This window comes from Thrips palmi, unplaced genomic scaffold (assembly GCF_012932325.1).
Source record: "Thrips palmi isolate BJ-2018 unplaced genomic scaffold, TpBJ-2018v1 HiC_scaffold_16, whole genome shotgun sequence".
NCBI lineage: Eukaryota > Metazoa > Arthropoda > Insecta > Thysanoptera > Thripidae > Thrips > Thrips palmi.
The window spans coordinates 7,919,713-8,042,741 of NW_023144625.1; the positions used below are offsets into that span (position 1 = coordinate 7,919,713).

At 56.4% G+C, this 123,029-nt stretch overlaps 12 protein-coding genes across 20 annotated transcripts; 6 read left to right on the forward strand and 6 right to left on the reverse strand.

Moving 5' to 3' along the window:
* Positions 1-20,683: 20,683 nt before the first annotated feature.
* On the reverse strand, positions 20,684-23,592 carry LOC117642077 (Meckel syndrome type 1 protein-like). The gene is made up of 10 exons (XM_034379893.1): positions 23,388-23,592; positions 23,100-23,304; positions 22,877-23,032; positions 22,690-22,796; positions 22,481-22,612; positions 22,176-22,395; positions 21,931-22,093; positions 21,697-21,831; positions 21,356-21,597; positions 20,684-21,266 (listed from the first exon to the last, which is right to left on the reverse strand). Exons 1-10 carry the CDS (start codon positions 23,462-23,464, stop codon positions 20,964-20,966), a joined length of 1,740 nt encoding a protein of 579 aa, XP_034235784.1. The 5' UTR covers positions 23,465-23,592; the 3' UTR covers positions 20,684-20,963.
* On the forward strand, positions 23,592-27,401 carry LOC117642076 (GON-4-like protein). Of its 2 annotated transcripts, XM_034379892.1 has the most exons (11): positions 23,592-23,947; positions 24,021-24,240; positions 24,323-24,369; positions 24,454-24,577; positions 24,698-24,890; positions 24,969-25,234; positions 25,318-25,499; positions 25,587-25,788; positions 25,875-26,030; positions 26,115-26,882; positions 26,977-27,401. In XM_034379892.1, the coding sequence occupies exons 2-11, from the start codon at positions 24,031-24,033 to the stop codon at positions 27,025-27,027; spliced, it is 2,199 nt and encodes a 732-aa protein (XP_034235783.1). In that variant the 5' UTR covers positions 23,592-23,947; positions 24,021-24,030; the 3' UTR covers positions 27,028-27,401. The 2 variants fall into 2 exon arrangements, with proteins under 2 accessions (XP_034235783.1, XP_034235782.1); XM_034379891.1 differs by having other exon boundaries at positions 23,592-24,240.
* LOC117642078 (splicing factor 45) lies at positions 27,344-29,560 on the reverse strand. Its single transcript, XM_034379894.1, has 9 exons — positions 29,407-29,560; positions 29,096-29,220; positions 28,861-28,968; positions 28,681-28,765; positions 28,518-28,605; positions 28,189-28,426; positions 27,839-28,075; positions 27,578-27,752; positions 27,344-27,499 (listed from the first exon to the last, which is right to left on the reverse strand). The coding sequence occupies exons 2-9, from the start codon at positions 29,213-29,215 to the stop codon at positions 27,402-27,404; spliced, it is 1,149 nt and encodes a 382-aa protein (XP_034235785.1). The 5' UTR covers positions 29,216-29,220; positions 29,407-29,560; the 3' UTR covers positions 27,344-27,401.
* Positions 29,561-29,591: 31 nt separating this feature from the next.
* On the forward strand, positions 29,592-31,531 carry LOC117642080 (ubiquitin-conjugating enzyme E2 T-like). The gene is made up of 5 exons (XM_034379896.1): positions 29,592-29,853; positions 30,172-30,241; positions 30,322-30,526; positions 30,608-30,745; positions 30,844-31,531. The coding sequence occupies exons 1-5, from the start codon at positions 29,739-29,741 to the stop codon at positions 30,907-30,909; spliced, it is 594 nt and encodes a 197-aa protein (XP_034235787.1). The 5' UTR covers positions 29,592-29,738; the 3' UTR covers positions 30,910-31,531.
* Positions 31,532-31,828: 297 nt separating this feature from the next.
* On the reverse strand, positions 31,829-41,330 carry LOC117642079 (LHFPL tetraspan subfamily member 3 protein). Its single transcript, XM_034379895.1, has 4 exons — positions 40,910-41,330; positions 38,384-38,716; positions 33,008-33,250; positions 31,829-32,665 (listed from the first exon to the last, which is right to left on the reverse strand). The coding sequence occupies exons 1-4, from the start codon at positions 41,058-41,060 to the stop codon at positions 32,424-32,426; spliced, it is 969 nt and encodes a 322-aa protein (XP_034235786.1). The 5' UTR covers positions 41,061-41,330; the 3' UTR covers positions 31,829-32,423.
* A 1,388-nt stretch (positions 41,331-42,718) lies between these two features.
* LOC117643125 (CDP-diacylglycerol--inositol 3-phosphatidyltransferase) lies at positions 42,719-45,979 on the forward strand. 2 transcript variants are annotated; one of them, XM_034381810.1, is made up of 6 exons: positions 42,719-42,858; positions 42,942-43,079; positions 43,465-43,599; positions 43,677-43,830; positions 43,925-44,088; positions 44,181-45,979. In XM_034381810.1, the coding sequence occupies exons 2-6, from the start codon at positions 43,034-43,036 to the stop codon at positions 44,336-44,338; spliced, it is 657 nt and encodes a 218-aa protein (XP_034237701.1). In that variant the 5' UTR covers positions 42,719-42,858; positions 42,942-43,033; the 3' UTR covers positions 44,339-45,979. The 2 variants fall into 2 exon arrangements, with proteins under 2 accessions (XP_034237701.1, XP_034237702.1); XM_034381811.1 differs by having other exon boundaries at positions 42,739-42,838.
* A 34-nt stretch (positions 45,980-46,013) lies between these two features.
* LOC117643122 (solute carrier family 35 member G1-like) lies at positions 46,014-49,375 on the reverse strand. Of its 3 annotated transcripts, none has more exons than XM_034381806.1 (4): positions 49,102-49,375; positions 48,349-48,701; positions 48,062-48,262; positions 46,014-47,984 (listed from the first exon to the last, which is right to left on the reverse strand). In XM_034381806.1, the coding sequence occupies exons 1-4, from the start codon at positions 49,349-49,351 to the stop codon at positions 47,316-47,318; spliced, it is 1,473 nt and encodes a 490-aa protein (XP_034237697.1). In that variant the 5' UTR covers positions 49,352-49,375; the 3' UTR covers positions 46,014-47,315. The 3 variants fall into 3 exon arrangements, with proteins under 3 accessions (XP_034237697.1, XP_034237699.1, XP_034237698.1); XM_034381808.1 differs by lacking the exon at positions 49,102-49,375 and adding an exon at positions 48,949-49,079; XM_034381807.1 differs by lacking the exon at positions 49,102-49,375 and adding an exon at positions 48,777-48,930.
* Positions 49,376-49,419: 44 nt separating this feature from the next.
* On the forward strand, positions 49,420-51,425 carry LOC117643124 (polymerase delta-interacting protein 2). Its single transcript, XM_034381809.1, has 7 exons — positions 49,420-49,550; positions 49,824-49,979; positions 50,083-50,185; positions 50,305-50,482; positions 50,568-50,731; positions 50,819-51,024; positions 51,116-51,425. The coding sequence occupies exons 1-7, from the start codon at positions 49,432-49,434 to the stop codon at positions 51,225-51,227; spliced, it is 1,038 nt and encodes a 345-aa protein (XP_034237700.1). The 5' UTR covers positions 49,420-49,431; the 3' UTR covers positions 51,228-51,425.
* A 125-nt stretch (positions 51,426-51,550) lies between these two features.
* Positions 51,551-59,365, reverse strand: LOC117643121. Of its 2 annotated transcripts, XM_034381805.1 has the most exons (9): positions 58,559-59,215; positions 58,280-58,477; positions 54,066-54,377; positions 53,467-54,035; positions 53,273-53,382; positions 53,000-53,197; positions 52,635-52,901; positions 52,188-52,522; positions 51,551-52,076 (listed from the first exon to the last, which is right to left on the reverse strand). In XM_034381805.1, the coding sequence occupies exons 1-9, from the start codon at positions 59,213-59,215 to the stop codon at positions 51,951-51,953; spliced, it is 2,772 nt and encodes a 923-aa protein (XP_034237696.1). In that variant the 3' UTR covers positions 51,551-51,950. The 2 variants fall into 2 exon arrangements, with proteins under 2 accessions (XP_034237696.1, XP_034237695.1); XM_034381804.1 differs by having other exon boundaries at positions 53,467-54,377; positions 58,559-59,365.
* Positions 59,366-60,274: 909 nt separating this feature from the next.
* Positions 60,275-86,743, forward strand: LOC117642177 (kinesin-like protein Klp10A). 4 transcript variants are annotated; one of them, XM_034380103.1, is made up of 14 exons: positions 60,275-60,519; positions 77,510-77,604; positions 77,735-77,827; positions 78,433-78,478; positions 80,066-80,275; positions 81,202-81,409; positions 81,489-81,592; positions 81,673-81,835; positions 81,917-82,163; positions 82,247-82,556; positions 82,646-82,800; positions 82,883-83,077; positions 83,161-83,335; positions 85,840-86,743. In XM_034380103.1, the coding sequence occupies exons 1-14, from the start codon at positions 60,459-60,461 to the stop codon at positions 85,992-85,994; spliced, it is 2,217 nt and encodes a 738-aa protein (XP_034235994.1). In that variant the 5' UTR covers positions 60,275-60,458; the 3' UTR covers positions 85,995-86,743. The 4 variants fall into 4 exon arrangements, with proteins under 4 accessions (XP_034235994.1, XP_034235993.1, XP_034235995.1 ...); XM_034380102.1 differs by having other exon boundaries at positions 80,066-80,269; positions 81,118-81,409; XM_034380104.1 differs by having other exon boundaries at positions 80,066-80,269.
* A 443-nt stretch (positions 86,744-87,186) lies between these two features.
* On the reverse strand, positions 87,187-97,995 carry LOC117642178. The gene is made up of 5 exons (XM_034380105.1): positions 97,903-97,995; positions 90,271-90,556; positions 88,684-89,007; positions 87,914-88,492; positions 87,187-87,830 (listed from the first exon to the last, which is right to left on the reverse strand). The coding sequence occupies exons 1-5, from the start codon at positions 97,914-97,916 to the stop codon at positions 87,696-87,698; spliced, it is 1,338 nt and encodes a 445-aa protein (XP_034235996.1). The 5' UTR covers positions 97,917-97,995; the 3' UTR covers positions 87,187-87,695.
* A 6,727-nt stretch (positions 97,996-104,722) lies between these two features.
* On the forward strand, positions 104,723-107,916 carry LOC117642959. Its single transcript, XM_034381596.1, has 9 exons — positions 104,723-104,742; positions 104,814-105,120; positions 105,194-105,349; positions 105,425-105,649; positions 105,834-105,952; positions 106,039-106,141; positions 106,226-106,327; positions 106,623-106,778; positions 107,818-107,916. Exons 1-9 carry the CDS (start codon positions 104,723-104,725, stop codon positions 107,914-107,916), a joined length of 1,287 nt encoding a protein of 428 aa, XP_034237487.1.
* The last annotated feature ends 15,113 nt before the right edge of the window (positions 107,917-123,029 follow it).

Here is a 123,029-nt window from a genome sequence, read left to right on the forward strand (position 1 = left end):
GAGCGCTGCCCCGAGTCTTTGACGCCAGACAGAGTCAGGCAGAGTCCCCGTCGCCGTGTAGCCGCCAATCGGGCCGGGCCGGCTCAAACGAACGGCACACTGCCGCGCCGCCGCGCCACGCATCGGCCTCAGCGCCGCGACAAACAACAAGCAGCCGCCAACTGCGAACCAAGAAAGTGAACACTTCCTCGTTGCTTATCTCGCCAATCGACCTATCGGTGGCACATCGATGGCGCGCACATGCCGCTGCTTTTCAGCGCGAGCCTGCCGCAGCTTTGCGCTTGGAAGGCACTCGGAGGGCCGAGGGGCCGAAGGCTCGCGGAGACCGAGCCCCATATGGGCCCAGTAGGCCGGAGCAGCAGACTGATTTCGCGAGGCGTTATCGTCGCTCTGTCTCTCTCGCACTCATGGAACGTCCCTTGTAGGTGCGAGAGAGAGGGACTGACGAAAACGCCTCTCCGAATCAGGCCCTGCTCCAGCTGGCTGGCCTAACACGCCGCTGAAGGCGCTCAAGGCGAGCGGCGTCCTGGCAAGGCGTCCTGGCGCGGCGTCTTCGCGCACCCCCGTCACCTTAATCGTAAAGCCTGGCGATAAAGCCGCGCGTCCTCACGCATCCTGCATGCCCCATTGGACTATCTGCGCTGTGACCCGCCGAGCCCGGGCCGCCGTGCCTTGCGCCGTGCCCGCCCGAACGGCGCCAGGACAGATTGCCTCTCGCCTCTTGAATTCTCTCTCCGCGACATTGCTGCAAGGTTATCTATGCGTCGCCGCTGCCTCGCGCCCCGAGGCTCGGCCCGGCTCTGCCCCCGCACGCACACAGGCACACACACACACACACACACACACACACACACACACACACACACACCACACACCACGACACCACCCTCCGCACAGATACATCAGGCGGAGGATGTCGTCTCCGCGGTCGGAATAATTTTGAATGACTTTGAAAGGTTCCAGGACGCGGGTAGGGCCGGGCCGGGCAAGGCAGGGCCTGCAGCAGTCCTCTTCTTCCTGTTTGGTCCTCCTCCTCTCCTCTTCTTCTCCTTTTCGTTTTTTGTCCCCTTCGCACACACATACCCTCGGCGCGTTCCCTCTCTCTCTCTCCTCTTCCGTCCCGTTCGTTAGGCGGGTCGATACTGCCTGTCCCCGCCACCCCCATCCCACAGCCCCCGCGGCCCCACCCCGCACGGCCCGCCAGGGCCCTACCCGCCACGGCCCGCACGCCGTCCAAAATCCTCGCCGAGTCTTCCATTGGATTATCAAGCAACCCCCAACGTCCCCCCAATCAGCTATCGGTCGGGGCGAGGTGCCCATCGGTGCCTGCGTGCCTGCACTGGAAGGGGAAGGGAGACGTTGCGCCGTTCGCGTACGTCAACGACGTCGAGGACCAGAAGGCGGGCGTCTTGCTCTCCACGTCGCTGTTTTCGTCCGCGGACTGGTGGCGATCATGATTGGGTCCAGGCAGGTCGCCGTCGTCCCCAGGGCGCGCGGCGCGCAGGCTCGGCCCACACGCTTCGCGCTTCGCGACGTCCGAGTTCGTGCCGTTCTTGCCGGCGTCGCTGCGTATGCATACGTCATGGCGTCGTCGCGTCGTCGTCGTGGTCTGCCGAGCCAGAACCGAACCGAACCGATCGCCGTCATGCTTTTTGTGTCTTTTGGTCGTACCTCCACGCTTCCCCCGCGAACGTCGCGGTGCGGCCGATCGCACGACGGGCGATGATGATGCCGCGATGCGCGGCGAGCTTGCTGGGCAGTGTAGTGGTGTTGCAGCGCAGCACTGATCTCACCAGAAACTCTCGCGGCCTCCGCCCCCGCCCGCGACACACGCCCGCCATAGTCGTTTACGTCGCTCTGCCCCATGAGTGCGAGAGAGACGGAGCGACGAAGACGACTCTCGGAATCAGTCTGCTGGACGCATTCCGAGGCGGGCGTGGCCGGGCGGCCCCCAGGTGGTGCTGGAGGGTGTCAAGTCGGCCGGCCGACCCTTGGCGACGCCAACGCGGCCAACCCCCGTAGGGTTTGCGCCCCCCGAGTGCGAGCCGAGCCGAGCGACGACACTCTCGGAAAATCAGTTTGGTTTGGACGAGAGGCTCGGCTGGCGGGGGGCCCGCCCAGTGGTGCGGCGGGGCGGGGCCCGGGCCCCTTGGGGGACGCCCCGGCCCGCGGGGTGGGGTTTCGCCGCGCGCCACCCGAGCCGAGCCGAGCGCCATCCGAGTGGGGCCCACTCCTTTTTAAAAGGGGTTTGGACGAGAGGCTCGCGGGGGGCGCCAAGTGGGCCGCACGGGCGGGAGGAGGGCACTGGCGGAGCGGCCCGGCCCCGGGGGAGGCTGTCCGACGCCCCCGCGACGTCGCCGGAGCCTCGCCGTGGCCGCAACGCCGCCTCCTTGGCCGCCACGCCGCGCCACGCCTCACCGTGCCTCACCTCCAGCCCGGCAAGCGAGGCTGAGCCCGGCGTGCGTACCCCGGTGGCGAACGTGGCCGTCTTGGGCCGCCCGGGCCCCCCTCACCGGCCTCACCATGGCCAGCGCACAGGCGCAAGCGAGGCAAGCCCGGCGTAGCGTAGCGTAGCGACGTGCCGTCGAGGTGGTCTGGGCCCCAGCAAAGCAGCAGGCAGCAAGAGCAGGCAGAAAGCAGGAGGCAGCAAGCAGCAGGCAGCAAGCAGCAGCAGGCAGCAAGCAGCAGGCAGCAAGCAGCAGGCAGCAAGCAGCAGGCAGCAAGCAGCAGGCAGCAAGCAGCAGGCAGCAAGCAGCAGGCAGCAAGCAGCAGGCAGCAAGCAGCAGGCAGCAAGCAGCAAGCAGCAGGCAGCAAGCAGCAGGCAGCAAGCAGCAAGCAGCAGGCAGCAAGCAGCAGGCAGCAAGCAGCAGGCAGCAAGCAGCAGGCAGCAAGCAGCAAGCAGCAAGCAGCAGGCAGCCTGGTTTCCGAGCACCGCTCCCGTCGCTCTGTCTCTCTCGCACTCGTGGAGCGTCCCGTCGCGGAATCAGATCAGTCCAGCAGACTGACTCCGAGAGTCGTTTGCACCGTTCTGTCTCTCTCGCACTCATGCGGCGTCCTCTATAGGTGCGAGAGAGACGATGCGACGAAAAGGAGTCTCCGAATCAGTCTGCTGCTGCCGTATGGAGCCCAGCATCCAGCCCGTCGTGTCCGGCGGGGCTTGGTGCGGTCGGGGGCTCCCCGTGGCACGACGCTTCACTCGGCGGGCCTGCTGACTGATTCGCTCTGTCTCTCTCGCACCCTTACGGGCCGCCCCACGAGTGCGAGAGAGACAGAGCGACGAAGCCGTGCTCGGCATCAGGCTGCTGGGCACGTTGGCACGTTCGTTCGTGTTCGAAGCGAGTCGGAACGAGCTTTATCACGAGTGCAGAACGAACAGAACGGCGTGCGGCCGCATGGCAGCCGTTAAAAGTGACCTTAGAGGGTCCTAGCGAGAGCTAGGCTCGGCCCGGTGGAAGGGAAGCTCGAGGTGTGGCATCGGGTCCGCCGCGGCCCGCCGATGCAGTTCAAATACCTTTACCTCGCTGGAAAGAAAAATTCTCGAGAAAACGCTGTTTTCTGCAATTGCGAGACTGTTGTCGGTCACTCGTCCGGCGCGTACACACTGCGTACTGCACTGCGTATCCATTGGGGCTTCCTGTGATAGGGCCGAGTGCGACAGGTGCAGGCACTGTGCAGGCTGCAGGCAGGTACAGGCGCATGGGTACGGCCGTACGGGTGTGGAGGGCGCTGCACTGCGCTGTGTTGCCGAGGGGCCCAGCCGGGCCCAGCGCGCCGAGGCCTTAGGTGGGTGCGGGGGCCGCGGGGCCGCGGGGGCTGCGGGCGGCAGCGGGGGCCGCGCTCAGCCATTGAACCCGGCTATAGGCCGGCCGGCAGGGGCATAGACTGAGTCGGACTCAGTGTACTCCAACAAGTTTTCGCGGAAAGCCTTCTACTGCACCGCGGAGCCGCGGATGGCGGAGCACCGCGGAGCACGCCGACCACGGCGAGTCCCTCCCGGTGTCCCACAGCTCGCGCACCGAGCCCGAGAGTCCTTTCCGTCGCTCTGTCTCTCTCGCACCTATACGGGACGCCCCAGCAGTGCGAGAGAGACAGAGCGACGAAAACGACTCGCCCCGCTGCATGACTCACTTACTGGCCTCTCTCTAATTGCGCCGGACGAGGTCCAGGACGAGGTCCAGGACGACGTGGCGGATGCTTTCGGTGCGGTAATCAGGCGCTGGCCACGTACTACGCACGGCGACCACGTACAGTACACTGTAGAGTGGTACACGGCCCTGGAATGCGCACCGGCTGGGACAGAAAGGGCTCCTCCACTAGCAGTGTCCCGCAGCCGCTGTACCAGAGTGTTAGTGTGTCCGGCCGGCCGGGGAGGCCGTTGTTCCCCGACAGCGCGCGCTGTCCTAGAATGATCGGAAATAACAACTCGGCCGTAACCGTTCTTTAAATATACGCAACTCTCCAAAGTGTGCCTCCTCCTGGCGAAGCTCGCGAAGCTGCGAAGCCCCGCACTGCTAATTTGCACATTGGACGATTGTAATTTGGTGAGCGTGGGCCGCCAGCTGGGAACGCGGAGCGCGGAGCGTTGGAGAGAAGGGGAGGGGAGGAGGGGAGGGGGGAGAAGGGGAGGGGAGGGGAGGGGGAGAGAAGGGGAGGGGAGGGGAAAGGGGACCGCCACCGTCCTTTGCTTCTTCCAGGCAAGGTCATCCGGAAAGGGGGTGTAGAGGGTGTAGGCAAGCAAGGCAACCCTCCCCTCGCAGAGCCTCGCCAGACCCTCGCAGCGTCGAATTGATCGACGGAAAAGCGACAACAGTGTATGTACAATTTACATGACCACTTTGTGAAACATTTAAAGAGAAAACAAGAAAACCGGGTAGTACTTTTGGTTTGCCTTGGTCTCTGCGCCTTTTTGGAACGGAGGTCAACAGCATGCCGATAGAAGGAAAATTATTTTTTTGGAACAGAGGACAGCCGCGTGCCGATAAAAGTTAAATTCGTCACAAACGTCATCCCAACTCTCGTTGAAACTTCCGACGGACGTTTATGTTTATTAACGGATACAGTCATCATTGATGGCTGTGCGACTCGCCGGGGAGTCGACGATCGACGTCGATGTATCGACGCGGTGATTGGTCGATGACGACGGGTTTAGAATCCACCAGCCCCGCGCGAGCTCGAGCCAAGCCACGGGAAGGTTCAAACAACGAACCATATTGTAAGCGTCGCGCGCAGCTTCACCCAGGCGGTCGTAAAGATTGCCACCGCTGAGAGGAATCGAACCCGCAGACCAGCCCTGCACAGTGCATCCTCAAGACCCACCACACCATCGGAACTAGCCGCGGGTATTTTCCGCGCGTTGTTCGAGCAGGAGCAGGCGGGAGCAGGGAGGAGAACCCGGCGGCAATCTTTTATTTACCCCCCGGGCGGTCCGGCTCCCACGCCGTGGCGCGGCGCCGCCATCGGCCGCCATGCCCCATCGTGACTGTGACGCCAGTAATCACACAAATTGGTCCGAAAGTTGGACGGAAGTCCCCGACGAACAGCGAGCTTTTGCTTTTGCATCGTCGAGTAAAGTAAAGTTGGCCGGGGATACGTCGGCTGGCTTGGTGCCTCGCTAGCGCGCTAGCGTCGAGTGGGACGGGACGGGGCCGCGTTTGGATAGCTTGGATAGCTTCCAGAGGGTTTCCAGAGCCTCCTCTCCTACGTGCGCCGCGGTGCCGCGGTGCCGCGGTGCCGCCTCGGGGGCGACTTAGGGGCCTCGGAGGCTGGAAGGCTGCAAGCCAGAAGCGGGCTTCAATATTGGCCTTGTCGAAGTCCTCGCGGGAGCCTTGCGGGAGCCCCGTGGAGGCTGAGGGTGCCGTAGGTGCCAGCCAGGGTGGAGCGCGCGGCGCGGAGGGGGTTGCGCCACCCACTGCAATATGGCAGCCAGGGCCTCGGCCAGGCCATGCAGCACCATTATCGTCGTTGCAAAATTTACACCATCCCACGGCAGATTGCATAATGCCCAACACACGACGGGGAAAGAAAAGAAAAGAAAAGTCAGCATCTCGCCACTTTGTTCCGTCGTCCATTTTTCTTTTCCTTTCGCGACAGTTTCCGCAGCTTTCCCCGCCGGCCTGGCCGGCCTGCCGCCTGCCGCCTGCTGACTTGAGCGACGCAGGCCGATCTTGTTGTGTCTGCGAGAGCATGGCCGGGCTGGTGTGCGAGTGTGGGTGTGTGTGCGACGGTGTGCGAGCGTGCCGCTAGGCCGTCTGTGTGTCTTTGGCGGAGCGAAGTGCCTCGCAGCCTGGAAGACCTGGAAGGCCTGGAAGGTGGCCGCCGAGGAGGCCGCCGAGGGCCAAGGCCAGGCTGCACGGCTGCACCGGGGCGCCTCATGGGGGCGGCTGGCGTGGCGGCCGCCGAGCCATTCCAAAGAGTCGGTTCGTGGCTCTGTCTCTCTCGCACCCCCCCGGCGCGACAGAGACAGAACGACGAAACGGATCAGTGTGCTGGCGGCGTGGCGGCTGGCCGTTGCGCGCGGCGTGCAGGGCGTGCCAGCACAGCGTGCTGCTGCACGCGACCCGACGGCCGCCGCGCGTCTAACTCGTCTGACTCAGCCAGCCGCCCCGCCTTGGCAGTGCCAGTGCCGCCAGTGCGTCCGGCGCGGGGTGGCGTCCCCGTGCCACTGCTTCAGCTTTAGCTTTTCGTGAATAGGGACGCGGCGCGGCGCGGCGGGTGGGGTGGGGCGGGGTGGGGCGGGGCGCGGCGTGGCGGGGCGGGGCGGGCGGGGCGCGGCCGCGAGGAGTGCAGCGCCGGGTTGTCGCGGGGCCGTGGGCCGTTGGGTCGGCGCGGCCCCGATTGATTTGTCTCCTTTGGCGGGGCGGGGCGGGGCGGGGCGGGGTGCGGTGGGTGCGATGGGTGCGGGTGCGCGGGTGTGACCCGGCGACGCCCCCGCCAGGCTGGCAGGCCGGCAGCTAAGCCAACCATGCCAAAGCCCAGCCGGCCAGGCCGAGCAGGCAGGCAGCCAACATCGTACCGCCAAGACTACGGCCCCGCCACGCCCCGCCCCGCCCGCCCCGCCCCGCCGCGCCCCGCCACGCCGCGCCACGCCGCGCCCTACCCCCACGGCCCCAGTACTCCCAGTACAGCCCCGACCAGCGCTATAGATCGATGCAGGCCCGGGGCGCGGCGGGACGCGGCGGGGCGGGGCGCGGAGGGAGAGGCGGGGCGGTCTGGGGGAAGGGGTGTGCTGCAGTTGCCCTTCCGAGCGGGGGATGGACGAGCTAGAGCGAGCTAGAGGCCGGGCCGTAGGGGTCACCAAGATCTCGCCCACCCTCTCAAAAACAGGAGCGCGTTTCGGGCAGCACGACGACGCAGTGGCTGGGCCAGCAAGCACGGCCGGAGTGGCCGCCGGGAAAACAGGAACGGTGGGCTGGCGGCCCGTCCGACCGGTACGCCAGGCGGTACGCCGTACGCGGCCGTACGCCAATCCACCAATCCGCCAGCCTGCTGGCAAACTTTTAAAATATTGATTCACGTACGACGTAGGCCATTTGCATGAGGTACGCACTCCGTTCGTTCTGCGACGTCCACTCCGGGGAGTCGGCGCGGCAGCTGGACAGAGAAAGGGGCGGCCTGGAACCTGGAGCCTGGAATGGAACCTGGAACCGCCCGGAGCTGAGCTGCCTAGCCTGGAGTGCTGCTATTTCTTAGGAATAATTCCGGTTGTAATGCGCTGCGGGGCCGAGGGCCCTTCTGTCTGTCTGTCTGTCTGTCTGTCTGTCTGTCTGTCTGTCTGTCTGTCTGTCTGTCTGTCTGTCTGTCTGTCTGTCTGTCTGTCTGTCTGTCTGTCTGTCTGTCTGTCTGTCTGTCTGTCCGTCTGTCCGTCTGTCCGTCTGTCTGTCTGTCCGCCCGTCCGCGGCGCCTCATCTCCAGAGGGAGGAGGAAGGGCGCAGGGCAATTGCTTCATTGCCCTTCCCGCGGCACCCCTGGAGGGGCCTGGAGGGCTGGAGGGAGCTGCACCCCGAGCGGGGCGCCTTGCTGGAGGCGCTGGGAGCGCTGGGGGCGCTGGAGGCGTGCTGGCAGGGGGTGTGGTGAGCCCTGGAGGCCCGAAGGCGAGCCCGAAGGCCCGGAGCAGAGGGTGTAGCGGTGTACGTAGCAGTGTACTAGCGGCAGTTAGAGATGCGCTCGATGCGGCTCCGCGTTGCCGGGGCTGCCCTCGTCCTCGCCACTCGCACTCGGTGCTTACAGGCGTGCTCGCTATCATCCAGACAACGGGTCGACCTACCCATGTTTCTATAAGCCAATTTTTTATGGGAATATTATCCTCGGGAAAATCCTATATTTTTGCCTGTTTGAGTTGACCTACCTCTCCGCTCCGGACTCTCGAGTCCAGCCGACACCAGCCGTCACGACCAGACCGGCCGAGGCGAGGCCGAGGCGCCCACCCCGCGTGTGAGATCACATGGCGGCTCGCTTGACACCCTCCACCCTCCACGCCCCTCGCGGCCGCCTCCACCGTCCCCGCCGTCTCCACCCCCAGCGCGGCCAGCGCGCCCAGCGTGGCAGCCCCGAAAAATTGGGCACCCCTCCGACATAACCACCCTGCTGGCTCCGCTGGCGCTGCCTCTGCTGGCCCGCCGCGCGCACGACCGCCGTAGGGCGTAGCGACGCGTGTGTGGCGTGGCGGGGCGTGGCGGGGCGTGGCGGGCCGGGCCGGGGCGGCCCAAACCGCACAATTAAACCAATCGGAACGACGTGGCTGACGCGCACGCTCGTCGTCAGATTGGATCCAGATGACGCAAGCTTTAACTTTATTCGATTTGCGAGGCGGCCACAACCGCTAAACCTCCAACCACCCACCCCTCCAACCTCCCATCCCTCCAACCCAACCTGCCATTCCTCCAACCTCCAACCCCTCCCTCCTCCCACCTCCACCTCCAACCTGCCATCCCTCCAACCCCCCACCCCTCACTCCCAACCCTCCAACCTCCCTGCACCGCGGCAGGCAGGCAGGCAGGCAGGCAGGCAGGTGACGGACGGCCCCACACTCCGCCGCCAATGTGAAATTCTTGTAACACTTTCATTGCAGGAGCTCCGCCAGCGCCGTGCTAGCGCCGCGCTCCGTGTGGTGGAAACCGCCCTAGGAAGAGAGGGAGGGGGTGACGTCACTTAAAGGGATGTGGCCCCTCTCGCGAGGCCGTCTAGTGCAGGGGAGAGCGAAAAGGGGGGGGGGGAGTCCGGAAAGCCCCATGAGCGGGAGAGTGGGGGGGGAAGGGGGAGCACTGGCTCTTTGTGTTGAAGAGTCGGGGTGGGCCTGCCTGCCTGCCTGCCTGCCTGCCTGCCTGCCAGCCTGCCAGCCTGCCTGGCCGTGGGGTGCGCGGGGCACCCCTGTGTGTGCTCAGAGGGGTGGCTGCGGAGGGGTGGGTTGGAAGGGGTGAGGGGCTGCGAAGGGGGTATGGACCGAGAGGGCTGCTGCTGCAGTGTCCAGATGCCCCTCTTCCCACCCTCTCTTCGCACCCCCACTCGCCCTTGCTTGCACTGGCTTGCACCTTCCCTCTGCGTTTTTAGGGCGTAGGCGCCAGGAACTGCCAGGAACTGCCAGCAACTGCCAGCAACTGCCAGCAACTGCCGGGGACGCGCGCGGCTCCGATTTTCGGAGTAAGGCTTCGAGCTCGCCAAGCTGGCCGGCGGCATGCCGGCGGGCTCGCTGTTGGCGAAGACCGTGACGACCGCGGTGACGTCATCGTCCGCCTATTAATCACGCTGCAAGTCTGTGATCAGGGTAAAGGCCTTACGTAAGGCTAGCGCTCTTTAACGCGGGGCCTTGCCGGGCCTTGCGCCCTGCTCCGTTATCGCCACGGAAAGCGCGATTGCGCAACATTCTTGAAACTTGTGAACCGAATTTGCAGCGAAATGTGAAGGCGGTCCGCTTGCTTTCCTTGCGCGCCACACAGTGGGGTGGAGGCGGCCAAAACCCGAGACGCGTTCTGAGCTCGACAACCGCTAAACAGGACTCGAACCGAACGTGTTACCCCACCAATGGATCCCTCGTTCGGAGAGCATCCATTGGTGGGGTCACACGTTCGGTTCGAGTCCCATTTAGCGACCCTGGGGCTCAAAACGCGTCTGGCCGCTTCCATCGGTCATCTGGCGAATCCACTGTGCGAAGGCAGGGCGAGCCTAGGCAGCCTAGGCAAGCCGAGGGCGCGCGGCCTGCTGCAGTCATTCCGGGAGTGGAAATGGTCGGAGCGCCGTCTCTCCATTTGGCGCGGCCTTTTCAAAGTGTCACGATCGACCCGCGCCTCCACTCCAGCCTTCCCGCAGTGTGGCGCCCTTCTCCCTTCTCGCGCTCTCTGTTACAATGTCCAGAAGGCCCCCGCGCGTTCAAAACGCCCTGTTCAAAGTCCTATTTTTAGCCGCCTCCGCGACGTGCTCGTCGACGTGCTTGTCGCCGGGCGGGGCGTGGCCGGGGTGGCGGCGCGGCGACCCTGGAGTCACACGCGCGCTGCTTGTGCTCGCCCAGGGCGCGGCCGGGGCCTAGAACCCGCACGGCCCGCGCCCCGAGCACGGCCGGAGCCACCCCAGCCAGCCCCAGCGGCCCCAGCGGCCCCAGCCCATCTCTGGTTGTGGTAACACTGTGCTCTGGTTTCGCTGCTTCGCTGTTTGTGTTGACTGGGCAAACACGGCCTACACGGCCTACACGGCCATGGCCGACGGCCGCCCGTTGCAGTGTAGTGCAACGCTGTGCAACGGTACAGGAGGGCCACGGGCATCGCCGCGAGCACCGCCACCGCGCCGGCAGACGATTCCGAGAGTCGCTTTCATCGCTCTGCCTCTCTCGCACTCGTGGGGCGTCCCGCGTAGGTGCGAGAGAGACAGAAACGACTCTCGGAAGTCTGCAGCACGCAGACAGCCCGAGTATTTCCGGTGGCGTTCGCGTTCGCACCCGCCGAGTGCAACGCGCGACCGAGTGTAGTTTTCAAGGTGACGCGCCTCGTGCAGGCATTCGGACAACAGGGCATCAACGCCAATGCTTGAAATAGTTTGGCCTCTCTACCAGCAGTCTCGTGGACGCACGCGTTTCGCCCTACCTCAGTGTACTTTTTTTAGGTTTCCGTATTTGTGTGTGAAACGCCGCGGCCGCTCCGCCTAAAGCAACAAGCCTAGCACTGCGGCAACTTTAAATGGCCGACTAACTCTGCTCCTCCTCCTTCTTCTTCTCTGCCGCGGCATGGCGCTCCTCTGGGCCGCGGTGGTTTCCATCATTTATTTACAAGAATCGTCCCCCTGGTGCGGTTTCACGCGTTTCGCGCCCCCCACTCGGGCGTGCCGTCGGCGTGCGGTGCGGCCGCGATTTGGGAGCCCTGTCTGATTCTAGGCCGGGCCATGGCCGGGCGATAGCGGAGCGGCGGAGCGTGCGTCGTGAGAAGAGACACGGATCTGGTGTGGACAGTCCGAGACAGGCTGTACTGTACACCCTCAAATGTACAGTGTGGCATCGTAGGAGCTTCCTTGATAGCGCACCACGGGCAGTGGTCATGTTCCATCATAGTCATCGGTCAAGTTTAATGGATGTGTTTCAGAGAAACCATCAGTGGTTTCGTAGAATGGGATAGAATGAGAAAATGTAATGTTTGGTGTTCCAGACGACCTACAGGTTGGCCACACTGCAAAAAGATCGAGGGGCCTTGTTTCGGAGCTCCATATGTTGTGCCATGACCATCGACGATATCGACACAACCCATGGACCACCATAACGTACCACAGCCAACCATCGTGGGGGACAACTTCGAAGGACCAAATCCCAACTGATTCGTCCTCGAGGCACTTCATGAACGCCATGTGGCACTTGGCGAGTCGCGAGTGGACTTTTTGCGGGCCGCAAACCACTTGGTCACTCTGCGGCACTGCTTTTCGGAGCACCATGTGCTACCATGTGGCCCCGCAGCCACCATGTGGCGAGGCGGGCAAGACGCAGGAGGCACAGGTGCAGAAGGCTCGACCATGAGTAGCGGCGTGGCGGCGTGGGCCCAACTCAGCACTCCCTCCCAGTGGATCCAAGCCAAGCCTGCCAAGCCGAGAGAGAGAGAGAGAGAGAGAGAGAGAGAGAGAGAGAGAGAGAGAGAGAGAGAGAGAGAGAGAGAGAGAGAGAGAGAGAGAGAGAGAGAGAGAGAGAGAGAGAGAGAGAGAGAGAGAGAGAGGCAGGGAGGCCCAGCTCGGCGCACGGCAAGGAAGCGGGCAAGAGCAAGACGACGACGAGGACGAGGAAGAGGAGGGGGATTAGAAATGAGAACAGAACATCTCTTATATTCAGGCAGGGGGCGGTGAAGAACCACCCCCTGGGCTCGCCTCTCACCCTCATCAGGGCCCGCTTGTCCTGGTAGGCAACGGGTAGGCAACGTGCCCAAGCAGCCCAGGCAGGCCAAGCGATGCGTTGGGCACGTCGCAGGGGCCGTCCACCTCGGCCACCTCCACGTCGGCCTGCCTGGCCTGCCTGGTCAAGTGCCTGGTGCACTCCCAAGTTGATTCCAAGTTTTATATGCAGCGCGGCCATGGCGATGCTTCGCAGAATTAATCTCGCCGAGCATGCCATCAGACTGCTTTTTTTTTCTATTTAATGGAAACTACACGGCGCTTTATCATCTTTAATTTAGACTCTCTTAGCCGTTAAAAAGTTTGCAGGCGTCCTCCTCGCCAACGCTCGCTCCCCTTATTTTTCATTTCCTCCTTTCATGGGAGTCTTATCTTCAAGTAAAATAACGTGGGCGAATGTTGGAGCACGCGTGTCGATAGAATTGCGTGTGTATATGAATGTATGTATGTATTTGTCTGTGTGTGCGCGTGTGTGTGTGTGTGCAAGAGCCCCTCCCCGCCCCGCTCCCCCCTGATGTTTGTGCCGGCTGGCTCTCTAATCTCCCCTTCTCCCTCCCTCTCTGCCCCTCTCCCGTACTCCCCCTCACTCGCCCCTCCCCGCTTCCCTGAATACTATCCCCCCTCCCCGCCGCGTCTATTTCCAGCCAACGCCCTTCCCCTCCCCCTTTCCCCCTTCCCCTCCCCTCCACGCACGCGACACGACCCCCGCGCATACGACGCCCCCTCCCAAAACCTTTCCCCTGCCTTCCCCTTCCTCCCTCTTCTTGTCCTCGGCGCTTCTCTCCCCGTCCCTCCGTTCGCCGGTCTTTCTTTCCTCCTCCCTCCTTTCCCTCCTCGTTCCCCGGCCGGCTGAGCAGACGGCCGGGCAGACGGCCAGGCAGACAGGCGGGCAGGGCAGAACACGGCCCGTGGGGCCGTGGCCGTGCCGCGATGCGCGCGCACTCACACAGACGCAGCGCCACTCACACCGACGCCGCCGCCCGCGCCCCGCGCCCACCGCGCCGCTGCCAGTACGGCAGTACGGCCAGGATGGCGGTGGCGGAGCCGCGGAGCCGCGGAGCCTGGCGGTCTTCGCCGAGCCTCTCCGCCACTCCCCGCCCCGCGCGGGGCCCCCGTGTGGGTTAGGCCCCTCGAGCGGTACGCCAGTACGGCCGCCGAGCCAGCACTGCCGGCAGCGGGGCGGCGCAGTCACTGAGCCCGGTCACTGGGCGTCGTGGCTGGTCGTGGCTTGGCTCGCCGTCGCTGGCCGGCTCGGCCTCCGCGGGGACGTCGTCGTCGCCGTGCTGCTGGGCGGGCACACTGGCGGGCACCGCGACGCCGCACGGCCTTAGCCTCTGCCGGCCCGAGGCCTCCGCCCGGCCTCCGCCCCAAGGATCCAAGGTTCCAAGGCCTCGGGCTGGCGGGGCCCCGCTAACTTTCCAGGTCCCCAGCGGGAAAAAAGAGAGAAGAGAGAAGCGACGGCGGCCGGTCGTTGACGTCGTTGAACGCCGAGGCGGCGGACGCGGCGGAGTGGAGGGGCGGCGGCCAGCGCGGCCGCTGCGGCCGTCGGCGGCCAGCATGGCGGAGAGTCGCCCAAGTCGGGGCCCTTGGCGTCCTCGTCCACCTCGGCCTCTAGCCTACCACCGGCAGATGCAGGCGATGCACGCCACCTTGCGGCTGCTGCAGCAGCCAGGACCCCGAGCAAAGGAAAGGGGTGCCTAGACCGGCACGGCCGGCACGGCCAGCACGCGGCCGACGAGGAGTAGGGGCCCCGCCGGCCCCGCCGGCCCCGCGCACAGCTTTCCTAACGGCACTGCAATAAAAGGCAGCATTCCGAAGTACAGGTTCCTGCCGTCGGCCGTCGCGGCGGCGCTGCGATCGCGCCGTCTTTTTGTACGGCCTCAGACAATTTATGGTTCTTGTGTAATTTCCAAGGTACTTTCCACTGCTGCCTCCCTAAAAATAAAAGGAAGTAAAATTTTAGAGGCGTTGGGCAGGCAGGAGGTGTGGAAGTGCCTTCGGGAGGATCCATAAAGTCCAAATCTCCACATTCGCTCGCGAGCACCGCGCCAGAAGGCGCTTGGTCACCCTAGCGACCCCTGGCTTTGGTACGGAACGTCCTAGCGGCGTCATAGTGCTGCGGGCTGACCAACCTGACCTGCGGTGTGCTGGAAAACCAAGCCTGTGTTGTTTCTCACCAAGTCAAGAGGCAGAGGGTAAGAAAGTGAGGCTGAAAATGAAATAAATCTGCGGGGCGCGGGGATTCGAACCCACGACGCGATCGCGACTCCATTACCCGCGGGCCCACGCCGACAAAAGGCTGATCTCGAACGAGATCACGGAGATCGCTCTCCTATTTCCAGCGTGGGGGAAACCTCTTAGCGAGGCAGCGGCTCTCTGGTGTCGCGTTGGTGTGCGTTGCGCCCAACGGGCTCGAGAAACGTCCAGAAGTTCAAGGCTGGGGTGCACGGCTTGACCAGGCTTGCCGGACACACTGTCTCTCTCTCTCTCTCACACACAGGTGTGTCGGTGCACGGCATTTGACACGTGGAGCGTCAGGGATGGGCGGGCGGCGGTGGACCGGAACACCGCGCGCCGCGCCATCGCCATCCTTGTGCAGGGTCAGTGCGCACTGCTCGGCCTGCTCGGGGTATAGGGCAGCGGCGGCAAGGGTGTCAGCGTATTTTTACTCCGGAGGGGCGGCGCGGGGCGGGCGGCCATGAGGCGGCGGCAGGCAGGGGATGGCGGATATGAGATGACCGGAGGAACCCGATGAGGACCGTCGGGCTGGGCCGGGCCGGGCCTGCGTGTCATAGCGGGCTTAGGGCACAGCCCGGCACAGCCAGCCTCCCCCTCCCCTCCCGTTTCCTCGTTCGGACTGGCCGGCCAGGCCGTCCCGTCCGGGCTAGTCCGGACCGGCCGGTCAAGCGGGTCGGGACACGACGAGACTTGCATGTACGAAAGGGGACCAGGGGAGGGGGGGGGGGCAACCGGTCCGGGCGTGCCACGGCGTGCCACCTTCCCCCGCGGCTCGCCCGCCTCGCGCCTCGCGCTCCGCGTCGCACGGTGCATGTCAGCCCGGGGGTGCGGGCCGAGGGGCACGCCCTTGGGCACGCCGCCCGGCGAGCCGCCCGGCCCTTCCCGAGCCGCTTCCAGAAAGAAAACAGTCGCCGTGCTCGACGGCCCCAAGGCTGGAAGGCCCGCCGAGGAGGAAGAAGAGGCAAGAAGCCGAGGGTCATGACTCGGCGGCCCTCGGACCCGGCCGCCCCGGCCGCCCTGCCCTGGGCGGGCCTGCTGGCGTTACGTTTATTTTGAGAGGCGTGCATACAACGCGCCACGACGAGGCACGGCCAGGCGCCGCTCCAAAATAAACCACCTCGGGCGGGCAGGCGGGCAGGCAGACAGGCAGGCAGGCCGCATAAACAATAGCAAAGCAATGCAAGGCCAAAAGGGTTGGCCCTTCCCTCCCCTTCCCTTCGACCCGCGCGGCGCGGAGTGCGAAGTGCGAAGCCCTTGGGCCGCGCAGCGCGCAGCGCGCAGCCTAAAGGCCCTGGCTTGGTACACTGTAACGGGGTCCTCGGGCCACGCCGCCCCGTCGCCTTCCCTGAGCTACAGGGTCTCTCCCGAGGGCCCTGCGCGGAACATGCGGGCTTTCAGCTTCTAGCTGACGTGGTGGCCGCGTGGGTAAAGCGACCGGTTTCCAGCTATTGGGATCCTAGTTCGAATCCACCCCTTCATTGCCGATTTTGTTGGGAGCCGCGAAGCTAGTTGCGCGATACGTCCGAGCAACACGAGCAGAGATTGCCAGTTATCCGGCCTCCACTGTGCTGACTTAGGCGCCTGCGAGGTAGGCCGGCGGCGCGCTTTCAGCACACCGGTGTGGAGACGGCGGCCTACCTCGCCCCTGTGGAGACGCCGGGCGCAAGGTAGGCCACCGTCTCCACACCGGTGTGCTGAAAGCGCGCCGCCGGCCTACCTCGCAGGCGCTAGCCGCGCTAGCCGGTTAGTGTTCGTGGACTGCATTCAGTTCCCTCGCTGCTCCGGGCGCCCCGCGTTCTATTCCCAGTGCCGCTTAACGTTTTTACGTTTTCCAGCCGGCTGCTTGCTCATTGGGCTCACGGCTCGCGGCTGTCGGGCCAGCGTCATTTGCCTCCAAGTCTCGTTAGAAAGTTCTCAAAGTCCGGCTGCGCGTGCAGCAGACCGATTCCGAGAGTCGTTCTCGTCGCTCTGTCTCTCTCGCACGCACACGGGACGCCCCATGAGTGCGAGAGAGACAGAGCGACGAAAACGACTCACTGCTGCGCGTGCTAAAGCCCCGCAAGTGGCGCTGCCGCTCTGCTCTTGTCTCGACTAGAGTCCTAGACGGGTCCCGGGACTCTACACTCCACGCCCGGCAGGCCGTGCGGCAGGCCGACACGTGCCGAGTGCGTCGGCTCGACGACTTTTAGCCGCGGCCAACTTGTCTGCACCGAGTCGCCACGAGCCGAGCCGAGCCGAGCCGAGCCGAGAGCCGAGTGGCGGCCGCGCGGTCTCTCGGAATGATTTGCCATTGCCGTCTGCCACATCGTGGGCCCGACGCGGCTCGCGGCTCGCGGCTCAGCGACGCGGCGGTGCGGCGGTGCGGCGGAAGGGGTTTGACCTTGCGAACCACGAAACCAGTCCCGCCGTGACTCCGTCTCTCTGTTTCTCTCTCTTTCTCTCTCTCTCTCTCTGTCTCTGCCATCGACGTGCTCGGGCCGCAGTGACGGGTCGGAGTGACGGCGACGTCCCCACGGGACAACGGGGACGGCCCGCCACGCCGGCCACGCCGGCCACGCCACTGCCGTCTGCCAGGCCAGCCAGTGGCCGCGCCGCTTTCCTATTTTTATCATCAAAACGTGACACTGCGGCGGGGTGGGGTGGCGGGGAGCGCCGGCAGCTTCGGGTCGGTTCGGGTCGTTTCCGCCTCCCGCGTTCGGCGCGGGCGATTTAAAGCGCTGCGGCAATCGAAGCAGTCGAAGCATCCGTCAACGGGCCGCCAGGAGTAACAACATGTTTGCAGAGGTCGCCATACTTGTTATTACTTCGGCCGTCACCACCGCATGCACACGCAGGTCTCTCTCTACCCCCCCCCCCCCCCACACACACACACCCCTTACGTGGCATGAAGCGCACACAGGGGCTCTACTCATCGCAACAGCCAGGCGCGCGGTCGGTACGTCGGTGCGGCGCTGTGTGGGTATTGACAAGCCAAACATTTGTTCTTTTGTTCTTGTTGTCTTCTTCTTCCTTTTCTCCCATAGGCTCTGAGCCGGCAACCTAACGATATTGACAGAGGCCCATGGCCGGGCTTGGCCGGGCTCGGAGCACCAGCAGTGCGAGCGCCGCGTTGCGTCGCACCGCGTCGCACACCAGTGCTTTTAGTACAGTGCAGGCAACTTGCAGCACCGCGCAGCACCGCGCAGCACCGCGCAGCACGCCCGGCGTTGTTTGAGTGGAAAAGACGCGTTGGTGCGGTTCACGCTTCGGTTCATGTGCGCCGTCCGCCCCGCCGGGCCCGCAGGCCGATTCCGAACGGGGCCTCTGTCTCTCTCGCACCCACGGGGCGTCCCGTAGACGGAGCGACGAACATTCAAGTTGTGCAACGCACTACGCCACGCTACGCCACTCCGCCGCTACGCCTACGACGTAGCAGGCATGCTGGCCGAAGCGACACGACGCTCAGTCTGGGCTCTCGGCTCTCGGTCTCGCTATTGATAAGTGCACCGGAGAGGAGAAGGAGAAGGAGGGAAAGAAGACGACAGCAGAAAAGCCTCAACGCGCCAAAGAGAAGGGCAGGGCACGTGATCAGGGTCACGGTTTGGTTTGAGCGGTGCTGCAATCTTTTCCGCCGCGGCCCGGTCCGTCCGAGGCGCGGTCCGAGGCCCGCCTGCAGTGGACTCTCTCGCACTCACGGGGTGTTCCGCGGGGTGCGAGAGAGACAAGGCGAAGAGAGCGCTGCTGTCCGGATCGGTGCGTCGCCCTCCTATCTGGCAGGGCCGTGCAGGGCTGACACAAGCCCGAATGCAATAACACGTAACGCGTTTATGCCGGCACTCTGCTCCTGCCCCTCACTCCGCCGCCAGCAGACTGATTCCGAGAGGCGTTTTCGCCGCTCTGTCCCTCTCGCACATATGCGTGACGTCCCATGAGTGTGAGAGAGGCAGAGCGACGAAAGCGCCTCTCGGAATCAGTCTGCAGCCCTCTAGCCAGCCCGCTCCGTCTCCAGGCGTGGGCGGGTGCTGCACCGCGCCGCTGCACCGCGCCGCTCTCGGCCGGCCTCGTTTTGCCTAGTTTTGCCGTTCCTGCCGTCCATGACGGCGGAGCCCTGGAGCAGCAGGCAGCGCTCTGTCTCTCTCGCACCCACACGGGAAGGCCGCTGCCCGGCTGGTGCAGCTGGTGCCTGGCACGGCGGCAGGGGCGTCGGGTAGGCAGCCGGGACGCACGTCTGCGTTCGGGTCGCTCCTCTCCTGCAAGGATTCGAAGCGCGCGGCAAGCGGCAACTGCAAGCGGCAAGGCAAAGCAAGAGCGCGCTGCTTCAAGCCGGGCCGGCCGGGCCGCGTCGCCGCGTCGCAAGGTGAAGTTCAAGGGTTGTCGCGGACGTGCACCGCGCCGTGCCGCCACCACGACCACCGCGACGCCGGCAGCGAGTCGCCGAGGGGAGTCAGGGGGTGGGAGGGCGCACTGACGCAGATCAAACTGGATTCCGCCGTACCGTCGCCCGGGTTGGGCCGGGGCGGGGCGGGTGCGGCGGGCGGGGCGGCCAGGGCGTACCGGACCGGTCAAAGGAAGGCGAGGAGGTGGCGGCGGGGAAGGGCGGAGAAATGGCGAGGGGGCAATGGCGTGTTGCGGTGAGTGGCGTGTTGTGGGCGGGGGCAGAGCGGCCAGAGTCAAGAGGGGCGGGGCGGGGCGGGGCGCGAGGGACACAGAGTGATGGAGGGGCGTGGCGGCGAGCTAATGGCGAGGGCACGGCGGCAAGGCGCGGGGACAGTGGGTGCGCCTCTGCCGGTGCCTCTCTGCCTGTCTCTCGGTGCGCCGTCTCGCCGTCGAATATCGAATCTGAGAGGATCTGGCGCAGTCACCCCACGGTAGCAAACCAAGAGCCGAGAGGCAAGGCACCCAGTGGCCCGGCGGGCTCCTCGGGTCGGTGACGCTGGCCTAGCGCGCCTAGCGCCTCGTGTTTACGAAGCGAAACGCGAATCTCTCGCGTCTGCTTGCGATGCGCGAAGCGCGATGGCTGTTGTTCGAGAGTTCGAGACACTCGCTTGCCCGCCCCGAGTCTAGCCCCAGGCCAGGCAGCCCCAGGCATGCCCCCCACACGGACGCCCCTTGGCTCCTGGCTCGCGTGGCGTTTTAAAGGGGAACTGCCCGGGCCGGATATGCCCGCCACGCCCCGCCCGCGCCACGCCTCGCACATAACATCAGGAATAAAGGCGATGTCATGAGGAGCGCGCCGGGTATCGCGCGGTGTGGGGGAGGGGTGGGGGTGAGGCAGGGCAAGAGTCGTCGGCACGGTGGTGGAGTGTAGTGGAGCTAGCCACGGCATTCCCTCTTCAGGCGACTACCCAAAAACAAAGCGGCCCCTCCCCGGGCGCGCCGGGCGCCTCCCCCTGACGATAGCCCCTGGTTGCTAGGCAACCCTTGTGAAATTCACCCTAGATGTCCCACGACGCTACAGCGGCCTTGCCGGTGAGCCTCTCTGCTGCACACAGACACAGCCACACACACGCCGCGATGACGTGACTCGCAACCGCGGCCAGCACGCCAGCACGGCCTGCACGAGGCGAGGCTGGTGACGATGACGATGACACCCCACAATGAGTCAGGTTGCCGGGCGCCGGGCCCTCCTATCCGATTTCGTCGTGAGTCACGGAGACCGCGGGATTGGCGGGCCGGCGGCGCTGCGATTGGTGGTTGGGCATGGCATGGGGCATGGAGCCGATGCCATGGGAGATGCGAGAGGCATCGTGGACGTCGCTGTGTGTGATGAGGCGAGGCGGAGTGCACAGTGGCCTGGTCTCGCGCGGGACATCTCGGCATCAGTGGACCACATTGGACCGACGCGACGCTGCAGTTTGGACGAGCGAGGCGCTCAGTTTCGAGCACGATTCCTTATGTTTGGTTTAAGCACATTTATGTTTCCTCCTCTGCCTCGCCAACACTCAGTCTGTGTTAAAAAAAAAAAAACAACTTTTCATTTGTTTCTTGAAATTTTTCCCATTTGTTTTAATTAAAAAAAGAGAACAAAACAAACAGGCCGCTTACTGTATTTTATCTTATTTTATCTGATTCACCCAACAGAAAACAGTCCAAGGATTAAAGAATGCTAAAACAATTAAGGTGTAAGAAAATTTACTTTGACTTTGCAAGGTATTAAAAATCTTTGGCATGGTTTTGAAAACAAATGTTTCATCAAATCACAGGCATCAGGTGCACTTATAGAGAAAATGTGCTGACTAAATCACATCAAACTCAGTGCTCTTGTATAGGCAAACAAACAGATACATACATAGTACTAATCACACAAAATTAGTGCTCTTTAAGTTGAACAGACACACACATAATACTGAATCAATAAAGATGACTCTCAGGATGTAACTGTACGTAGCTGGCTATCACATCACAGATTCTTGTGTGTCAGTGGCGGTCTCTGTGGCGGTGCCTTTGAGGTCGTTAAGGTCCTTGAGGTCCAGCCCTTGTTTGGCAGCAAGCATGCGCTCGTGTGCTCTTCTGAAGGCCGCAAGGACCTGGTTCACACTGCTGACCAGGGTGGCTGCACTCAGACGCTCCAGCAATGCTGAAGGTGCTGTTGACATGGCTCTGCCTGATGGGGATGATGACTGCAGCACCACATTGAAGACTGTGTCAACACTTCCACTGGGGACAGTCTGGACACCGTACTTTCCAAGAAGAGGTCCCTTCAAACATATTTACAAATACAAGGGAAAATAGGGGCACATGAAAAGACTTATTATAGTTGTAATCCCAGTAGAAATATAACACAAACCTCATGTTCATGAGGAATTCCGACATAGGTGATATCCTCAAGTTCTGGGTTGCCACCGATGAAGAAACGGCGTAACTCACTCACAGGCGAATTTCCAATAGGCCTCCACGTGTGAGTGGTGACATGGTGCTGTCCAGCAGTTGAGGGCAGTGTTACGTATCCATAACCCTCGGTTCGGAAGCGACCCCACCAGTCCATGGAGAGAACTTCAAACATCAATTGGGGCCACCTTGGAACAACGTCTGTTATTTAAAAAAGATGAATATTTTAAAGTCAAAAAGAGCATTGAACATGAATGAAATTTTTATAAAAAGATTTGTGGGTCTAAACTAAATACAAACCGGAAGAATCTTCCAGCTCAGATAGACTAAGCTTCAAATTAAACTGCAGTGGGTGGCCCAGGTGGACACAGCCATTAGATGCCTTACATGATGCACTTATGCCAGCGAGAGATTCTTCAGAATCAGAACTCCAACCTTAAGAGAACAAGATTTTCAAAATTTATATGAAAAGAAATTAAAAGATGTTTATGGTCTTTTCAATTTTTCAATTAATTTTGTTTTGCAACACAGTACCTCTAGGCAAATCTATGAAGTAATGTATAAAGAGATTGTGGTCATCAAAATTTTGAAGAATATTTATCTGACCAAAAATATTTACTGATAGAGTACCACTCTGACAAGCACAGAAATCGTCACCAATTCTAGCCTTTCGTAGGTCTGACTGATGGCGATATACCTGAGATAGAAATAAAAGTATTAAGATTTAGAAATACTTGGAAAGCAATCAGCACAGTGCAAGAACAAGTGAAATGCTGTACCTTAGATCTCAATTCAGCTTCCCTAACTTTTTCCTCTTCACTCGTATCAGAAGAGGCAAGCTCAAGCCAATATTCATATACATTACGTGCATCTCCATCCACTTCTATCCGGTATGGTTTAGATTCTGTTGGAGGGCCGCATATATCAGGTGAAACAAATAAAGAGCCACTGGCAGCATTCCATCGAACAACACACAAGACATACTCATTTGCCCCAACACTGCAACATATAAGTAATATAGAAAATAATTATCTATAGAGGTGATTAGTAAATCAGGACTAGGAAGTTTGAATCAACTTCTTACTCATTTAAGGAACTTAGATCGGCCATAATATACATTCTCTGGCAGGCAGCTTGGGGAAGTCCCTGAAGATGAAACTCAGCATTTCCCTGGCCTTCTTGAACCAAAACCTGTCGACGTCTCATTTTCTCTCTCCTAAACATTCATTTCATTCCACTAAGACCATGGTCATATTCAATAGAAACTGATACATACTTCAAATGAGAACTTACCTAAAAATATTTCTAGGAACATATCTTTGCTTTGTCTGAAGTTGTCTCATAGCTATGACTAAATGATTATGATGTGGCTCACTGGAGAGTGTTGGTGTATCTTCATCCTAAATAGAAAAAATAAAAAGCTGTCAGTATTGAAAACCACTAATAAATAAATCAATTTACAAATTAAGGGAGATCTTACTTCTTGAATTGATGAAACATCATCGTTATGGACATAAGTAAACAGGCGGTCCTGTTGAGAGTTCTGTCGATGGACGCTTGTTATTGTTCTTATTTCCTTGTGGTATTGTTCTTGAAGGGCAGTGTGGCAGTTGGAAATATCGTTGTAGAGGTCAATCTGTATCAAAGTATTGATGACACAAACAGCTCAGTGGGAAGAAACAAAATCTCTATATGCAGCTTACCTCATAACGGCTGAAAACTTTTTCTTGCCAAGCAAATGTTTTAATCTCGTCATCTGAGCTGTTCCCACGAGCTTGGCTGGTTCCTGATACTGTAACAGACGCAGTAGCTGATGCAGATGAAGCTCCATCAAGATCACGCTCTTGATCTTCATTAACAAATTGAGGCAGAGGAATATGAGCAGCCTTCACATGTCTCAGATGTACCCTGGATAAATCAATCAAATAGTTGTTGGTATTTTTTTAAGTTAATCTTGAAAAAGAAAAACAATTTCATTCTAAAGAAACTACCTTATTTTCAAATTTTGTATTGGGTCGTTAGTTTTGTAAATGCCAGTAAAGGCGTCTCTCTCCTCCCCGTGTGTCATTTCGGTTAAAGGCTCATAGAAATATGTGAAATATGAAATAGAACCAACAACTCAACTTTACATCCAAACAAACAACAGAGAGTGAACGGCGAGAGAGAGAAGGAGAGACAGGTCGCATTACCAACCTTCAAACTTTCTGAGCCGTAAACACAGCCTATGAAATTTCATTACAAGCTTCAAAACCATTCAAAAATAGTTTTCATACATAATTTTATGAAATTTTGTCAAATATCTCAGGTACTTACGGGGGAAAATAAACATTTTCCGTTTCAAGACAGTTTGAAAATTTTGCCTCCGTCAAAACTGTTTGCTATCAAGTCACGTGGGCTTTGTTTTGGTTTTGGTACACTGGTACAATCGAGTATCGAGGTTAGGATTGGGTTCTGCTTGTTGGTGTACTTGTTTTTCGTGCACGTGCAATGGTTTCGCTCATTTCCAACGCTAACTTGCTGCTTGAAGAATTGACCAGGTGTACCGCATCTAGTGTGTACTCAGTATATATAATGGAAGTAATAGCCTAGTTGGGAAAAGCTCACACCTTCACTGTTCACTGAAGAACTTTTAGAATGGAGGATTCTTCTCAGTCTCCCATTGTTTCTTCAACTTCAACATCTTCAAGTACACTCTCAACAAGCTCTGTATTGAAAAAGACAATACCCAAGGTGACCTCACCATTAAAACATGTGACACCTATCATCAAAAAATATGACTACCAGCGACAAGCCAAAAATGGAAAATCGGTCAAAAAGAAATCTCAAGGAAAGGTGCTTGAAGAGGTAATTTTAAACCGACTGTTTCTTTCTCATTTTTTTGTGTGCTGTCATATTGTTCGTCGATACTATTCATCTTAATTTCCAGGATTCAACCGGTTCAACTCCAACTCCAGTGCACGATTTGGCAGCTGGGTTTGTCTTTTTACTTTATGTATTTTTCTGTTAACTAGATTTAATTTACTTTTATCACAACTTGTTCCTGTTGGGTTCAAACAGAATGAATTCTCTTGATGCTGCTCTTCGATGTGCAGAAAAGTGTATTGCCAGTAGTAAAGACCCAGATTCTCAAGCTGATTTCTCCTTGGATCAAGGTTTAGAATCCAACACTGATGACCTTGGTGTATGTATTGTTAATTCTAGGACTACTGTGTCTCTAAATCATGTCATTACCACTAGGAAAGTTGGCTACTTCTGGTATTTATGTGTGTTTTCTTTTGTTTCTCTGTCTGAAATGATTTAGGACATAGAAGAAGAGGGTATTCCATCTTCTATTACTAGCTCAAGTCATCAAAATGCTGCCAGTAATAAATCTGCCCATCTTCGTAATCGCAACCGTGTTCTCAAAAAGCGAAACCAATTGCAAAAAGATCTCGAAAATGCTCTTCCATTGGTTGTTCCTGATCAGTGCACAATGACATCTGATAAAGCAATGGGTAAACACATTCTAACTTCAGCTCTGTGTATCCTTGGTTCTGATGTTTATGTTTTCCTGTAACCTTTATTCATTTTAGTATTTGCTGCATCCTATATTGGAAAGATAAGGGAAAGATATGATTCCGGGCCTCAATTTTCTAAATTTATGGAGCTGGTGAATGAACTGGATAGGACTCAAAGTGTCACCGACCTGTACCACAGAGTAATTAATTTATTTGAAGAACAGCCTGATCTTGGCGAAGAATTCTTGTTATTTCTTCTGCCAAAGCAAGCCATACAGTGTGGCAAATTTATGGAACATTTAGCACTCACAGAAATGTCATCATTTTTGCGGAAGCTCGAGGTATAGTTCAACTTATTTGGAAGTATTTTATGACATTGTAATTGTAATGTATTCTCATTTATTAGCTGTCTCCTGTTTCTTAGGTTTGTTTTGCCAAGCAACCACAACAGTTAAGAAAGGTTCAAGCAAGCATTGTGCGCCTGATTGAAACTCCTGACATAACATTAGAGACGGTGCGTAGTACTATTTTACCCTTACTACGGGGTAACTCGTACTTAGTTGAATCCTTCCTTGGACTTTTACCATCAGAACAGCCTCCTGAAAGGTAATATTTCTTTTGAAACTAAGTAAATCATTAGTTTCATGTATTAGTACAAAATATGAGTAACTCAATGCCCTTGTGTTTCCAAAGCAAAATTACAGACTTTGACTTAGTCCGCTGTGAAGATATGGATGGTGAATATTCTGGTGAGGAAGAAACTTTTGAAAGAGTGGAGATCCCTCCAGAAAATGACGATCCCTTTGGTGGAGAACATTGCCAATGCTGTTGTCATGACTCTAATGACCCTACTTTTAGTAATCGTACCAAACACTGTAGAGGTTGTGGCATCAAGGTATCAAATAACTATATTTTTATTTCTTCAATCTTCAAATCCATGTATTATAAATTTAACATTTTAAAACATTTTTCTGTGAACAGTTTATAGCTGGCAAGATCTTTATGCAAACGGATCATGGACTACGACCAGTAAGAATAGATTTCCCTGGTGGATCTATGAGTAGCCATATTAAACGACTTAAAGGGGATCACCCAAAACTTTCTCGCACCCGATCGCGCCGCGGACGGTTATCTCAGGTACTATGAGGCTCTTGTTCTAATTGTTGACTCCTCTTTGTTGGAAACAGTAACCATTTCATTTGCCTTTTCACTTTGTCTTAGATGGCTTCCAAACCAGACGATGGAAAGCAAGGCGCTGAGACTGATGATGAAGCAGCATTTACTAAAGTAAAATCTCCTCGTCAGCGACCTAAAATCTCAAAACCACCAGGTGAAAAGACAACCACTCCAAAGTCTTTGTCATTAAACAGAGTTGGATGTCCTCGCAAACCAGTTAATGCGAAAATGGGTTCCTCTCCGCCTCTATTAATAAATGACCAAGAGGCAATGGCAGTCCCCCTTTCAAGCGAAGAAGACAAACCTCCAGTTCTTGAATTTCCTATGTTTTCAAATATGCTACTGACAAGTGAGGACAAAGATACAAGAGAGGAACAAGGTTCAAATAAAAACAATGGCACTGCAGAACAAAGTACCCATGCACCTGCTATGGAGGTTGAAGAGGATGTTGTAAAACAGGAAGATATCCCAGATGATGTCTCAAATTGTGATATTGTTATGGAAAATATAACAACCAAATTGATAAACATAGAAAATGAGAAGGAAGGGGAAAAAGAAGATGTGAAAATTGAGGAAGATGCACCACAAGATGTGGCAATTAGTGAAACAGATGAGGGCACTGAAGACAATGTAAAAATATCTGGTGCAAACTTTAGCTGTGACAATGAAGTAGAATCAAAAGATGATGCTGAAGGAGCTATCTGGACTCGGGACGAGGATCGAATCATTCTATGCACCTTCCAATCTGAACCTGATAAAATGAAGACTCTTACAAAAATTAGTTCACAGCTGCCCCACAGGACTTTAGATGAGGTAATTCAGTTTTGTCCTAGACTTTGCTTAAAATGTGTATTAAGATTTATTGATTTTTGTATTTTATTTTTGTATTTATGTTCTTTTTTTTCAGATCAGCAGCAGGTTCCAAATCTTAATGAGTCTTATCCAACAGATGCAATAATTTGCCTTTAGGATGTAAGTTATGGCAGTCTTGTTTGCTTTTCTGTCGATTTTATTTATCAGCTAACTGTTTGAAGAAAGATTCCTGTTTGTTAACCTAACAGGATTTATTATTCTTTTGTAACAAATTTGTGAAGCATGTTAAAATTTTGTTATACATGTAATTATTTTGTTCCCATCTCACTCATACCTAAAAGGGTCATATTACGTAGTTCCTTTGAATCTTTATTAATGCACGGACAGAAAAACACCTGGTGTGAAAGAGGTTAAAGAATGTATACGGCTTGTGATAAAATGTTAGGGAAACAATAAAAACCTTTTGTTTCTCATTTTTTTAATAACTAATTTAATAAAATAAAATACAATACAAAGTAATCAGTCTAAAAGTTGAAGAGCCTGAAGCCGGTCCCAACTGTAAAATCCAGCTTTCACCTGCCGTCCTCCAAAGAACCTTCCATTTAAGTCAACCACAGCTGAAAAATAAAATGTTACAGTTTAATTGGAACAATTTAAACAACAAATCCCTGTTTAGAACTGATATGTATATATACCTTTAATGGCAGACTCCATACGCTTGAATTCAACAAATATCCTAACTGCTTCATCAGCAGGGTTATTTGGAATTTCATAAATGACAACTTTGATAACATCACCATATTTAGTATTACACTCATCTTTAACTTCTGGTTCCAAATCTTCATCAACCTCACCAGGACCCACCATATTCTGGAGTAAGAGGGAACAATGGATTGGTACCATCTTTCAAGTAATTTTACAAAAGTAAAAATGAATTGAGGAGGAGGTCTACTTACCCGGAGTAGAACAACTTTCGAGGGTTGTCTCATTATTTCCGTTATTGATGGTTCAGGAGTCTGGTGTGTACTAGTGGTTGCAGCTTGAGACATGGAGGCTGGAGCAGCAGGTACAGCAAATTGTGGAGGAGGCATCATTTCTTTTTCATGGATGATTCTGCCTCCTCGTTTACTTGTCTTCTCTACCTGCAGAGCCATTGCAATGCCCTGCTCTTTTTTTCCAAGACCCTGCCCTTCCTGTAAATCAATGAAAAATTGAAACCAATTTTATGTTGCATCAAAGGATTTTCCATAAAACCATATCCAGCTGACACAAAAGAGAAGCAAGGCAAAAAGGAACGAGTACAAACCTTGTAACCAAATTTGGCCATAATTTTTGCTGCAACTGAGCCACCGCCAAATGATGGGGCAGGCTTGGGTCCTGAGGGTGATTCTGGAGCAGGGCTGGACTCCTGCAAGGAAGGTGGTGGAGCAATGGCTGCGCCACCACTCCTTGGAGTAGAACCAAGATTTGACACTCGCTCAGTGCGTTCACTGTCTTCTTCCTCCTCTTCCATAGGTCGAGGTAACTCAGACATTTCAAACCGTCTGCATGAAAACAATGTGAAATAAATTTAACTTATTTTTCTAGAGTGACTGAGGGCTTGCCTAAATCATAAATAAACTATACCAGACTTACCCTTCACGAGGTCTTGGAATTTCACCCCTTCGTTTCCTTCTATCATCATCTTCCTTAACTTTCTCACGCTCACGTTTTTCTTTCAGTTCTGAAATACAATAAAACCTGCTATAAAATTTAAGTACATTGAACATACACAATAATAAAATTGATATTCTCTTACCTATGATCACCTTTTCATAATCATTTGGCCACGTAGGGTCATACTCTCCCTCAACTTGCCAGTCATCGCGGTTTGATGAAACAGGCTAAAGTAAAGTTATAAGGGATTTAGCAGTTGCATTTAGAATCTCAGATGTATTATAAGCAACTAGGAGCAGATTTGTCCCGAATTCATGCATACCTTTGAGTGAACACTTCCAAATATATCATCATCATCTTTTTTGGTTTTCAGGTCGATTACAGGAGGTAAGACCGATCCTCCTATTCTTCGAGTTTGGTCTCTTTTGGGCTGAAAAGAAACAATACAAAATATTGGAAGGAAGCTAGCAGACAGTTTTACCTCGTGTACCAGAGTAACTCATTACGCTCATAAAATGGTGAATGGGAAAATAGGTCCAGAATCAAGGTGAAGTTACCTGAGTCTGAGCAGCCTTTTTTAATTGTAATTGAGATTGAAAAAGCTTAATTCCAGAGGACCAGCCTGCAACCGGGTCGTTCTTCTGTTTGATGGCGTCGACGTCGTCATAGAGTGACATGGTACCTACCAGGCAGACGCATGGAAATAAATCAAACAAGCACCAAACTAGTTTTGGCTTGGAGGCGCAGAAAAGGGAAGAAACGCGTTCAGTCGGAAACATTACGGAAAACATGAACTAGAGAAACATAACCTGCACATACAGACAACCGTCCAAGCAAGGAAATGATAGCGGTACAAAATTCAAGTTACCTTACGAAACCACAGAACTGATGGTCTCTCCGTTCAGAATATTTGCCAATCGTCGGAGTATCGCCAATGTATTTAGAGCGAATACACAGTTTGTTGTCCAAACAATCCCGAAGCCGCGTCGCCGTCGTAAACTATCGAAGCAGAAGCAGACGCCATCTCGAAGTTATGAGAAAGTTGTGCGGGAAAAACATTGTGTAAATTTTGAATGGTGTGTCTTGTAGGTCTTGTAAACCAATTTGCTTTCATCGATTGCCTCCATATTTCAGTTTGACGCGCAGATTGAAGCGTTCAGTCAACTCTTGACGCAGTTTCCCGATAGAGTGGCATTCTAAATGGCGAAGAAAGATGTCCGTGTTAAGCGGGAACTGGAGAGAATCGCGAAACAGCCTCCAGCGGGAATCTCATTGTGTCCGATCAGCGAAGATAACGTATTGGAACTCCGAGCCAGTAAGTCATGATTGCTTGAACCAACACTTCTGTGACTTTCTTTATTTGTGCTCAATGAATATTCGTTCCTGGAGAATTCTGGAGTCAATGATTCTATGCGTGAGTTAGTAACCTACAAAACTATATGATTGACTCAGATCAACATGTTTGACTGAAATGATCTTCTTATATCTAAATTTTAACTTGTTTTGGTTGTACTGGAATTTTCCATGAACGAATTCATTCTCAGCCGATCTATAGGACCGTCTATTTGTCTCATTTGAAGGTTTACAGCTTTGGACAACTCACCTGTTCATTATCGCAATGTTATGTTTTCAGCTATAATAGGATTGGCTGGAACTCCATACGAATCTGGGGTGTTTAAACTAGACGTCTCTATCACTGACCGGTAAATATAAATGAGACCATTAAGATTTTTTTTTTATTTCCTACCTCAATCTGCATGACAATTGGAATTCCATATTGCAGATATCCATATGAGCCACCCATGGTTCGCTTCAAGACCCCAGTCTATCATCCTAATATCGATACCAGTGGCCGTATTTGCCTGGAGCTCTTGAAATTACCCCCAACTGGTTGCTGGCGCCCAGTGGTCACCATTGAAGGTGTTCTTCTTGCAATTCAATCACTGATGGCAACTCCAAATCCAGATGATCCACTCATGGATGGTATTGTAAGTAACTTAATTTCTGAGACTTTTCCACTTTAATAATTACAAGTTTGTTCTAAATGTCTGTGTCACTGCAATATTTAGGCACGCCAATATGTAACTGACAAGAAAGAATTTGAAAGGAGTGCCAAGGAACACACGCTTCTACATGCCTGCCAAACTCAGCCAAACTCTGCTAATGGTTCCAACTCTGCCACTGGTGCAAACAATGAGAATTCAAAGGTGAGTTTATGACACTCCTTCTTGTAGTGAATTATTTCATTTTCTGTCAAAGCTTCAAAGTGTACAACTAATGAACTTTGTAAAATTTTTGTTGCTAGGGCTCTGAGGACCTCAGCTCTCAAACACCCCCCAGCTCTTCAGGTCATAAACAAAAAATGGAGTGATTGCAGTTATGAAAAAGTTACCAAGATCTAAAAAAAAATTACGATTCATAAAGCACGTTGTTTGTGTGATTTCAAAACATATGTCTCTGACAATTTTACCCTCTTTACTGTTTCGTGTTTGAAAACTATTGATGTGTCTAGCTTGCCAAATACCATTTCAGTATTTCAATGTTAATTCAGTTCTGCTGTGCATCTTTGGTAGCTTGCAGTCACACGCTGTTCCTGGCAGAGGCAGAGTCACAGTCTTATGGTAGGCCAGGAGGATTGGTGCGGACGTGATTGGTGGAACTGCATGCTTACCTTAATGCGTGGCTGATCTGAATTACCTAGTATAGTTAGAATGATAAGAACATCTACCCCTCCTAAGAAAGTCGTCCTAACTCCCTAGTGCCCAAGTGAATTAGGATGCTCTCCTAGTGCATTTCAGGATGGTTTCCTTAGGAGGGGTTGAAATCAAGATTAGAATCAAATGTAGAAGAAAATCAAGATCAGTTAGAAAAGTAGAAGAAAACCAAGATTTATTAATGTGTGTGTGACTTCTGATAGTTGTCTACTTGACTATTTCAATTTACTTTCCCTGTTGTAATGTTTCTTTGTTTGAAAAAAAAATTGATGTGGCTAGCCTAGCAATCATTCTTAGAAAGGTAGGAAAGGAAAGATTAGAAATACAATTGGAAGAAAATCGAGTTTCAGATTAGAAAGACAATGGGAAGGAAATTAAGTTTCCTTTGCCTCTTTACCTGTGTGACTTTTAAATATGTGTCTTCTACAATTTACTCTCATAAGTGTTATGTTTCTTCATTGAAAACCATTGATGTGACTATCTTGTCAAACATGAATAAAACATTAAAATCCAAATTTCTGTTGTACTTAAATTGTGCCCTGTTGCTGTTGGTTTGAGGAAAAAGGAGATTCAAAATTGCTTAAAGCAGGTATATATTTTACAAAAGTTAAATTAAGACAATATAATAACAATAATTCCATGGTAAAAGAGCTATAAAATGTTTTTGATGCAGAGGAGCCAAAAATCAGAGTCAACATGTCAGTCAGCAAACCCTTGATTAATGGCAATGATCAGACTTCCATGAAATGCGCATCCTCCTTCACATTCATTCCATAAGAGTCTAATTGAGACGCAATTCACACCAACTACTTCAATGACATATCGTTAGTACAAGTTCACGCTTTCTCTCCGAGCTATTGGAGTCGGTACATGGTCGGAACGTGAACATGACGTTTTCGGTTCTTTTCGTTGCGCAACAAGATGCAAGACAAGATGTCCGACGTAAGGACTCACGGTCCTCACGGTCCTCAAACCTCGAGACGGTAGACGGGAAGCGCCTGCCGGGACGAGGGTAGGCCGCCCGCTTGACACGCAGGTGTCACGGGCTAGCCTCGCAGTGTGCCAGGCGCTTCGACGGGCGCGCGCAAAAAGGAAGAAATCAGATCAATAATGGTTCGTGCCGAACGGACGCGCGTTCGGGCCACTGCTGCTGCGGCTGCTGCAGCTGCTGCTACAGCTGGAAGTTCTGGATGCTGGAGGCGTACTCGGCGCGGTAGGCCGACGACTTGGAGCGGCCCGTCCGGTTGGAGAACTCGGAGAAGCGGTCCGTGTCGGCGCCGGGGTGCATCAGGTGGCCGGGGCCCATGCCCATGTGCTGCGGCTGAGGCATCAGCAGCACGGGGTGCAGGTTGAGCGACTTGCGCGACCCGGACACGGACTGCGCGTCGCTCAGGAAGCCGTTGTTAACCTCGCCTGCGAACAGAGAGCGACCGTGAAGCAGGCTGACGAGGAAACGTTTCGTCGCTCGGTCTCTCTCGCACTCTTCGGGCGTTCCTCTTCAGGCGTTCCTTAGGGCTGCGAGAGACAGCGCGACGGAGCATAGGGGGCCAGAAGACGGGCGCCGGCGGCCAAAACTCTGAACGCGTTTTGAGCTCCAGAGTCGCTAAACAGGACTCGAACCGAGCTTGTGACCCCACCAATGGATTCCTCGTTCGGAGAGCAATCCATTGGTGGAGGTCACATGTTCAGTTCGAGTCCCGTTTAGTGACTGAAGCTCAAAAACGCGTCCGCCTTGAGCGTAGGTGTTGCGCTTACCCTTGTAGAGGGAGCCGCCGTAGCCGGGGTCGGGCTGCAGGCGGACGTGCCTGGTGGCCAGGATGAAGGCGAGGGCGGCCAGGATGGCGGCGTCGAGGCAGCCGATGGCCGCCAGCAGGTAGGCCCAGCGCAGCCCGCACTCGCCCAGCTCGAAGCGGTTGGCGCGCGGCCCGCAGGTCTGCCGCACCTCAGGGGCATCCCAGCCCGCCGGGTACGTCACCACGCCCACCACCATGCACACGGCTGCAACAGGCAAGGTCAAGGTTCAAGGTTCGAGTACCCGGAGGACGCACTTTTGCCTGCCGCGGCGGTCGACAAGGCACAGAGAGTGATGTCACACATGGTGGAGCCGGCCCCGCCCCGCCACGCCCCGCCCCCGCCCGCCCGCCCCGCCCGCCCCGCCCCGCCCGCCCCGCCCCGCCCCCGCCCCCGCCCGCCACGCCCCCGTTACGACAGTGCTTGACACGGGGGCGACTAAGCTGATGATCCCGAACAGTGCTTTCATCGCTCTGTCTCTCCCGCACGACCCCCTCGAGCCCCGTGGGTGCGAGGGGGACAGCGAATGGGACTGCAGGGCGTCACCGCAGCGCGCGGCAGCGCGCCAACCGAGCCATTCAGAGAATCCGTTCGTCGCTCTGTCTCTCTCGCACCCTTATGCAGAATCCCCACGGAGTGCGACAGAGACAGAGCGGCGGTAGGACTCTTCTGAATCGCTCGACAGCCAGGGCGGCCAGGGCGGCCATGGCGGGGGCGTGGAGCAGAACGCGGAGGAGCGGTGGCAGCGCACAGCGCGCGGCGCACGAAGAGGATGACCCCGTTTTGAGAAAGCAGAAACAGAGAAAGGAGCAGGCATTGCCACGAGCGCGGAGCGTCAAGCCGCCTCAATTAAACACAACCCGCAAACGGCAGCCCGGCGGTTCCCGGCGGCAGGCAGCGCGACGACAGGACGACAGACGACGCGACGCGACAGTCGTGACGGCAGAGCAGGCAGAGCAGCCAGCGAGAAAACGGGACGGACTCGCGAGCGAAGCGCCGCGGAGCCGCGGATCAGGAGCCATCGACTGCACGGGGAAGTCCATTTACCGGCTACGTGTTGCACTCCCCCACCCAACACACACTTTGTTCTAAAGAATTCTGTTTACGTCTCTGTCGTTATCCTCCTCTCTTTCTCTGCAGTGCAGACTGATTCCGAGAGTCGTTTCCGTCGCTCTGTCTCTCTCGCACTCATGGGCACCGCGTGCGTATGGGTGTGTGAGTGACGGAGCGACACGAAAACGACTCTCGGAATCACTCTGCCGGGTGGGCGTGGGTGACGCACGCCGCGTTGCAAAGAAGAAAGTGTTGCACAGATCCGCTGACCACTACGGCGTCGTAACACTGCCCCTCGATGCCGATTTGGAAAAGGGGCTGGCAAAGGGCCCAGAGCAAAAAAAATCAAAGCGGCCCTGCGGGCTGTGCCGCTGTAGTAGTCGGTAGTAGTGTAGGGCAGGCCCTCCCAGGAAGGCGATCTCGCTCTGTGGTGCAATACGTAGGCCGGCATACGGCACGCGGTCGGCGCGGTGCGGTGTGCCTCGTAACGCCCGCCACGCCCCGCCCCACCCCGCCCCGCCCCGGATCGGTCTGGATCATTATTGGATCGGATCGCGTCTGATCCGCTGCAGCCTTTCCTCGTCCGCCGAGCCGTGGCGCCTTGGCGCCGTGGCCGACCTTCACGTTCTGCTTCAGCCCGATCGCTCACCTCAGCGCCATGCCGCCGCCGCCAGGGCCTTCGGGGCCTCCAGCCGGCACGGCGCCTAGCCAGCAGGCCGATTCCGAGCACTGCTTTCGTCGCTCTGTCTCTCTCGCACTCATGGGGCGTCCCGCAAGGGTGCGAGAGAGACAGAGCGACGAGCAGTGCTCGGAATCAGCCTGCTGCCAGCCCAGCCAGCCACGCGTCAAGGGGAGGCGCCTGGCGCAATGTCCCGCGACCACCCCCCACGCCGCCAATCGTTACCGAGTGCAGGCACCACGTCGCGGAGGTGGAGGTCGGAGCGGGGCTGCACCAGGAGGGTGATTCCGAAGAAGAACGCTCTCGTCGCTCTGTCTCTCTCGCACTCGTAGGGCGTCCAGTGTAGGTGCGGGCTCAACGCGCCCCGCTTTCCTGCACAGCCATCCCGAACGCCGCCGCCGCTGTCTCTCTCGCACCCGTGCGGGGGACTCCCACGAGTGCGAGAGAGACAGAACGACGAAAGCACTGTTCGGAATCGCTCTGCTGAACGCGGCTTGGCTCGGCCCGGCTCCGCCAGGGCGGCTGAGACAAAAACTCCGGGGCGGCCGGCGGCCAATCCGTTTCCCGGAAAGGCACCAGCGTGCATCCGCGAGTGTGTGTGTGTGTGTGTGGTGTGTGTGTGCGTGTGCGCGCGTGCAGACCGCATCGGATAATGGAATGCCACCAGACCAGAATAGAGGCGAGCAGCAGCAGCGGCAGCAGCGCCTAGGCCTAGCCGGCCACGAATCACTGATTTCAGACAGGTGCATCTCGCCTCACCTCGCCTCGCCCCGCCACAAACCCACATGTTTACTCGAGGAGAGACAAAGCGCAGCGGGGGGAACTACCGCACAGGGCAGCTAGCTAGACGTGCACTGCGGAAAAACTAGAGTCGAACCTAAGGAGAAAAGATTTCCCAAAGTCGTGGGTTTGGTTGGGTTTGGTTTGACCCTAAAGAGCCGCTCGGACAATTCACAGATTTTTAAATGAACCGCTGTCGAGAATAAAGAATTTGCTTCCCTCTAATTTTATTGAAATTCTTGTTGATTTCTTTTTGGCGGTGTGTTTACAGCATTGCGTTTCGACGGCGCCGCGCGCCCCCGTCACGACCGCTCACTACGGCCACGTCATTGGCAAGGTGAAAAGGGAAGGGAATGGAAGGGAAGGCCCTGCCTGCCGTTCCGTCCCGCGTCCCGCGTCCCCCGCGCGCCGCAGTGCAGTGTGCAGTGCAGAGTCCCGGACCGCGGACTCGGAGCGCCGTGCGACGCGCGGGTAGGCCGCCCGCCCGCACGTGTGCTCGACGGGACGGTATCCTGGCGGCGGCAGGGGGTCCGGCGCCGTGGACCCCCGTGGACGACCAACTAAACGAGGGCGTCATTGGCAGGTGCTAAAGGGACGAAGGAAGGGATCCCTCCTGGTTCCTCCCGCGTGGTCCCTTGGCGCGGTTACAGTTCGTTTCGAGTCCGTTCAGGGGACTCGGAGCTCAAAACGCGCTAGGTTGGGCCCCCCGCCTTCCACGGGTCTTCCCTGGCCCCACTGCGGGCGAAGCTGCAGCTCGTCTCGATGCCACTGATGCCAGCCAGGCCCGGTCCCAGGCTCAGGCCCAGGCTCAGGCCAGCCCCAGGCTGACATTTCAGCGGCCCCTTCCCTTCCCTTCACTGAGACGCTGAGCGCGGTGCGCCGTCGTGGTCGTGCAGTCCGTCACTTGGCCGGCGGCAGGCGGGTTGGGCAACGCCGGGCAACGAGAGCCCTGCTGACTTTTAGCCGGCGCGTTTTGGATACAGCCTGCTGCAGGCTGCAGCGCGGCTAGGACCGACAGAACAGACAGCAGACTGATTCCGAGCGTCGTTTTCGTCGCTCTGTCTCTCTCGCACTCATGGAGCGTCGCGTATGGGTGCGAGAGAGACAGAGCGACGAAAGCGGCTCTCGGAATCAGTCTGCTGGACGGTGATCGGGAGTCGCGGCCGCCCGTGCCTCGTACGCGTCTATGGTAACCAGCCGGCGGGACGGAAGTGCAGGGGAACATCGGAAAAAGGGGGGGGGGGGGCTCGGCCCCCTCGGCACAGCGGTCCGTTGCCCGGCTGGGTCGGGTCGAGCAGGGCTGGGCCGGGCTGGGCCGGGCCGGCACGCCGTCCCGTTACCTTGCGTCACAGCGACGCTGCCTCTCGCTCCCGCGCGCCGCGACGCCCATAGCCCTGTCTCTCTCGCTCCCGAGAGGCACGCGAGGCGCTTGACGCGGCCCCGCGCCGCCTCGCGGTGCCCGACGACGCCGCGCCGGCCTGGGCTTCGGCTGGCTTGTCGTGCCGGGGCGCTGAGGCGCCCGAAAACCAACTTCGCGACTGCGGACCTGGACGCGGAGTCCGGCCCGAACCGCGGTGAAGCTCCCAAACTAGTGTTCTCAATCGCATACCCGATGAAGAACATGGGAGGAAGGCCTCAAGACCACCCGCACCCACAAGCGTTTGGAGGCAGCGGTCCTCCAAAGACATCCGTCTGCATTTTGATCGACTTCCAGGCACCGCCGCTTCCCAAACGACTGTAGGCAATCGCACCCTGGGCGGGGCATCAAAAAGGCTACTTGAACAATCATTGACCGGGAGTGCTGAGTTCCCGCCCTCGCCGCGCAGCCTCTGCGAACCCACCTTTCCGGAGTCTGGAGCCTGGAGTCCGGAGCCTGGAGCTGGAGGAAAGTCCCGCGGCCGCGGCTGCCCACCAATCGGCGCCGACATTCCATCCCGAATATCGAGCCTCGCCCCACCCCGCCCCGCCCCGCCCCGCCCCCCGCCCCCCGCCCCGCCCGGACTCTCTGCCGGCCGGCACGCTTTGCGGTGACTCGCCTCGCCAGGCATGGCAGCCATGGCCAGCCCTCCTTTCCCTGCGAGCAAACAGCACCAGCAGCGCCAGCAGCCAACCGGACTCCCGAGGGACACACACCGCGAAGCACCGCGACCCGTTGCTCTGCATGTCTGCCCCCGCGGCGTGGCTGGCTGCCTGCTGCCTGCCTGGCTGTCTGCCTGTCTGTTGCCTGGCGTGCAGCCATTCGGCGCGTGTGGCCGTGCGTGGGCGCGTGCCACCACTAAAAGGGACCGCCACGGCCGGGCACGCGCCCCTGCGGACAGACGTTTCTTCTCTGTCTCTGTCCCACTCATAACGCCCCTGCAGACAGGCGTTTCGTCTCTGTCGCACTCAAAACTATGGGCGTCCTTTGCTCCTTCACTCTGCTTCGAGCGCCGCGGCGGATAGGCAACCCCCTCGCGCTGCTGAGTGACAGTCCCCGAAGAGACTTAATTGCTGTCTGTTTTGATCTGCTCTGCTGGGCAAGGTGTATAAAGTGTAAACAAACCGCGCCGCTCCACGGCTGCGGACTGCAGTTTGACACCGCGGCAGCAACGCGACACCTGCACGAGCCTCAATCACGCTGACGGGGAAGCGAAAGTGTCGCCGGGCCGGTGACTTTGCGGACTAAAGTGTTTTACGGCCGGCGTGACCGACGGGGAGGGAGCACCAGCTGTGCAGCAGACTGATTCCGGACAGCGCTTTGTCGCTCTGTCTCTCTCGCTCCCGTAGGGAACGCCCCATGAGTGCGAGAGAGACAGAGCGACGAAAGCCGTGTTCGCCGCGGGCCTCACCTGAGAGCACCTGCATCCAGCCGCACACGTGGAACACGGTGGTGGACTTGAGGAAGAAGAAGAGCAGCATGGAGACGATGGCGAGCGCGGCCAGCAGCACGGACAGCCCCACGAAGATGGTGGCCGCCCTCCAGGCCGCCGACGGGATGGAGCCCAGCTCGTGCAGGCGGCCGCGGCAGTCCTCCGCCCCCGCGGACAGGCCGCTGGCGGCGGCCGCCGCCCCCGCCGCCCCCGCGGACCCCACGGCCCCCGGGGCGCCCGCGTCGGACGACCGGAAGTAGCAGCTGCTCCAGAGGCCGAAGCGCGCCGGGTACTCCGACTCCTGGGTGTCCCCTGCAGAAGAAGAAGCAGACATTAGTCCTTGCAGTAGGCGGTTTAGACTTTCCAGTCCGAGCAAGAAGCGAGAAACGCGTCCTGGCAGTGTAGTCTGTAGTACCCACGCATGCGCATTGCCTGCATGCACTCCATGACTCGTGAGAACGGGCTGAGACCCGCCACGGCCCGCCCCGGCCAGCCCAGCGCGAAAATGGTGCCGCAACGTGCAAGGTGGAGCCACGGCCCCGACCAAGCCCCGGCCGCGGCCCTTCGCGGTGGGAACACGTGGAGCCACCGACCACGTGACCACGTGCACCGCGGTCCGGCCGGTCCGGCGCCACCCCGCCGTGGACCGTGTGCAGCAGACTGATTCCGAGAGTCGTTTTCGTCGCTCTGTCTCTCTCGCACCCATAAGGGGACGCCGAGAGACGTGCGAGAGAGATAGAGCGACGACTCTCGGAATCAGTGCACAGACTGAGCGCGGCGGGCATTCGGCATTAGACTGGATTACTTGTGATGCCAGTCACAGCCCTACAGTGCCCGCCGTGCGCCTCCAAAACATGCCGAGTCGGAGTCGGGGTAAGCAGCTCGCATAGGCACGACGGCACAGGCCAGAGTCGCTGAGCCATGGCGTGGCCAAGGCCCCGGGCCGCACGCCCTGCCCCGCCCCACCCCGCCCACACCCCATTCTCATCATAATAATATTCGTCATTACGGCCGTTTTGGCCCGACGTGGCACCATAGCGCGGCGTGCCTCGCCCCGCCCCGCTCGCGACGAGGCACTCTTGCTTTAATCCGATTGCCGCCACTATTTGTCTATCCGTCCGGCCATCGGGCCGTGAGGCCGTCTATCGCTATCCCATCCTCTATCTGGCCGCCACTTTCTTCCGCACTTCTTCCATCAGCTCACGCAGACCACGCTCGTCCTCTCCGCATCACAATCAGGCACGACTGTTCTCCCGATGAAAGCGAGTTGGCAGTGACGTTTCCGTCAAGGAAAGCACGGTGGCGCCACGGCCTTCGTTGTATGCTTTTTTGCCCGCGTCGCGTCGCGGGCGCGGGGCTGTCACGCGTGCCGTGTAGCTTCATCGCCCTGTCCCTCTCGCACCCCATGAGTGGGCAGACAGGGCGACATCCTTCGGACGATGCCTCGCTGGAACCTAAACGCAGGAGCCAGGGCGGGGGTCGAGGGTCCTTCAGGTCCTTCCCGGGGAGGTTCGCGTCGGCCGGCGGCGGCCAGGAGATAATACTACGCGAGGACTCGACAAGCGGATTGATTCCAAACCCGTCTCTCTCGCACCTCGACCACCCGCCATGATGGCGAGAGAGACAGAGCGAACGACAACCACCATGTGGATCAGTCTGCCGACCAGACTCGCTCGCACCCTCTAGGTGCACCTCGGCATACATGCTAGATGCTAATGCTCATTCACACTGGCCAGCCAGTGCAGGCTGCAGTTCCAAGGAGGTCGCGGACAAAAACAAAACGGCAATGGCACTCGTGATCGGCCCGGTCGATCCCATCGTTCGCACGGGTACGCCGAGGACGCCGCGGTCGCGGACGTGGGAGGTGTGGGAGGTGGAGGCGGCGCTGGAGGGGCGGGGCGGGGCAGGGGGAGGGGTTGCCACCAATCGCCTAATCGGCGTGCTCCATTTTCCCGGGGCACGGCCGCGCGGCCGCACGGGGCACACGGCGGTTAAAGACAGCCTTGGCTTGTCGAACCGCCGCCACGCCGCGCCGCCACATTCTCCCGCACCCCGCCCACCCCATGCAACTCCTGTTGCAGTGCAGCAGCCTTCCAGCCGCACCGGGGCATTAGCGGCGGGGCTGCGCAGGCCGCCGAGCAAAGAGTGAAGCCGTTTAGCGAAATGGCATCGAGAGCGGCTAGAGCCGCTATCCGCGATCATTCTGCCAGGCAAATTACCGAACGGAAGCTGAGGCTGCTGCTAGGCCTGCTTGGTCTGCTCGGCCGGCCGGGTGTGGAGCAGGCATTAACTGGAGCGCGGCGCGGCTCGGGGATCACGCGCCCAAGATAATGCGGAACCGTAACGCGGCAAATGTTACAGAATGTAAGTGCAGTGTGAACAGGCGGCAGTTAAAAGTTTAAAGGCCAGCGCGCTGGTTCCAGCGCGGGGGATTGTTGGAGCGCAAGGTGAAGGTAAGCACGGGCCGCCGCAGTCCGCGGGGCGCCGCGGGGTCACGGCACCCACCTATCCACTCCGGGGTGACGAACGCCACCACGCCGATGATGGCGTAGCAGATGGTGAAGATGCCCCAGAGGACGCCGATGGCCCTCGAGTTCCTCACGTAGTTGGTGGCGTACATCTGCGAGGACTCGACGTACTCCACCTTGGAGCCCATCTTGGCGGAGGTCCTGTCACTGGCACTGAGGTGAGGTTAGGAGGCCAAGATGGCTGCACTGACACCTGCTGCTCGCGGGCCTGGACGGCCTGGTCGGTGGGTCACTTCCCCATGACCCGCGCGCTGCGTGCCCCCGCCAGCCCCGCCGCGCGGAGGACGCGATCCTCGCCGAGGTGAAGAAGGGGGACGCGGCGACGGCGCGACGACGCGTCGACACAAAGGCTCGGCGTCGAACGGTTCGCGGCGCAGCGCGGCGCACCTGGGCAGAGCGGCGGCGAGCACAAGCAGACTGGCTGGCTGGCTGCTTGCTTGCTGCCTACCTGTCCGTTCCCTAGCCCCCCACGCCCCGCCGCCGCCACGCCCCACCACGCCGCCGCGCGTCCGAGGCGCGCCCTCTCCGTCGCGCGCGTGCGGCCGCCGCGTGGGTGCGAGCGAGACGGGGGTCTCGGCCTCGGCGGACGCGGCCAGCGGGCTGCCAGCACGGCGACCCGCCGCGCACGACCCAGCGCAGCGCGCAGACGGACGGGCGGCCGCGGACAGGCAGACAGACAGACAGGCGGACGGCCCGGCACAGGCCGGCTCATTCATAGTCAAGAACAATAAGGCGAAATACGAATAGGGCAGTCAGCGGCAGCATGGCGCGGAACGGTGCCAGGCTCGAGAGTTACGGCGAGGGAAGTCCAGCCTGGTCCTGGCCCAGCCAATCCAGCCAACCCAGCCAGGCCGTGTGTCTTCAGCGCGTCAAAACTGAGCCTGACCCGACAGTCATTCGCGGAGGTCCTCATTCTAACGCCACAATGACTTCATTCTGCATTCGCGAAAATGAAAACGCAGAGCCCCACCCCTTGCCGCTCGCGTCTGCCGATTCTCAGATTCCTTGCAGAGCACTTTGCAGGCGGAAGTCTGACTGTGCTGGCGCCGCGTCGCCGCGGGCTAAAGGCTGGAGGCACACGACGGCCGCAATATTGGCATCAGCAGCAGCAGCCGTGCCATGCCGTGCCAGTCCGAACGGTGCTCCGCCGCTCGCCCCGTCTCCCTCGCACCCATTATGCGGGTCGCCCCTCCCTATGAGTGCGAGAGAGACGGGGCGACTGTGCGGAATCAGCCTATGCTGCAGCGCGGTTGGCGCTCTCGGCGGCATTTCTCCGGTCACACGATGCAATAAGGCGGGCGATGCAATTCCACTTGCACGCTCCGCCCCGCAATATTGCACGCCGACGATGAGCCGCGACGTCTCCGCGTGGCGCGCCACACCCGTCCGGCTCTCTAGCGTTACGCGGCGCGCGTCTCGTCTCATTTGTTTGCGTCGTTAACCGAACCGACTCTGTAATCCTCTGCTTTCACCGACGCCGAAATCAGCGAAGCCATCACCCTTTTGGCAAGCCGCAAGGAAGAAACGTGTAGTTGTCTGCGGAAAATTTAAAGTTTTTGTTTGTTGCGCATGTTGCTAGTTGTTGCTTTCCATTCTTTCATATCGTTCCTGTTAGATTTCTGCGGTGAATGACAATTTTTCCGAACAAACTGCCAGCAACGAAGGTCCGGTTTCCGTCTGTCCAGTAGGGAGAGACGGGACAGAAGAGCGCTCCGTTTGAACCAGCCGCGTTTCCTTCTGGCCGCGGGAGCGACGAGCGACGAGCGACGAGAGCGCCGCGGCCATCGTCCGAACTACGGCCTGTAAATAAAGCAGCCGTGCGTTCCAGGCAGGCAGCTTGTTTATCACAAAATATTCGGTTTCGTCCCACATTTCGCAACAACATTGAATTTGGGTACCAAAACGGGTGTGTCACTCGTTTCTTTGGTAACTCCAAGCTTTGGACTGTGCAGCGCTCTTAGCGAAGGCGCGGGCTTTTTATCGATCGGTCTCTGCTGTGTGTGTTGAAGGGCACCAAGCTGACAGCTGACATTTGGATTGGATTAGAGAAGACTTCGCAGTTCGCCCCGTCAGAAAAGCGAAAAGCTCCAAAATCGAGAAGATGGAGGCCCAGGATAACATCTTTCTGTTCGTCCCCAACTTGATCGGTAATATTATTTGCCTGTGTTCGTGCCATTGTCCGTAAATGCGTTCTGTTATTTATGACACAGCTCTTAAGTCAAAGTCAGTTTCAAGCCATAGAAGTGGCAGGATACAGTCTTCCGTTTATTGCTCATTTTCTTCTTTGACAGTGCAAGATAAACAGAAATTAATGTTTCGTTTGTTACTCAAAGATAACGCAACCCTCCAATCAAAACAAATTAACTGGTTCTGTTGGTTCTTAAAGATTGAAGTCTCTTACACCTTGGTGTCCCACCCGAGGACACTTGTGGAGCTTTATAACTGAATACCAAACAGTTTTTAATGACCAGCATTGAACAACATGGCAATTTGGTTGCTTTGTTAATGTGGAAGTGTTTTCTGTTTCCTCAGGTTATGCCCGAATCGTCCTGGCCCTTGTGGCATTTGTGTTCATGACAACAAATTACATCATTGCCACCTGGTGCTACGTGCTCAGTGCATTTTTGGATGTATTCGATGGCTACTTTGCAAGGAAACTGAACCAAGGTTTGTAGAAAATTTATGTTAACTTTCAACATTTTCCCTTTTTTCCTGAATGAATTATAGCACATTTAAAATTGTAGGGACCAAATTTGGAGCAATGCTCGATCAGTTGACTGACCGTTGTGGAACTACTGGGTTGTTGGTCACTCTGGCTTACCTCTACCCAAGTTACATGTTCTTTTTCCAAGTCAGTATTGCAATTGACATCTCTTGCCACTGGATCTACCTTCATTCGTAAGTGTTCTAATTTCAAAACTACCAATTCTAGATTCTAGGTCTCTTTGGAGGGAAATTTATAACACAATTATTATTGTTTTCTCTTTTTCAGCTCAACTCTGCAGGGCAAAACAAGCCATAAATTTATTGATATGTCTGAAAATCCTATCATGCATCGATACTACTCAGACCGCAAAGTTCTCTTCTTTATGTGTGCTGGCAATGAAGGTTTCTTTGCGAGTCTCTACCTTCTTTACTTCACAGAGGGGCCACTGCGTAAGTACATTCTTTTGTTCATTGTTGTTTATTTGGATGTTACTGTTCTACTAGAGTGGTTTACTGATTAACTCTTTGTTTTCTTCCTTTAGTGTTTGGCATCAGTATCCTGAAAGTGATCTGTCTCCTTTCTTTCCCTGTCATGTTGGTGAAGACCGGAATCTCTCTGCTTCATGGCTTTGTTGCATCTCTCAACCTTGCCACCATTGATTTGAAGGAGCGTGAAGAAGCCAAGGCTAAATCTCAGTAACTGTCTGGGCTTCTTCCACCTGTGCTCTCTTTTCTAGTACAGGTTGTCTGTTTATTTCTTTGCAGCAAACCTTTAACTTTTGAGTATCAAAGAATACTCTTTCCTTAGCTGTGTGGGTATATATTAATTAGCTGTTACTATCTGTGAAAATACTTTTTATCCTGTAAACCTAGTCCCAATCTACTTTTTAAATGTTTTTGTTTGATCACTGTAACTTCGATCTGATATTTTCTTTAAGACACTTTATCATCATTGCCGAATAAAAATTCAATGCCCTGTATAAGAGAGGAAAACAACTGAAAGGGGTAATATTTTGATGTGCTTTCTTCCCTGTGAGTTCAAGTAGTCAATGAATATCAAGAATAGTTGTTTCATCCAACTGATAGTAAATTAACGCTTTTTTGTTAAAAATTTTTGAATTTTATTTTAGACGCTTATAGCAACATTTATTTTAAGCTAATAAGATGTGTGTAGTACCTGAAACTCAGGCTAAACTCCACTGTTTGTCTAGATGAAATCTGCTGCTCTACAAGAGTATGATTTTGTTTGATTGACATGCTTCATGAATTAATTCATATACATTTTCAATGTTATTAAATGTCACAGTGTTTCATTTTTAGTGGCTGTGTGTTGTGTAGAGTAAGTAGCCTGTTGTTCCATTACTTCCATTAGCATGATCAGTCTTTATGTGTGCACTTCCATCCCTCTGAATGGAAGTCAGCATTCCATGAAAGCATTTTTCTGCAGCTTGGTTCTCATGCTTAGCCAAGTTGATACTTAGAACAAGTACCTGTTCTTTTTATACTGCTATTGTGAGCTCCTCCTATTTTAAGTTCTGAAAGGTGAGAATTGGCAATTTTAATGTATTAAATTTAAGTTGCAACCATTAATCCATTTAACTTCCAGTCTTGAGACCTTTGAATGTAAGGTATCAGTTGTTTGAACCAAGACCAAAGCTGAAATTGCCCCCATGACTTAAAGTGATAGTTATTTTCTGTTATATAAATAACAATGGAGTAGCTGTCCATGTGTTGTGCAATAGGTCTTTAAATAAATTGTTGCACTTTATCTTTTCCCTTGTGATAGCAATCCAGCATTCATTTACTTTATCATGATTCACTCATACTGTTGTTGCTCATGGCCTTCTTTTAAATGCTTCAAGATACCAGTTATTGCAGATTTTATTTTCAAACCTTAAATATGGTGCCAAAGGGGCTAAAAAGTGCTAATTTATGTGATTCTGAATCATTTAATTTAATTTCAAATTTTGCTAAGTACATCATTGTCCAATCAATTGTGCTCAATGGCCTGTCTTTTTACGTTGTTGTTCTTTCAGGTGCTAGATGTGCAATTTTTACGCTCTGTATTAAGTTTTCCTACCTCTTGTTGTTTTAGAATTATCGAATGTGTTTTTGGTTTCTTTGGTGTTTAGAGTTTGAAACCTGAATTCTTCTATCCAACTCTAGATCTTGAGAGGGCCCTCATCTCATGTCTAGATGTAGAAAATTTGTGTCGTTTGCACTAACTAGGCAACATTTTTGAAGCAGGGCCAAATATTTTTGAATAAAGTTGTTGACTGTACTAATTATTCGAATAAAAAGAAATAAAACTTGTAGGGAAAAGTACCTACGGGTGATTACATGATGGGGCCCAGGACATGAGAAAGACACATTCATCTTCCTCCTAAAAACATCTTTATTAGAAATTTTCTTGAGTACTTGTGCCGCAACCTGTTCGTTAATACATTACTGTAATCTTGTTACACGGCATTCAGATCTCATACATGGCGTTTCATTCAACTGTTCAGTCTTTTATCCTGTGATGACATTATCAAGATACGTACTACAAGAAATTATTGTGCATACCAGTATGCACTGTTTGTATACATATTGTGTTAAGCCTTACATTAGTGTGCTGATCTATCTCACTAACACCTTCAATATCTCAATAATACTTGATTGTTTTGTGTGTGGGGGGGTACCTTTTGCACCCTTACAAAATATAAAATCTATACTATGCTGAGCTGGTCATAGGAATAGTCTCAAATTCACAGAAGAACTCTTTTTGGCAACCTTTACAGAATGAAAGGAAGGAGAGTACATAATTATGAGAGTTAGATAGAGAGACTCCAGTCACACCTAATACCACTATTGATAAATCAAAACCACTCTTCACATAACAATGGAATCCCTTGGAGAACATGACTAATAATAAAAGACTTGAGAGTAAATAATATCTGCTTATGGCTTACAAATAATTATCCTTCCGGTGTTGACAAGACAAACAAAACGTGTGTGTGAGAGGAGAAATATTAGCTGTCAGAATTTCCACAACCAACAAATCATTGTTGGTTTTAAAATGGTTCTGAAATATTGTACATTAAAAAAGCTCTACCTAAATATAAGAGATCACAGTCAGCTACTTACAGATCATCACATTCTTATATATGCTTCACTGCTGCAAGCATAACTGTCATAGTTCATGAAATTAAAAAAAAAAGCACTTATAAAACGCTTACTCTGACAATTTCAAATAAAATACAATGATAGAGTATTGCTAATTCCACTTCACATAATTTCTGGTCGTTTTACTCATGCCTTACATATTCTTGGACGAATGAGTATAGGTTGATGCATGTAATTCCTCCAACATAAAAAGAAAATGATGGAATTTTTTTATAATGGGAAATGACAAACACTCTTTTTAAAATTTCCTCAGACTAGAACAATGTTAAGATAATAGGATAATAAGGATGCAGATCTACTAATTAGGTATTGGAAAACAGAAAAGTTACAAAACAGAAATACAGGTTTGTAAGATTTGGTAAATATATCACAAGAAGATTTGGTGACGACTTACAGGGCATTAGTTATACTGCAGTGTACACAACTCCTGGTCTGAAGATAAGACAAAAGAATGGGTAAAACAAATAAATAAGTAAAAAAACAACAAAAACATTTGAGCTTAGCAGTTACTTTTAAGTAGCTAAAAATCCCAATGACTTTTTCACACGAGAATTGCTGGGCATGGCAACTAACCACTTCCGAACCCCAGTGAGGAGAACTGAGCTTGTCACTAACACAGCTCCTGCAATGGAGTATCGATTAGGAACTTCATGAAAGAAGAGCACTTGCCAAATGAATGCAAAGACAATATCAGCTGACCTAGCAATGGCAACTGGTCCAGCTTGCTCGAGTTGCAAGGAGAGAGTGAGTAAAATTTGACCTCCAAAACTGAACAGAGCTAGAGCAACCACTAGAAGTCTGTCAGTTCCACATGCTGGCCAGCAAAGCTGACCAAGCGCCCAAGTTGTAAGAAGCGTTTGAAACAGTGCAAATGTTCCAAAGTTAGTCATAATAACAGAAAAATGAAGTCCTTTCAAAGCTCGAAGTAAAACATATGCATTAGCACCAAACAAAGTTGCACTGAATGCTGCAACAGCTCCCCAAACATTGGTAGATTCAGGCTCCCCATTTTCAGCCGACAATGCAGGAACACTGTTTCCAAAGAGCATGGGAGGACGAGTAATCAAAACAACTCCAATCAGAGTGAGTAATACACATACGACATTCCACAGGCCACAAGGCTCTTTCAAGAATAGACGGGCAAAGATTGCCACAAACACAGGAACACTAAATACAACAACCTGCAACAAAAAGAGGACAAAGTTGAAAGTGATATTAGGGACAACATAGGTACTAGGATAAGGGAAGGTATACGCACTGATGCATCAGCTAGTGGCATGAGGCGAAAGGCATAGAAACTCAACATGAGTCCAGTTGTACCAACGAATGATCGCAGAAGAAGCATGATTCTGCGTCCACGAGGATATACATGATCTCCTCGCCATATCACAATAGGTATAGTTGGAAGTAAAACACCAACAAAACGACAAGCAGCCAGCTCCATAGGATGAACATTCACCTGCAACCATAAAATACAGTTTTTAAAATCACTACAAACATGTAACTACAACATCAATGTTACAGTCAAACATAAAATAGACTAACCAAGCCTTTAACTATGACTGAACAAAGAGAGAAAAACAAAGATGATAAAGTTGCAAGAACCAGTCCCAGGTAAGGACATTGTCCAAATGTTGAGAGCCTCCAGAAGTTAAAGCAATTTGAACTGCCAGGTGAAAAGTGGCGAACAGCAATGTTGCCATTTGAAAGATTTCCACTGCTGCCTCTATTTGTACTCAATCGCATGTAGAGCATCATGTCACCATCATCTCCTCCACATCGCCCCAAGATGCCCATGTCTCCATCATCATCTTCTTCATCGTCATCTTCATCTGAGTGAACTAAGTTGTTGAGCTCAACCGTTTCACCCATGGTAAATGTCATGTTTATTAAAGGGCCTGCAACATAACAGAATAAAAATAAACAAATGAGATGTGTGATACATTTGATGGAGACTACTAAACGATACACACCACGCAAACATCATAAAAGAGTGAAATATTCAAATAACTTCGAGGTTAACTAAATGGATCATTTCTCTTAGCAGTGTTTTTACTCAGACAAAATTGAAAGATTAACATGATACTTATGTCTTTACAACTTGTGAATAAATAGTTCGGGTTACACGGGAAACCGAAATATTACATAACGTGGCTCCGTAATGCTATTGATCAGCTGGTATTGACAGCGACAGCGTTCTGCTGCTGGGAGCATTAGCCCACATTTTCCATCCCCAAAACAGTCAAGACATGCCATTTTCGAGCTACCAAAGGCAATGATGGCTAGAAAACTACTTACAGAGGTATATAGATTCGAATCGTGGAGTCGGTTCGCTATCCTTTCGTTCACATATTGATTTTATTTGCGGTGACCTGCATCCCGAGCGGCAGCCGGCCCCTGCCTGCGCCTGACTGTTTGTCTGTTTTTGTTTCGTCTCGTCTGCTTCTGCTTGGGGGCAAGAGCAAGAAGATGATTCTTTTCCGTGTCTCCAAGTCAATCCATAGGAATTTTTTGCAGGTGTCGCTAAGATTCTTCTCGTTACAGACATGCCAACGTGCTAGGTAATACACAGTCATTTTAAGGTGCCTATAAAATACAGTTGGTTTTCGTATGTTTGTATTGTCGTCAATGCTCGGATATAGGTTATCGAATTTTGTGAGTTCGAACCCGGCTGTTAATGTGTTTGATTTATCAATTGTTTCCGTTCTAATATCATTAGAGATGTTCTGCATCAATTTTTTCCCGTCGTAAGTGGATTTAGATTATGCTTTGACTCATTGTATAGTTGCGGGTGTCGAGGGCAACTAACCAAACATATGTCTGTACACTTCGATTGTTGTTCCTTTTCTCAAGGAAAACTATGTTTATTGTATATTAATGCGTTTGAAATACATTGTTAGCATTTGAATAGGGTGAAATGTACTTGACTTTGCCTTGGTTTAGTGTTCGGTTTCTTTCACCATGGTTCTATGTTTACTTCGATTGTGTTGCAATTAATTTGAAATCATTTTTCTTTGTAGACTTGCCGAAGTTGGGCGCTTAGATACTCCAAAGATAAAAGGAGAGTATGATACTGGTCAGTTGTTTCTCCATCGAGTTTTCGGTTACAGAGGAGTGATTCTGTTTCCATGGCTTGCTAGAGTTTATGACCGAGATGTGCCTTCAAAGAAGGATAGGTAAATATTATTACCCCCTTTTCTTCCTCTATCTTTTTTTTTGTTGGTTCAATGTTTATTGCTGTTTGAGACGTTAAAAAAATTTCCATTCTCTGACCCGTAGCTCGGATGATGGAACCCCAACCAGTCATGTAGGCAAAGAAGTCAAAGGAAGAACACACACGTTTTATCAAGTTCTCATTGATTCAAGGGATTGTCCATTTATTGTGAGTAAGAATTTTTTAAAATTCTTTCATCCATTTAATTACTTTTATCAATTTTATCAATGATTCTCACACACATTCCTTGAAGCAAGTTTCACAAGGCATTATCTTTTAAATTTCAGCGAGCTCAAACCGAGGCTGTAACATTTTTAGGATCACAAGAATCAAGTAGGAGTTTATATGCTATTCCTGGCCTTGATTATGTCGCACATGAAGATATTCTGCCCTACTCAACCACAGAGAAGCAACCATTACAGCATGAGCTTTTCGACAAGTTTTTGGCCTATTATCCAGAGCGAGGTTGGCTAAAAAAATTCCTCACCTTCTGCTCTTAGTTCCAACTAAAGACACTATCATCTTAATAAATATTTGCTTAAATTTATAGATCCTCCATTTGGGGCTCAAGAAACTTTGAGGGCATGGCAGAAGAAAAATCACCCTTGGCTGGAACTGTCAGATGTCCACAAGGAAACAACAGAAAATATTAGAGTAACAGTTATACCTTTTTATATGGGCTGTCGTGAGTCCCAAACAGCATCAGTATTTTGGGTATGTAAATTCTACTTTCTTTACTTTGTGGTCCTTCTTTCTTTTCTTTTGTAAAGGCATCACTAAAATGTTTTGTAAATTTTGCAGTGGAGGTATTGCATACGCTTAGAAAATCTAGGAGAGCTGACTGTGCAGCTGCGGGAACGGCATTGGCGGATATTTAGTCTTTCAGGAACCTTAGAAACTGTTCGGGGTCGTGGGGTGGTGGGTCAGGAACCCATTCTGTCTAAGGCATTACCAGCCTTTCAGTACAGCAGCCATGTCAGTTTGCAGGCACCAAGTGGGCATATGTGGTAAGGCTTATATCCTCTATTTTGGCTCAAGTTGTTCATTATTGAAATATTTTCTCTCAGTACCCTGTAATAAAATTATTGTGAATTTCAGGGGAACATTCAGAATGGAACGTGAAGATGGATACACATTTGACTGCCGTATCCCACCTTTCTCGTTGGAGAGCAAAAATGAAGATGGCTCATCACCTTCTAACCCTTCATGATTTCCTTAATTTAAAGCTAAGCTTCTACTAGGCTGAAAGATTATTTTTCTTGGGATTTACCTCTTTTCTTAGTATTAATTTTTTGGTGATAATGAAGGCTTAGTACAAAATTTTGAATGAACTTAAGATTGCCTTGTTGTATGAGACAATCTCCAGGTACCATGAATGAATATATGAATATGATGTGTATATAGGCAACATGGTTTGTGGTTGAGAAGTCTTGTTTTCTTTTGCCTCCCTTAGTTTGGATCATATTTTCAAATGACTGTGTATATAGACGTTAAAGCATTGTTAAATGTGCTTAAGAAAATATAAACAAAAAATACAATTGAACTTTTATTTGAAGTAAGATCTGTCAAGAAGGTAACAAAAGAGCAACAGATGTGTTCCTATCCAATAGAATAGACAACACAGTGAAAACATTTAGTTAACACACTAATTAAAGAGAAATGTTTCTTTAAAACAAAAACACACAAACTAACAAGGAAACTACTGATGCAAGGTACACAAAATAGAATTTCCATATAGTTGTACAAAATATAGAAATGAACACTTATATATAGTAATATAAAGGTAACCATTCTTGTATGGAACATCATATGTCCCAAAGAAAAAATAAAGGCACTGTAGGGTAACAATCAAAACTTAGCAATAGATGATCACAAAGACTTAGAGGAAATGCACAATTGACCTGTAAATACATTAAAGTGTTGAAAAAATGACTCAATTTGCAGGAGGTGCTTGTGCTTCCGAAGTTTTCTGACTAACATTAAAGAACTTCTGCTCGACAACGTAGCGCACACACTGAAGAATGACGTTTCTTTCATGTTGGATATCAGGAGCCAATAGCTGCAAGAAAGCAAAATAAAAAAAGAGTTAAATTGTTTTAGTAATAAAGCAAGCAGTCTGTTATTGTGCAAGTTAGCAGTTGTGACAAATGCCATAATATCTATGCCTTACTTTCTCTAAAAGTGTAGGAGGCCTCCGTGGCATGCGTTTCCCTCGATGGAATGAATTGTTCTCTTTTCCTCTTTGCCTAAAGTTTCCTTTAAATTTAGCATCAGAAGCTTCATTATGGATTTTTTTATGTTTATGTTGATTTTGATCTTCACTTGGTTCAGAATCCTCAAGTTTTCTTTTCTTTGCTTCATTAGTGGGTGGTGAAGTTGAAGCCTCTGTGTTGTCAGCAACTTCTTTCAGAATTGGCACTTCCTCTGGGCAACTGCCATCACTTTCATAGTCATTATTTTCTGATATTATTTGGGGGTTTGGTTTTGATTCAGGCGTACTGACTTCTGGAAGAGCAGAATGGTAAAAATGTAAACGTTATGTCATGGTTCAAGGTTTATGGTGACCACACTAGCAGCACCACAAAGGAATATTATATTACTGTAATTTTTGCCTTACCTTTTTCTCCTGCCTCAGACATGGCCTTTACAGTTTGTTCTTTGACTTCTGATTTTTCAACTGCTTCAGTTGGCTCTGCAAGGTCAGCAGCTTCTTCTGATTTACCCTGGCCAACGACTTTTGTTATGGATGGTTGTCTTTCTTCAACATTGTCCAAAGAGTCATCCTCATCCGATGACTCAGCCCCTCCATAGTCACACAGTGTATTTAAAGCACCACACGCTGACATTGTCTCTTGAACCTTTTCCTTCTCAGACTTATAGCATTCTAAAAGGAAGACCAGGAAAAGAATGACATTTAAACTCATATAAGGTTTCAAAAGAAAAAAATAATAATTTTAAAACAGTTTTGAGACAACAACTTACCAGTGCCGAGGAACTTTGCCAATTTTCCCCTAGTGCACAACTCTATATCCTCAATAACTGGGACAGGGAACTGTGGCCTCCATGGCCTTGGAGGATGTGGACCGTCTTCACCTGGTTCTTGTTTCATGGCTAGGTTTCTTGGAGGCATATTTGAATTATTATGTCTTCCCCTACCCCTACCACCAAAGCCTCCACGCCCTGTGATTATTGGAAAGATATATTAAAACATAAAGTTGTTGGAGGTGTAAAGTAAGCAGAGTAAGTATAACATACCTCTTGAATTTTGGAATCTGTTCTGATCAAATCCTAAGCGTTCACCTCTACTCAACATTTCTTGTTGCTGTTTCTGTCTTGCTTCAATATTTTCTTTTGATGGAAATTTCCTGAGCAAAAGAGAGGATACAGATAATTATCAACAGGAAAACAAAGAAACAACCAAAAGAAAGCTGGCATCCTTTGGTACTCACTTCTTTCTTTCAGCCCGCCATTTTTCTGAGTCTCCAGAGCTTTTAATCCTCCTATAAAGACCTGTGTCATGCTGCAACCTGATATGCTTCTCAACAACTTTGGCGTGGGCAGTAAATTTGCACCCCTCACGGCCACAAACCTTATGTTCTGACAAATGCTCTTTAAGCTTTTCATCAGTGGGAAATGATCTGTCACAACTTTCACAATAAAATAGTGTTAAAGGTTCATCTTTCCTTCTGTAGCCTTGCTGCTTATTAAAATTAGCATTAGGGGTGTTGTAAGATCTATTTTTCTGGTCTCTTGATTGTGAATTACTTCCAAAGGATGAATTAGAATATGCAGTGTTTTTCTGTTGATATGGAACAGCATATTGCTGGAAAGATGAATGTGACTGCTCATATGATTGGTGATTGTACCACTGATTATGCATGGTATTCTGACTAGATGAACCATAGTACTGTTGGGGCTGTGGGTTTGATGAGTTATAGTAAGACTGTGAGGCTGGGTCATTCCATCCGTAGCCTTCATAGTTGTCATATCCTTCATATCCCTCATAGTTGTCATATCCCTCATAACCATCCTCATAGTTGTCATAGCCCTCATAGCTGCTATAACCATCTTGTGACTGGTCTTGAGAAGAGTCATATGGTTCATATGACTCTGACGAATTTTGGTATAGATTTGTCGAAGATGAAGCAGTTGCACTCTCATTCAATTCAGATCCCTCCAAACTTGACTGACTGTAGTTGTAGTAGGAATCTGGGGTCCATTGCCATTCTTCTTGGGAGGATCCATTTTCTTCATAACCAGTATCGGTACTTTCTTCTTCAAATGATGAGTCTGCACAGTCCTCTTCATCATTGCCCCCAAAACTGCTGTCTGCGTCAAAGCTGTCTTCATCATCTGTCACCTAAAAGTCAGAAAAAGTTGTTAAAACTTTGTCAAGGAGACACAAAATTGTGCTACAGTGCTACAGAGGACACACATCATAAACCGTTGTAGTGCTGATGCCCTCTCAGTACAACAAGAAGGATGCATTTGCTTTGGAAATGAAGGGGGAAAACACACACGCACACCTCAGGAATAAAAGACAACAAAACAAGTAGATGCAACACAAAAAATACTTAAAGGTTTTACTGATTACTATTTTAAATATCTTCAAAAACCTAATTTTTTATAGAGAATTTAAATAGAGCAAACTTTAAATTGAAACTAGATGAGCACACAAGATTGGAAACAAACCTGCAGATCCAGGCAACAGCTGTGGTGGCACCCAGAATCCAACCGGTGACAATTACAAAAAAAAAGAATGAAATGCTAGGCAATGATCCCAGAGATGAAGCACATGTCAAACCATCAGTTAGAGCAACTGATGTGTGTCCAACCATGCAGCTGATTGTATTGAATCATATCAAACGAGGTGTTCAAGGTAACGTGTGAAGAATTTTCTTGTGCTTTTCTTCGATGACATTGATTCTACAAGTATCTCCTTCCACTGTGCACCAAGTTTATCTTATTTTTAAAAAAGATTCTCTCTTTAAATGTTGGGAAAAGACAATTGTCTGAACAAATTGATTTTGAGAGTATGAAGTAACATGATATTTCATTTATGTCACTGGACAGTTCAAGTGACCTCCAAATACACATAGAAGTGGCATTTTAAAACTGTTTCAGTTGTTCATTTTGAGAGGACCATTATTTTCATCCAATGTGTTTTCAGCATGAAGAGAGAGTAGATTCACAAAACTAAAACTCTTAATTCTGTATTGAGTCACATTTAAAAGACCAATATGGTAACTTGTTTCCAGTTACACAATGCAATAAGCATTCACTACAGGTCCTTCCAAATTGTCAGACAAGTTGGTAGAAGAAAAAGTGAGTAAATTGTTGACACCCTTAAACTATTGTAATTTGAGCTGGTCTGTTTGGACTTGCAGGGTAATTTATTTCTCTGCCACGGTGCACACAGAAGGAGCGACAGAGAAACTCTGACTTTTCTCCTTGCAGTTTCCAAAAGATGTCTGAGGGTGCTTGCCTACCTTTGTAGAGGGCATGGCATTATTTAGAATATTACGTGGCAGAATACTTTTACTTAGCTTTATTTGGCTGCATGTTACATTCATACAAAACAGCAAAGTGTCTCACTTGCCATTTTAAAAAATAAATTAAATAGAAAATGAAAACAAAAATTAGAAAGGAAAAAAAAGAGGTCTCACAGAGACAAAATGAAAGGGTAAAATATTCACAAATCATAGTTCCCATTTAATGATAAACTATGGCCATAAGAGGTGGATGAATAGTTCAATGCATTCTTTTAAAGTTAAAAAAGTTGTACTTAGTCAGGTCATTTAAAACACCTACAGTTCATCTATAATGGAAGGGTCATCACAACACTGGACTTCACAGGTAGAATACATGAGAAGGAGAAATAGAATGAGAAATAGAAAGAAAAATCGACCCCAGGTGGTGTGAAAACTATTTAAGACATTTTTGTCATAAAATCAGTTGATTTGAGTTGGCATCCAAAAGGACTTAATTCTTGTTCTGAACTACATATACACTGATACAATTACCTACTATAATACAAGGTCAACCAATACTTGGAAGTAATGATGCAACTAGAAGTTAATTAAAAGCAAGACACTAAAAAATTACTCAGACAATGACAAATTAGTAGAGGAATCATAAGCACCAGTTCCCTGACAAATATGAAACACTTGTCTTTTTCGGGGGAGGGAGAGAAGGAAAATAACATTATGAGGATTGGCGTGAGAACTTGGCACTTCTAAAATAGTGCCATTTTCAATCAATACACAAAGTACACACTTTGTGCAATAAATAAACAGATTAGTCATAAAAACAAATCTTAAATAGGAGATAATCACACTAGACTTACAAATTATAAGCAAAATGCTACAACAATGCATTAGCATTTCAAGTAGCAGATGGATAAAAATAAGGTAAAGATTCTTTATCACTGATTTGGAGGAACATGATCACAAAATTAAGTCCATACAGACCATTTGCACATGAGGTACACACAAAAAAAGTTTGATAGCATTAATAATTTAGGTACACTCAAGAGAAATTAATGAAATAAAATGCAAGATTCTGATGACGAATTTGTTGCAACTCTCAATTAACAATATCATTAAAATCAGGGTCTCCTTACTTCTTCTCCGCCACCTCAGCCATGATTTTATCAACATCCTGAAAGGCCATATGGAACAAAAAAAAATGTGTGATTAATTTAGGACAGTTACTGTAAATACTACAGACTAGCAGCTTCTTAAGAAACTTCAAGTTATTCTCAAAAAGAGAGAAGCCATTTTTATTTTCAGGAAGTCAATGCTGTACTTATGTTACATTCTAAGGAAGGAAGAGGTAATCAGTGCTACTTTTCTGAAATACTACTTTAAACCACTTTGTGAGCAGAGATGAATTTAAGACGATGGCAGGGTATCAGAAACTTGCATGAATTACAGAATTCAAATGTAAACAGCATAATGGAAAAATGTGAGCAAACAAACAAGTCTACTGGGTTAAATATAGTCAAAAAGTTTGGGGAGAAGCCAATGTGTGCTAATAAAATTCCAGTATGACTACAGTAGGCATAATTTACTGAAAATTAGATGTCACAAATGGCATAAGATATTTAAGGAGGACCGCTTGCCACTGGCACTTATGTAATTTATCTATGAACCAGAGATGACTGAAAAGACCTATACAGTTTATATAAATAGGTTGAGGGTGAAATTTAACAGCATGCACCATTACTCCTTGTCATCAACATATTTTAATTCATAAGCTATCCATATAACAGCAGTGAATTTTGAAGCAGTACCAAAAAGGCATTTACACAGATGTGTAAATGGATCATCTAGATGCTGTAGATGACACACATTCAAATTGAGTTATTTATTAGTTTCTGAGCCGAGTGAGCACACAAATGTGATGAATGTCATGGTAACATACATAGTTAGAAGCACACAGGGCCATTCCAAAATATGTGCAAAAGTTCTCTTAATTTTAAGAAAAGAAAGCATTCAAGTAAGCTTTGTAGAGATTTTGTTATTGTAGAAAATTTGTGCAGACAATGAAATGAGGTCAAAGCATAGGGAGGACAAAGCATGCAGAACTCAGGGGAATTCTTTTTTTGTTTGTTTTGAAACACATGAAAAACATATGGATGACTAATTCCAAAACTGAAATATTCTGGAAGTAGGTTTGTTGAAAAGACGAAAGTGCTCCCCCCCTCCCCCTACCCGACTTGGGGTGATAATAGAAGATGAAAGTGATTCAGAAACACACAAGTGTATACAAATAGCAAAGAAACTGCAGACTTAAAGAGAGAGTTGAAAGTTGCATGAAGACAAAGCAAAGATGTACATCTAAGAGTGCCCGGTACCACACAAGAATTATACTACCACTACCTCCATTGTTCCCTTGACTTCCTGAGTTCAAGGAATAATACTAAAACAAAATATTTATCACAATCATGATTGAGAAACTTTGTAAATTAACTATGGCGAGACAGTTCCAAATAGTTGAAAAAGATCTCGACTATCATTGAATCCAACATTTCACATCTTATTAAAATATAACAGACTCAACAATGGTATTTGTGATGCAAATGGCATTGTGCTGGTGTGGACACATAAGGAATCAAAGATACATTATTATTACGAAATTTCCATAAATGCAAAGGCTCTATAATTATAAAATTTCCATTTTAATGCGTGTGAGAGGCACTCACAGAAATATCTAAGTTTGTTCAACTTTCTCTGCACTATCTTTGACTGCTGGACTCACCTCTTCTGGATGACTTCCGATATATTCCAATTTTGCTTCATTCACCATAACAGCTACTTTCTTTTTCTGTTCTTTGAAAGCTTCCCAATCTTTCACATCTTTGCTGGCACGGGCCTCTGCATGCAGCTTGTGCTTCTTCAATATTTCGGGCCTAATTACATCGTTCACCCATGGTTTAGCCAGCTCAGCTGCTTCTAGCTGCAACAAAGCAGTAAATATATGTTCAAGACAAGACATAAAACGACATAAATTAACTTGTTCAAGAGAAAAACTCCTTACCTCAGCTTGCGGTCGGTTTGTTCCGCTCTTCCCTTTCATTTTGCGATTCTTGCCGCCCTTGTTGGCCATGCCTCCTCTACGCCATTCCCGTGCCGCCCTCATCATGAAGGGGCCACCGGGTGGGCCGGGAGGGCCCGGGGGCCGAGGGGGGCCTACCCATGGGGGTATCATGGGGGGCCTCATCATCCCGCCCCTCCCTCGCATCATGCCAGGGGGTGGAGGTCGCGGGGGCATCCCGGGGGGGCCCATCCTGGGGCCGTGAGGTCCGAGGGGGCCCATGGGGCCCATGGGGCCGTGAGGGCCGTGCGGCCCGTGTGGTCCATGGTGGCCGTGCGGACCGTGGTGTGGTCCATGAGGACCATGGGGCCCGAGCGGTGGGGGCCGAAATCCCGGTGGTGGCCTAACCATACCAGGGGGTGGTGGCCTTGGGGGCCGCATGCCCAGGGGTGGCGGCCGGACGCCAGGGGGTTGGTGCATCATCCCTGGAGGTGGTGGCCTCATCCTGGGGCCACCCATGGGCGGGTGCGGTCCTGGAGGGCCCATCAGAGGAGGTGGCCCGGGTCTCATCATGGGCCCACCACGAGCTTTCTTGTGCACGCCGCGGCCCGAGCCGCGCCCGCCACCTCGGCCACCTGCCCCGCCCCGAGCCAGACCCATTTTCGCACTTATGGCACACTCGCAGACTACGCCGGGCGCGTATCACTTCACAATCACCACCGACACAAACATAAATAAGGTAAACTTTGTGTTTTGAACATGCAGCCACAGCAGGGACGCTGCTCGTGGGTCGATTATTTACAGTTTAGCAAACACAGTACAGCAAGGCGGTGAGCGCAGACGAAAAACAAAAGCCAATCAGAGTGCACAAAATTTTCTCTTCATTTGGAGTTGGCCAACGTAGTTTCGGAGGAGATTAGCAAAGAAAATCTTCTGAAAAATTTAAAATTTACAACACCTTTTAAGTATTTTCTGTAGAAACTAAAACATCGAGGAAAGCACTTAAACTGACTCTGCTTCCGGGTTCTTCTCGCGCCTCAGCAGGCTGCCAACTTGAAAGTAAGAAACAAAACTCAAAGCAGGCGCTTATTTGAAATATTGTTGATATCTCGTGCAGAATGACCATTTTAAATTGACAAGACAAGATTCTTCCGTTATTTGATTCATTGTCTTAACAGTTCTTGAGTCTCGTACGAAAGACCCTCAAGCGATATATTTCGTTCTTTCAAACAGCTGTGAAAACATGTTGTTTTCAGCATGGGCACCCGTAAGATTCAAATAGTCGAGAAAATAGTTTGAAAGATTTAGTTCTTGAGAAGTTATAGGCAAAAATAACATTGTAGTATAGGCAAAACATTTATTTCAAGCAGGTTGAATATTAATTTGTCATTGTTGAGTTGTCGAAAAGAACTTTCCGCAATGGTCTTTTGCAATTTCTTTCACCTTGGCCTCCCTGTATGTGCGGATTTTCGAAATGCACAGTCACAAGCTTTCGCTAATCCTGAGTCATTCGAACAACGACAGCCATCAAAATAAGTACTCCAGGGATCTCCAGAAACTGCTTGTTGCAATGAGTGCCTCGGTTTTCCACTACGGTTTCTAAACATACGCGGATTGTCGAAAAGCCAGTTTCGCGCCGTTGCGGCCGCGCCCCCACTGGAGCCTGGAACAGCTGCCCCGGCCAGCCTGCGGCCGACGGCCCATTTCCGGGGCTTTTTGAATTCTTCCTGTTTTCTTCTTGTGCCGTGCCGAGAAGTAACTGTCAACTTTGTGATTGTGTGCCAGCGACACGGTTCGGATTCGGTTTGGCGACGATAGATTCGATTTGTTGAACGTGTAAATGGTTGAATATTGTGTGTGTTGCACCGCTGTGTTTACAAGGATATAACTCATCGTTTGCAACATGGAGGAGGGACTCGTCGCCTTAGAATCCGGCACAAGTGTGAATATCAAAAGGACCGATGGTGAGTAGCCTAGGCTTCGTGCGGCCGCCCTCACAACACCATCATCACAATCAATTGGAAAAATGGGAGCAACGCTCTACTCACAATTCCTCAATGAATGACTTTTCGTGCCTGTCCTAACCTCTTGACACCAGTCGGGTATCTTCGGAATTCAGGACACGCATCTTCATAGGCCATTTTCTTTGAAACTTTCGGTTCCCACGTTCGTCATTTCCTTGGAAACGACCCCTCTGTAGAAATTTAAAAATTAACATGAATGCAAAGAACTGTTAATCAGTCACCTCCCAGCTGCTGATTGATTTTGCCGATTGTGTTCTCTGTACTTAATGTGTTACTAGTAGAACTATGCAGGTTATAATGCCATGAGCTGCTTTCAATCAAACAGAAGAAGCACATGTTCAAATTTCTATTGTTGTACTGTCAAGAGATTGTTTGCGACCTCTCAAATAGCTACCTGATTTAATGAATGTTTTCACTGTCTGAAATGATGGGTGTGACTAAGTGCTTCTTACTCTTAATTTTTCATTGAAAAAATCCTGTAAATTTTCCAATTTTTTTCTTCGTGACTTTTGTAGAAAGTTGTCCCATTTGCGGCTATTTTACATCATTTTGCCTAATTTTTCCAGTATGCTTTGACTGACTACACATTCTATGTCTGAGGGACTTTCTCACATATTCTGAGTATCTGCTCGGATTTATAATACAGTGAGCGATTTTTAGTTCTTTGTAAGATGGCCTTTTCATGATGGATACTTCATGGGCACTGAAAAGTTAATGGTTTTAACCTGTTGGCAAAAACTTATGAATGGAACCAATTCGTTAGTTCTTAACCTGTGTCATTGTATTACCTCTTATTGAAGATGTCAAGCATTTAATTTATTCGGAAGCAATAATGGAGGCCAGTGCTGCTGTGTGGCATGGCAAGCCACCTGGGACATAGTCTTGGGTGTTTGTTTTTAAGTTTCTGGAAGAAGCCCTCTTCCCCCCTTGTTTTCTTGTCAATGTTAAATGTAAGCGTGCAAGGCTGGAAAATTTTATTCGTGTAATTTTTACAGAAAATGTGAATGAATTTGTAAATTCCCATTCAAGTAAGGTATTTCAACTTGGTTCGAATCTGCACCCCTTCTGACAGGTTCGAATCTGCACCCCTTCTGACAAATGCTACCTGTGTCGCAATGCTTGTCAATGTGTTCTCCCCAGAATGAGATCTGTGTTGACTGGTCGTCAACTGTGGTGCTAATGTGGGATGATCCCTCTGGGGCAACACACCGCTCTGAGCCGAGTCCGCGCCTGCAGGGCGAGTGATAGTGAGAGTGAGGGGTGGAGGACCTCACTCCACTCCCAATCCTAATAGGGCAGCGGACTGGCAGGCCTGGCACAAGGCTCCAAGTTCATCTGGAGGCCCCTGGAAGTCAGGGTACGGCTAAAGAGGCGCGTGCCCAGTGGCCGCGAGGCAGTCGGGGCCCTGAAGAAGCTGGGTCCGTGCTCGGTGCATCGTCACCGCCCTTTCCAACTGGGCATTCCATTTTTTGCGAGTCCTGCCCTGGGCCCTGGGGCCCCGGCTCTGCTGGGCGGATGTGCTGTGGTACACTGTATTTGGCCAGCAAGGACACGCTAGCCAATTTGCCTTCGACAACGGCGCGTTTCGGCCTTTCGGCGGGTCGATTCGGCTTTATTTGGTGATTGGTGACGCTATCTTCGCCGCGAGTGCAACAAATGGCTGCACTTGGCGCCGCCGCGACTGCCGCTGCTTCGCTGCTTCCTCTGCCTCTGCAGGCCGAGCACTGCTCTCATCGCACTGCCTCTTCTCTCTCGCCCTCATGAGGCGGCCCGTAAAGGTGCGAGGGAGACAGCGGCCTGCTGCAGCACTGGCACACTGTGGCGGCACACCTGGCCCCTCCGGCCCCTCTGGCCGTGGCACTCCGCGCCCCGCCACGCCGTGCCCGCCGTGCCCGTGCTGGTCGTGTTGCCATCTGCTGCTGCCTCACCGCCTCGCCTCCGTTCCCGCCTGGCTGGCCGCCGCTGTCTGACTGGCTGGGGTGGCGGCCGGTCGGCCGGTCTTTGGCGCAGATTTGACCTCCATCGCGGCCGCTTGGGCTGCTTCGCGCTTCGGCATCGCGGGTAACGAGTGGGCTTCCGCCGGGCTTCCGCCAGGCCCCCGCCAGGCTTCCGCTGCTTCTCGTCTGGTTGTCCGGAGCGCCGCGCAGTGTGCCACTTGCAGTGGACTGATTCCGAGCGTCGTTTTCGTCGCTCTGTCTCTCTCGCACTCATGGGGTGTCCCTTATAGACGCGGGAGAGGCAGAGCGACCGAACTTGCTGCGGCCCTTGCGGCAGGGAAGGACCTGCCGCAGGCCGTCGAGTCCCTGCCCGGTGCACCAAGGTGCCCGTCGCACTCTGCACTGTACAGTCCCGCCTGATAGAAGGGGGCGCGGCGGACGACCCTGCCCCTCCCGGGGCCCCCTGTGGGGTCCCTGTGGGGTCCAGCGCGATGACGGCTGTCGCATGGAGCGGACGGAGGTCAGGGTTCACTCCCCCTCCCCTCTCCCCTCACCGCGTCAGATGTTGGCGCCAATTGGAGCTCGTCAGCTGTCCGTGCCGAAACATATTGGCGGCGCAGCGTGCGTAACGGGCTGCGTTTGAGTTTCCCCTCCGGTTTGGGGTTCGTCCACCTATGACGTAACGTCCTCTGTCTCTCTCGACCGCACTGGCAGTCCATAGGGAGTAGCAAGGACAGAGCCCCGAAAAACCGTCGTAAGTGGATGATCCTCTGGAAGGCTAAGGCAAGGCACCAAAACGAAACGAAAGGTGGCTGTGCGCCTCGGGGCCGCGGGGAAAAGGGCTCACCGTGCCGCACGGCGGTAGTAGTGCCCCCCCCCCCCTCCCCCCTTCGTTCCCGCTGTCCCGTTGCCATAGCGACGACGTCGCCCGTTCATTACGGATCCTTGCCCGTGCCTCTGGCGCCTCTGCTCCAGCAGACCGATTCCGAGAGTCGTTTTCGTCGCTCCGTTTCTCTCGCACTCGCGGGGCGTCCCGTATGAGGTGCGAGAGAGACAGAGCGACTCTGGGGAACAGTCTGCAGTCTGAAGAACACTGCACTCTGCCGGACCCGTGCCGCTCGTCCAGGCGGGGAGCACGGGAGAGTGCGCCGTTTTCAACAGGGGCGGGAGAGAGACAGAGAGGCTCGGTGCTGAGGGCGTCGGGAGAATGTATCGACTCGTTGAATCATTTGGTCCGCTGGCGGCACGGCGAGGCGAGGGCCGCGCCCGTGAGTCACCGTCGCCGCCGTCTGCATGGCCCGGCTGGCTGGTTGGCCTGGCGGGCCTGGCCTCCGTGAACTGTTGCGTGCGCCGCGCGCACCGGCCGCGTTGAGGGTCCCGGCGTGGCCGTCCTTCCCCGCGGGGGGCGCGGCGACAGCGGCCAGGGCGGCCAGGAGCCAGGGCCTGGCAGGCTGCGGGGACGCAGAGGGCCGCCTTGTCGGCGGGCGGCGTGCTAATTCGCCACCGCGGCGCGCGCCTCGAGTTCGGGGTAAGGAGTGGAACGAGTGGAACACGGCGACGGCGGCTGGACCGGGGACTGGCCGGGGTGTTCCGCCTGACCATCGCGAGGCGGCCGAGCGGGCGGGGCGGGGGGGGGCGGGGGGGGGGGGGGGCGGGGCGTAGCAGGTGGGAGGAAGTGACTCATGCGGCGCGCGCCGTGCTGCTGTGGCGGTGGGGGACGCGGTGGAAACGCTCGTCTGTTCGTGCATTTTCACAATATTTTAATACTTGAATGTATCTTTTGTTTTCGAAGTTGTTGCGGGCGTCGCGGTGTGCGTTCCAGAAAGCCCCTTTTCGCCACTACACTGCCTCGGCCGGCCTCGGCGGCCCCGCGAATCCGTGCACGGCCGTGTGTGGCTGGCGCCAAGGCTGGCGCCTGGCTCGCTGGCCTTGGCGGCATTTTGGGGCTCGTCTTCGATTTGGCGGGCCGCGGGGCTGTCTGTCCGCGCTATTGATTGCAGCTGCGATGCCGTCAGCGCGTCCATGAGAGAAGGGCGCCCTGGAGTCCCAGCTTTTTCGGGTCGGGACGCCGCCTGGCCGAGGTTTGCACCACTTTGCGGCTAAACGGCTCATCGCACAACATTTCTGACTAGCTCAGAAGATTCAGAAAGGTTTTTTTTCGTGCCCCCGGGGTCTTTTTTTTTTGATTTGGTCAACCGTGGCCGAACGCGGCGAGCCTGAAGGGCGGGAGTGTGGCGCGGCCGAGGGGCCGCAGCGGCTGGCTGCCTGATGGCTGGCCGCCGGCTACCCCCACCCTACCGCTACAGGCCATAGACACCGATTTCTTGGTTCAAACTTGTGTTAGGTGTGATATTTCCTTAGACGAAAAACATGTCGTTTTCACCGTTATTTCTTCTTAAAAGGCACGAAATATTCCCCAAGCGGTAGGGTGGGGGTAGCCGGCGGCCAGCCATCAGGCAGCCAGCCGCTGCGGACCCTCGGCCGCGCCACACTGCCGCCCTTCAGGCTCGCCGCGTTCGGTCCCCGGTTGACCAAATCAAAATGTAACGACGCCGGGGCACGTAAAAAACCTTTCTGAATCTTCTGGGCTAGTCAGAAATGTTGTGCGATGAGCCGTTTAGCCGCGAGGTGGTGCAAACCTCGGCCAGGCGGCGTCCCGGCCCGAAAAAGCTGGGACTCCAGGGCGCCCTTCTCTCATGGCGCGTCAGCGCGTCACCCGGGCCATGAAGCGCGATGCGGCGCCGCCCCGCGTACAGTCGGCCTCGCTGGGCTGGGCTGGGTGTGTGACTGCCGTGTGCACTCGTCCCAGAACAAAGCAGCAACCTTAAAAACAAACTCATTTTTGAGCGGGTTGCATCGATTTGGGCCGCGCGGGCGTGCGGGCCCGTAAGTCCTGTGCAGGGCGGCGGTGGGGTAATTTGGAGCGCCCTTTCGGTCCCTGCCCTGGAAAAGGGGCGCGGGTGAACGCTCGGGCAATGCGATGCCCATCGATCTGTGTGTGTGTCTGTCTGTGTGTCTGTCGTCACCTTAATCTGCACTGCCTTGGGGGGCAGGGCGTTCGCGTCTATTAGCCTCGTCGTTCCGGTGTGTCGTGTCTGGGGACAGTGAGAATTAGTCCCCCTCCTTGGGGTGCCCACGCCTTGCCCTGCCCGGCCCTGCCGCGCCGTCGCCAAAATCCCCCCCAATATGGATGGCCGAGAGCCAGGGCGGCCCGGCGCCGCGCCGCGTCGTGCTGCGCTCTTGTGCGTTGCAAGTTTCCACCAACAACGCGGCCGCTCGGCCACCCCCAACGGGGCCCACGGCGCCCCCACCCCCGACGGGGCCTCGCCGCGATGGGGGTCGTTCACTTTCCTTTTTTCGGGGCGTCGACGCCGTCCTTCCGGGGCGCCGGGGTCGCGGACGACAATACACGACCCCACAGTGGAGGAAGCTACCACCGCCGCACAGGTGTGGGGGTCCTTGAGGCAGGGTTGCTCTGCTGGAGTCGTGTTCGGCGGGGGACGAGTGTCCTGGCGGAGTGATCCCGAAATGCGCTTTCGTCGCGCTGCCTCTCGGCCGTGTGGTAGGGATGCGCGATGGAGACAGCGCCGTTTCGGTGGCCGCCCCGCCCGCCATCAGTGTGCTCCGCCAAGCTCCGCAAGTTCCGCGCAGTGCGGACGTCGCTCTGTCTCTCTCGCACGGTACGGAGCGCCCCACGAGTGCGAGAGAGACCGCCCGCTCTTGCCCGATAATTGGCGCTCTTGCCTCGCCCCATTTGACTCGTTTGACTCATTGGACTCGAGGAAGCTTGTCTGGCGGACTCGTCCTTATCGTCGTCCGCCAGCTGCTCGGCTCACGACAGACGCTCTCTGCAGGCCCCGCGCCACTGGCCGAATGTCGCAGTGATTGCTGGATGGTCGTCACCACTGAAGAGCGAACAGGGTGATTATCAGCGTAGGTTGTCATTTTAGCTCGAGGATACTTTTGAAATAAAAGGTTCCCGAAAAAATTTCTTTTTGCACGGAGGCGATATGGGACTACTAGAAGGGTAAAAATGCGAAGCCTCCGCGAAATCGGCCCACGCGTTTAGAAATGACAGCCCAAAAAAGATTGGGAGAAATTTATAGTTCATAATCAAATTTCCAATGGCTGTTTTTTCAAGTTCTAAGGCAAGGTAACGGTCCTAGATTATGCCAAAGAGTGGTCAAAACAGAAGTGGAAGAAAGTAAAATGAACCCCAGCTAAGTGCACAGCACAGCGCTGAACAGAACAGAGAGAAGCGCCGGGCAAACAGGCAACCACAGGCGTATGGGTGCCATGCGCCTTACGGCAATTTGAGGTTATGTTCGCCATTTCCCCCTAAAAAAAAAACGATTTAAATGCAGGTCTGACGAACTGTGGTGCCCATTTAAATGCATATAAGTGACGACACAATTCATTCTGATCAATCTTGTTACGGGACAACCTGATTTTTATGCTGAAATATGCAGTTTTAAAAGGGGTGGACGGAGTTCATTTCTTGTACCGTTTACAACCACTGTATCTCGCCACGCACTGGTCGCTAGGCTGAGATACGATTCTTCCGACCAAGCGCTTATCAAAGGGGCCACTAAAACCTAACTTTTGAAGAAATCGGGGCACTTTTGGACCATTGGTTTTCGAGAAAAGGGGGTGGACGGAGTTCGTTTTTAAAAACATACGCAGCGGAATCGAAGACTAAATTCCACTTGGATTCCCTTCCCGCAACACCAGCCAGCTGATTTTGGTGGTGGTGGATGCAGAACAGAAAGACGCACAATTCCTGACTCGGGACGCATTACTAAAGCTATTTTTGCGATTTTGGTGCCAAAATAAGCACTGAGGACGGAGTTCACATGAAAACTGGGGGAAAAATTTTGATGACGTATTGTTTCACACCTGTTGCTTTCCGAAAGTCACCGTGGCCGATGATGTGACCCCACATACTTTTTTTTAAAATGTTGGTCACAAGAAAGTCTGCATTCATCTTGCAGAAGGTTTATAAACCACTTTTCGAAATGGACTTGGTGCGGGGGAAGTGGACGGAGTTCACTTTTGACCACTTCTCGATATTATTACGGCCGATTCAGAAGTGGCAGCTCAAAACTCAAGATTGGGGGTGGTAAAGGACCCCAAGGGGCGAGCTTAAAACAAATTTCAACATCCTAAGTGATCTAGTTAAGAAGCACTTCCCTGGGGAACGCGAGTGACAACCTACGGTGATAATCACCCAACAGCGACTTGCTTATCGATTGCATGCCGGCTGTGTGCGTGTGTGTGTGTGCGTGTGTGTCTTTGTGATGGCGTCTGAGGCGGCCCCCTTTTCCCTTTTTTCGGCCGGCAGGGAGGGTAGGCCCGAAGGCCCGGCCGGGGGGAATCCCCCTTGGAGGGCGGCGGGCCCGGCGGGTGAGGGGCCGATGCGTCGACACGAATTCTCTCCTCCCCTCCCCCCTTTTTCTTTTCCCCCATCGGTTTCCTTTGCGTGCATTGTTTAGTAGTGACCGTTCCGGCCGTTCTGGGCCGGGGGCACGCCTGCACGCACAACGCGCCGCAACGCGCGCACACACTATGCCGCCGCCGGGGCGCTGTAAAAAAGACCGGCCGTGGCTCACGCTCGCGCCCAAGGTGCGTGCGATCCGACAGGGCCGCTCCACTGTGCGGAGCGAAAATGCAGTTTTCGAGGCGGGGCCGCCGTGCGAGCCTGACTCTGTCTCTCTCGCACTCATGGGACGCCTCCTAGTGCGCAAGAGAGACGGCGACGAAAGCAGCGCACGGATTGAGCCTGCCGGGCTGACCTTTGTCGTTTTGCCCTGCGGCTTGAAAGTCATTGCTGGCCGCGCCGCTGCGCTGGCCGTCGCCTGGCCGGGCGGCGTCCACCCCGCCGGCCGTCTGGGGCCCTGCTAGGGACCCCGGCCCCCATCGATCGGACAAAGTAGTGCACCGCACGCCACGCGCACGGCACGGCGTGGCGTCGCTGCGACACGCCGCTGCGACACGTGCACGCGGACGTAATAGTTGTGGTCTGGAGGCGGTGGGCGTCGCATTGCCTGCCTGCCAGCTCTGCCTGCCGCGGGGCGTCGGCCCAAGTGCGCGCCCAGGTCGCGGCGTCCTGGCCGACCGAACGAGGGACGACGGCGTCGCCCTCCGCGTCCTCCTCGTCGCGGTGCTCCGCGCTCCTCGCCGCCCTCCTGCTGGCCGTCATCGCGGGCGCCGCCCACCGCAGCAGGCTGCTGGTTCGTTTGGTCCGTCCGGGGTTTGTGGCGGCGTTGCCGAATTTACCGACGGCCCCCTTTTGGGGAAGCGCCGCGCGGATTCGCGGGCCGGCCGGAGAGGTCCCGCGTCCCGCGGCTCGGCGGTCGTCGGCGGTCGCCCACGACCACTATACACTTAGAGCGCCGCGCCGCCGCACGGCGGTGTGGGCGACCCACCGGCCGGCCGCCGCTGGTGGGGGATGGGTGGACCCGGAAAAGGTGGACATCACGACGACGCTGTGGGGGGCGGGGAGGTCGCGTTTGGCACGGCGGCGGCGTTGTTGACAGACGGCGGCCCTTTAGTAGTCGGTCGTGCCCCTGGCTGCACTGCCTGGCTGCCGCGCGCCGTGCGGCCTGTTAGTTTTTTCCGCCGCTTGCAGCGAGTGGGCTGCGCGGTGGCCGCGCGGCAGCGCCCGTGGGGCACTAGCGCACTGGCAGCGCACTGGCAGCGCACTGGCAGCGCGGCGTTACGGCCCACGGCCAGTGCCCCGGCCGGGCGAAGCGCGGAGCCGCGGAGCGCAGTGCCTTATGGGCGAAAGTAATGGCCGAGTGAGGCGAGGGCGAGGCGGCTGACTGAATAGGACTGTCGTCGCTCTGTCTCCCTCGCACTCGCGGCGCGTCCCGTGCGGGTGCGAGCGAGACGGGGCGACGGGGGCACTGGCGGTGCAGGTGTCACTGGCTTTGGGCATGCCGGGCGCCTCGCTGCGCCTCGCTCCGTACGTGAGGCGCACTTGCATGGCGTACATCCGCGGTCGCCTGTACCGCCTCTACACTGTCGCAATGCATTGCCGCCGTGGCGCCGCGGCCTTCCTCGCCGGTAGCGTCACCACACTGGGAGTCGCCCGCCCATTCCGGGTTGACAAATTCGCGCCAGGCGGGGCCGCGGCCGAGCGCTCGGTCGCTCTGTCTCTGTCGCACTCGTGGGGCTCTTCCTTGGCGTGCGAGGGAGACTGAGCGTCAATCCTAGTCGCTCGACGGCTCGTGTTTCCAGTGCCTCGCCCAGCGCGTGTTTCGCTAATGGGATCTGTTCGATCATATCGCCGTCGTCCATCTGCCCGCCGAGGAGACGATGATTTTTCCTCTCTCTCCCTCCGCCCCATCTTCCTCTGGCCTAGAGAAATATATTTGGCTGGCTGCGTACGCACTGCGGTGCGGCGGCCCCGCGCCCCGCCCCGCCCCGCGCTGCCCACCGGCACCGGGCCACCTTATATGGCTGAGCGGGCAGAGAGCCGACAACGCCCCGCCCGGCCCCGCCACGCTACACCGCACCCCGCCAAGGCTGCCGTGTGGCGCACACTGTGGCGCGGCCGGCGTGGCGTGGCGGGGCGATGTGTAACGCTCATTAGATCGAACGCCCGCCGGGTCAGTGTCAGTGCACTACGGCCGCGGAGGAGGCGGTGGAAAAAAAAGAGTGGTGCGTTGTGGGATTCGAACCCGCGGCGCCGGCGCCGCGACCGGTCGCGCGGTCTGTTGAGGAACCACGTGCACGCGGGACACGAATGCTCCCTTTATGGACAGACTACTCCGGGCGGGGGGAGGGGGAGAGGGCGGTGGAGGGTGCGGCATTCACTGATTGATTGATCGAGTGAAGGTGTTTCCCCTCCGCGCGCGCGCGACACACACACACACACACACACACACACACACACACACACACTCGCCGGCACACACACACGCCGAACACGTCTGTGTCCCTTATTCCAGAGAAGCGCGCGTGTTCTCAAGGTGATAATAACTATAATTACTGGCGGGCTGCCGGGGATGCGGCGCGGCCTGCGCGGCCTGGGTTTGCGCACCTGGTTACGCCGTCCGCGCCGCAGCCGATTCGCGTAGGCGCACTTTTATGATCCAGATTGTTCAAGTTTTTGTCTGTGGTTTTTCAGTTGAGACTTATCCTTTTTTTGGCGGGCCGAGTGGCGCATCCTTTTGGCTTTGTTTCCGTCTAATCGGCCCCCGGGCGGCCGAGGCAGGGCCAAGGCTTGTCGGTGGCGCAAGCGCGCGAGCGGCTAGCTGCTCAAGCTTCGCCTTGTTCCGCTCTCGGTTGGCTTGGCTTGGCGCGGCTCCTCGCCGTACTCGTCCGGGGCCGGGCCGGAGCCGCGTGACCGACATTGGAGGCCGCTTACCGCCGACCCACAGTGGGCTAGAAGACCGGCGCAGGCGGCCAGAACTCCACATGCGTTTTGAGCTCCAGAGTCGATAACAGGACTCAAATCGAACGTGTGACCTCCACCTAAGGATTCCTCGTTCGGAGAGCTATCCATTGGTGCGGAGTCACGTGTTCGGTTTGAGTCCCAGTGAGCGACTCTGGAGCTGAAAACGCGTCCAGAATTTTGACCGCCTCCACCGGTATTCTGGCCCACTGCGCGACCCTAGCTCCCGGACGGCCCCCGTGTGACTGGGTGACTCTGACTCACGCGCGGGGGGCGTGGCGCGGCGTGGCGCGGCGGAGACGGCGAGGCCTTCGACGCCTTGCAGTCTGCTTTCAAAAGGACCCGCTCGGTTTATTTTTCCCTCGGGCCGGTCGGTCGGTCGACTCGCGAACTCACCCCGGCGGTCGCTTTTTGCCCGAAACCTCGCTCAGTGGGCCAGAAGACCGGTGGAGGCGGTCAAAATATATGGGATTGAAACAGTTATGTGTGACCCCCACCAATGGATTGCTCTCCAAACGAGGAATCCGTTGGTGGGGTCTCACGCTTGGTTCGAGTCCTATTCAGCGACTCTGGAGCCCCAAACGCGTCTGGAGTTTTGGCCGCCGGCGCCGGTCCTCTGGCCCACTGTGAAGTGGCGCCGCGTTGACGGCGGCCAGGGCGGGCGGCAATTATCTCATTGCGCGTCCGCGCGTAATTTAATCAATTAATCCGGACGTTATTTTTGCGGCCGTCATTTTTTGGCGTCGCCTCGCAGTGTGTGTGCCCCGGCCCGCCATCCAGGCTGCCGTCCAGGCCGTCGCTCCGAACGGGCGGAGCGGCGGAGGCGCGTGGGAGACTCGACAGCCTTGCGGACCTTGCGGCGGCCCGGCGGCCGTCCGGCCGACAGGGGCAGGGCGGGCAGCACGCGGCACGCACGCCAGCCAAGGGAAGGGGCCACGAATGTGCGCGTAAACGGCGCGACTTGCTCGCCCCGCGCACTGTGGACTGATTCCGAGAGCCCTTTCCGTCGCTCTGAACGCCCCATGAGCGCGAGAGAGACAGAGCGACGAAAACGACTCTCGGAATGAGTCTGCTGGCCGGCCGCCGCACCTGTCCCTTGACTTCCTCGTCGGCCCGCCGCGCCTCGCTTAGGGCCGGCCCCCGCCGTGGCGTGCTCGGTGCGGGCCAGGGCATGGCCAGGGCGGCCGAGGTGGTGCGAAAGCTGACGTGCGGTCAGGGTTGTGGCCGGGGGCCCGAAGCACCCGAATGCCCGGAGGGTGGTGAAGGCGAGTTGAAGTCCGGGAGAGTTGGCGCTCACCGCTGCAGTCGTCTTCGTCGCTCGTTCTCTTTCGCACCTACACGGCACGCCCCATGAGTGCGAGAGAGACAGAGCGATGAAAACGACTCTCGGAATCGGTCTGCAGTCCTTACCGCCCTAAAGGGCGCTCGAGGGCCGTAAAGTCGCCCCGAAGGGCCGCTAGAGTCCTGGCGGAGTGGAGTGCATCGCTCTGCGTCGCTCTGCGTCGCTCTGCCTGCGTGCCGCGTAGTGCCTCGCCGGCCGGCCGGTCGGGGCTTTACGGAAATAGCGCGCCGTCGTCTGCACGCGCCGCCCCGGCTCGGCTCGGCCCGCGGTGCCGTGGCGCGGCACGGCTCTGGCCGCGCGGCGTGCTCGACTCGTCGCGTCGGCGGTTCAAAGCGCAAAGCGCGCAGCGGGGCGGCGGCCCTGCACCGCCTTGCCCAGCAGACTGATTCCGAGAGTCGTTTTCGTCGCTTTGTCTCTCGCCTGTACGAGGCGCTCCATGAGTGCGAGGGAGACAGAGCGACGCGAACGACTCTCTGAATGAGTCTATGCACTGGGCGGCAGGGCTTCTGGGCGACATCTGGCGCGCTTTCTCGTCGCCCTGCCGCACTTGCTGGTGGCGGTGGCCGCCGTGGCGCTGGGTGCTGCGCGGTGCTGCGCTCGCCATGATCTTCCTCGCGGCGGCGAGCGTTGTGGAGGATGGCTGGCTGCGCCGCGGCTCCGCCTGGCTAGCCTCCCCCTCCCCTCCCCTCCCCTTCCCCCGGCCTGGAGGCCCGCGGCCTGGAGGCCCGCGGCCCACGCGGCGAGGCAGGATGTGCCCCGCGAGTCCCTCGGGCCGGGAGTATCGCTGCTGAGGACCTTCCTGGCTGTGTCTGCGCGGAGACTCCGCCACTGTCTCTCTTTCTGGTTTGCGTCGCGGGGTATCGCCGAGGCGGGCCGCCCGCTCCGCCGCGCTGTCCGCCGGGTTGCCTACCCCGGACTCGGCGGGCGCTCGCCTGGTGCCTGGGCCGAGGCCTGGGCCTGGCCGACCTGCCCCGCGCCCCGCCGCTACTCCCGGCGCTGGGGACTGGCTCGCTCCGTCTGTCTCTTTCTCTCGCTCGCTCTCTCGCTGTTGCTGTCGCCGGAGACTTGGTGGCAGGGCACGGCCGAGCGCTCCGCTGTCAATTTGGCGGATTGATGCGGGCAGTCGTCATCGATCGAATGGTTCATTCTGTTCTCTGGATTCTTCCCTCTGTCATTCATCCATTCGTTCATTCTTCGGCCCGATCGATCGAGGGGCGCGAAATTCCGCCGAGGTGCAGTGTGGAAAGGGGTGGGCATTGCATGACAGGCTGTGTGCGTGTAACGTGCGCGAGCGTGTTGCTGTGTGTGTTCGCTGTGTGTACGTGAGGCGGCCGGGCCGGCACACTAGCCCATTTGGGATTGATTGCTGTGCCCCCTCCCCCCTCCCTTTCCCCCCTAACTGCAGGCTCATGGCAATTAGGTGTTTTCACGTCTGGCTGGCTTCGTCGAGTCCGTCTTCCTTATTGGTGGCGTCGTCGACGGACGGACAGACAGTCGGACGGACAGGCAGGCGGCCGCTGCACACCGCGCGCCGAAATAGTGTCGGTGACGCGACGCGCGGCATTGTTTGGGCCACCTTGTCGGCGGGCACCTTGGCGACCACGGGGACGGACGCGGACGTCGTGGCGGCGACGCGGATTCCTGAGCTACGCCCCTGGCTACGCCTCAGGCCCGCGGTGCGTCCGGCCGGGCCCCGGCGACGCCCCTTGCTGTGCCATTCGGGACAGCGCCTTGCCGCTCAGCTGTCTCTCTCGCTCCCTTAGGGAGAGCCCCGCGAGTGCGACAGAGAAGTAAAGGACTTTTCGGAATGGTTCGGCTGGGCTGGCCGGCCAGTCGGTCGGCCACGCTTGGCGGCCTGGTCCACGGCGTCACGCTTCGACGCGTGGCGTCGCGGCCAGCGCGACCAGCGCGGCTACGCCCCGCGGTCGGCGAGTTCGCGCGACGCGGCGCCACGCGGTGGACAAGGGACGCGACAAAAGGGGCTTCGCGCGTCGCCTTTTTCTCGCCGATGGCGTCGCCTCTGCTTCGCCCACCGCGGCGCCGCCCGCCCGCCGCTCCTCCTGTTGTTGTTTTTATTTGGTTATCGTCACGTTGTTGTCTTTCTTTGTCCATCTTTCTCGGCCGCGCCGTTATCCGCGCGCCCGTTGTTACGACGCCGACTTGACGGCGGACTGATTCCGAGAGTCGTCGCTCTGTCTCTCTCGCACCCACAGGACACGCCCCATGAGTGCGAGAGAGACAGAGCGACGACTCTCGGAATCAGTCCGCGTGGCTGTATCGCGGAAGAGCGCCGCAGCGGGTCGTGCTTCGTTTTTAGGGGATTCGCGACGAAAGCCGTTCGGTATTTTCGCCTGCCTTCCAAGCAGAGATCAAACCGACTATCTTTCCCTCCCGAGCAATCCGAAAGGTAATTTTTATCCCGACGCGGCAGTGTTTTTTCCCCTCGCATTAAATTGCCGTAGTGAGTGCGGCGTGGTTTTCCCTCCGTTTTTCTCGCGCTGTCGTCCGGACTGCAGAGGTGTTCGGCCCGAGCGAGCGACCCGTCCGGCCGTCGCGTCCCGTCCCATTGGATTGGTGTGGCTTCGTGGGCGTGCTCGGCGTGGCGCTAGCCTCGCTGCCGGGCCGCGTCCGCTCGCCGCGTCCGCTCGCCGCACGCACTGCGCACCGCGGTGCCGCGGTTTGCAGCCAAGCCGAGGCAGCAGACTGATTCCGAGAGTCGTTTTCGTCGCTCTGTCTCTCTCGCACCCTTCAGGACGCCCCATGAGTGCGAGAGAAACAGAGAAGCTCTCGGAATCAGTCTGCATAGGCCGAGTCGAGTCTGGACGAAGCTTCCCTGGCGGCTGAAATTCTGCCCGTGTTGGGAGGCAAGGCTTGTCGCCGCGGGGCTCGGATGTCATCGCCGGCCTTATTTGTACGTGGCTGATCCGTTCATGCTCGGCCGGGCTCGGCCGGGCGGTGTCGCGCGACCACGGCGCCACGGCACGCTTCCTGCCCCTTCCTTCCCACCCTGACCTGCCTTGCCTCCCCTCGTCCTCGTCCTTCCCGCTGACGGCTCCCTTCCGCTCGGAGGCGGGCGGGGCGCGGGGCGGCGCGGCGTGGCGACGCGGGGACGGGTACGGGACTGGGACTGACTGTGAGCGCGGTACGGTGCGGTACGGCGGCCGCGCTCGGCGCTCCGCTCCGCCACGCCAGTGCTCGGTGCAACCGCCTGGGCTGCCAGGCCCGGTCGTGGCGTGCCTCGGCTCTGCCGGTCCTTGGCGCAGTCTTGTGTGCACGTTGGCGGCGTCGCGCTCGCGTTGTCGGCGGTGCTCGCGGTCGCCCTGCTTGTGCTCCTCCGGCGGCCATGGGGTGGTTGTCCAAGCTGTGCACGCGGCGCCGCGGCGCGCACAAGGCGCTGGAGGGCGTGCCCGCCGTCGAACTTCCCCCGGCCGCCCCCGCCGCGGATGCTGCGTCCAAGCCGGCCAAACCCGACCCGGTGGCCGCGCGCCCCGCCGCCAGCCGCGCCACCCCCGTGGACGCCGGCACGGACCCCATCGGGCCCATCGCCCTGTGCTGTGCCGGTAGTGGCGATGGTGAGTGGTGTCGTGTCGTCCGCGGGTTCGAATCCTCGCGCCGACTCGAGCATGTTTGCTGTTGGTGGCGGCGAACCCCGTGCCGGTAGGCAGTCCCAGCGACAGCGCTGTTCAACGGGACTGCCTACCGGGCCTCTGCAGGGGCTAAGGCGCCTTGTGGGTAGGCAATCGCAGCGACAGCGCTGTTCAACGGGACTGCCTAGCCGGGGCCTCCTGCAGGCGGCGCAAGGAGCTCCCGCCTGTGGGTAGGCAATCGTGCAGCGACACGCTGTGTGCACGGGTGCTACCGGCTTCTGCAGGGGCTGAGGCAGCGTTTGAGCGTCCGGCCCAGTCACATTGGCTCGTTCGGGATCGCCGTGGCTTGCCGCAGGTAGCCGGCGCTCGTGGGTAGGCGCACGCTCGGCGTGCAGCCGTCCGTGCGAAGTAACGCTTGAGGCCCCGGCTTCCCGGCGCGGGCGGGCAGTTGCGCTCTCCTGGCCTACCCTTCGGTGACCCCGTTGGGAGTCGATCCGTTGCTTCGTTGTTGCCGAGTTAGCCGGTCCGTTCGTGATCCGATGGCTGCACCTCGCCCTACCGCGTGACGTCCGTCCCGAAGCTATCCAGTCTGTTTAAGAGGGTGCCGGCCGACGGCGCCGCCCGGCATCTCGCCGCCTGCTGGCACGTGATGCCCCGTTTGATCGGTATGCCGTCTGGCTTCATCGAGCTTCGCACTGCTTTGCCATGCAGGCGATGCGCCAGCCGTGTCCGAAAATACGTGATGCCCATCCCCTGCCGGCCTACTGCACGCGTCCCCCTCCCACTCCCCGGTCGCATCCTTCTGCCTCCTTCAAGTGGGTTGACACGGCGCGACGGGCTCGCTCCGCTCCTCGCCGCTTTTGCTCGGGTTGCACGGGATGCCCCGTTTGATCAGATCGCCGACTGGCTTCGACTCGAGCTTCGACTGGACTCATTTGCGATGCAGGCGAATGCGTGCGCAGCTATTCCACTGTTAAAAAAAAAGCGCGACGGCGGACCAAAAAAATGATGTGAATTGGCGCCGCTTGAGCAAAGAGTGAAATGGCGACGCGTCGTTGGAGGTCGTGCAGTGTGTCTGCAGCCTCTCCATCCGCGGCAGGCGCGGCAGGCTAGGGTGCTGTTCGCCACGTCCGGGCCGCGGTGGCGACGTGGCGGCACGGCGGCGGCGTTTTTTAAAAAGTGGAGAGAGTGGAGGGAATGCCGCCGCCCCGCGCCGCCCCGTCGGGCCCGCCTGGAGACTGATTCCGAGAGTCGTTTTCGTCGCTCTGTCTCTCTCGCACTCGTGGGGCGTTCCGTCCAGGTGCGAGAGAGACAGAGCGACGACTCTCAGTGTGCAGCCCCGCCTCTTTACTCGAATCGGCTGCCGCACTGCGCTCCGACACGACTCCGCCATTCCCGCGCCTCCTGTCGAGTAGGTCCCTCCGTCCCACTGCCGATCCGCCCGTCTGTCCGCCCGCCCGTCTGTCAAGTGAAAATTGTTCCGCGAGAACCGTAAGACGCGAGCACCAACGCCCCGCCCGGCCCCGCCGAGGTGTGTGGGAGCAGCTCACGTCGCGGCAGAGCTTCATTTTGTTTTTGGATGGGGATTTTCATGTTATGGTTGGTTTGTTCTGTTTTGTTTGTTTCCTTCGAAAATGTCGCTAATCTTGTGTCTCTTTCTTTCCAGGCCGGATCCACTCCGCTGTCGTGTCCGGTGTCAACTGGGAGACGAGAAGTGTCACCGTGGAATGGTTCGAGAGGGGAGAAACGAAAGGAAAAGAGGTACGAGTAACAGAGTCTGTTCTTTAAAAACAAATCTTTGTCAAATCCTTTTGAAATTGTGAACTGCTTCGTGTTCAAAACGACGCTTTGAGAGACGTTGTACGACATATGTGAGTTTTCCCTGTTGCAGATCGAAATGGAAGCCATCCTGAACCTGAACGCAGACCTGTTGACTACCAACCAGGATGAACCGGCCATAAACAACAACAAGAAAGTAACCAGAGTACGTATCGCAGATGCGGTAGTAGTAGGAACTGAAATTTCAATTCAAGATTTATTTTTATGAATCGTTGATTTTGTGGAGTGGAGAATACGAATGTTAACCTTGTCCAAGACTGTCCGAGGCGTCCCACAGGCGCCCCGGTTCGCGCCCCGACCCCGCCCCGACCAGCCCCCCTGCTCCTGCATCCCCCGGCCCATGGGACCTGCGGCCCCCGCGGTGGGACCCAGCCCCAGCCCCCTGAGCCTGCAGGAGAACCCCCAGCCCCCGCCGCGAGGCCGCCAGTCCGCCGACTCCCCCCGTCAGGTGTCTAGTCGGTCGGCACCCCCCTGCCCCACGACCCGTGCAGGGATTATGCAAATCTTGAAAGCCTGGAAAGCCAGGAAAAGTCGGGAAAAAATAAAGTGTCAGACAAGTGTGAAAAATGTTAGGGGAAACATATAAGCTTGACCTAAATAACTCAATTTAACAAGGTATCGACGATTTTTCTGTCATTATGCAAACGCTTGTTTCATAACGCTCAAATGTCAGTGAAATCGATAAAAGTTTTTTTTTAACCCAGTGTGTGTTGTGTCGTGTCCTCTATTGGTGCTCTTGCTGTGTTGCAGGCCACGAGAGCCAACAACCCGACCATGTCTGTGGCGTCGAGTAAAGGTAACGTGAAGGGCTGCGCCCCGGCGGCCCCGGCCCGCAAGGCCCGCACCCGGCCGCGGCCCCCGCGCCCCGAACTCGCCCCCGCCCCTCCGCGTCGTCCGGAGAGGCCCTCCCCCGAGGCCGAGGCCACCCCTTCCGACGGCGTGGACGGCGTGGACCCCGAGGGCTTGCCATCCGCTGCGCCCGCCTCGCCAGCCCCTCCAGTGGCTCTGGCGGGGTCGTCGCCTCGGATGACAAGGCGGGAGGCCTACTCCAGCTGCCTGGCCGCCGCCGCCCTTTTCCACTTGTTTTACTGGTTTTTTGCCGAGCTGCATTTTAGCGTGCACCCCTCTCTCTAGGCACGTGTTGTGTTTACAAGTAGTCGATCAAGTCCCTGTCGAGAAGATTATTGTATAGATTGTTCCCGTTTTATATAAATGTTTATATCGATGTGAAGGCTAGAAATAAAGTAATTTAGAACTGTTTGATGAGCGAACTTTGGGCAGGTTAAAGCGGAATCCGCCCGGTCGCGTTATCGGTGCTGGCGGCGACGCGGCGACCCGGAAGGGGACAAGCGCATTGGCGGGCCCCGGTCATTTGGCCGCCACCGGCCGCTCTCGTTCGCGGGCTAAAATGGTGGACGCGGAAGCGGAAGCGCGACGCGCCGCCCTGGCTGTGGACGGTAACGGCACGGCGCCCCTTTGGACTGGCAATCGATGCCTCCATCATAGTTCGCGCCGTGTGGGTGGAGGGGTGGGCGAGGGTGTCAATGGCTTGCAGTCAAAAACCGGCCCAGGGGGGGAAAATGCATTTTCAACGCCGTTAGGTTCCAGGCTTCTTTTCCGGAAGAAACGTGGGAGACGAGCGCTCCGCTGCGCAGCGCGTGTCGCCGGAGGAATATTGTCGGCGGTTCCGGAAGCGGAGCGCGGAGTGTCGCGTTCGCTGCTGATTTATCGGCCCCCCCGCCGGGACTTTGGACTTGAGGGCATTCAGGCTGGGCTGGGCCGGGCTTCCGTGTGGTGGGGGTGCCATCAAAGGGGAGTGGCTGGCGCTCGGTGCTGCTGGCGGGCAGGTACCCTCCAGGGGCTGCCCCGGCACGGCCGGCACGGCTCGCCTGCAGTGTGCCGCCAACCGGGGGCAGCACCGCGCACTCCGCGTCTAGCGCCCGGTCCGAGCAATGTGCTTGTCCCTCTTGTTCGCGTTCAAAGCCAGCCGCGTCGCCGACGACAGCCCCAGCCCCCCAGGTCCAAACTCTCACTTGATTCTTGATTACTGTTGTTTTTCTCCTCCCCCTTGACTTAATCGGTATCACTCCACACTGTGTCACGCACGTCTGTTGTTAAAAAAAGTCTGATTCTAGTAAAGCATTATTTTATAAAATTTACAAGTCACTTAGTATGAGCGAATAATTATTTGTTCTCAAAATAGTTTTCTTTTAAAATAGATTTATTCCACACAACACCGAGCACTTGTTAAGTACTAAAAGAGTGCCCAGAAAATTTTTATTCTTCATAAATTATTTCATTCAAAAAGTTATGCACCAGGCTTGAATTGTTAGCATAGTGTGGCGTGGCTCTGAGATGTCAAGTTGAGTGTCTGTGGTTCCAGCACCGTACAGATCCACGAGAAACCAATCCAGACCAACAAACATCGTGCCGGCAGTGAATGGGCACGGCGACACGGGCATCCCCGTCCCCAACCACCGAGTGAGTGAGACAGTTGCTCCCACTCCGACCCACCCCTCTGCGCCACGCCACACTATGCAGATGTCTGCCGCTCCACTAGCCCCCGCCCCCTCAGGGGCCCCCACAGGTACAGGTGAGGCACTCCAACCAACTTACTTCCTACTAACCTGCTGGGGTTCTAACATCAGTCATTTTGGCCGTCGCTCCGTGCCACCACTCTGGAAAGGCACGGGAGTTCCAGTCATTATTAGGCCAAGCAGTTCTAATTTTTGTCAGTGGCAGTGGCCCCAATTTTAGCTTGATTGTTGCCCAAGTGAGTGGATCTGCCCTAGCAACAGTTTGTTGGCACTTCCCCCTCCCTCTTTTGCTAGACAGCACCTCCTGATGTAGGCCTAGCTGTTTTACTAAATTCCTTATAAATTCACTCATGCCTCCTCCCACTAGTAAGTAAGTAATTGATTAATTGGGCCACAGATGAAGTGTGTGAGTAAAGTGCACTTTTTGTGTGGAGTGCAGGCTTTAAATGACTGGTGCTACACCTGATTAATGTTTGAGCTTTTAAGTGAGTAGGCTCTATTCGCACTAACAACTGCATGATGCACACTGAATTTTACTAGGTAATGAAGTAGCATTTGTATTTCTTACCCTATAAATTAGCTTTATGTGAACCGCGTGCTTGTACTATTGTTCCTGTGTAGAGTCCATCCATACAATTCCATAACATATTTTGAGTCATTGTAACTAATTAGGTTTATTCTAACATTTTTGCATCACCTACTTACTTTAGTTGCATTTCAGCCTCTCTTGAAACCAATTAAAAGTAACTAATTTTGCTGCCATTTTTTTGTCCCTCAGTAATCTTTTGTAATCTTTCCCCTCCACCTATGGTGGCCACTGTGTAACAGAATTATTGCTTCTCGCTTTAATAACACTGGCATGTTTTTTTTTTCTTTTGCAAAATAATTTTTAACTCAGGGCGTTCAACCAAAGGAGGAGGAGGAGGAACAGGTCTGATTGAGTCAGCTATCCAGAACCAGAACCAAAACGTTGGTCCTGCAGGAGGCGTTGGCGTCGGCGCTGCGGCTGCCGCTGCCGGCGCGAACAACGCGGCCAACAACCGGCGCAGCAATGTGGTCAAGGAGGTGGAGAGGCTCAAGAAGAACCGGGAGGAGCGTCGCCAGCGACAGGCAGAGCTCAAGGAGGAGAAGGAGGCCTTGATGAACCTCGACCCTGGAAACCCCAACTGGGAATTCCTGGCTATGATTCGGTGGGTCTGATGCCCCGAGAGGGAAATGAACAGACGATTGACTCATCCGAGTTACTAATGTTCGACTTGTGATTTGCAGAGAATACCGTAATGGTATTGATATCCGACCTTTGCGAGGATCAGAGGGTGTGGAAGATCACCAAATCACTGTTTGTGTAAGAAAGAGGCCTCTCAACAAAAAAGGTATGGTAGTCACATAATTTAGTTGCTGACTGAATGCAGTTGGATGAAAACATCCTCTAACATTTATATTCGTATTTCAGAATTAACTCGTAAAGAAGTAGATGTGATAACTGTTCCTAGCAGGGACCAGCTAGTTGTGCATGAACCTAAGAACAAGGTGGATCTCACAAAATATCTTGAAAATGCGTTCTTCAGATTTGATTATGCATTTGATGAACATTGTGGCAATGAAATTGTATACAAGTAAGTTAATGTAAAATTTTGGTTTCTCAGAAGTATCTCATAAAATCAAGGTCTTAATATTTTTTGAATTGGATTTTGCAGGTACACAGCCCAGCCACTTGTCCAGACCATTTTTGAAGGTGGTATGGCTACTTGCTTTGCATATGGTCAGACAGGTAGTGGTAAAACACATACAATGGGAGGAGACTTCCAGGGTAAAACTCAAGATTGCAAGAAGGGTATATATGCCATGGCAGCCAAAGACGTCTTTAAGTACCTCAAGTCTCCTAAATACCAGCCACTTAACCTTGTTATCTCTGCCAGTTTCTTTGAAATCTACAGTGGAAAGGTAAGGTTACGTCTGTTTTGTCAGCAACCTTTACATGTAACTGATTATATTTACCCTTTTGAACCTTTGTGCCTGCCCTTTAGGTATTTGACCTTCTGGCAGACAAAGCCAAGCTTCGAGTGCTAGAAGACGGCAAGCAGCAAGTGCAAATTGTCGGTCTGACAGAACAAGTGGTAGGCTCGGTAGAGGATGTATTAAAACTCATTCAACATGGCAATGCTGCACGTACTTCTGGTCAAACTTCAGCAAATTCAAACTCTTCGCGATCACATGCAGTGTTTCAAATTGTTGCTCGCACTCCAGGAACACATCGTGTTCATGGCAAATTCTCTCTTATTGATTTGGCTGGCAATGAAAGGGGAGCAGATACTTCATCTGCAAATAGACAAACTAGTAAGGAAATGTGCTTCTCTTTATTTAAAAAAAAAAATCTGTTTGTGTGCAATTCTAATAATTTTTCTTGTCTTTTCTTGATTTTTTAGGAATGGAAGGTGCAGAAATCAACAAATCTCTGCTCTCACTCAAAGAATGTATTCGTGCTTTGGGTAGGAAAAATGCTCATTTACCTTTCAGAGCCAGCAAACTGACTCAGGTTCTTAGGGATTCATTCATTGGAGAAAAATCAAGGACGTGCATGGTAATTTCTTACACCAGAAATTCTTGAATTTTAGGTTAATCTCCATTTTATTTGCTTGTACCTAATCTTCTTTTTCTTCTAGATTGCTATGATAAGTCCAGGCCTGAGTTCGTGTGAGCATTCTCTCAACACCTTGAGGTATGCTGACAGAGTGAAGGAATTGGCTGCCAACGGGCCTTCAGAAAACAAAGCGTCCCCAGAGCAAGACAGGGGGTCTCCAAATGCAGTTGATATTGGGTTGGATGACAGTGACCTGGCCCAATTACGGTCACTGAATGTAAGTAACTGCAGTCTTACTCGCTACAACTTTAAACATGTTTCCTACAAAGTTAATAATTAACTCCTTTTATTTCCTCACAGGAAGGAGAAATTTCAGCTGATCTCTATACTTTCCATGAAGCTGTTTCACAGTTACAATTGCAGGAAGATGAAGTTTTAGATACTCACAAGTCAGTTTTGGAGGCCTCTCAGCGCTGGCATGAAATGGACTGCCGGTTGCTTGCTGATACACGTGATGTGGACTACGACCAGGACGGTAGGCAATTCCCCCTTTCTACTGTAGCACAACGCACCCGACCAACCCACTTGTCTTCATCTTCAACGAAGTCTCAGAACCTGCCTGAAATGAGGAAATTAGCTTTGAGAGCCAACCCAGTGACTCGGGCCAAGTCTCAGACTAGAATACCGCCTTCATATGTTCAGAGTGGCAGGGCTGTACGTTCTCAATCCCAGAGCAGAATTTCAGACCCTGTCAAAGCTCCTTTCAAACAGCAGCCTCACTACTCTCTTGGGAGAAGTGCAACGTGCACCATAAGGTCTCCATGGGTGAGCAGCTCTACCACAAATCCTTCTCCCAGCGGCACTATCCCATTAAAGAGCAGCAGTGCAAATCAAAGGAATGCGTCTCAAGGCAGAATTGAAAATAGCCACTTTAGGCCTGGGGTTCAGTATGGCCCGAAAAATTCTAAAGTGCAGGGCACATACCAATTAGCGTCTCCTGGTCAAAGAGGTGGGAGCATCCAGAGGTCCAAATCACAGGCAGTTTTGGCGTCCTCTAGTGCCCAGCATCTTTCATCTGGACGCACGCCTTTGTCTCCTTTGGCGACAAATGGTCGTGTGTCATCTATTGTGGCTAAATACAATGATTCTGGCAATGCTCGTAGCAGATCTTCCAGCCCTGTAGTTCGATCTGGACACATTGCGCCTGTCAAAAGAGCTTCAGTCCCACAGGCAGCACCACTTCGAAAATGTGTCTCTCAGGTTGGGCTACATCGAACTGCGCGACCATTGCAGATTCCTCACAGTCCTCAGAATTCTCCTCCACTCAAGAGAGCAAAGTCTCAGATGGGGTTATCACTAATTGATGGTAGTGGTGATGGCATACCTGTCTCACTTAAAATGCTAGATGATGACACATCTCTTCCTTCATGGTATCATAGACGACAAGTTAAAGCGCCTGATCGAAGTGACAGCACTCCATCCTTAACCCCATCTGACGACTCTATGAGTATACCCTTTGAAAAAAAAGCACCTCCACCTCCTCCTGGGCCAGTTCATCAGTCTCCACTACGCAGGAGCTCAACTGAGAACGGCATCCAATTATTCAGACCATTGAAAAGATCCTTTCCACCTGAGAGGCTTCGTTTCCTTCAAGACGGAAATCCTCAAGGAGGAGATAGCCATGAAGATAGCACTGGGAACTTAAGGTCCCACAAGATGCATGGCAAGTCCCAGATGAGTGTCAGTGACACTGCTGAACCAACGCTACAAGGCGCCATAAGCACAAGGTTCAAGGAATTTGCTTTAAGCATCCTCTTAAACACCACAGTTTATCTAATTTTACCATTTCTCTATTCCCTGCTCGTGCTCTACATAACATAAATTCCTTTTCTGCCACCCAGCTCAAAATTTGAAGCAACACATTCTTTGTTAACTTGTGCCAGTTTTCTTTAAATTGTACAAGGCACCAGCGCTCAATAGGATTCCTAAACCATACACTAATCCAAAGCTAGGCCTATCAAAGATTCATTTTTAAACGTCCATTCAAAAACAACTAATCTAATCATACTCATGGCAGGTTCTGCTGTTGAATGATGAGGCAGGAGGTTACAGGCATTTCTGTTACTAGCATTGTTTCTTTGCTTGTCTAAAACTTGTGCTGTGTTCTTTGTTGCCAATGATTGCCTGAAAATTTGCTTTCCATTTTTATTTTGGTTTTCATCGCTTTCTAGTTTGTCTTTAGAATGCTAGTCTTGTCTTGAAGTAGTGTTTCTTCACGTTCTCGGTTGCTGCATGCTTTCATTCAATTTGCTTTGGCTCATTTCTTTTGGTTTCTTTATGTGGCTTTACTCAATCTCTCTCTCTCTCTCTCTCTCTCTGTTCATTCTTGATTTTGGAAAAGATGTACTTATTTTCCTTGTTGTCTGTTTATTTTGTAGTTACTTAACTTGTGAATAAATTTGATTCAGAACTGCATGTTGGTTGGTTAGTAGTTGTGCACCCTTTTCTCATTGCATGAATAGATTAGAATGTTTGCATCTACACAGTTTTTGAACTTGTATCTTCTGTCATACTACTAGAGCAGTTAGCTCTATGATGTACTTAATACAATACTTCTCTACAAGGAAATTTATATTCTCTTAACAATATAGAATAAGGAATGAAACAACAATATTCACACACACAACCAGAAATTTAAAAGTGATTTTTATAAACTGTCTATTTTTATCAAATTCTTCAGTAAACTTTTTCCATGTCCTTGATGCCCAGCATCATAATTGCTTCTAATTGTCGCTATTTTCATGGTTCTTATCTGCTTTGCTGAATGAGCATGTATTTATGAAAATGTGCATCACTGAATGTAATCATTATATAAAAGGTTCAAACTTCCAGTTCTTTCTGAAGCAAAATTTTAACTGACTTCCACACACTTTCTCTTCAAAGGAGTGTGTTTGCACTTGGCTGAATAACTGCAATGCCTCTAACAGCCGCATTCTGCATGTTTAAGTTAATCAATAACGATTTCTGTACTTGTTTCAGCGTATGCTTCAAATCTTGAGGCACTTGTGACGGAGAAAATAGACACTCTGATGCAGTTCCGTGAGAAAGTAGCCGCTTTTCGTGCTCAGCTTTTGGCAGAAGAAGCCATCAGTCAGAAGATGACAAGAGGCCCCCTTAATACGCGCCATCATTAATGCTGCATTAAATTAGTATTTTGCAACTGTTGAAGGCTTACTGGCATTTTGTCAGTTATGGAGTGAGATAAATTTGGAAGACTGGATAGGACGGTTCCTGTGTTGGTGTTATGTTTAAAATTCTTTGCCCCCCCTGTTAAATTTATTATTGGTCTCTGCTATTTGGGATGAGAAAGCATACCAAGAACTATTCATCCCCCTCAAGTCATTTGAAGTAAGATTTAATCCACTTCAGAGAATAGGAAAATTTTGAAAAGTCTTTGCAAAATAAATTCCATCAATTTTCAAAATTATTTTTATTGTGTTCTTTTTTACTATTTCCCTTTAACACATCACTTTTGCGATTCAGTTTTTATATGTAATACTCAAATTGTGCTAAGGCATAGAATCAATAAATGATTAGAATCATATGTTGAAGTACTATCTGTAGGATTGAATCCGTATATTTATTTATTATGAGATTTTAACTCCATGTGCTGCTCTGCATCAGAGCAATATGGCTTTATGAAGTAACCCTGTAATCCACTGAAAGCTAATTAATAAGCCCTGTATTATTGAGGTGCAAGGTAATGCTAGTTGTGCCTCATTTGACTGATTTTGGACTTAAAATGTATGTACTTGCTGTGTCAGTTCTGTATAAAATCAACATTAAGGCTCATCACACCCTTTTTGATTAAAATGCCGTTTTAGGAATGCATTTGTTGAACTCTAAAAATATGAGACTAAAATAAATGTTCTTTGTGATGGAATGTGATATATTAGTGAGCATTGGACCTCTATCTATGTTAATTTTCATCATTTCCTCCAAAGATGTATGCTGTTTCATGTGCGTAAGCTGCTTCAAACTACCTCTTAAGATCCTGTTCCAAGTTCCAAGCCTTAAGCAGTCCTAGCAAAAGTTTCCTAAGCTAGAACTATGTGATTTCTATGCAGCTCCGTTTTAGTGAACTCCGATCAGAAAGGGTATCCTGTGCTTATTTTAATTTATAAATTGCATAAAATTTAGTTGCATTAATTTGTTTTTTATTGTTTTTTTTTAATATGATGCACAAATTAAAGAATTATGAATCTCCAATGTGTGTCCTTTTCAATTAACCAAAGAATTTCAGTTTTTCGCTGTCCGAAAATTCAAGATGTTGAGTGCTAATCAAACAAGTGTCGGTTAGGATGAGGAAACAATTTTAAGAGACTGTCCGATCAGCTACCCAGCCATCGATTTGGGCTGCTCTTTTATTGAAATTAAACAGGGACCATGAGGTGAGGTCTGTACAAAAATAAAATTTATCGTTACACAGTCTCATAATCATTTACAAACATCTCTGCGACAAAATTTACACTAGGCACAGAATGTGGTTTCTCGACCACAAGTGACTGCCACAACTCGTCTCGACGTACCAGCTTGGCAAAAATAATTTAAAGGCACGGCAGCACTGCGCAGACAGAGCCGCCTGCTTCGCTCCCTCGATTGAGCAGTCATCGACATATCTAAGAAATAATTTAATCAATTGGGCCGGCGCTCTGCCGGGCCTCACTCACACAACAACTCACTAGGCACTCGCACGCACGCACTTATCACTGAGGCCCCTGGCCCCGGGCGGGGCGGTGGCGTGGTGGGACTGCCTCTTTCGCGAACCCCCAGCCACCGCCCACGCGCGCACCGAAAAGTTCACACTGGCCGCGCTGCAGCTGGCTGGGTTCGGACTAGCCCTGCCGGTACACGGGCTCGTCGTCCTCGTACTCGTCCGACGCGGCCGTGGGCTGGAAGTTCCGGGCCGTCGTCGCCACGGGTCTCCTCAGCTGCAGAGGGATGTTGACCTCCTCCGGCGAGTGGAACACCTGTCGGGATGAGCGCATCGGTTACTCGGGGATTGACAAGACAATTGAAAGGTCTTGGTTGTTCAGACGGAGCCGAGACTGACCTGGTTGGAGGGGTTGGACTGGCGGTACACTGGCTGGAGGGGCGCGCTGGGCCTGGGGGTGGGCTGGTACTGCACGGGGGCGGGGGACGCGCGGCGCGGCGCCTGCTGCTGCTGCTGCTGGGGAAGGCCCTGCTGCAGGGGCACGCGCTGCGGCACCACCTGGCTCTGCAGCTGCTGCTGCTGGGGCACGCCCTCCTCGCCGTCGGAGTAGTAGTTCTGGGGGTAGTAGCGGTCGGAGTACCGGAGCGTCACGTTGGGCTTGCGCTGCACCTCCTCCTCGTTGACGGGCCGGTACAGGTACTCGTTGACGAAGAAGAAGGACGACGACTTCTGGCAGTTGTTGTCGCTGCTGGGGGGCATGCAGATGAGGTGCACCTGGTGGAAGGTGAAGCCCTCGGGGCACACCCACGAGTGGCGGGCGCCGTCCTGGCAGTAGTGGAACACCTCGCAGCCCAGGCCCTCGTCGGCGTAGTAGCCGGTGCCGCGGCCCTGGCACGCGAACTTGGAGTGCGGCAGCAGCTCGGTCAGGCGGTCGGGCTCCTCCTTTTCGGGCTCCAGCTCCTCGGACGTGGCCTCCTCCTTGAACGGCAACGGCGAGAAAGAGGAAGTGTCAGTGTCTGGGAGGCATTCGGTTCGGACGGCGCCTGCAGCGGCGCGGCCGAACGCCTGCGAAGCGAAGATTAGGCCGACCCGCTCGGCGCGCAAGGCCGGCGGGCTGCCCACCCTGCAGGCTGTTCGCTAGGCCGACAAAGCCGTAGATGGATACTCACAGAGACTTGCTGCAGGTCGGCGTACTGCTGGCGGGTGGGCTGCGCGCGGGTGTAGGACTGCTGCGGCGCCGGGCGGCGCACGGGGGCGGCGGACGGCGTGGGGCTGGGCAGCGCGGACGGCAGCCCGCGGTACACCTGGTTCAGGCCCTGCGGCAGGCCCTGGATCACCTGCGGGGCGGGAGTGGCGCGGTAGGTGACCTGCACGGGCACGGGCTGGGCGGACTGGCGCACCAGGTGCACGGGGGACACGGTGGAGGACAGCGAGTTGCCCAGGCCGCCCAGGCCGTCGGGCTGCTCGCGGACGGGGACGGCGGAGCGGAAGCCCTGCGCAGGGAGGACAAGAGTGAGTGACTACAGCAGCGGTTCTCAACCTTTCTCGGCTCGCGACCCCAAATTTGTAGCCAAAAATTTCCGCGACCCCCAGGAAAAGTTTCACGACCCCACGGGACCCCTCCTTTAGCATGCCACTGCGTCTGATCCGAGCCGGGCATTTTGCTCCCTCAACGGGCAATTGTTCTTTGGACCTTCCTTTAGCATGCCTCTGTTACGGAATGCGATTATCAGTCTTAGTTTGGGAGTAGTATTGTCTCAAAGTTGACCAAAACGCTCAGAAATGTCTTTGAAAAATCATGTTTTGGGTCGATTTTAAGCAGCCACTGCGTCTGATCCGAGCCGGGCATTTTGCTCCCTCAACGGGCAATTGTTCTTTGGACCTTCCTTTAGCATGCCTCTGTTACGGAATGCGATTATCATCTTAGTTTGGGAGCAGTATTGTCTCAAAGTTGACCAAAACCCAGTCACAACGGTTTTTCAAAGGCATTTCCGAGCGGGTTTTCGGGCACTTTGACCTTTTGAGCTCACAACTACTCTAAGCGATGTCTCAAAGTCCAAACGATCACAACTTCTTAAAAAGGCTTTGGGCCCAAAGCAATGTCCCAAAAAGACCAAAAACACCCGTTGAAAAGGAAAGGGCGAAAGACCGCCCGGGTCAGGGCGAAATCGCCTGGGTCAACGGGGCCCAAAACACGATTTTTCAAAGACATTTCTGACCGTTTTGGTAAACTTTGAGACAATACTGCTCCCAAACTAAGACTGATAATCACACTCCGTAACAAAGGCATGCTAAAGGAAGGTTCAAAGACCAATTGCCCGTTGAGGGAGCAAAATGCCCGCCTCGGATCAGACGCAGTAGCTGCTTAAAATCGGCCCAAAACACGACCCCAGCTACCTCGCCGCGACCCCTTAAAATTTTTTCGCGACCCCACTTGGGGTCGCGACCCTAAGGTTGAGAACCACTGGACTACAGGCAGAGGCACGCGCCCAGTGCGTGTGTTTCCTTTTCCTATTCCCGTCGGGCCTTCGCCGGGCCGGGGTGGTTGGCGGCGCTGAAATAGATCACTCGGCGCGGTTACGGTTACGCGGCCGCAGTGTCCCAACGCGCCGCCGGATCTCACAGGAAACACGGCCAGAAGGTTCCACCAGTGGCGAGCAACGAGTGGAATTTTTATTTTGGGGGAAGTGGTGGGAGGGACGTAGGTGCATGTTAGAGAGAGAGAGAGAGGGCGTTAGTCGGGTACTTACGCTTACCTGCGGAGGCGTGCCGCCCAGGTTGGGCAGGCGCGTGAGCAGGTGCTGTTGCTGGAGGTGCTGCTGCTGCAGGTGCTGGCCGGGCAGCTGGCGTTTGTCGCGGTCGTCGACGCGGTCCTCGGCGACCTGCGCGTGCAGCGGCCGGGTCTCGGCGGTGTGCTGGGTCTCCTTGTCCTCCTCGCCGCTCATGGCCGCCGCCTCGGTGGCCACCGTCTTCTCGGCCTTCTTCTGCTCCTCAGCGCGCGCCGTGGCGACCAGCGCCAGCCCCAACAGCAGCAGCCACGTCCTGCAAGCAGAGCGAAGGCGGGGTTCACGACGAGGACGCGGCGAGGCCCGTATGGGGCAGACAGAAAACCGTATGGGGCAGACACAAAACCGTATGGGGCAGACAAAGAACCGTATGGGGCAGACAGAAAACCGTATGGGGCAGACACAAAACCGTATGGGGCAGACAAAAAACCGTATGGGGCAGACAGAAAACCGTATGGGGCAGACAAAAAACCGTATGGGGCAGACAGAAAACCGTATGGGGCAGACAAAAAACCGTATGGGGCAGACAAAAAACCGTATGGGGCAGACAGAAAACCGTATGGGGCAGACAAAAAACCGTATGGGGCAGACAAAAAACCGTATGGGGCAGACAGAAAACCGTATGGGGCAGACAAAAAACCGTATGGGGCAGACAGAAAACCGTATACGGCAAACAAAAAACCGTATGGGGCAAACGAAAAACCGTATGCGGCAAACGAAAAACCGTATGGGGCAGACAAAAAACCGTATGGGGCAGACAGAAAACCGTATGGGGCAGACAAAAAACCGTATGGGGCAGACAAAAAACCGTATGGGGCAGACAGAAAACCGTATGGGGCAGACAAAAAACCGTATGGGGCAGACAGAAAACCGTATGGGGCAGACAAAAAACCGTATGGGGCAGACAAAAAAACCGTATGGGGCAGACAGAAAACCGTATGGGGCAGACAAAAAACCGTATGGGGCAGACAGAAAACCGTATGGGGCAGACAAAAAACCGTATGGGGCAGACAAAAAACCGTATGGGGCAGACAGAAAACCGTATGGGGCAGACAAAAAACCGTATGGGGCAGACAGAAAACCGTATGGGGCAGACAGAAAACCGTATGGGGCAGACAAAAAACCGTATGGGGCAGACAGAAAACCGTATGGGGCAGACAAAAAACCGTATGGGGCAGACAGAAAACCGTATGGGGCAGACAAAAAACCGTATGGGGCAGACAAAAAATGCATGTCGTGTTGACGGGCCGTGTTGGCGAAGCAGCGAAGGCGCGCGACGCGCGTGTCGCGGCATATTTTGGTTGGCCAAGACCTCCCGCACACGCACACACTACCGCGTACTCACTCACTCTCTCACACACACTCGCGCCGCAAGGGAAATAAAGGACAGCAGCCAATCCAGTGTTGCATCACCGGGCGGCCCTGCGTGGTCCTGCCTCCTCCGCCCCCTGCCTCCGCCTCCCTGCACCGCCCCGCCCAGCTTTCTCCCCCCGGCGAGCCGATGCGTTGTCCTGCCTGCGCGCGCATTTGCGTGCACCCGACTGCGTGCGTCCGTGCTTGCGTGCGTGGGAGAGAGAGAGAGAGCCTCCATTACACTGGAATTCGTCGCCTGCCTTCGCGCTTCGTTTCCCATGCCATCACCCTCATCATCATCATCTCGAGATCCCGATCATCGCCGCGCGCCGCGAGTGTGTGAGAACGCCGATGGCGTCACGGCAACAATGGCGACGGCCGACGAGGGAGCCGAGGGGGAGGCCGGCACGGGGACGCCGCCGTCTCCAGGACGGTCTTTACTTTCTCGGAAGCATTACCACGCGCGCTCGGCGCAAACGAGCGTTGCTTTACGGCCTGAGACCAACGGCAAGGCCTGCGTCTCACTATTCACACTTTCGGCGGCATTCCCCTGAAAACATTCCAGCGGAAGGGGAATGGGACACCCTGATCTATCTGGACCATCCCCTCTCTGCCTTCCCTAGGCCAGTAAACCACCTGACCGCCTCGTTGCAGGTTGCAGTCGCTCGCCCGCCGTCTCTGTCTCTCTCTCCTGTCCGGATTCCGCTCGTGTCCTTTCTGCGAACCAGTTGCGTCGGCGGTGCGCGGTCGCGCCCTGATCCGGTGAACCTGTTCTTGTTCTGCCCACGGCACTGCAAGCCTGGTTCGGAGAGTCCGTTTTCGTCGCTCTGTCTCTCTCGCACCTACACAGGACGCCCCATGAGTGCGAGAGAGACAGAGCGACGAAAACGACTCTCGGAATCCGTCTGCAGGCCATGCTGCCACCGGCTGGCGTAGGGCCGCACTCCGGACTCGCTCGAGGCCGTGACATGTGCTGGTGAGCTGGTGCCCGTGGCGCTGTCCTCATGGACTTCATGGACGCCATGGCGAGGGCGCGGAGGTGCCCACGTCCAGGGGATGCCCCGGGGATGGCGCTCCGAGGCTGCCGCCGCAGTGTGTCCTGTCATGGGCCATACGCCATGCGGCCGCCCGTGGCCCGGTGCCCCGACGGGGGGCTTGGGGGAGGGGGGCTCAGCTTGCCTGCTCCACTTTGGCGGCGCGCGAGTCGATCTGACGCTGTCGTGTGGTTGCGTGGAGTGACGACATCCTTCATTCTTTTGCCTTCGTTTTATTTGACTTTGACCCAGAAAAATAACTCCCCCGCCCACGAGACGAGGAAAAAGTAATAAAAGTAAAGTAGAAACAACAAAAACGTGTAACAAGCTGAGTGCGGTAACCGCAAGCCAGAAATCGGTCGGAATTGCGGCCCCGCTCCGTACTCCGTACTCCGTACCGGCGGTACCGGGCCGCCTGCCGCGCGCCGCCCTTCGAAGCGCTCTGTCTCTCTCGCACCCTCACGGAGAGCTCGATGAGTGCAACAGAGACAGAGCGACGAAACGACTCCAGGCCGGGCCGGCACAGCAAGCGCCAAGGAATAACGCATTGTTGCTGTTGCGTGACTGGGCCGGCACTACGTGTGCAGCGTGAGCAGTGCAGTTCCGAAGCGATCGCCGGGCCGGCCCACTGCCAACAGCAATAAGAGCTTAATGGCGTCTGATGCGGCCAAAGTGGTCTGGAGAAGCCGATATTCCACGCGAGGAACGCGCGGCAAAGCGCCAAGCCTCGCCGGGAAGGGAGAAGTACTTCCCAGGGAAGAGAAGGAGAGAGAGGAAAGTCGACGCTTTTTTCGCCTTTTTGAATGCGTCTAGTCGGGCCCGGCCGATCGGCACACGTAATCCGAACCACTTTCCTCGGCAGACGAGCCTGGCGTCCTCCCAGCCCATGCATGAGCGGACGGGAGCGGTGCGAACCTACAGCGGGTCCAGCAGACTAACGCCGAGAGTCGTCTTCGTCGCTCTGTCTCTCTCGCGCCGATAGAGGACGCCCCGTGAGTGCGAGAGAGACAGAGCGACGAAAACGACTCTCGGAATGAGGCGCCGCGCTGGACGGCGTGCTAAACAGCGCGCTGGACTCTACCGGACGCGGGCACTTTCTCTGGGGCACTGCAGGCACTCCGGGGCGGGCACTAGCGTCGCGGTGCGGACTGCGGACTGCGGATGCACCGACGGCACGGCGGCGTATGAAGAGAGGAAAATGGACGCTAAATGCTGCAGAAACGGCGAGCCTCGAAAACTGGGGCTACTGGCACTGCCAAGGAACTGCCAAGGCACTGCCAAGGCACTGCCAAGGCACTGCCAAGGCACTGCCATGGCACTGGCACGCTACCATCGCGTGACGCCAGCCGAGCGATTCCGAAGATCGTTTGCTCCCTCGCACCCCTACGGACTCCCCACGGAACGCCCCAGTGCGACAGAGAGAGACAGAACGACGCTACGATTCTTGGAAATCGCTCTACTTGGGACGTGTGAATAAAAGACGCGCGCGACTCGACCCCGCCGATTTGCACCGCGCGTTTTTGCCCCCACTTTTCCTTTTGCCTGACTGGGAAGCCGCGCGCTCGGTCGCCCTGTGCAAGAGGGCGCCGCGCTAAACGCTCTGCGAGGAACAAGAAACGACCGCGTTCGCATGGTGGGGCGGGGGCGGGCGAGGGGGTAGTGTGATGAGGTAAGGGTGAGGGCAGGTCGGACCCCGGCTCCAGCGCGCCAGCGCTCCAGCGGTCACAATGGCACCTGTCACGGCGGAGGGCAAAAACTGGAACGGCGGCAAGGTGTCTCTGTCTCGCTTTCTAGCGCCCACTCCACACGCCGCGACTAGAGCGGGGCGGGGCGGGGCGGGGCGGGGCGGGGCGGGGCGGGGCGGGGCGGGGCGGGGCGTTCGACTCGCGTCACAACAAAATTAATTCAAGTCGGCTTATGTCAGCCGGGCGGGCCGCGCTGTGATGTCATCCAGGCACACAGATTTACAAGATTGATTGCTCGCATGCGTCAAGCCTCAAGTCGCAACGGAGGAGCAAAAAAAACGCGGCGTCACGCCTCGCGCTGGACCGAGCACTAGAAAGAGACGGACTTGTACGCGGAGCGCGCGAGAGCGAGAGAGAGGTCCCGCCCCTGATCTAGCACTGGACCGAGCGGCGCGCGCACCTCGGAGTGCTACTAGAGTCTGGAGTGCATCGTTTTCCTAACCGGAAATGGATTTCCGAGTGGGCTCATCCCTCGGGGAGGCGTTGGCCTTCACTTTCTTTGAGCGTACCGACGGAACGGCAGCCTTGGTGACGTCACCGCCCGCCCGCGTGGTGCTTCTGGGCCTTCTAGGCCTTCTAGGCCTTCTAGGCGGAGCGAGGTGTCAACCGCTCGCCTCCACGCCGCCCTGCCGCCTAGCCTCGCGGCGCCTCGCGGTGGCGGCACCGCTCTGTCTCTATCGCACCGACGCGGGCCGCCCCATGAGTGCGAGAGAGACATGAGCGAATCGGTCCGCCGGGCTCTAATTAGTGGCCAGACAATGAGGGAGGCCGGAAGAAAAAGAAGAGACAAGTGCTGGAAAAACGAAAACACTCCCGTTTCCAGCGGCGTGTGCACGTCGACCTGGAGGATGGCGTCTGGAGCTGCTGGAGCCTGACCGGCATGGCGTCGCCTGCCGTCGCGGCGTCCTGTCCAGAGTCAAGGAAAAGGAAAGTTGTTGCCTGCGTGCCCCGGCCGGCCGGGCGTGTGAGGTGAGGAGTCTGCTCGGGCAACCTTGACCGCTCCTCTCCGCCATGCCCCGCCGTGCCATCCCCATCCCGCCCCGAGTCCAGAGAGTCCTCCAGAGACTCCAGAGTGAAAGGTCCCCGGGGACGCCTCGCGATGGAGTGATCCGGAAGGGAAGGGGTGACCTCACGGGCACGACCCGTCGCTCTGTCTCTCTCGCACTCGTGGAAAGTGCCCTAGGGGTGCGGGCGGTGGAATCGCTCCACAGCGAGAACATGCGCTTCTCCCAGTGCACTGCGGGAGGGCGAGGAGGTCCGGTGCCTCGCGGCTCACCTCACTCACCCGGCACCCGCCACGGCACGGCCGGGTCAGTGACTGGGGCCGCCGCCGCGCCGTGCCCTGGCTGCCCTGCGACCGCCGCCGCGCCCTGCCCTGGCTGCCCTGCGACCGCCGCCCGCCCTGCTCGGCCTTCCGCAACGCGCCTCGTCGCGCTGCCTCTCTCGCACCCCCATGGAGCGCCCCGTGAGTGCGAGAGAGACAGCGCGCCGGCACGCCCCCGCCGCAAAGGGCGCATTGTTTGCGATCGGCGCGCTGCCGCCGTGCCGCTGCGATGCGGTTTCCAAACCCCTCTATCTCCCTCTCTCTCTCTCTCGCTGATCGCCTGATCGCCACCGAGTGAAATTAAGGATTGCTGCGGGTCAGCTATCGGCCTATCGGGGCACGATCGGCTGCAGTGCGTCTTGCAGTGTTGCATCGCGTGGCAGCGCGGCACACCCGGCACTGCAGGCCGGTTGGCAGCCCGTCCGGCAGGCCCGGCAGGCCGCCTCCCACGGCACGGTTTCTTCAATTTGCGCGCCAAAACAAGGAGGAAAGCTGCGGCCTTTACCAGTGTGGGAGCAGCAGCAGCGCACCGAGTCGGCGGGGCAGGGGGGGGGGGGAGGGGCTGTTCTGCGCCACTGAAGCGCGGGGTGCAGGAAGGCAAGACCGGTAAGACGTAACCCTATCACTACAAACTCCTAGAATCTTGTCGGCAGCATGAAAGCATCCACCCGAAATGCCGCTGCTTGGCGCTGCTGGGGGTCACGCACTCTACCACTAATTCCATCCTGCAGTCGGCTTCCGGGACGCCAGACGTTCTCAAAAATTATCAGCAAGTGATCCACTTGCGCAAGAAATCTATTATTTCCACTAAAAAAAAAAAAAAACAGAAAAAACAAACAAACGTGTGGACCTGAACTTAAAAACTCACGGTTCGGAATCGACTGCCTTACCCACGCGGCCACGCTGAAACGTGTGATTCCTGCAGTTCATTCCCACCGACTTGCACTCACGATCCCCCATGTGTGGACGGCAACCCCCGGCCTCGGCGGTGCCCCACGAGAGCGGCCGAAACAACATAAAAACACGACGCCGAATTCTTTGAAAAACTCAACAGCATTGGCAACTAGCGTCCCATTGATTTCCATCCATAGCTCCAGCCAGGCTCTAGCTGGACTCTACCCATTGTTGAGGTGGCATTGTGAGGACTCGTCAAGCAGGGCCAAAATACCGGACTCGTTTTGATCTCTAGAGTCGCTAAATGGGACTCCGAGCCGAACGTGTGACCCCACCAATGGATTGCTCTCCGAACAAGGAATCCATCAGTGGGGTCACACGCGCGGTTCGAGTCCTGTTTAGCGACTCTGGAGCTCATAGCGCGTCTAGAGTTTTGGCCGGCGGCACCGCGGTCTGCTGGCAAATCCACTGTGGCCGAGAGGAATGCCGTCGGGATGGACACTGGGCGGACACGCCGTACGTGCGGACGGACGGGGCCGTCCGGCGATTCCTTTTCCAGCGCCGCTGTCGCCGAGAAAGCCTTTCCCCGCGTCTCCGCGTCTCCGCGCCAGCTGCCGCGAAACGTCAAAACGTCAAAACGCGAAAACGTCACCGAGGCGCCCCGTTTCGTTTTTAACCGGTGCGCCTTCCGACGGTTCCGCGCGGCCGTTTACGACTTGAAGGCGAGCTCCTTCTTCCGGACGCCATGGAAAGCGCCCCGGGCGGCCTGCTAACGCCGCTAACGCCGCTAACGCCGCTAACGCCGCTAACGCCGCTAACGGTGGGAAGCGAACGGCAAGCCGACGGCAAGCCAACGGCAAGGCAACGGCCAACGTGCGGCACGCGCCGAAAGTCCAGTGGAAGGTGGAAGGTTACCGCCGGCTGCAGCGCACTACGTTATCGTCATCGTCGTCATCCAGACATTGCACCTCGCCGTCTTGGCCAGCGTCGGTACTGGCGCAGGCGCGCGCAGGCGCGCGCAGGCGGTTGAAGGGCCTCCGCGTGGCTCTCCGCGCCACCCTGGCCTGTCCGACCGGTTCCTCTTTCGTAACCCTGCCCTACCCAATAACTTGGAACACACACTCAAACACACACGCACACACACACACACATGGTGGATGACGCACCGATGTACACCGCGGTCCTCGCGAAGAACGCGACCGAACACGCACACACACAGACACTCTCAGAGGCTAACACTGGCGGGGCTGACCTGGAGATCCTCATGTTGAAGTCTGGAGTCTCTGGAGCACACCTTCTCCGACCGCGTCGTGAAGTGATCTGTCTCGGACCGCGCCACCGCGCCGCTGCCTGCCCGGGTGGGGCCCTCGACGCGGCGCGGCGCGGCGCCCCCTCCCCCTCCCTCGCGGCGTATCGCAGCGTGGCTCCAGCGCCCCCACCCTCCGCGGCTCCGCGGTGCAGTGTGCAGGGCATAGAGGCATGCCCGGCATGCCCCCTCCCCAACTTTCACTGACTGCCACTGACTGCCCCGGGCTGCCCCCTCCCGCCTGGATCCGACCCTGGGTCCTGGGATTTTGCCCCGCGAGCCAGCAGGGTCGCCAGCCACCTCGGCGTCGCGCGTCGCGCCGCGTCGCGCCCCCTGCCTCTTCAAGTTCACGACATTTCCCGCGCCGGGATGGATGGGATGCACCGGGAATGGAGCATTGTCCGCGTCGCCGCGTCCCCAAGCTAAGTCTAGCCGCGCTGCACCGCCAGCACTGTCTCTCTCTCACTCATGGGTGCCCAGTGTAGGTGCGAGAGGGACAGGGCGACGAAAGCGACTCTCGGCATCAGTCTGCAGGACAAGCGGGGCAAAGCGCGACGCTTCCTGCCGCCAATCCACGGGGGAAATTGGACTACAGTCTGATAGTGCCATTGTGCTGCGCGCGCAGCGCCCTTGGTTCGAGCACGGCCACGGCCTCGGCCACCTGCTGGGTAGCACCAACACGGCCATCTTCTTGGCGGCGGAGCGCGGCCACGGTCTCGGCCATCTTCTTGTCAGTAGAGCGCGGCCACCTGCCTGGTACAGCACGGCTTCGGCTACCTGCCTGGTATAGGTATAGCACGGCCTCGGCCACCTGCTGGGTAGCGCGGCCACGGCCTTGGCCAGCTTGTCGGCGCCGGGCGCTTTCTTCGTCAACATTAAGGCGGCGATTAGCGCGGGCCGCGGTTTGGCGGCGCGCACGTCCTCGTCGTCACGGAGCACGTCGGCGAGCTGCTGCCGCAGTGCTCCGGCAGTGCCCCGGCCGGCGTCCCCGCCACGCACGACCGCGACGCGCGCCGCCAAACCGCGCCCCGCGCGACCTCGTCGTTAAAGTAAACGACCGACAAATTAAAGTTCCTCTCGCAATTTCGGTTCGGTTCGGTTCGAGGCGCCGCCGGTTTCGGGAGAAATTGGCCTGGCCGCCCCTTCTGGCGGACGGCAGCGGACGGCAGCCGCTCATCTTTCACCCGGAGGAGTTTGATGCGCCCCTTAAAAAAGTCTCGGACGCCGAACCCGTGCTGCCATAAAAAGTGGTCCGCCTGGTGCATAAGCCAGTTGAGGGGAACTGGACCATTAGCTGTCTGTCTGCGCCTTGGGCTGCCCGTCGGGCTGTCCGTCGGGCTGTCCGTCGGATCGGCGCGGAGAGTGGCGCGATTCGGTCAGGATTCACTCACAAAGAGAACAGGGAGGCCCGTTGGAAAGGGGAGAGAAACGGAACCAGGGTCGCATCCGCATCGCGTGTGCTCGCGATAGCCCACACTGCGCGTAGGCAAAAAGAAAGAAGTTGAGCACGTTTCTCAACGCAGAAAACCATTCGTAGGGCCAGATTAAAGTATGACGTTTCCCATGCATTTGGGACGCCGCTGACACGTAATTCCAGTGTGTGTATTTTAAAGGTACTGCGTTGCCGCGAGGTATAATCTTGTCGGACACTTGGTTTCTCTTGCAGATCCGAGCGACGACATCCAAGTCGCCTAGTCCGCTCGCCATTCCGCGTCCGAAGCTCGGTCCACGTCCGCCTCGCTGTCGTCGCTCTGTCCCTCTCGCACTCGTGGGGCGTCCCGTTCAAGCCCGAGAGAGACAGAGCGACGAAAGCGCTGTGCGGAGTCAGCCTGCTGTGGACGCCACGGCGACGCCACGCGCTGGTTTGGCGCGGACCGCGGGGACCGGGTCCGAGGCATTGCAACATACTCATACGAGGAACTAGAGCACAATACACCCGCCGACATGTCGCACACACACTCACACACTCACACACAGCAGCGGACCAGTTCTCAGAGCAGAGTCCCGCCTAAATCGTGCGACGCATTTGCCTCGCATGACATTATAAGGGGTAAAACGGCGGTTTAACAATCCGGAAAGGCGCTAACGAGGCGGGCGGGGCGCGCCGGGGCGGGGCGGGTCAGGGCCTAGTCGGCTAGACGCTGTCGAAACGGACAACGAAACGACGGCAGGCCGAACGCGAAACGAAACGCGGTGATGTATGTGAGCGCGTTTGCGGTGTAGGGAAAAGGGAGAGCCCGTTTCCCAGCGTCTCGCCTCGCCTCGCCGCGGTCCCCCGGACTCGGTCCCTCGGACTCACCATCGCGGGGCGCCTCGAGGGCCTCCAGCGGGGATGCACCGACGGCCTCCCCGACGGCCTCCCCGACGGCCTCCCCGACGGCCTCCCCGACGGCCTCCCCGACGGCCTCCCCGACGGCCTCCCCGACGGCCTCCTCGACGGCCTCCCGGACCACGCCGATGACGGCGGCGGCAGCCCCAGCGTGCACCTTGCACCTGCGCGCCGACGTGAGAGCGGTCCGGAAAACCGAGTCCGCATTTCCCAGCGAATCGAATCGAAGGAAGGAATGAACCGAACCAAAAATGGTCGCGAGTCGAACTGCGGGTGTGCGAGAGAGAGGGGGCGTAACCCCTCGGCGCCGTCTCGCTCCCAAAGACGAAGACGGCACGTGAGAACACTCCCCGGGTTTTCTCTGGTCCGCGTCTGTTTGGACACCCGGCCGTGCTGCAGCATAAGCGAGCCTCTTTTTGAATGGCAATACTTTTCCCGCCAATTTCACACCGGCGCGGCCCCGGCGATACGCCCACGCTGTTTTTGGGCTCGAAAAACTGAAAACTCCGGCTTTGTGCAATCGGGGCTCATTCGATGGCCTTATCTGATCACACACTACTTGTGCAGCCCGGGCCGGCCCTGCCGCGCCCTGCTGCCGGCGGTGGCGGTTCCCGTGAACTGGATTGTGGCGGCGGCCTGGCGGTCGACCTTGGCGTCGTCGAGTCGAGTCGAAAGCGCCCTGCCGGGGCTGCCGGGGCCCGGCCCATACCCGGCCGCCACGACGGGGGCCTCCGCGTCCTCTGGCGACACCCTGCACGCCGCAGCCCTGCCTGCGGCCCCCCGCGGGCCAGGACCGCGGCGACCCGCAGGGGCGGACCGGAATGGCCGGGGGAAAGGGGGGGAAGGGGGACACCGAGGGTTGCGCAAATCGGCGAAGCGGCGACGCGGCATGCAGTATGTGGAGCGGCCACGCCCACGCCACGCCCGGACCGCCATCAGGCCCATTCATTGAGCGGCGTCGAAGCAGAGCATCGCGCGGCGCGCGAGGGTAAGGTTGAGAACCCCCGGCCCAAGTGGCAAACGTTAATGAGTTTCATATTCGTTTTGTGAGCCGAGGGTGGGGCCTGCGTGTTGGGCTCCTTGTTGTGGGCGGGGATCTCACATTTCGCGCTTCGCGCTTCACGCTCGGCCGGTATCCGCACCGCATCTGCTTCGCGCCGGACCGGGCCCAGCGCGCTCAGTGTGTGCGTAAGGCAGAGATGTGCATCGTGAACCTCTGCACCCGGCCGTACGCCGTAACCGTCTTCGTAATTCAGCAAACTCGCCTCCGCCCCTGTGGTGATGATGGGTCTCGGTGTTGGTGGCGATGACCACGGCGGCGACGGCCTCCTTGCGCCACGGCGCCACGGCACTTGCTCTTCCCGCGGCCCTGGCAAGCCCCTGGCAAGCGGGGCCGGGAAGTGCGCGCGCTCCGCGAGAACGTGAAGCAAGGCGTGCACTTGGTGGCGTATGCCTGCCGCCTGTCCTGCGCCAGGCGGACCCGTGGTGTGATGTGCAGCAGGCTGATCCGAAACAGCGCCTTCGTCACTCTGTCTCTCTCGCACTGGTGGGTCTCCCTCATACGCGTGCGAGAGAGACAGGAAAGCGCCGCTGGCGCGTTATTTGCACTCCGGATTGCGACACGCGGGCAATGCCGAGCATTGATGCTGGAGCCGGCACTCTGGCGGCAGGCTCATTCCAGCGCTTCTTCTGTCTCTCTCGCACTGGCGCGCCGTTCCGCAAGGGAGCGAGAGAGACAGAGCGACGGCATGAGCCCGCCGCCGGCCGGCCCTCCAATACAGACGTGGCGCCCTTTCCTGCCCATTGAGCTCCCCGGCTACTCAGAGATAGCCATCAGTCTGGCAGCAAACAGCGCGTCACCGCCGCGCGCCGCGCCGCGCAGCGCAGTCACGCCGAGGTGGCGCAAGGGCGATAGGTCCAGGGCGGCGGCCTGCATGTCCATTCCGAGAGTCGTTTTCGCCGCTCTGTCTCTCTCGCACTCATGGGGCGTTCCGTTGGGGAGCGAGAGAGACAGAGCGACGAGAACGACTCTCGGAATCAGTCTGCTGGAGCGTGGCGTGGCGCGTAGCGCGTGGCGCGGCGCCCGGAGGCAGACACTAGACCTCTAGACGCCACAGTCACACCCACCGCGGTGTCCTTCCTGCCGCCGAGTCACCGAGTCAGTCGCAGAGACAAAGCAACGGGGCGACAATCGGGATCTGAATCGCTGCTCCGGTTGCCACTGCCACTGGAGGCTGGGGCTGCACGGTGGGCCAGAAGACCGGTGGACGCAGTCAAAATCCCGGACGCGATTTGAGCTCAAGGTCGAACAGAACGTGTGACCCCACCAATGAGTTGCTCTCCGAACGAGGCGGGGTCACGCGCTCGGTTCGAGTCCCATTTAGCGATCGGTTGTGGTCTAGCCCGTAATGGTAATGGTAATGGCGGGGTAGGCCGCGCGGCACGCGGCGACGCACTGCCGTGCGGCGGGTCGGCCTACCCCGGGAACGCACGGCGCTCTGCGCTGCCTGCTTGTCTGTCCGGCACGTCTCGCGGTAACCGGCGCCAAATTAATTTGCCTTCCATCGCGGGTGAGATTGCTCTGCCGGCGGGGCGTGGCGGGGCGTGGCGGGGCGGGGCGTGGCGGGGCGTGGCGGGGCGGCAGACACTTGAGTCGGCGGGCGTGCGTGCCGCGAGGGTCCCCGTCAGTGTGACAGTGAAGGAAAAAGCGTGGCGGCGCGGCGCTCGGCCGCCAAGGACGCGTCGCGACGGCCGGAAGGCCCGGAGGGAGGCTCGCGTCGTCGCGCCGCTCAGCCGCCCGGCACCGCCCGGCCGGACAGACGAGCGGCCAGTCAGTCGGGCGGGCAGGCAGGCAGGCAGGCAGGCAGGCCGGCCGTCGGGGGCGGGGCGCGCGCCGCGCGTGAGATGTATTTGCATCGTAACAAGCCGCGCGGCGCGGCGCCAAAAAAGAATTTTCTCCGCACGCCTTTCCCTTCCCTTCGCTTCCCTTCGGCTTCGGCCTTCCCTCGCTTCCGCTCCTTGTCCGTCTCGGCGCCGCGCCGTCTCGGCCCCTCGGCCCCTCTGCGTCTCGGACCGAGTCTCGGACCCATATCCGACATAACACCGCAAACTGCATGCGGCGCCGCGTGCCGCCACGCTCGCCGATCGGCTCGTGCCCTCGTGCCGCGGCCCGCACCGCGCACCGAGGGAGCGAATTCGGGCGGGGCGGGGCGGGGTGGGGCGGGCACGCCCGTTATTACGTGACCCTAATTTAATCCTCCCGGGCTCCGCCGCCCAATTCATGCTTTCTGATCATCAACGGCGCAAAAGGCCCCCCTCCCCGCTTCGCCACTTCCCGGCAACGGAAACTGAATCCATACGTGATGTGGGTGACGCTATTGTGTCCGCCGGCAAGTCGCCGAGTGTCGCTGTCGCCGCGGTTGCGTCACGGCATGTCCGTTGCCCCGGTATCCGCACGCGCATAAGGCGCTCACTTTGCGCCGGCTGGCCGGCACGCCGCCAATAGAGTGCGGCCTTTACCCTTCCCTGCCAATAGCATTTTCCTGCCAAGAGCGTTTTCCTGCCAATAATGTGCACCCTTTACCCTTTTCTGCCAAGTGCATTTTTCTGCCAAAACTGCGCACTCCTTTCCCTTTTCTTCGGAATGCAATTTGCTGCCAAGAGCAATTGGTCCGACTGTGGATGGTCCATGACGCTTCGCGGCGCTGCCCGGCGCGACTCGGCTCCTCGCCGGTCGGTGAGACCCTCATCCTCTGACATTGACATTGTGCGGCGGCACGGCAGCGCGGCAGGTGCCTTCGTGTCGGCGGGCAGGACGCTCCCTGCAGGTCGACAAGGGAAAGTGCTGGGAAGGGAACGCGGGTCGCGGCGTCGCGGAGCGTCGCGGAGCGAGGGCGTTTGTGGTTCAATGAGACAATCAGCGCTGCGGTGACCCGATCAAAGCGGCGTGAGGTGGCGAACCAGTCGATTTCGTAGCGAGGCACTGAGTGACGCAAGCCTCTGAATACGGGAGGACTTTCTCCCCCGCCACCGTTTTTGTCACACTGCGGCTGTCGGCCGCCGCAAGAAAAACTTCAATACCAACAAAACCGTTTCCTCGGGCGGGGCAGGACAAAACGCGGCAGGCCGCCAGCCGGGCGGCGCCGCCACGGCTGGCGGGGCTGGCCGGGCAGGCAACCAAGAGTGGCCGTGCCTGTGCTGCGCAGCGCTGCGCCGGGGGGTAGGCAGCCCATTCGGCATGCGGCGCGCGGGGGCTGCCGACGCTGCGGGGACTCGCCTTGCCACGCTGCGTGTCCGAGTCTCCGAGTCCCGTCCCGAGCTAATGCAGTAATGGCAGCGATCGGCGGCCCAACGACTGGCCAATGGCGGCCGATGACTGGCTAATGTTGCACTTCGGACACGCTAGCGGCCCGCCTCGCGGCGGCTTACTTCGCCAGCATGCAGGACAAGCAGCGGAGGTGAGCCTGGGCGGGAGGGGGAGTCTGCGTTCATCGAGACGAACCACCCCGCGTAAAACAAGTGATTACAGCGTCGACTCCGTTTCGGAGGCCGCCGCCGACGCCGCCCCCGTGTTCGCGAGGAGTGTCCGCCTGCTGACCCTGGGCGGGCTGTGGCTGCCCCCCGAGTCCGCCCCCGAGGCCGGGCGGCAGCTCTACGCCAAGTACAGCTTGTGCATGGGCGTGTTCACCCTGGTGAACGTGCTGGGCGAGGCGGGCGGCATGGTGTTCGTGGACGCGCCCATGCCCGTGCGCGCCAACAACCTCATCAGCACCTTGTGGCGGTTCCTCGCCCTCGCCATCTTCCACCAGTCCCTCGCGCACGTCCGGTCCCTGCAGGTTGGCTAACCTAAACTGGCCACTCCACCGCGGCCAGACAGGTGTAGCCTCCTTCTTATTGGCTCTCTTGCAGGCGCTTAGGGCCGAGGCCGAGCGAATGGCGCGGATGCGGCACGGCGACCACGGCTTCGGCGTCGTGGAGCACAATGTGGCGGCTCTGCAGAAGCGCGCGCGGCTCGTCGTCAACCGCCTCGTCCTCGCGTACATCTGCTGGTTCACCTACTCGTCGGTGCGTCGCGTCCGCCGTGCTCTCTTCTTCTTGTTGCCAGTGCTGGTCTGTCGGTCAAATGACGTCATTCTGCAGACCGGCGTGGTGACGACGCCCGCCGTGGACTGGATGGCGTCCGGGGTGCGGCCCTCGCCCTTCATGGCCAGCAAGTTCTGGCTGCTGAGCGAGCCCGACACCCCCGCCAAGGAGGTCGTCATGGCCCTGTCGCAGGCCGTGAGCCAGTACACGTGCACCGTCATCAACGTGGGCTACATCACCTTCTGGGGGGGCCTCACCATCTTCCTGTCGTTCCAAGCCAGGGTAGCGGCCCCCAAGAACAACCCCTCGCAGGGTCCGGGACTTTAACCGACCTGCAGACTGATTCTGAGAGTCGTTTTCGTCGCTCTGTCCCTCTCGCATCTCACGGGGCGCCTATAAGTACGGGAGAGACAGTGCGACGAAAACGACTCTCTGAATCGGTCTACTGCCACTGGTTCTCTCTCAGATCCTCGGCGTGCTCGTGAGGTCCATTCCGTTCCGCGCGTCCACCGCGGGTCCGACGTCCGAGAAGATGGTGAAGAAGCGCTTGGTGCACTGCATCACGCTCCAGCAAGACATACTCAAGTAAGGGGTGAGCACTGAGGGCCTTGCACCCGCTTATAGCCCGACTCCGGATTTGATTCTCTAACCCCTTGCCCCCGTCTCCGCAGCGCGGCCGAGGAGGTGAACAACGCGGTGCGCGCCTTCATCCTCATCCTGTTCCTGGTGTCGCTGTGCTTCATCGGCGTCATGCTCTTCCTCATATCCGGCGCCGTAAGTCAAGTTCGCCGATGGTTTCGGAGTTACTGTCTTGCCGCGTCGTAAAACGATGTCGTGAAACAAGTCTCTGTGGCGCAGGGCGGTGCGAACGGCGTCCTCATGGCCACGCTCATGATCCTCATCTGCACCAACTGCCTGGTCGGCATCAGCACCTACAGCTCGGACCAGCTCCGCACGATGGTGAGTCCCTCAGCTGGCTGATCACGAACACTGCCTCCTCGCCTCTCTCGCCTGCCTCCCGCCCCAGCGACGCACAGTGGGCCAGACGGCCGGAGGAGGCGGCCAAAACTCTAGACGCGTTTTGAGCTCCAGAGTCGCTACTGTGCGATGAGAGCAGTGCTCGGAATCGGCCAGCCGCGCCCCGAGAGTAGGCAACCCATTCGACGCTGTCTCTCTCTCACCCTTACGGGACGCCCCACGAGTGCGAGAGAGACAGAGCGACGAGAGCAGTGCTCGGAATACACCTGCCGCGCAGAACGAGGAGGTGGTGCACGACGTGATGGCCACGGACTGGAGCTCCGCGACGCCGGCCCTGCAGCGCCTGGTGTACATCATGTTGATGCGCGCCACCAAGCCGCCGTCGCTGTGGTGCTGGCGGGCCTTCCGCGTCGGCCTGCCCACCTGGCTGCAGGTAGGTCCGAAAAGCCAAGTGAGTGCCGGGAGTCGAACCCGAGCCCTCAGCTTTCCAACCCTCACTAGCGGTGTTGCCATCAAGCACGCGGTCGCGAAAAATGCGCGCGCGCGGGGATTCGAGCCCGGCCCTTTCCCCTCTGGAAACCAAGCTGCCACGCTGCGCTAAAGGACAGCCGACGTGTGAATGGCCTGCAATTGGTGCTGATGCTCCACTGAAAGTGGCCGTGCCGTGCCGTCCCGGCTCGCCGTGCACGTCAGTGCGACGTCAGAGCAGCCAGCGGGCCGCTGCAGGTCGTCGGGCTGTCGGACGTGGGTCGATCTCATTCACCTGCAGCAGACTGACTCCGAGAGTCGGTTTCGTCGCTCTGTCTCTCTCGCACCCAAACGGAACGCCTCGTGAGTGCGAGAGAGACAGAGCGACGAAGACAACTCTCGGAATCGGTCCGCAGGGTAATCCTGGCCGTCTTGTCACGTCGCCGTTTTACGGGACGAAAGCTGAGCTGCCTGCTGCCTGCAACCAAGGCGGCGGCATTCCCGAAGCACGTCCGGAAAATGGTTGCCGGGGAAACGGTGATCCGCGACGCCGCCGTCGAACGCCGTCAGAGCGCCGAACGTGTCCAAAAAGATGACTCGAACTGGCCGGCATTGCCCGCGTCTAACGAACGCAGCGTGGCTGCCTCGCAGACTTGCAGACTTTCTCAAACGCGCGCCGCGTGCACCGCGTGCCGCTGATTGGCTGATTTCAGCTGCTGAACAAGGCCTACAGCGTCTTTGCCGTCATGCGCACCTCCTCCGACAAGTAGGCCGAGACGCACGGCTGATGCCGGCTGATGCCCGGCTGCCCCAGGGCTGCCCTGCCCGGCTCGTCGGCAGGCTCGCCGATTCGGCCGGCTTCGCGGCCTCGCGGCTCCGCGGCTTGGCGGCTTGGCGGCTTCGCGGCTTCGCGGCTCCCTCGCCTGGATCGCGCTCAAGAGGGGGAGGGGGAGAAACAGCCAGCCACTGGTTTCTAAGTAGTGTTCTACGCTGTTTATTTACAGGTTACACATTTACACATTGTTCATTTAAGTTTTCTAAAAAACAAACAAGAATGTCCACAGCACACTTGTGATTTTTCTTCTCCCTTTCACATCTTGTGAATTGAAATTGATAATTAATCATTTGTAAAAGTTAGAAAATAAATAAAACTCTCCCTTTCGACGCTCAGTCATGCAAAAACACACGCACACACGCAACGCACTCTCGCCGGCTCACGCACACACAGACGCACACACGGACGCACACACTCACGCACACAAACGCGCAGACGTTCAGACACGCACAAATTGACACTCTCACATGACACACTTTCATATTATGTAGAAAAATAAATACAAGTATAACTAATATGCAGAGCTACAGACGTCAAAATGTTTCCACTTTGAAAATTGATAGGAGTACATACTGACAGTTTCAGACTTAAGAAGGGTGTTACATCACATTAATGCAGATGGTGGCGCGAGGCACCACGCGTTTCACATTTCTCGCCATTTGTTGGACAGAAAGACGGTTCGTGTACTGAATAGCTGGAGGGAACAGCTTTGGTTACCTAAGTTTTGCTGCCGTTACAAGAAAAAAGTTTTGCGAAACGAATTAAAATAGTAAATTACATTATTCTTCACAAAGTTGAATATTTGCTTTGGCATCACTACAACTACAGCATGAGCTTCAAGTTTCGAGCGCCAATCACGCAGGCACGCGAAATCAGGATGGCGACTCTATAGTAATTCTTTTCATTTTTTTAATCGACTGACAGCATCTCCGACGGACGCATCAGGGGAACTCGGCTCACGGCCTGACTATTAGCACAGTCGCGGAAAATAGTCCGGTTGATAGGCGCCATGAGCGTCGGCTGGTTGGGGGATGGCCCGGATGGCCCAATGCTCAGGGCGCCCCTTCAAACACGACCGTGAGGGCGTTCCCGGTACACTGTCAAGACGGCGTCACGTTTCGACTTCGATTTCGACTCCGATATAGACCTCGATTTCGACTTCGATTTCGACTTTCGATCACCACCGCGACGCGTGTCCGACAGTGCAGGCTCCGCGCGGCGCTCACGAGCTCTTCTGGTCCTTGCTCCACGAGTTGAAGAAGGCCTCGATGGGCAGGATGGGGTCGTCCGTCGACAGGCTGACCTTGAGGGGCGTCCTCCTGCTGGCCGGCATGACCGACTTGAAGGTGCCCGGGTTGTTGTAGTGGTTGCCCGGCGACGAGGTGAGCTCGGCCACCCGCTGTGACGGCGACAGCATCATGTCTTCTGAGGACGCCGACGACGCGTCGATCTGGACGTCGGAGAGGTCGCCGGCGGTCCAGGCCGTGCTGGAGGGCTGCTCGGGCGTGGGGGCGGGGCCGGGGGTGGGCGCACTGGGGGCGGGCTGGCCGCGCGCGGGCAGCACCTCGTTCTCCACGACGCGCTCCGTGTCGCTGCGGTCCGTGCCCGTGGCCGACGTGGCCGACGTGGAGGCGGCGGACGGCGGCACGCCGAACCCGGCGAACCGCTGGATGTGGGACTTGGAGGCGGCGTGCGACGCGTCCGCGCTCAGGATGCCGCTGGGGTAGTTCTCGGTCTCGTCGTCCTCCTGCGCGTCCTCCGCCTTGCTCGCCGCCGTGGTCTGCGGCCTGCGCACCGAGAAGGCGCCCTTGGGCCTGGTCGGCACGCGGATGGCGGGCTTCTCGAGGCGCGCGCTGTCCGCGGCCGGGGCCTCCGTCGACGTGGACGTCCGGTAGCGGCTGTAGTACTTGCCGGTGCCGGGGCGGAAGCGGCTGATGACGGGTGACTTCTCGTTGGCCTTCTCCGGCGCCACCTCGGACCCTGCGTCCGCGGCGTCGGCCGGCGGCGCCTCGGTGGTCGTGCTGGTCGTCGTGGAGGTGGTGCTGCGGTAGCGGTTGCCGTTGAAGCGCAGCGGGTCCTTGGTCCTGTAGCGCAGCCGGCTCGACTCGGTTGTGGAGGCCTCCGAGTCCCTCTCCGTGGTGTGGCGGTGCGAGCCTCGCGTCCGGGACGGGATGCGGCCTCGGTGGCTGACGGGCGCCGCCGTCGTGGAGGTGGTGGTCTCGGGGATCTCGCCGTCCTTGCCGGGCTTGCCGCGGTAGTCCTTGACGCTGAAGCGCGGCCTGGTCGAGTTGAAGCGGATGCGCGGCCGCAGTCGGTTGGACAGCGTGGGTGTGGTGGTCTCGACGGCCGGCGCCGGCGTGGTCTGCGGCTCCTCCTGCTGCTGCACCTCGGACGCGGCGGAGGGCGCCGCCTGCTCGGCCAGGTCGGCCAGCGTGGGCGCGGCGCTGCTCAGGGGCTGCAGCTGCGAGGGCAGTGTGGGCGACGCGGGGTCGGGCAGGCCGAGGCTCAGGAACGGGTTGGCGGGCTTGGCGTCGAACGAGAAGGGCGACGACCCCGAGTTGGGGTTCTCCTCAGCGTAGCTCGGCTTCAGCTCCAGCCTCGGGTACTCGGTCTTGGGGTAGTTGTCGGTCTTGTACTCGTCGTCGTACTTGGGGAACTCGGATGGTTTGGGGTACTCGGCCTTGGGGTAGTTGTCCAACTTGTAATCGTCGTCGGCGAATTTGGTGTACTGCTCAGACGGCTTGGTGTACTCGTTGGGGTAGTTGGGCTTGGCGAAGTCGTCCGGCTTGACGGGCTCCTCCATCTTGAAGTCCTCCAGGCTGGAGAAGTCCTGCAGGGTCGGGCTGACGGAAGGCAGCTGTCCGAACAGCTGGCTCAGCTCCTGCTCCAGCTTGGCGGCCTCGTCGTCCGTCTGCGGGGCGGGCAGCTGGGCGTGCTGGGAGTGCTGCGAGTGCTGCGAGTACTCGGGCAGGCGGAACTCGTTGAGGTCGGGCAGCGTGGTGGTCTCCGCGGGGTACAGGGTGGTGGTGTCGGGCTCGGGCGTGGTGGTCTTGATGAGCTCTGGCGGCACAAGGCGGTTGCGCAGGCGGTCGCCGGGCGCCGTCCTCGAGGGCTTCTTCCTCCTGAGGGGCCGCGGCGTGGTGGTGAGCGGCGCTGGCGCCTCGGAGGGCTGGGCCTCGGTCTGGAACTGCAGCTCGTGGATCTCGAGCCCTGGCGCGTCCGTCACGCTCTGCACGGCCTGCACGGCCTCCTCGGTGGTCGTGGTGGTGGACGTCGACGACGTGTAGGGCTTGCGGCGCCGGCCCTTGCCCGGCAGGCGCTTGGCCGGCTTGTCCTCCGTGAAGGGCGCGGGCGTCTCCTCGTCGTCGTCGCGCACCACGCTCACGCTGGGCTGGAAGCGGTGGCGCGTGGCCGACGTGGCGGACGTGGGCCGCAGGGGCGGCGAGTGCACCTCGTTGATGTGCGTGGGCGGCAGCGTCGTCTCCTCGCGCGGCGGCGGCGTCGTCGGGAAGCTCGGCTCCAGGGGCTCGGGGGTGGGCGTGGGCGTCGCGGCGAACAGGTACGACCCGGGGCTCTGCGGCCGCAGCTCGAAGCCGAAGGTGGGCGGCGTGGGGAAGGTCTGCGGCCCGTAGTTCGGGCTGGTGTTGAGGCCGATGCCGCCCAGGCCGCCGAGACTGGCGAGGTTGGCGTGGTGGAGGCCGTGCGCGAGGTGGACGTGCGGCTTGGGGGCGGCCGACGGCAAGGTCTCCGCGGTGGGCGACGGCGCGACGGCGATGTCGTCCTGGAAGAAGGGCCTGGTGATGCGCTGCTTCTCGGGCGGCCGCTGCTGGATGGGCTGGCCGAACTTGGCGTCCTCCTTGCCGAAGGACAGCCTGGGCGGGAAGGCCGGCTCGTCCTCGAAGGGCGCGCTGCTGGGCCGCGTCGCCAGGCCCAGCCCGCCCAGGCCGTGAGGCGTGTTGATCTGCGCGTACGAGTGCGGCGCGGGCTGGCGGTCGTTCTTGGTCTCGGACTCGACGGGGTTGCCGTCCGTCAGCTTGAACTTGTTGGGCCGGCCTTGCTGGCCTTGCTGGGCGTTGTCAGCGAGCAGGCCGAAGTTGACGAGCGTCGTCTTGCCCGGCGTCGCCTTGGCTGGGCTGGACTGCGAGAACGCGTCGCTGTAGTCCTCGGGGAACTTGGGGCTGGGGATGAGGGGCAGCTTGTTGGTGGCCTGCTGGACCTGTTGCTGCTGCACCTGCTGCAGCAGCGGGCGCTTCGTGGAGTAGCTCTCCTTGGTGGGCAGCGCGTCCTTGAGGTGGTAGCCGGGCTTGGACTGCTGCTGTTGCTGCGGCTGCTGCTGCTGGAAGGTGAAGTGGTGCTGGAAGCCGGCGTTCTTGTTGTCCTGGAAGCGGTTGAAGGCGTCGTGCTGCGGCGGCGGCGTCGGGAACGTGTTCTGGAAGCCGCCCTGGAAAGGCAGCTTGGTGGTGGACAGCAGGTTGGGGCCGAAGCTGTGCTGCTGTTGCTGCTGTGCTGCTGCGTTTGCTGCTGCTGCTTGGCGCGGTCGGCGGGCGGGATGAAGGAGTGCGTGAGCGCGGCGAACGAGTGGTCCAGCGCGGACGACGTGATGGGCGGCACGAAGCGGAAGTCCGGGATGTGCTGCGCGGGCGGCGGCGGTCGCGGCGTCTGCTGCGGCACTGGCACGGACACGCCGGCGTGGCCGCCCGGCGCCCCGGCCCGGAAAAAGAAGGGCGACTGGGTGACGGAGTCCTTGCGGTAGAGCTCGGGCGCCGGCTGGCCGTAGATGGGCGCCGACGAGAACGGGCTCTGGATGGAGGCGCCGACGCCGCCCTGCAGGAACGGGTTGATGCCGGACCCGAGCCCCATCTGCGAGAACAGCTGCGGCCGGTCGAAGAAGCTGGTCGCCGAGGGGATGAACTTGTAGGCGGCCGAGGCCTGCTGCTGGCCCTGGTGGCCCTGGTGGGCCTGGTGGCCGTGGCTCAGGTGCGGCTGTCCGAAGTACAGAACCTGTTGGCGCGGCTCGTCCGCCGCCGTTTGCAGCTGCGACTTGCGCGAGGGCAGCTGCTCCTGCTCGGTGGGGTTCTTGTACTGCACGGGGCGCTGCTGCAGAGCCATGGGCGGCGGCAGCAGCTCGTACGGGAAGGACACCCTGGTGTCCAGGAGGTAGCGCGTCTCCTGCGCGTGCAGCTTGTCGGCGCGCTCGGGCCGCTCCGGCCTCTCGGTGCGCTCGGCGGGCTTCTTGTCGGGGTCGGGGACCTGCGCCGCGGAGGGCTTCTCGTGCGGGGGCGTGCGTCCGCGGACGGGGACGCCGCCCAGGGTGCTGAACGAGCCCAGCATGCTGGGGGGCGCGGCCACGAACACCTCCACCTGCAGACAGGACATCAGCGCACGATCTCATCCCATTCATTTTCACAAAGTTCATTGCATTTATAATGAATTGGTGAGATTCTCTTTGTATTTACCCTCGATGGTACCTTGTTTGACGCCATGGAGTCCGGCCTGTGCAGCCTCTTGGGCTTCATGTGGTGCTGCAGGCGCGAGTGCACGGGGTGCCTCAGCGCCCGGGCGTGTCCGCCGCGGTCCCCCGCCGTCGCGTTGGCCGGCTCCGGCCCGGCGTCCGCGCCATCGAGGTCCCCCACCGCGGCGGCCAGGGCCTCGGCGACGGCGGCGAAGGCCTCGGGGGCGGCCTGCAGCGGGGCTGGGTCGGCGGGCGGCGCGTCCGTCACCAGGGCGATGGGCTGCCAGCCGTCCACGGCGGGCACGGCCTGCGGCAGGAGGAGAGGCTTGAGTAAAGCACGTGTCGTTGCGGGGAGCCTTACCGGTCCGGGACGCCTTGCTGGGACGCCGGGGACGGCACGAGTCTGAAAGCGACAGTTTGCCGCGCCGCCACCAGAGCGTGCGCGTCCTGGCGCGCAGGAGCAGTTCGAGAAGCAGGACTTTCACATTAAAACCGTCGCAACATGACGTCACTGCCGTCCGCGCCGTCCGCGCCGTCCCGTCCGGCGCGTGACTCCCCGGTCATGGCGAAAAATGGCACTCGTCCTCGTCATTATGACTTCCTCGTGCGCGGACTGCCCCTGCGCAGGGAGACTCGAGTCGAGCGGCACACCAAGCGGTGCGGTCGGTGAGAGTCCGCGTCCGCGATGAAGCCGACGCCTCGGCGAACGCCTCAGCGAACGCCTCGGCGAACGCCGACACCCAATTGAGGCGGCGTTCCGCGGCGTTCGCGTTCCGCGGCGTTCCGCGGGCCGCGCGCCGGAATGGCTTTTCCTTAGAAGCGGCGCGCAGCACGGAGCCCGCGCACTGCGGGGCAAGAAGCCAAATCGGACGCCGGCGAGGCGTGGCGCGGCGTGGCGCGGCGCGGACCAGCGATCATGACACAGGCTGCACTTTTACACCGCCACACTGAAAGGGCCCGTCCCGCCCCTGGAAGTGCCCGCCACTGCAAGTGCCCGCCACTGCAAGTGCCCGCCACTGCAAGTGCCCGCCACTGCAAGTGCCCGCCACTGCAAGTGCCCGCCACTGCAAGTGCCCGCCACTGCAAGTGACTGCCACTGCAAGTGCCCGCCACTGCAAGTGCCCGCCACTGCAAGTGCCTGCCACTGCAAGTGCCTGCCACTGCAAGTGCCCGCCACTGCAAGTGCCCCACCACTGCAAGTGCCTGCCACTGCAAGTGCCCGCCACTGCAAGTGCCCCACCACTGGAAGGGCCCGCCACTGCAAGTGCCCGCCACTGCAAGTGCCCGCCCCTGGAAGTGCCCGCCACTGTGTGCTGGCGCCGTATTGTTCCAGGCGTGGGCTCTGGAGCGGCGAGCTGCCGCTAGCTGCCGCACAGCACGCGCCGAGAGAGTGCAAGCCGTTCGGAATAACGCCAATCCGGGCGAGCCGAGCCGAGAGCCAGGAGCGCCAGGAGCCGAGGGCGGCGGGCAGGGCAGGTGCGTGAGAGCCTGCAGCAGCCTACAGTGCCGCAGCTTACAGTGCAGGGCAGGCAGGGCAGGGCATGCAAAAGGGCGCACCGCGCACTGGAAAGCGGAAGGGGTTTAGTGAATTGTTGCAGCGCGAAAGCGAAGCAAGCGAAGCAAGCGAAGCAGCTCGACGTCTTCGATCTTCGATTCGAGCACGGGACGCGGGGCTGGGACGCGGGGCTGGGACGCAGTGCGAGTCGTGTGCTCGCTGTTGCGGCTGCAGTTTTGAAAGCAATGACATTCACAGCGGACCGTTCCTTTTCCTTTCCGTGGCTGCCGGGAACGCCTATGTGTGGTCTAGCCCTTAATGGTAATGGCAGGCAGGCAGTCCCGTTAAGCAGACGTGTCTTGCGGGACTGCCCTCCTCCCAGGCGCTTCTCAGTGGATTTGCCGGAGCGGCCGAAATTATAGACGCGTTTCGGGCTTCAGAGTCGCTAAATGGGACTAAACCGAACGTGTGACCCCACCAATGGATTCCTCGTTCGGAGAGCAATCCATAGGTGGGGTCACACGTTCGGTTCGAGTCCCATTTAGCGACTCTGGAGCTCCAAACGGGTCTAGAGTTTTGACCGCCTCCACCGGTCTTCTGGCAAATCCACTTCTGTCCGCCAGCCAGACGGAGGAATAATGGAAGCGGGAATGGTGATGCTCCCTCCGTGCGTTCCCCCTCCACCGTGTTAGTAAATGTTAGTAAAATGTTAGTAAACCTGCAGAGCGAGAAGCGGCATCACCAGACTGACCGGCGTCGACGTGTGGCCGTCCCTGTGGCCGTCGTGGCCCTCCAGGCCGTCTTGGCCCTGCCCGAGCTCAGCCGCCTCCAGCGCGTCCGCGCGCGCAGACAGCACCACCACGGCCACCGCACCTGCAACACACACACGCGCGTTTTTAGAAAGAAAAAAAGAGTGAAAAAAGCGACGAGACGTTTCAAGCGCGCTGACGGTCGTCGCCAACTCGAAATTCATCAGCATAACAATCCTTTCTTTTCCTTTCGTTTCCTTTCCTTTTCTTCGTCCAGCAGGAAATGGAAAGCGACTGCCGCGCTTGCCAACTGTCGCCTCACCGACTCGGCAGTGCCGGTTGCCTACCTCGGGGCTCCGGGACGCCGGGCGTAGCCGGGCGCAGAGAGGTGCGCCGCGAAAACTCCACGGCTCAGTGCCCAAATCGCGGCGGGAAGGGCACTAGACCAAGGTCTTTGTGGCGGGGCGGGGCGGGGCGGGGCGGGGCGGGGCGGAACGCGGGTCGAGGAACGCGCGCTGCGAAGCTAGTGGCACTAACGAGCGAGACGCCCCCCCCCCCCCCCCCCCCCCCTTCCCTGCGGGCACGAGGATCGCACGAGACGGTTTGTTGGTCCAACGCATACTGCACTCTCACTCTCTACACATTCGCCGGCAGTTGTGGAAAAAAAATGCGTAACTGGAGTAGTTATTTTAAGCGAGAACTTCAAGCCAGCACGCGCAAAAAAACGCCTAGCGGTAAACTGAGAAGACACGCGCTGCAGTTCGTTTTTAATTCCAGCTCTGCCTGAAACGAACATCCCCGAGCCGTCGTTTCTCATGCTTGACTTTTGACAGTGCAAAGTGTGCCCTTTGCGGTGGATGCAAAGAGACCGCGAGGCGCCGTTCCAAAAGGCGTCCACGCACGACTAAACGGCGCGGTCACATTTGCGGTCGGAAAAAAAGCGCACTTCTTTTAAGGCGCGTGCATCAACAAGATCGTGCCTCCGCGGTGCGTCTCGGACTTGTCGGATCTACGCGCTTCCTGTCGGCCCGGTTCCTGCCTCCTTTCTTCGCCGCGGTCGTTGTTCGAGAAATAAGTGGATGGTAATATCGCACGTGCTTGTTCCGCGAAGACCGTTATGTAAAGAAAAAACACACGAGCTTTATTGTGTTGTTCGCGTCTTGTTCTTATCAGCGTCGATTGTTTCGGCGCTCCTGTAGTAGTACTACTTAGTTCTTGTTGTTGTTGTGCTGTTGTTGTTGTTGTTGTTGTTGTTGTTGTTGTACTCACCGAGCAGCAGGGCGAGTGTACGCCTGGCCGCCATGGCCCTGCAACAAGGAAAACAAGAGTTGTTATTGAAACAGTCAAATTGGGCTGAGCCGCGCGCTCGTCCGTCAGTCTAAAGGAAGCTAGCGACACACGGACGCGCGCGCACACACACACACACACACATGCGCGCCTGACGTGTAGTCCCGGCGTGCCGGCCTGTCCTGCCGCATCCCCCCTCCCAGTGCACCGACGGCAGCAACATCTCGCCCGGCGACAACTTCTTCCCGTCGCACTTTCCACATCATCACGAACACAACCATTTTCTCCCGGCCGGTCTGCGCGTGCATGCCGGCCTGCATGATGCGGGGCATGCGCCACTGCGGCGGCAGCATGGCGGCAGCATGGCGGCAACGCGGCGGGATTGATTTCCTTGAAGCCATCCAGGGCGTTGCCAGGATGCTGCGGGAATGCGTGCACCGCGCGGCGGGGATGTAGATCAGGCGAGCAGCAGGAGACGAGGCATCGCCTCTTTGTGAATGGGACACACAGGCGGGCCGTGCCGCCGTGCCGGGCGGGCCGCGGTGAGAGTGCTCGCCTTTTGGAGAGCACGGGCAAACACAGTTCTTAGCGTTCCCGGGGCGGGGCCGGCGGGGCCCGCGGGGCCCGCGGGGCGGGGATGCACGCTCGGCCGCACGCACACACAGGAGCTGTCCCAACATGAGACTGACCACACACACACAGAGCGTGTGCCCGGTTAGTCTACACAAGGGCCCCACACGGCGCCGGGCGCAGCAACGCGCAGCAACGCGAAGCCCACTCTGTTTTCGCACGCAACCTCCGGCGGCACCTCGCCGTTGCCGTCCTGCACCCCCCAGGCGGGCAGCAAACAGTACACTCCACCGGTAATCAGGCACAACGTGGGACATGGCTGTCCTTAATGCAAATCCAGGGTACGCGCGTCCTCAGGGGTCTTCGATTTCTGCCCCCCCCCCCCTCCACTCCCCTCCGTCCCGCGGGAAGCCGGTTGGGTGAGAATCGGCCCGAAAATGAGTCATTCTCGTTATACGGCGTTACACATTTTTCCCAGCCTTGCGTCGCCTCGCCCTGGCCGCTGGAGCCGCTGGAGCCGCTGGAGCGGGAGAACGAAAGTGTTATCGGGCTGGCCTTGGCCTGGAGAAGAATGGCCGCGGAATGGCAGCCTCCGGCAGCCTCGGACCCCCAGCACACTGATTCACCGCTCTGTCTCTCTCGCACTCATGGGGCGTCCCGGAAGGGTGCGAGGGAGACAGCGTGACGACTCTTGGAATCAGTCTGCAGGCACGGCGGGCCCAGGGGGTCCGGCCACCGTGGTCCAGCTACAAAGCGCACGCACCTGTTTCGCCCAGCCTGAATTCTTTCGCGGGCGTACCTGCCCGCGCGGCATTCCGGCTCCGGTACCTGCTGCACCGCGCGCACCGAGCGGCCGCCCCGTGCCGGACGAACCGGACGGGCGAGCCGGACGGACGCGCGCGCCGCCGGGTTTTTGTCCGCACAAATCCACCGCCTCCCAGGGGCGTCCCGTCGACGCGTTCGAATGCCAGGGAAAAGCAAGCGGCGCTCTGCCGCTAGGACATCCTGGGTTCGAGTCCCAGGAGGGTTGATCTTTTCCACTGTTTACCTCTGCAATCCAGCGGCATTAGTCTGAGTTGGCAACACAATCGGTGGCTCGGATGGATCACCGTGGGTTCGAATCCTGGCAGGGTCAATATTTTCCCCAGCTTGCTCAACTACGTCGCCATCACCCTGAGATAGGACGGCACACAAGCAAGCGAAGCAAAGCGTTCCGGTGCCTCGGTTGGTTGCCGTGATGTTTGCCCCGGAGAAGAAGCTAGGTTCGCCAACAAAAGCGGTCGACTACTTCGGATTTTCTAAAATCGACATGGAATATTGGTAAAGTCGCACAACGTACGCAGTGCGAGTTGCAGGACTCGCGGAGAAGCAGAAAAAAACGTTTCTTTTTATTGCCTTTTCTTCGTCGGAAAAGTCTCTGCCGCCGACGTCGCCGACGTGCGATTGGTTACAGAGAAATGCACCGCACGCGCTTTTCGCTTTTTCCTCGTTGTTGTTTTTGTTGTTGTCTTTTTCGCGGTGTGACGCGACGTGTGCGTGTGACAGCGACGACGACGCTCTCGGCGGCTCCGCTTCTGGAACCGCCGCCCGGGCCCCGGGGCCCCAGGGGGTGAGGAGGGGAGGGGCCACCGAACTTTTCTTTTCAACGCCACAAGTTTTACGGGAGCTGGATGAGTGTTTTGGCGGCATCGCGCGCGCCAGTGAAAGTGAGACCGCGGGGGGAGGGGGAGGGGGGCATAGGAGAACGGTAGCGCACCAATCAAACGGCGGCACATCGACGCCCTCATGACTCCCGTGCTCGCACGCCGCGCTGCCGCGTTGCGAGCTGGGCCGATCAAGCCCCGCGAGGAGCTGGATGCTGGATTCTCCACGCATGTCGCGGCCCCGCACCGCAAGGCTTCAGGGCACTCAGACGCAAGAGGGCCTCGCGGAAAAAGCGCGAGCAGCGCCAGCAGTTTTTCCTCTCGTCTGCAGGAGGGCCGGCCGGCCGGTCGACAACCCAGTCCCACAGTGGAAGACCGGTGCCGGCGGCCAAAACTCCAGACGCGTCTTGAGCTCCAGAGTCGCTGAACAGGACTCGAACCGAACGTGTGACCCCACCAAACGATTGCTCTCCGAACGAGGAATCCATTGGTGGGGTCACACGTTCGGTTCGAGTCCCATTAGTGACTCCGGAGCTAACGAGTCCGGGATTTCGACCGCCTCCACCGGTCTTCTGACCCACCGTTTGCAATGGACGGTGTCCGCAACGCGCTGAAAACACGAGTGTCAAAACGAGGGAGACAATAAAAGGCAGGGCGAGGGCGAGCTTCCTGTCGTCACTCCGCGCAGTCCTCACGGTCGTGGGAGTTTTCCCCCGGAGGCGGTAACGCCGTCCGCGCTTCGCACACACAACAACGGTAGTTAGGCCGGCACGGCACGTGAGTGCCTGCACTGCATAGGCCATGGAGGACCGCTGTGTGGGATGTTCCCGACGGTATGAGCGAGAGCATGCACCGGAGGTTAATCAAGAAGGCGCGTTTAAAGTTCACCAACAATTTTCAAAAAAAAAATCTGTTCTGCGGATTTGAACGCTTAACCTTCCCGTCACGGATCGAATGCTTTGCCCACGGAGCCACTCGCCGACACTTGTTCTTGTTTGCCGCGGGGATTACTACGAACGAGCCATGAACAACAGTCTCAACTGCAGCGCCGTCTGATTGCTCCGATTGAGGCGAGTGAAATCGCAGCAAGGGCACACACACACACACAATCACAGACTCACACACGAGCGTGCGCTTTGACGCGCCTCATCAATATCGGCAAGTGGCCAAAGCCATCCCCGCCCCGCCCCGCCCCGCCCCGCCCCGCCCCGCGACTCTCTCGTGTGGCGTGCCGGCGCGCCAGGACTGCCAGGTGCCAGGACTGCCAGGACTTGCCAGAACGGCTCGGACCGAGGAGAGGAGCGCTTGAACCTGACCCCTGCCAGCCTGCGCCAGCCTTGACCGGTCTATCGCCGCCCCGCGCTGCCCCCGCCCCTCGCCTTACACCTGGCCGTCGTCAACAATGCACCGTTGGAGCCGGACTGGGCTTTATGAGCAGGACGGGGCGGTGCCGGGCAATGCCAGCAGCACACAGTGGGCCAGAAGACCGGCGCCGGCGGCCAAACTTCGAGACGCGTTTTGAGCTCCACAGTCGCTAAACAGGACTCGAACCGAACGTGTGACCCCACCAATGGATTCCTCGTTATGAGAGCAATCCGTTGGTGGGGTCACACGTTCGGTTCGAGTCCCATTTAGCAACTCTGGAGCTCAAAAACCTGTCTAGAATTTTGACAGCCTCTACCCGTCTTCTGGCCCACAGCTTCCGTGGTGCAGAGCCTCACTTTTACCCAAAGCGTCGAAGGGAAAAACTGTCGGCAAGAAGCTTCATCCACGCGAGAGGACGGCGCTACAGCGGCCTAACTACCAGGTAGCACCTCTAATGGGATCGCAGATCGCACTCGCAGCTCTCGGCCAGGGCTGCCAGGGCCGCCAGGGCCGCCAGGGAGAGCGCAAGCGGCACAAGTGCAGCGAGAAGGACCGGCGCGGCGGGAGAAATGGGAAATTCCACGCTCGCACTGCCGAGCGATTCAGAGGAGCGGGTTGTCGCTCCGTCTCTCTCGCACCCTTACGGAGGGGCCCATGAGTGCGACAGAGACAGAGCGACGAAACGACGCCTTTGAATCGCTCGGCGCGGCGGGCAGGGTAGGCAAACAGCCCCGCCTTTTGTGCCTAGTCTCGTGCCGCTCGCAGAACAGGGGCGATGCGATTTTCCCCCCTACATGGCTTTCGACCGGCGCGTCGCCGTCGCGGCGCGTGCGAGTGCGACACACTGTCTTCGGCGTGTCCGGGAGTGACGGTGACGTCACACCGTACCACTGACCTGGAAGCGGCCCGCCCCGCCCCGCCACGCCCCGCCCCGCCAGCCTTGTCCGCAGTCACTGTCCACCAGGCCGTCCAGGCCGTCCAGGCCGTCCGCGACGACGTGAGCCTCGTCCAGCCGAGTGGTCATCCTCGGAGAAAGTGGGAGTGGACGCCGGGAGGTGGTCTGGGGGAGGGGGGCAAGACGCGGTGGGGAGGGGAGGGCTCGTCCAAGAATGTGTGCACACAGTGGCCCTCCTGCCCCAATAATGGGCAATTAGCGAAGCGCCAGCGCAACGCGGTGAGTCAGACTGCACCGCCGGAGGCAAGCGTATTCAGGATGCCCAGTGCCCACACGGTGCCCACACGGCACCCGCAGGACACGAAGTTGCCTCATTTCCTTATACAGCGCCCCGCAAAACGCACGCGTGCCGCCGGCCGGGGCGCGGACGGCGCTGGCGGCGCGGGCACCGCGGGGCAGTGGCACCTCACACTCGGCTTGGCATCCAGAGCACGCCGTCGAGTCCACGACGCCGGCCGGCCGGCCGCATCCCGGCACGAGCGCGACAAGGACGGACGACCGGCGAGGCAGGCGGCCGGTTGAGACACTGGCCGAGCGCAAAGCCCAGTTCACGCGCCGCGGCGGCAGTTCGCGAGGCAGCCCCAGTACACTGATTCCGAGAGTCGTGTTTGTCGCTCTGCCTCTCTCGCACCTGCACGGGACGCCCCATGAGTGCGAGAGAGACGGAGCGACGAACACGACTCTCGGAATGAGTCCGCTGGCCGGCGGCGGCGGGGCGGCCGCGAGGCCTTCCTGGTGGCGGCGCCACGCCCCGCCGCACCACGCCGCCGTTCAGGATGGACCTGGTTCTTTAAACGGGCGGACGCGGTGCGGCGGCCGGCAGCACCTCGTCAAGTTGAGCAAGGCGGTGACGGCGCGCCGCGGTGCATGCGACACGAACTTGCATCACAAGGCGGCGGTGGTGTGCCACAGTGCCAGGCCGGCGTGGCCGGCGGCGTGCCCCGGCCGCGGGCAGAGTCGATGCAAAATGCAGGAACGGAGGGAAGCGGCCTTTATGACGAGATGGTTGCGCAAGTGTGTGTGTGTGAGTGTGTTTCGGGGTGGTGACAGTGGCGGCGCTGGTGCGCGGCAAGGCCGCTATCTCGCTGCCGCCATCGTAGCGCGCGGCACGCGCCGCGAACCAACTCACCGGCAAGCAAGCAAGGCGGTGAAAATGAAAGTGGCGGGCGAAGCATTTAAATGCCGCGCCGGTAACCCGGGCCGGGGGGTACCGACCCGACGGTACCGACCCGACGGTACCGACCCACCAACACCAACCAACCCCACGCGGCACGCACGCGGTCCGCGCGCGCAGCCGGAGTACATCGGCAGTTTCGAAAGTTCGCGCCGCTCGCGCTCGCCCCGAAGAAGACCAGCAACAACAACAACAACAACAAGAACAAGAAGAAGAAGTGCAGCTTATGGCTGCGGTGTCATCGCGAAGCCTTCCCACGGCGTTACATTGCGTTGCATGGCCGGGGGCCCCGACGGCCCCGAGGCGGGCGGTGGGAACTTCCGTCCCGCTGGCGGTGCTCCTCCCTCCTGGTTCCGGCGCTCTTCATCATCATCTCCCGATGGCGCACGACGGCACCCCCGCCGCCACGCCGCTCCTCCGGCACGGCTATGGGAACTGCCTTTGTCACCGTCCAGTCATTTTCTTAATTTTTCCAGCGGGCTATGATGCAGCGGCGCACGGTGGCGTGGCGCCGCGTGGCGCGCCAAGTCGCCGGTGGGTGAATCCTCTTTTAATTGTCCCCGATGACGTCGCCGTCGTCGCCGTGGTGACGGGGGCCGCTTAGAAGGGCGTCCGTCCGCGTAACAGGCGCAGTGCGGCGCGGCAACGGCGGCCTTTTTTCTCTTTCTGTGCGAGGAGACATGTGGCCGAT

Excerpts from the sequence above, each read along its gene's own strand:
- LOC117642077 (XM_034379893.1), bottom strand. The coding sequence starts at position 23,464 with ATGACACACGGGGAGGAGAGAGACGCCTTTACTGGCATTTACAAAACT. Across the intron at positions 23,305-23,387 it reads ATACAAAATTTGAAAATAAG|GGTACATCTGAGACATGTGA; the intron begins GTAGTTTCTTTA and ends TGATTTATCCAG. Across the intron at positions 21,267-21,355 it reads GAATTCCTCATGAACATGAG|GGACCTCTTCTTGGAAAGTA; the intron begins GTTTGTGTTATA and ends ATATGTTTGAAG.
- LOC117642076 (XM_034379891.1), top strand. The coding sequence starts at position 24,031 with ATGGAGGATTCTTCTCAGTCTCCCATTGTTTCTTCAACTTCAACATCT. Across the intron at positions 24,370-24,453 it reads GTGCACGATTTGGCAGCTGG|AATGAATTCTCTTGATGCTG; the intron begins GTTTGTCTTTTT and ends GGGTTCAAACAG. Across the intron at positions 26,031-26,114 it reads GCCGCGGACGGTTATCTCAG|ATGGCTTCCAAACCAGACGA; the intron begins GTACTATGAGGC and ends ACTTTGTCTTAG.
- LOC117642078 (XM_034379894.1), bottom strand. The coding sequence starts at position 29,215 with ATGTCACTCTATGACGACGTCGACGCCATCAAACAGAAGAACGACCCG. Across the intron at positions 28,969-29,095 it reads AAAAGGCTGCTCAGACTCAG|CCCAAAAGAGACCAAACTCG; the intron begins GTAACTTCACCT and ends GTTTCTTTTCAG. Across the intron at positions 28,766-28,860 it reads TTGGAAGTGTTCACTCAAAG|CCTGTTTCATCAAACCGCGA; the intron begins GTATGCATGAAT and ends ACTTTACTTTAG.
- LOC117642080 (XM_034379896.1), top strand. The coding sequence starts at position 29,739 with ATGGCGAAGAAAGATGTCCGTGTTAAGCGGGAACTGGAGAGAATCGCG. Across the intron at positions 29,854-30,171 it reads CGTATTGGAACTCCGAGCCA|CTATAATAGGATTGGCTGGA; the intron begins GTAAGTCATGAT and ends TTATGTTTTCAG. Across the intron at positions 30,242-30,321 it reads GACGTCTCTATCACTGACCG|ATATCCATATGAGCCACCCA; the intron begins GTAAATATAAAT and ends TCCATATTGCAG.
- LOC117642079 (XM_034379895.1), bottom strand. The coding sequence starts at position 41,060 with ATGGGCTCCAAGGTGGAGTACGTCGAGTCCTCGCAGATGTACGCCACC. Across the intron at positions 38,717-40,909 it reads CGTCACCCCGGAGTGGATAG|GGGACACCCAGGAGTCGGAG; the intron begins GTGGGTGCCGTG and ends CTTCTTCTGCAG. Across the intron at positions 33,251-38,383 it reads CTGGATGCAGGTGCTCTCAG|CCGTGTGCATGGTGGTGGGC; the intron begins GTGAGGCCCGCG and ends TGCCTGTTGCAG.
- LOC117643125 (XM_034381810.1), top strand. The coding sequence starts at position 43,034 with ATGGAGGCCCAGGATAACATCTTTCTGTTCGTCCCCAACTTGATCG. Across the intron at positions 43,080-43,464 it reads GTTCGTCCCCAACTTGATCG|GTTATGCCCGAATCGTCCTG; the intron begins GTAATATTATTT and ends CTGTTTCCTCAG. Across the intron at positions 43,831-43,924 it reads CACTGGATCTACCTTCATTC|CTCAACTCTGCAGGGCAAAA; the intron begins GTAAGTGTTCTA and ends TCTCTTTTTCAG.
- LOC117643122 (XM_034381806.1), bottom strand. The coding sequence starts at position 49,351 with ATGTCTGTAACGAGAAGAATCTTAGCGACACCTGCAAAAAATTCCTAT. Across the intron at positions 48,263-48,348 it reads CAGTCATAGTTAAAGGCTTG|GTGAATGTTCATCCTATGGA; the intron begins GTTAGTCTATTT and ends TTATGGTTGCAG. Across the intron at positions 47,985-48,061 it reads TGCCACTAGCTGATGCATCA|GTTGTTGTATTTAGTGTTCC; the intron begins GTGCGTATACCT and ends TTTTTGTTGCAG.
- LOC117643124 (XM_034381809.1), top strand. The coding sequence starts at position 49,432 with ATGCTCGGATATAGGTTATCGAATTTTGTGAGTTCGAACCCGGCTGTT. Across the intron at positions 49,980-50,082 it reads GTGCCTTCAAAGAAGGATAG|CTCGGATGATGGAACCCCAA; the intron begins GTAAATATTATT and ends TCTGACCCGTAG. Across the intron at positions 50,732-50,818 it reads AAACAGCATCAGTATTTTGG|TGGAGGTATTGCATACGCTT; the intron begins GTATGTAAATTC and ends TAAATTTTGCAG.
- LOC117643121 (XM_034381804.1), bottom strand. The coding sequence starts at position 59,215 with ATGGGTCTGGCTCGGGGCGGGGCAGGTGGCCGAGGTGGCGGGCGCGGC. Across the intron at positions 53,198-53,272 it reads CAGATTCCAAAATTCAAGAG|GGCGTGGAGGCTTTGGTGGT; the intron begins GTATGTTATACT and ends CAATAATCACAG. Across the intron at positions 52,902-52,999 it reads GGCAAAGTTCCTCGGCACTG|AATGCTATAAGTCTGAGAAG; the intron begins GTAAGTTGTTGT and ends TCTTCCTTTTAG.
- LOC117642177 (XM_034380101.1), top strand. The coding sequence starts at position 60,459 with ATGGAGGAGGGACTCGTCGCCTTAGAATCCGGCACAAGTGTGAATATC. Across the intron at positions 82,557-82,645 it reads ATCTGCAAATAGACAAACTA|GAATGGAAGGTGCAGAAATC; the intron begins GTAAGGAAATGT and ends TTGATTTTTTAG. Across the intron at positions 82,801-82,882 it reads AAAAATCAAGGACGTGCATG|ATTGCTATGATAAGTCCAGG; the intron begins GTAATTTCTTAC and ends TTTTTCTTCTAG.
- LOC117642178 (XM_034380105.1), bottom strand. Across the intron at positions 88,493-88,683 it reads CCGACCTGCAGCAAGTCTCT|GAGGAGGCCACGTCCGAGGA; the intron begins GTGAGTATCCAT and ends TTGCCGTTCAAG. Across the intron at positions 87,831-87,913 it reads AGTCCAACCCCTCCAACCAG|GTGTTCCACTCGCCGGAGGA; the intron begins GTCAGTCTCGGC and ends TCATCCCGACAG.
- LOC117642959 (XM_034381596.1), top strand. The coding sequence starts at position 104,723 with ATGCAGGACAAGCAGCGGAG. Across the intron at positions 105,650-105,833 it reads TCCTGTCGTTCCAAGCCAGG|ATCCTCGGCGTGCTCGTGAG; the intron begins GTAGCGGCCCCC and ends GTTCTCTCTCAG. Across the intron at positions 106,142-106,225 it reads TCTTCCTCATATCCGGCGCC|GGCGGTGCGAACGGCGTCCT; the intron begins GTAAGTCAAGTT and ends TCTGTGGCGCAG.